At 37.6% G+C, this 141,223-nt stretch overlaps 6 protein-coding genes across 10 annotated transcripts; 4 read left to right on the top strand and 2 right to left on the bottom strand.

Moving 5' to 3' along the window:
* The first annotated feature begins 25,447 nt into the window (after positions 1–25,447).
* On the top strand, positions 25,448–47,155 carry LOC115918154. 3 transcript variants are annotated; one of them, XM_030987065.1, is made up of 6 exons: positions 25,448–25,522; positions 36,100–36,198; positions 45,111–45,149; positions 45,800–45,978; positions 46,569–46,771; positions 47,044–47,155. In XM_030987065.1, exons 1-5 carry the CDS (start codon positions 25,449–25,451, stop codon positions 46,688–46,690), a joined length of 513 nt encoding a protein of 170 aa, XP_030842925.1. In that variant the 5' UTR covers position 25,448; the 3' UTR covers positions 46,691–46,771; positions 47,044–47,155. The 3 variants fall into 3 exon arrangements, with proteins under 3 accessions (XP_030842925.1, XP_030842923.1, XP_030842924.1); XM_030987063.1 differs by lacking the exon at positions 25,448–25,522 and having other exon boundaries at positions 34,428–36,198; XM_030987064.1 differs by lacking the exons at positions 25,448–25,522; positions 47,044–47,155 and having other exon boundaries at positions 34,428–36,198; positions 46,569–47,033.
* LOC115924713 (hyalin-like) lies at positions 47,031–48,471 on the top strand. The gene is made up of 3 exons (XM_030987477.1): positions 47,031–47,292; positions 47,709–47,957; positions 48,371–48,471. Exons 1-3 carry the CDS (start codon positions 47,031–47,033, stop codon positions 48,421–48,423), a joined length of 564 nt encoding a protein of 187 aa, XP_030843337.1. The 3' UTR covers positions 48,424–48,471.
* An 893-nt stretch (positions 48,472–49,364) lies between these two features.
* LOC100889884 (hyalin) lies at positions 49,365–61,311 on the top strand. Its single transcript, XM_030987476.1, has 15 exons — positions 49,365–49,626; positions 50,043–50,291; positions 50,708–50,956; positions 51,370–51,646; positions 52,120–52,280; positions 53,039–53,287; positions 53,704–53,980; positions 54,454–54,614; positions 55,373–55,621; positions 56,038–56,286; positions 56,700–56,948; positions 57,707–57,955; positions 58,372–58,620; positions 59,034–59,286; positions 61,245–61,311. The coding sequence occupies exons 1-15, from the start codon at positions 49,365–49,367 to the stop codon at positions 61,309–61,311; spliced, it is 3,450 nt and encodes a 1,149-aa protein (XP_030843336.1).
* Positions 61,312–74,218: 12,907 nt separating this feature from the next.
* Positions 74,219–79,000, bottom strand: LOC115924712 (arachidonate 5-lipoxygenase-like). The gene is made up of 2 exons (XM_030987475.1): positions 78,515–79,000; positions 74,219–74,272 (listed from the first exon to the last, which is right to left on the bottom strand). Exons 1-2 carry the CDS (start codon positions 78,998–79,000, stop codon positions 74,219–74,221), a joined length of 540 nt encoding a protein of 179 aa, XP_030843335.1.
* A 2,757-nt stretch (positions 79,001–81,757) lies between these two features.
* Positions 81,758–123,977, top strand: LOC583823 (arachidonate 5-lipoxygenase). 2 transcript variants are annotated; one of them, XM_783716.5, is made up of 12 exons: positions 81,758–82,553; positions 107,206–107,250; positions 108,559–108,687; positions 109,508–109,605; positions 113,237–113,369; positions 113,891–113,986; positions 114,824–115,038; positions 115,915–116,174; positions 117,611–117,711; positions 118,299–118,472; positions 121,624–121,787; positions 122,848–123,977. In XM_783716.5, exons 1-12 carry the CDS (start codon positions 82,068–82,070, stop codon positions 122,960–122,962), a joined length of 2,016 nt encoding a protein of 671 aa, XP_788809.3. In that variant the 5' UTR covers positions 81,758–82,067; the 3' UTR covers positions 122,963–123,977. The 2 variants fall into 2 exon arrangements, with proteins under 2 accessions (XP_788809.3, XP_030842920.1); XM_030987060.1 differs by lacking the exon at positions 108,559–108,687.
* Positions 123,978–128,397: 4,420 nt separating this feature from the next.
* LOC115924580 (urease accessory protein UreG-like) lies at positions 128,398–137,054 on the bottom strand. Of its 2 annotated transcripts, XM_030987062.1 has the most exons (7): positions 136,888–137,054; positions 133,971–134,110; positions 133,438–133,562; positions 131,236–131,332; positions 129,942–130,020; positions 129,702–129,770; positions 128,398–128,684 (listed from the first exon to the last, which is right to left on the bottom strand). In XM_030987062.1, exons 1-7 carry the CDS (start codon positions 136,931–136,933, stop codon positions 128,455–128,457), a joined length of 786 nt encoding a protein of 261 aa, XP_030842922.1. In that variant the 5' UTR covers positions 136,934–137,054; the 3' UTR covers positions 128,398–128,454. The 2 variants fall into 2 exon arrangements, with proteins under 2 accessions (XP_030842922.1, XP_030842921.1); XM_030987061.1 differs by lacking the exon at positions 129,702–129,770 and having other exon boundaries at positions 128,399–128,684; positions 129,873–130,020.
* Positions 137,055–141,223: the final 4,169 nt, after the last annotated feature.

Here is a 141,223-nt window from a genome sequence, read left to right as displayed (position 1 = left end):
CGAAAATATCCTGACAGGTGGGGGGGGGGGGTGTCGCACCCCCACACACCCCCCCCCCCCTTTGGCGACGCCCCTGCCTATTGTTCGTTTCCAAGATGATACAATGGGATTCTTGTAAAACTGACCTTGAAAGTGAATATACTGTATCTGCCCTACACAAATCTGGGTCAATGTACTGATGCCTTATGTTCAAATTGAAAGCTTTGTGAAGTGAATGTATGTAACAGTATATATGTTTGATCTATTCGTTCTAGATACCATACGGGGATCTCACACATCTCAGCAGCGTTCGGAGAGCTCTTCAGGTGCTATGCCGGGGCTGTATTTAAGCGTTTTGTAATTTATAATAATTATTAGCTTATTAATTTTGATAACCTTGTCGAATCAAAGCTTCAACTTTGCAATAATGAAAATAAAGTTACTTTTTAAAATCAATGAATATCTATTTTAACAAAACGAAATATCGATCGGCCAATTTTTCAAAGTTCGGGAGAAAAACAAATATGCTCTTACCCCCCCCCCCCCCCCCCCCCCCGCTTATTCAGCGGCTGGCTGAGTCGTTGCGAAATTTGAGATCATGGACCAAAAAATATAAAAAAAATATGTGCTTTTGATTTAAGCAGAAAATGAAAGAGAAAAGGTTAGTGAAAGTTTGAGCTAAAACCGATTAAAAATAAGAAAGTTATGATTTTGTTTGAGGTGCAATCAATCAAACACAAATTGGCAAATCTGTGACGTATCTTACAAGCTCCCCTATACCATCACCATAAATGTATAACAAAAACGAATCAGCCATGGGTTCGTTTTCTCACGCGTTGCATTTTTAGAAATAACATTCTGGGTCAAAGTATGCATATAAAAGATACTCATTGGCTTCTCTTTCTGCTCTAATGGAATTCAATTGATTAAATTCCTTCATCTACCCGAAAAATAGACAGGATCTTCAATTCAATTCAATTCAAGTTTATTTCCACAATCTGGTAAAAATACAACACAATCAAAAGATATAAACTTCATTTGACAAGAATAAATCATAGTGTCACAATTTATTTCATGAAAAGAAGTTGAATACAAACTAGACTTTAATTCGTCACTTAGACGAATTAGGTGATACGTATGATAATGGTTTACATAACGAATAATGCATTACACGATATATTATTTTGTAAAATGCTTCTCCCATTTATATGCTTCTCCCATTATGATCTATTCATATGTAAAGATTAAATTGTGTCTCCTTGATCATCATGGATCTAGGGAAGATAGATTGAAACAATATATGACCGTTGACCCTGTGCAGTAACTAGTTACACATTTGACTCTAATTTACATCATGAAGAACACCTTTTGACGATTTTATCTTATTCAAAGAAATGAAAATGTAATTGATAAATGATTATCATCATTATGATAATGATGATCATGATGATAAAGATCATGATCATGAGCGCGATCATGACATCTTATTGAAAAAATGAGGGTTGATTTAGATAGCATATAGTCTCAGCTACAACACACTCAAAAATCAACAAAATCCAAGCCGAAATAACGGCGATATTGCTCGCAAAAGACAGGAATGTAGACTCCAGATTTTAAGAAAAAGTCATCTCCTATAGGGATTACACGCAAAAAGTAATGGATTAAGTGAAAATAGGGTAATAATAAAGTAAAAAGGGTTATTTATGACGATATTTGCGAATCTACGTGTTTAAATAATCAAAGGAGATGATACAGTGAAGGTCAGAAGGAAAAAAAAAGTGAAAAAAAGTGTTGGAGACACCCGGACTCGAACCAGGGATCTCGAGGTTGGAAGTGTACTGCGTTACCGATATACCAAAACATCTCCCATAGCGATTACACGTAAACGGGAAATGGAATTCAGAAATCCTACTTTGCAAGTAAAATATGAGCATGATCCCGGCATCTAATCGAAAAATAAAGGGCACAATTTTGATAGCTCATTGTCTCAGCTACAACATATTCGAAGCTCAGCGAAAACGAAGATAAAACAACGGAGATTTTGCTCGCGAAAGACAGGAGTGTAGAATCCAGTTTTTAGAAAAAGTCATGTCCCATAGAGAATACACGCAAAATGCGAAAAATTGACATACCTCCTTTAATCGCAAAAATACACCATGATATTTTTGTCAAAAATAAAAATTGTGAATACTACATTTGTAGAAAATTGTCTCAGCTAGAACATATCAAAATTAAAAAGAAAATTGATCCATATTTACAGAGATACAATCAATTTTCCAAAAATATGCTGACGTCATAATATGCAAATTAAAATTTTGAGTTTGGAGGCCATTATGATGACGTCATGAGTTAATTGAGGATAAAATGAGACATGAAATCATATCTCCGACTCATAATCTATCCAAATATGAAAAAATATTAGGAGTTTCTATCTATTCTAAAGAGTTACAATGAATTTTATATAGGCATGTTTTTGCCCATGTATTGTGGATAAAGATAACGCAAATCCGCGCGTGCTGTCAACTTTGACGGACGCTCATTGCGTTATTAAAAGGTGAACAAATTATCAAAATGCTTGGAAAAATGTACCAAATATGATGTCAGAAAAAAATCGGCGATTCTGTGTTGCAAAATGCCAGTACGCACGAAAACGCGCGCGCATGCGCGTGTGCGTAATTTTTTTATCAAATGCTCCATATGGCCTGAAACGTATGCAAAAAAATTTGGGATGATTTAGCGCATTTTAATTTTTTGCGCGCGCGTAAACGCGCGGACGAGCGCGCACGCGCGCATTTACGGACTTTTATTGACTTGAAATTGACCGGACGGATATTGATCTTAATCATGATAAATATGAATGAAAAATTACTATTCGTTATGAAGATATGATCATTAGTTGATTTTCACAAAATGGCGCCTGGATGACGTCACGATAATTTTGAGTCTTTGAAAATTCACGCAGTTCTAAGTTAGACTAAGATCTATCATCATTGAAAGTTTCATGATAATGGCTTTATTCAGTCTTGAGATATCCTGCGAACAAATTCGAGGAAGAATAATAAAAATAAACTAGACTTTAATTCGTCACTTAGACGAATTAGGTGATACGTATGATAATGGTTTACATAACGAATAATGCATTACACGATATATTATTTTGCTTCTCCCATTCATATGCTTCTCCCATTATGATCTATTTATATGTCAAGATTAAATTGTGTCTCCTTGATCATCATGGATCTAGGGAAGATAGATTGAAACAATATATGACCTTTGACCCTGTGCAGTAACCAGTTACACATTTGACTCTAATTTACATCATGAAGAACACCTTTTGACGATTTTATCTTATTCAAAGAAATGAAAATGTAATTGATAAATGATTATCATCATGATTATGATAATGATGATCGTGATGATCATGATCATGATCATGAGCGCGATCATGACATCTTATTGAAAAAATGAGGGTTGATTTAGATAGCATATAGTCTCAGCTACAACATACTCAAAAATCAACAAAATCCAAGCCGAAATAACGGCGATATTGCTCGCAAAAGACAGGAATGTAGACTCCAGATTTGAGAAAAAGTCATTTTCCATAGGGATTACACGCAAAAAGTAATGGATTAAGTGAAAATAGGGTAATAATAAAGCAAAAAGGGTTATTTATGACATTATTTGCGAATCTACGTGTTTAAGTAATCAAAGGAGATGGTACAGTGAAGGTCAAAAGGAAAAAAAAAAGTGAAAAAAAAAGTGTTGGAGACACCCGGACTCGAACCTGGGATCTCGAGGTTGGAAGTCAAGTGCGTTACCGATATACCAAAACATCTCCCATAGCGATTACACGTGAACGGGAAATGGAATTCAGAAATCCTACTTTGCAAGTGAAATATGAGCATGATCCCGGCATCTAATCGAAAAATAAAGGGCACACTATTGATAGCTCATTGTCTCAGCTACAACATATCCGAAGCTCAGCGAAAACGAAGCTTAAACAAAGGAGATTTTGCTCGCGAAAGACAGGAGTGTAGAATCCAGTTTTGAGAAAAAGTCATGTCCCATAGAGAATACACGCAAAATGCGAAAAATTGACATGCCTCCTTTAATCGCAAAAATACACCATGATACTTTTGTCAAAAATAAAAATTGTGAATATTACATTTGTAGAAAATTGTCTCAGCTAGAACATATCAAAATTAAAAAGAATATTTACAGAGATACAATCAATTTTCCAAAAATATGCTGACGTCATAATATGCAAATTAAAATTTTGAGTTTGGAGGCCATTATGATGACGTCATGAGTTAATTGAGGATCAAATGAGACATGAAATCATATCTCCGACTCATAATCTATCCAAATATGAAAAAATATTAGGAGTTTCTATCTATTCTAAAGAGTTACAATGAATTTTATATAGGCATGTTTTTGCCCATGTATTGTGGATAAAGATAACGCAAATCCGCGCGTGCTGTCAACTTTGACGGACGCTCATTGCGTTATTAAAAGGTGAACAAATTATCAAAATGCTTGGAAAAATGTACCAAATATGATGACAGAAAAAAATCGGCGATTCTATGTTGCAAAATGCCAGTACGCGCGAAAACGCGCGCGCATGCGCGTGTGCGTAATTTGTTTATCAAATGCTTCATATGGCCTGAAACGTATGCAAAAAAAATTTAAGACGATTTAGAGCATTTTTAATTTTTGCGCGCGCGTAAACGCGCGGACGAGCGCGCACGCGCGCATTTACGCACGTTTATTGACCTAAAATTGACCGGACGGATATTGATCTTAATCATGATAAATATGAATGAAAAATTACTATTCGTTATGAAGATATGATCATTAGTTGATTTTCACAAAATGGCGCCTGGATGACGTCACGATGACTTTGAGTCTTTGAAAATTCACGCAGTTCTGAGTTAGACTAAGATCTATCATCATTGAAAGATTCATAACAATGGCTTCATTCAGTCTTGAGATATCCTGCGAACAAATTTGAGGAAGAATAATAATAAATAAATAAATAAATAACTAGACTTTAATTCGTCACTTAGACGAATTAGGTGATACGTATGATAATGGTTTACATAACGAATAATGCATTACACGATATATTATTTTGCTTCTCCCATTCATATGCTTCTCCCATTATGATCTATTCATATGTCAAGATTAAATTGTGTCTCCTTGATCATCATGGATCTAGGGAAGATAGATTGAAACAATATATGACCTTTGACCCTGTGCAGTAACCAGTTACACATTTGACTCTAATTTACATCATGAAGAACACCTTTTGACGATTTTATCTTATTCAAAGAAATGAAAATGTAATTGATAAATGATTAGCATCATTATGATAATGATGATCGTGATGATCATGATCATGATCATGAGCACGATCATGACATCTTATTGAAAAAATGAGGGTTGATTTAGATAGCATATAGTCTCAGCTACAACATACTCAAAAATCAACAAAATCCAAGCCGAAATAACGGCGATATTGCTCGCCAAAGACAGGAATGTAGACTCCAGATTTGAGAAAAAGTCATTTCCCATAGGGATTACACGCAAAAAGTAATGGATTAAGTGAAAATAGGGTAATAATAAAGTAAAAAGGGTTATTTATGACATTATATGCGAATCTACGTGTTTAAATAATCAAAGGAGATGGTACAGTGAAGGTCAAAAGGAAAAAAAAGTGAAAAAAAAGTGTTGGAGACACCCGGACTCGAACCAGGGATCTCGAGGTTGGAAGTCAAGTGCGTTACCGATATACCAAAACATCTCCCATAGCGATTACACGTAAACGGGAAATGGAATTCAGAAATCCCACTTTGCAAGTGAAATATGAGCATGATCCCGGCATCTAATCGAAAAATAAAGGGCACACTTTTGATAGCTCATTGTCTCAGCTACAACATATCCGAAGCTCAGCGAAGACGAAGCTAAAACAACGGAGATTTTGATCGCGAAAGACAGGAGTGTAGAATCCAGTTTTGAGAAAAAGTCATGTCCCATAGAGAATACACGCAAAATGCGAACAATTGACATGCCTCCTTTAATTGCAAAAATACACCATGATACTTTTGTCAAAAATAAAAATTGTGAATATTACATTTGTAGAAAATTGTCTCAGCTAGAACTTATCAAAATTAAAAAAAGAAAATTAATCCATATTTACAGAGATACAATCAATTTTCCAAAAATATGCTGACGTCATAATATGCAAATTAAAAATTTGAGTTTGGAGGCCATTATGATGACGTCATGAGTTAATTGAGGATCAAATGAGACATGAAATCATATCTCCGACTCATAATCTATCCAAATATGAAAAAATATTAGGAGTTTCTATCTATTCTAAAGAGTTACAATGACTTTTATATAGGCATGTTTTTGCCCATGTATTGTAGATAAAGATAACGCAAATCCACGCGTGCTGTCAACTTTGACGGACGCTCATTGCGTTAATAAAAGGTGAACAAGTTATCAAAATGCTTGGAAAAATGTACCAAATATAATGACAGAAAAAATTCGGCGATTCTATATTGCAAAATGCCAGTACGCGCGAAAACGCGCGCGCATGCGCGTGTGCGTAATTTTTTTATCAAATGCTCCATATGGCCTGAAACGGATGTAAAAAAAAATTGGGATGATTTGGAGCATTTTAATTTTTTTCGCGCGCGTAAACGCGCGGACATAAGCGTACGCGCATTTTTGCGCGCATTTATTGACTTGAAATTGACCGGACGGATATTGAGTTTAATCATGATAAATATGAATGAAAAATGGCTTTCCTTTATGAAGATATGATCATAAGTTGATTTTCACAAAATGGCGCCTGGATGACGTCACGATGACCTTGACTGTCTGAAAAGTCACACAGTTCTAAGTTAGACTAAGATCTATCATCATTGAAAGTTTCATGATAATGGCTTTATTCAGTCTTGAGATATCCTGCGAACAAATTCGAGGAAGAATAATAAAAATAAATAATAATAATAATAATAACTAGACTTTAATTCGTCACTTAGACGAATTAGGTGATACGTATGATAATGGTTTACATAAAGAATAATGCATTACACGATATATTAATTTATAAAATGCTTCTCCCATTTATATGCTTCTCCCATTATGATCTATCCATATGTCAAGATTAAATTGTGTCTCCTTGATCATCATGGATCTAGGGAAGATAGATTGAAACAATATATGACCTTTGACCCTGTGCAGTAACCAGTTACACATTTGACTCTAATTTACATCATGAAGAACACCTTTGGACGATTTTATCTTATTCAAAGAAATGAAAATGTAATTGCTAAATGATTAGCATCATTATGATAATGATGATCGTGATGATCATGATCATGATCATGTGCGCGATCATGACATCTTATTGAAAAAATGAGGGTTGATTTAGATAGCATATAGTCTCAGCTACAACATACTCAAAAATCAACAAAATCCAAGCCAAAATAACGGCGATATTGCTCGCAAAAGACAGGAATGTAGACTCCAGATTTGAGAAAAAGTCATTTCCCATAGGGATTACACGCAAAAAGTAATGGATTAAGTGAAAATAGGGTAATAATAAAGTAAAAAGGGTTATTTATGACATTATTTGCGAATCTACGTGTTTAAATAATCAAAGGAGATGGTACAGTGAAGGTCAAAAGGAAAAAAAAGTGAAAAAAAAGTGTTGGAGACACCCGGACTCGAACCAGGGATCTCGAGGTTGGAAGTCAAGTGCGTTACCGATATACCAAAACATCTCCCATAGCGATTACACGTAAACAGGAAATGGAATTCAGAAATCCTACTTTGCAAGTGAAATATGAGCATGATCCCGGCATCTAATCGAAAAAAGGGCACATTTGTGATAGCTCATTGTCTCAGCTACAACATATCCAAAGCTCAGCGAAAACGAAGCTAAAACAACGGAGATTTTGCTCGCGAAAGACAGGAGTGTAGAATCCAGTTTTGAGAAAAAGTCATGTCCCATTGAGAATACACGCAAAATGCGAAAAATTGACATGCCTCCTTTAATCGCAAAAATACACCATGATACTTTTGTCAAAAATAAAAATTGTGAATATTACATTTGTAGAAAATTGTCTCAGCTAGAACATATCAAAATTAAAAAGAAAATTGATCCATATTTACAGAGATACAATCAATTTTCCAAAAATATGCTGACGTCATAATATGCAAATTAAAATTTTGAGTTTGGAGGCCATTATGATGACGTCATGAGTTAATTGAGGATCAAATGAGACATGAAATCATATCTCCGACTCATAATCTATCCAAATATGACAAAATATTAGGAGTTTCAATCTATTCTAAAGAGTTACAATGAATTTTGTATAGGCATGTTTTTGCCCATGTATTGTGGATAAAGATAACGCAAATCCGCGCGTGCTGTCAACTTTGACGGACGCTCATTGCGTTAATAAAAGGTGAACAAAATATCAAAATGCTTGGAAAAATGTACCGAATATGATGACAGAAAAAATCGGCGATTCTATGTTGCAAAATGCCAGTACGCGCGAAAACGCGCGCGCATGCGCGTGTGCGTAATTTTTTTATCAAATGCTCCATTTGGCCTGAAACGTATGCAAAAAAAATTTGGGATGATTTAGAGCATTTTTAATTTTTGCGCGCGCGTAAACGCGCGGACGAGCGCGCACGTGCGCATTTACGCACGTTTATTGACCTCAACTTGACCGGACGGATATTGATCTTAATCATGATAAATATGAATGAAAAATTACTATTCGTTATAAAGATATGATCATTAGTTGATTTTCACAAAATGGCGCCTGGATGACGTCACGATGACTTTGAATATTTGAAAATTCACGCAGTTCTAAGTTAGACTAAGATCTATCATCATTGAAAGATTCATAAAATTGGCTTCATTCAGTCTTGAGATATCCTGCGAACAAAATTGAGGAAGAATAATAATAATTTCTTCTATACAGACACAAAATAAATACTAGACTTTAATTCGTCACTTAGACGAATTAGGTGATACGTATGATAATGGTTTACATAACCAATAATGCATTGCACGATATATTATTTTGTAAAATGCTTCTCCCATTATGATCTATTCATATGTCAAGATTAAATTGTGTCTCCTTGATCATCATGGATCTAGGGAAGATAGATTGAAACAATATATGACCTTTGACCCTGTGCAGTAACCAGTTACACATTTGACTCTAATTTACATCATGAAGAACACCTTTTGACGATTTTTATCTTATTCAAAGAAATGAAAATGTAATTGATAAATGATTATCATCATTATGATAATGATGATCATGATGATCATGATCATAAGCGCGATCATGACATCTTATTGAAAAAAAGAGGGTTGATTTAGATAGCATATAGTCTCAGCTACAACATACTCAAAAATCAACAAAATCCAAGCCGAAATAACGGCGATATTGCTCGCAAAAGACAGGAATGTAGAATCCAGATTTGAAAAAAAAAGTCATCTCCCATAGGGATTACACGCAAAAAGTAATGGATTAAGTGAAAATAGGGTAATAATAAAGTAAAAAGGGTTATTTATGACATTATTTGCGAATCTACGTGTTTAAATAATCAAAGGAGATGGTACAGTGAAGGTCAAAAGGAAAAAAAAAAGTGAAAAAAAAAGTGTTGGAGATACCCGGAATCTCGAGGTTGGAAGTCAAGTGCGTTACCGATATACCAAAACATCTGCCATAGCGATTAATTACACGTAAACGGGAAATGGAATTCAGAAATCCTACTTTGCAAGTGAAATATGAGCATAATCCCGGCATCTGATCGAAATATAAAAGGCACACGTGTGATAGCTTATTGTCTCAGCTACAACATATTCGAAGTTCAGCGAAAACAAAGCTAAAATATGGGAGATTTCGCTCGCAAAAGACAGGAGTGTAGAATCCAGTTTTGAGAAAAAGTCATGTCCCATAGAGAATACACGCAAAATGTGAAAAATTGACATGCCTCCTTTAATCGCAAAAGTACGCCTTGATGCCTTAGTCAAAATGAAAAATTGTGGCAACTATACTTGTAGCAAATTGTCTCAGCTAGAACATATCAAAATTTAAAAGAAAATTGATCAATATTTACAGAGATACAATTAATTTTCCAAAAATATGCTGACGTCATAATATGCAAATTGAAATTTTGAGTTTGGAGGCCATTATGATGACATCATGAGTTAATTGAGGGTCAAATGAGACATGAAATCATATCTCCAACTCATAATCTATCTAAATATGAAAACATATTGGGAGTTCCCATCCATTCTGAACAGTTACAATGAATTTTGTATAGGCATGTTTTTGTCAATGTATGGTGGATAAAGATAACGCAGATCTGCGCGTGCTGTCAACTTTGACGGACGCTCATTGCGTTATTAAAAGGTGAACAAGTTATCAAAATGCTTGGAAAAATGTATCAAATATAATGACAGAAAAAATTCGGCGATTCTATATTGCAAAATGCCAGTACGCGCGAAAATGCGCGCGCATGCGCGTGTGCGTAATTTTTTTATCAAATGCTCCATATGGCCTGAAACGGATGTAAAAAAAAATTGGGATGATTTGGAGCATTTTAATTTTTTTCGCGCGCGTAAACGCGCGGACATAAGCGTACGCGCATTTTTGCGCGCATTTATTGACTTGAAATTGACCGGACGGATATTGAGTTTAATCATGATAAATATGAATGAAAAATGGCTTTCCTTTATGAAGATATGATCATAAGTTGATTTTCACAAAATGGCGCCTGGATGACGTCACGATGACCTTGACTGTCTGAAAAGTCACACAGTTCTAAGTTAGACTAAGATCTATCATCATTGAAAGTTTCATGATAATGGCTTTATTCAGTCTTGAGATATCCTGCGAACAAATTCGAGGAAGAATAATAAAAATAAATAATAATAATAATAATAATAACTAGACTTTAATTCGTCACTTAGACGAATTAGGTGATACGTATGATAATGGTTTACATAACGAATAATGCATTACACGAAATATTATTTTGTAAAATGCTTCTCCCATTTATATGCTTCTCCCATTATGATTTATTCATATGTCAAGATTAAATTGTGTCTCCTTGATCATCATGGATCTAGGGAAGATAGATTGAAACAATATTTGACCTTTGACCCTGTGCAGTAACCAGTTACACATTTGACTCTAATTTACATCATGAAGAACATCTTTTGACGATTTTATCTTATTCAAAGAAATGAAAACGTAATTGATAAATGATTATCATCATTATGATAATGATGATCATGATGATCATGATCATGATCATGAGCGCGATCATGACATCTTATTGAAAAAAACGAGGGTTGATTTAGATAGCATATAGTCTCAGCTACAACATACCCAAAAATATACAAAATCCAAGCAGAATTAACGGCGATATTGCTCGCAAAAGACAGGAATGTAGAATCCAGATTTGAGAAAAAGCCATTTCCCATAGGGATTACACGCAAAAAGTAATGGATTTATTGAAAATAGGGTAATAATAAAGTAAAAAGGGTTGTTTATGACATTATTTGCGATTCTACGTGTTTAAAGAATCAAAGGAGATGGTACAGTGAAGGTCAAAAGGAAAAAAAAGTGAAGAAAAAAAATTGTTGGAGACACCCGGACTCGAACCAGGGATCTCGAGGTTGGAAGTCAAGTGCGTTACCGATATACTAAAACATCTCCCATAGCGATTACACGTAAACGGGAAATGGAATTCAGAAATCCTACTTTGAAAGTGAAATATGAGCATGATCCCGGCATCTAATCGAAAAATAAAAGGCACACTTTTGATAGCTCATTGTCTCAGCTACAACATATCCAAAGCTCAGCGAAAACAAAGCTAAAACAACGGAGATTTTGCTCGCGAAAGACAGGAGTGTAGAATCCAGTTTTGAGAAAAAGTCATGTCCCATAGAGAATACACGCAAAATGCGAAAAATTGACATGCCTCCTTTAATCGCAAAAATACACCATGATACTTTTGTCAAAAATAAAAATTGTGAATACTACATTTGTAGAAAATTGTCTCAGCTAGAACATTTCAAAATTAAAAAGAAAATTGATCCATATTTACAGAGATACAATAAATTTTCCAAAAATATGCTGACGTCATAATATGCAAATTGAAATTTTGAGTTTGGAGGCCATTATGATGACGTCATGTGTTAATTGAGGATCAAATGAGACATGAAATCATATCTCCGACTCATTATCTATCAAAATATGAAAAAATATTAGGAGTTTCTATCTATTCTAAAGAGTTACAATGAATTTTATATAGGCATGTTTTTGCCCATGTATTGTGGATAAAGATAACGCAAATCCGCGCGTGCTGTCAACTTTGACGGACGCTCATTGCGTTAATAAAAGATGAACAAATTATCAAAATGCTTGGAAAAATGTACCGAATATGATGACAGAAAAAAATCGGCGATTCTATGTTGCAAAATGCCAGTACGCGCGAAAACGCGCGCGCATGCGCGTGTGCGTAATTTTTTTATCAAATGCTCCATATGGCCTGAAACGTATGCAAAAAAAATTTGGTATGATTTAGAGCATTTTTAATTTTTGCGCGCGCGTAAACGCGCGGACGAGCGCGCACGCGCGCATTTACGCACGTTTATTGACCTCAACTTGACCGGACGGATATTGATCTTAATCATGATAAATATGAATGAAAAATTATTATTCGTTATAAAGATATGATCATTAGTTGATTTTCACAAAATGGCGCCTGGATGACGTCACGATGACTTTGAGTCTTTGAAAAGTCACGCAGTTCTAAGTTAGACTAAGATCTATCATCATTGAAAGATTCATAACAATGGCTTCGTTCAGTCTTGAGATATCCTGCGAACAATTTCGAGGAAGAATAATAATAAATAAATAATAATAAAAATCTTGACGAAATCAAAAGGTGATACGTCTACGTACGTATCACCTAATAAAGAAAAATCTTGACGAAATCAAAAGGTGATACGTAGACTTCGTTACGTATCACCTAACTAGACTTTAATTCGTCACTTAGACGAATTAGGTGATACGTATGATAGTGGTTTACATAGCGAATAATGCATTACACGATATATTATTTTGTAAAATGCTTCTCCCATTTATATGCTTCTCCCATTATGATCTATTCATATGTCAAGATTAAATTGTGTCTCCTTGATCATCATGGATCTAGGGAAGATAGATTGAAACAATATATGACCTTTGACCCTGTGCAGTAACCAGTTACACATTTGACTCTAATTTACATCATGAAGAACACCTTTTGACGATTTTTATCTTATTCAAAGAAATGAAAATGTAATTGATAAATGATTATCATCATTATGATAATGATGATCATGATGATCATGATCATGATCATAAGCGCGATCATGACATCTTATTGAAAAAAAGAGGGTTGATTTAGATAGCATATAGTCTCAGCTACAACATACTCAAAAATCAACAAAATCCAAGCCGAAATAACGGCGATATTGCTCGCAAAAGACAGGAATGTAGAATCCAGATTTGAAAAAAAAAGTCATCTCCCATAGGGATTAGACGCAAAAAGTAATGGATTAAGTGAAAATAGGGTAATAATAAAGTAAAAAGGGTTATTTATGACATTATTTGCGAATCTACGTGTTTAAATAATCAAAGGAGATGGTACAGTGAAGGTCAAAAGGAAAAAACAAGTGAAAAAAAAAGTGTTGGAGACACCCGGAATCGAACCAGGGATCTCGAGGTTGGAAGTCAAGTGCGTTACCGATATACCAAAACATCTCCCATAGCGATTACACGTAAAGGGGAAATGGAATTCAGAAATCCTACTTTGCAAGTGAAATATGAGCATAATCCCGGCATCTGATCGAAATATAAAAGGCACACGTGTGATAGCTTATTGTCTCAGCTACAACATATTCGAAGCTCAGCGAAAACAAAGCTAAAATATGGGAGATTTCGCTCGCAAAAGACAGGAGTGTAGAATCCAGTTTTGAGAAAAAGTCATGTCCCATAGAGAATACACGCAAAATGTGAAAAATTGACATGCCTCCTTTAATCGCAAAAGTACGCCTTGATGCCTTAGTCAAAATGAAAAATTGTGGCAACTATACTTGTAGCAAATTGTCTCAGCTAGAACATATCAAAATTTAAAAGAAAATTGATCAATATTTACAGAGATACAATTAATTTTCCAAAAATATGCTGACGTCATAATATGCAAATTGAAATTTTGAGTTTGGAGGCCATTATGATGACATCATGAGTTAATTGAGGGTCAAATGAGACATGAAATCATATCTCCAACTCATAATCTATCTAAATATGAAAACATATTGGGAGTTCCCATCCATTCTGAACAGTTACAATGAATTTTGTATAGGCATGTTTTTGCCAATGTATGGTGGATAAAGATAACGCAGATCTGCGCGTGCTGTCAACTTTGACGGACGCTCATTGCGTTATTAAAAGGTGAACAAGTTATCAAAATGCTTGGAAAAATGTACCAAATATAATGACAGAAAAAATTCGGCGATTCTATATTGCAAAATGCCAGTACGCGCGAAAATGTGCGCGCATGCGCGTGTGCGTAATTTTTTTATCAAATGCTCCATATGGCCTGAAACGGATGTAAAAAAAAATTGGGATGATTTGGAGCATTTTAATTTTTTTCGCGCGCGTAAACGCGCGGACATAAGCGTACGCGCATTTTTGCGCGCATTTATTGACTTGAAATTGACCGGACGGATATTGAGTTTAATCATGATAAATATGAATGAAAAATGGCTTTCCTTTATGAAGATATGATCATAAGTTGATTTTCACAAAATGGCGCCTGGATGACGTCACGATGACCTTGACTGTCTGAAAAGTCACACAGTTCTAAGTTAGACTAAGATCTATCATCATTGAAAGTTTCATGATAATGGCTTTATTCAGTCTTGAGATATCCTGCGAACAAATTCGAGGAAGAATAATAAAAATAAATAATAATAATAATAATAATAATAAAGAAAAATCTTGACGAAATCAAAAGGTGATACGTTGACTTCGTTACGTATCACCTAACTAGACTTTAATTCGTCACTTAGACGAATTAGGTGATACGTATGATAATGGTTTACATAACGAATAATGCATTACACGATATATTATTTTGTAAAATGCTTCTCCGATTCATATGCTTCTCCCATTATGATCTATTCATATGTCAAGATTAAATTGTGTCTCCTTGATCATCATGGATCTAGGGAAGATAGATTGAAACAATATATGACCTTTGACCCTGTGCAGTAACCAGTTACACATTTGACTCTAATTTACATCATGAAGAACACCTTTTGACGATTTTATCTTATTCAAAGAAATGAAAATGTAATTGATAAATGATTAGCATCATTATGATAATGATGACTGTGATGATCATGATCATGATCATGAGCGCGATTATGACATCTTATTGAAAAAATGAGGGTTGATTTAGATAGCATATAATCTCAGCTACAACATACTCAAAAATCAACAAAATCCAAGCAGAAATAACGGCGATATTGCTCGCAAAAGACAGGAATGTAGACTCCAGATTTGAGAAAAAGTCATTTCCCATAGGGATTACACGCAAAAAGTAATGGATTAAGTGAAAATAGGGTAATAATAAAGTAAAAAGGGTTATTGATGACATTATTTGCGAATCTACGTGTTTAAATAATCAAAGGAGATGGTACAGTGAAGGTCAAAAGGAAAAAAAAGTGAAGAAAAAAGTGTTGGAGACACCCGGACTCGAACCAGGGATCTCGAGGTTGGAAGTCAAGTGCGTTACCGATATACCAAAACATCTCCCATAGCGATTACACGTAAACAGGAAATGGAATTCAGAAATCCTACTTTGCAAGTGAAATATGAGCATAATCCCGGCATCTAATCGAAAAATAAAGGAGACATTTGTGATAGCTCATTGTCTCAGCTACAACATATCCGAAGCTCAGCGAAAACGAAGCTAAAACAACGGAGATTTTGCTCGCGAAAGACAGGAGTGTAGAATCCAGTTTTGAGAAAAAGTCATGTCCCATAGAGAATACACGCAAAATGCGAAAAATTGACATGCCTCCTTTAATCGCAAAAATACACCATGATACTTTTGTCAAAAATAAAAATTGTGATTATTACATTTGTAGAAAATTGTCTCAGCTAGAACATATCAAAATTTAAAAGAAAATTGATCCATATTTACAGAGATACAATCAATTTTCCAAAAATATGCTGACGTCATCATATGCAAATTAAAATTTTAAGTTTGGAGGCTATTATGATGACGTCATGAGTTAATTGAGGATCAAATGAGACATGAAATCATATCTCCGACTCATAATCTATCCAAATATGACAAAATATTAGGAGTTTCTATCTATTCTAAAGAGTTACAATGAATTTTATATAGGCATGTTTTTGCCCATGTATTGTGGATAAAGATAACGCAAATCCGCGCGTGCTGTCAACTTTGACGGACGCTCATTGCGTTAATAAAAGGTGAACAAATTATCAAAATGCTTGGAAAAATGTACCAAATATGATGACAGAAAAAAAATCGGCGATTCTATGTTGCAAAATGCCAGTACGCGCGAAAACGCGCGCGCATGCGCGTGTGCGTAATTTTTTTATTAAATGCTCCATATGGCCTGAAACGTATGCAAAAAAAATTTGGGATGATTTGGAGCATTTTTAATTTTTGCGCGCGCGTAAACGCGCGGACGAGCGCGCACGCGCGCATTTACGCACGTTTATTGACCTCAACTTGACCGGACGGATATTGATCTTAATCATAATAAATATGAATGAAAAATTATTATTCGTTATAAAGATATGATCATTAGTTGATTTTCACAAAATGGCGCCTGGATGACGTCACGATGATTTTGAGTCTTTGAAAAGTCACGCAGTTCTAAGTTAGACTAAGATCTATCATCATTGAAAGATTCATAACAATGGCTTCGTTCAGTCTTGAGATATCCTGCGAACAAAATCGAGGAAGAATAATAGGAATAATAATAATAAAAATCTTGACGAAATCAATAGGTGATACGTAGACTTCGTTACGTATCACCTAATAATAATAATAAATAAATAACAATCTTGACGAAATCAAAAGGTGATACGTTGACTTCGTTACGTATCACCTAATGATCCCTTCAAAATTTGCAATTTCAACTTTCGATCGAAAATTTTAACATGATCCCAACATCTGATTAAAAAACAAAGTCACCCTTTTTTATAGCCCATGGTCTCAGCTATAACATACCCCAATTTGGGAGAAAACAGAGCACACATAAGATAGATAGTGCTCATAGATGAATGCCATGTAGATTCATGATGTGAACGAAATTCACCTTCCATAGACATAACACGCAAATGACGAAAATTCTGACATGTGGCCTTTAACTGAATTTTGTACTATGATGACCTCATTAAAATGAAACTTAGTGAAAAGCGATCTTGTAGAGAATTGCCTTATCTACAACATATCGACATTTCAAAGAGAATCGATGATTATTGAGAGAAATACACTACATTTTCCATAAATACAATGACGTCATAATATGCAATTTTGTATTTTTGACTTCCGAGGCCATTATGATGACGTTAAGATGTACTTAATGGCCAAATGAGATATGAAATCATACCTCCGACTCATACTCTATCTAAATATGAAAAAAAAAATTGGCAATCCCTATTCATCCCAATGGACTTTTCATAGGCATGTTTTTGCCCATATATGCAATGTATTACAAAAATCGCGCGTACGGACGGTTATCTTGAACGGGCGCTCATTCCGTTTTTAATAGTGATAAAGAGCTAAACATGGTATCAAATTTTCCGGAAAAAATATGAGGAATATTCGGTCAAAAGCTTTTGCGGAGAAATTATTTTTCGTTCGGCCGTGACGAACGAAAACGTGCAAAAATGCGTGTTTTGCGTGATTTTTTATGAAATGCTTATAATGGCCTGAAACGTATGCAAAAAAAATTTAAGACGATTTTGAGCAATTTAAAATTTTACGCGCGCATTAACGCGCGCGCCTACGCGTACGCGCATTTTTGCGCGCATTTATTGACCTCAAATTGACCCGACGGATATTGATCTTAATCTTGATAAATATGAATGTAAAATTACTTTCCGTTATGAAGATATGATCATAAGTTGATTTTTACAAAATGGCGCCTGGATGACGTCACGATGACTTTGAGTCTTTGAAAAGTCACGCAGTTCTAAGTTAGACTAAGATCTATTATCATTGAAAGATTCATAACAATGGCTTCATTCAGTCTTGAGATATCCTGCGAACAAATTCGAGGAAGAATAATAATAAATAATAATAATAATAAATAAATAACAATCTTGACGAAATCAAAAGGTGATACGTTGACTTCGTTACGTATCACCTAATGATCCCTTCAAAATTTGCAATTTCAACTTTCGATCGAAAATTTTAACATGATCCCAACATCTGATTAAAAAACAAAGTCACCCTTTTTTATAGCCCATGGTCTCAGCTATAACATACCCCAATTTGGGAGAAAACAGAGCACACATAAGATAGATAGTGCTCATAGATGAATGCCATGTAGATTCATGATGTGAACGAAATTCACCTTCCATAGACATAACACGCAAATGACGAAAATTCTGACATGTGGCCTTTAACTGAATTTTGTACTATGATGACCTCATTAAAATGAAACTTAGTGAAAAGCGATCTTGTAGAGAATTGCTTTATCTACAACATATCGACATTTCAAAGAGAATCGATGATTATTGAGAGAAATACACTACATTTTCCATAAATACAATGACGTCATAATATGCAATTTTGTATTTTTGACTTCCGAGGCCATTATGATGACGTTAAGATGTACTTAATGGCCAAATGAGATATGAAATCATACCTCCGACTCATACTCTATCTAAATATGAAAAAAAAATTGGCAATCCCTATTCATCCCAATGGACTTTTCATAGGCATGTTTTTGCCCATATATGCAATGTATTACAAAAATCGCGCGTACGGACGGTTATCTTGAACGGGCGCTCATTCCGTTTTTAATAGTGATAAAGAGCTAAACATGGTATCAAATTTTCCGGAAAAAATATGAGGAATATTCGGTCAAAAGCTTTTGCGGAGAAATTATTTTTCGTTCGGCCGTGACGAACGAAAACGTGCAAAAATGCGTGTTTTGCGTGATTTTTTATGAAATGCTTATAATGGCCTGAAACGTATGCAAAAAAAATTTAAGACGATTTTGAGCAATTTAAAATTTTACGCGCGCATTAACGCGCGCGCCTACGCGTACGCGCATTTTTGCGCGCATTTATTGACCTCAAATTGACCCGACGGATATTGATCTTAATCTTGATAAATATGAATGTAAAATTACTTTCCGTTATGAAGATATGATCATAAGTTGATTTTTACAAAATGGCGCCTGGATGACGTCACGATGACTTTGAGTCTTTGAAAAGTCACGCAGTTCTAAGTTAGACTAAGATCTATTATCATTGAAAGATTCATAACAATGGCTTCATTCAGTCTTGAGATATCCTGCGAACAAATTCGAGGAAGAATAATAATAAATAACTAGACTTTAATTCGTCACTTAGACGAATTAGGTGATACGTATGATAATGGTTTACATAACGAATAATGCATTACACGATATATTATTTTGCTTCTCCCATTCATATGCTTCTCCCATTATGATCTATTCATATGTCAAGATTAAATTGTGTCTCCTTGATCATCATGGATCTAGGGAAGATAGATTGAAACAATATATGACCTTTGACCCTGTGCAGTAACCAGTTACACATTTGACTCTAATTTACATCATGAAGAACACCTTTTGACGATTTTATCTTATTCAAAGAAATGAAAATTGAATTGATAAATGATTAGCATCATTATGATAATGATGATCGTGATGATCATGATCATGATCATGAGCGCGATCATGACATCTTATTGAAAAAATGAGGGTTGATTTAGATAGCATATAATCTCAGCTACAACATACTCAAAAATCAACAAAATCCAAGCCGAAATAACGGCGATATTGCTCGCAAAAGACAGGAATGTAGACTCCATATTTGAGAAAAAGTCATTTCCCATAGGGATTACACGCAAAAAGTAATGGATTAAGTGAAAATAGGGTAATAATAAAGTAAAAAGGGTTATTTATGACATTATTTGTGAATCTACGTGTTTAAATAATCAAAGGAGATGGTACAGTGAAGGTCAAAAGGAAAAAAAAGTGGAAAAAAAAGTGTTGGAGACACCCGGACTCGAACCAGGGATCTCGAGGTTGGAAGTCAAGTGCGTTACCGATATACCAAAACATCTCCCATAGCGATTACACGTAAACAGGAAATGGAATTCAGAAATCCTACTTTGCAAGTGAAATATGAGCATGATCCCGGCATCTGATCGAGAAATAAAGGGCACACTTGTGATAGCTCATTGTCTCAGCTACAACATATCCGAAGCTCAGCGAAAATGAAGCTAAAACAACGGAGATTTTGCTCGCGAAAGACAGGAGTGTAGAATCCAGTTTTGAGAAAAAGTCATGTCCCATAGAGAATACACGCAAAATGCGAAAAATTGACATGCCTCCTTTAATCGCAAAAATACACCATGATACTTTTGTCAAAAATAAAAATTGTGAACATTACATTTGTAGAAAATTGTCTCAGCTAGAACATATCAAAATTAAAAAGAAAATTGATCCATATTTACAGAGATACAATCAATTTTCCAAAAATATGCTGACGTCATAATATGCAAATTAAAATTTTGAGTTTGGAGGCCATTATGATGACGTCATGAGTTAATTGAGGATCAAATGAGACATGAAATCATATCTCCGACTCATAATCTATCCAAATATGACAAAATATTAGGAGTTTCTATCTATTCTAAAGAGTTACAATGAATTTTATATAGGCATGTTTTTGCCCATGTATTGTGGATAAAGATAACGCAAATCCGCGCGTGCTGTCAACTTTGACGGACGCTCATTGCGTTAAAAAAAGGTGAACAAATTGTCAAAATGCTTGGAAAAATGTACCGAATATGATGACAGAAAAAAATCGGCGATTCTATGTTGCAAAATGCCAGTACGCGCGAAAACGCGCGCGCATGCGCGTGTGCGTAATTTTTTTATCAAATGCTCCATATGGCCTGAAACGTATGCAAAAAAAAATTGGGATGATTTAGAGCATTTTTAATTTTTGCGCGCGCGTAAACGCGCGGACGAGCGCGCACGCGCGCATTTACGCACGTTTATTGACCTCAACTTGACCGGACGGATATTGATCTTAATCATGATAAATATGAATGAAAAATTATTATTCGTTATAAAGATATGATCATTAGTTGATTTTCACAAAATGGCGCCTGGATGACGTCACGATGACTTTGAGTCTTTGAAAAGTCACGCAGTTCTAAGTTAGACTAAGATCTATCATCATTGAAAGATTCATAACAATGGCTTCGTTCAGTCTTGAGATATCCTGCGAACAAATTCGAGGAAGAATAATAATAAATAAATAATAATAAAAATCTTGACGAAATCAAAAGGTGATACGTCTACGTACGTATCACCTAATAACTAGACTTTAATTCGTCACTTAGACGAATTAGGTGATACGTATGATAATGGTCTACATAACGAATAAGGCATTACACGATATATTATTTTGTAAAATGCTTCTCCCATTCATATGCTTCTCCCATTATGATCTATTCATATGTCAAGATTAAATTGTGTTTCCTTGATCATCATGGATCTAGGGGAGATAGATTGAAACAATATATGACCTTTGACCCTGTGCAGTAACCAGTTACACATTTGACTCTAATTTACATCATGAAGAACACCTTTTGACGATTTTTATCTTATTCAAAGAAATGAAAATGTAATTGATAAATGATTATCATCATTATGATAATGATGATCATGATGATCATGATCATGAGCGCGATCATGACATCTTATTGAAAAAATGAGGGTTGATTTAGATAGCATATAGTCTCAGCTACAACATACTCAAAAATCAACAAAATCCAAGCCGAAATAACGGCGATATTGCTCGCAAAAGACAGGAATGTAGACTCCAGATTTTAGAAAAAGTCATCTCCCATAGGGATTACACGCAAAAAGTAATGGATTAAGTGAAAATAGGGTAATAATAAAGTAAAAAGGGTTATTTATGACATTATTTGCGAATCTACGTGTTTAAATAATCAAAGGAGATGGTACAGTGAAGGTCAAAAGGAAAAAAAAAGTGTAAAAAAAGGGTGTTGGAGACACCCGGACTCGAACCAGGGATCTCGAGGTTGGAAGTCAAGTGCGTTACCTATATACCAAAACATCTCCCATAGCGATTACACGTAAACGGGAAATGGAATTCAGAAATCCTACTTTGCAAGTGAAATATGAGCATGATTCCGACATCTAATCGAAAAATAAGGGACACACTTTTGATAGCTCATTGTCTCAGCTACAACATATCCAAAGCTCAGCGAAAACAAAGCTAAAACAACGGAGATTTTGCTCGCGAAAGACAGGAGTGTAGAATCCAGTTTTGAGAAAAAGTCATGTCCCGTAGAGAATACACGCAAAATGCGAAAAATTGACATGCCTCCTTTAATCGCAAAAATACACCATGATACTTTTGTCAAAAATAAAAATTGTGAATACTACATTTGTACAAAATTGTCTCAGCTAGAACATATCAAAATTAAAAAGAAAATTGATCCATATTTACAGAGATACAATCAATTTTCCAAAAATATGCTGACGTCATAATATGCAAATTGAAATTTTGAGTTTGGAGGCCATTATGATGACGTCATGAGTTAATTGAGGATAAAATGAGACATGAAATCATATTTCCGACTCATCATCTATCCAAATATGAAAAAATATTAGGAGTTTCTATCTATTCTAAAGAGTTACAATGAATTTTATATAGGCATGTTTTTGCCCATGTATTGTAGATAAAGATAACGCAAATCCGCGCGTGCTGTCAACTTTGACGGACGCTCATTGCGTTAATAAAAGGTGAACAAATTATCAAAATGCTTGGAAAAATGTGCCAAATATGATGTCAGAAAAAAATCGGCGATTCTATGTTGCAAAATGCCAGTACGCGCGAAAACGCGCGCGCATGCGCGTGTGCGTAATTTTTTTATCAAATGCTTCATATGGCCTGAAACGTATGCAAAAAAAATTTGGGATGATTTAGAGCATTTTAATTTTTTGCGCGCGCGTAAACGCGCGGACGAGCGCGCACGCGCGCTTTTACGGACGTTTATTGACTTGAAATTGACTGGACGGATATTGATCTTAATCATGATAAATATGAATGAAAAATTCCTATTCGTTATGAAGATATGATCATTAGTTGATTTTCACAAAATGGCGCCTGGATGACGTCACGATAATTTTGAGTCTTTGAAAAGTCATGCAGTTCTAAGTTAGACTAAGATCTATCATCATTGAAAGATTCATAACAATGGCTTCATTCAGTCTTGAGATATCCTGCGAACAAATTCGAGGAAGAATAATAATAAATAATAATAATAATAATAATAAATAAACTAGACTTTAATTCGTCACTTAGACGAATTAGGTGATACGTATGCTCATGTGTACCATAATGAAGAACGCATTTTCACGATTTCATCTTCCGTTATGAAAGACTCCTCCCCTCATGGTCTATCCATGAGTCAAGTTTTAACTGTGTATAGGGCGGGGATGCAGAGCAAGAGAATAAGAGGGAGGCAATTAGGCAAGTGAGAGAGAGAGGATCGAGAGGGTGAAAGAGTAGAGAGAGAGCGAGATGCAGAGACAGCCCATGCAATTAAGAGAATAACAATTTAATAGAGAAGAGAAGGGAAACAGCTAGATCAAGCGAGAGGAGGGAGAGAAATGCAATTGAGAACAATGCCTTTAATATTTCTAGCATAAATAAGCTCTTGAATCCTGATCAGGAAAATTTTGCCGATAATTCAAAAAACGATAATGTTTATGAATACGATGATGACGATATTTATGATAATGATGACCACGTTTAAAAGTGGCATAGCGCCCACTTCATGTATTCGATAGAGGATAAACTGTTTACTTACTAAACAAGCTTAAAACAATATTTTTAAATGAATAATAAAACATGTACATGGTGATTTATTTAGTCCTGATTAAATATAAAATAGGAGTAAGATATTAATATTTTACCCGTCCATATTCCAACATCTGTAAGATGTTAAATCTAGAAAAGGTTGTTAATATGGCAGTGCATGGCCAAACGATAAAAAATGCCTGGAATTTCCTTGGATTAAATTGTTATATTATGTAATAAACTAAGTAAATGAGTCAAGTCGAGATGATGCCGAGAAAAAGGAGAGAGAGTAGAGAAAGAGAGAGGCAGAGGCAGAAGGATCGAGACAGAGCAATTAAGAGAGGAAGAGGGAGAGGTAATTGAGTGAGAGGAAGAGGGTAAAAGTGTCGATAGAGAGAGGGAGAGAACAAGAGAGATGCCGAGAGACGGAGCAAGAGAGAGGAGGGATAGAGAGGGGAAGAGATGCAATTGAGAAAGATGCCTTCACTATGTCTAGCATAAGTAGGCTCTTGAATTACGATCTGTGCCGATGATGATATAATGATAATGTTCATGAATACGATAATGACGATATTTATTTATTTTCATTTAAAAAAAGCCTTTTGCCTTTATTCAGATTTTCATAATTATACAAAATGATGAATAGGAACAAAATTGTTCTTACAGTATAAACATACATGTAGTACATTGTCTCATACATTATACATGTAAATACAGACATATTTCAAAAATATTTTCCATAAGTATCCAAACTAAATATAGTACACATTCAATCAAGTGTACAAATTGTGCTACAATTCCTTTAAAAAAGGAAAAGGTGACGGTAATACTTCATATTAATGTTTTTGGATACAACATTATAAAAAGGATATTTTTTTTATTTTGTTATGATTTAACTTTTTTTTTTAATAGCTTGGATAGTATATATATTTTTTTTTAAAGCTTTTTTGCCTTTATTCAGATCTTCATAATTATACAAAATGATGAATAGGAACACAATTGTTCTTACAGTATAAATATACATGTAGTACATTGTCTCATACATTATAAACACAGACATGTTTTAAAAATATTTTTCATAAGTATCCAAACTAATATAGTACACATTCAAACAAGTGTACAGAATGTGCTCCAATTTCTTTAAAAAAGGAAAAGGTGATGATTAAAAAGTGGTATAGCGCCCCCTTCAGGTATTTTTTAAATATTGATTTGTCGTACATGTGTTCAAAACAACAACAAGAACAACGCATGTGTACGTTATCTTACTACACACGTCCAGCTTTGAAAGTTCGGTAAGCATTGCTCTTGTATTTAATTTAACAAAATATATATATATATATTATTACATTATCGTGCATCTTTTCATATTTCTTAGTAGGAAATGTCGCATTATCGTGGTTTAAGTCACCACTCATTCACTATGCACAGTATCGGTGTATTGCGTCAGTACAAACGTGATACGGTACTAGTGATGACTTCTTTCCGCACATGTATTATGTGTGCGCTTTCGGCATGAAGGTTTCTGCCGCTGCGCTGCCATGGGGCTAACTCCGGGAAGCTCCAACACCGGCGCGCCGGTGTTGGAGCTTCCCGGAGGCGCAATTTTTTTTTACACGCTAGCCTGGCCATTTCTATGATAAACACCATGGAAACGACTAATATTAGTCTAGCAGCCTACATGCGAGGTGCACGATGATACACATGTACATCATGCATGACAATCATCAAATAAAGACATAGCTGGCCCTTGTAAATGAGACGACCACCGCAGCCATCGGGCGATGGAATTCAAAAACTTAATTTATTTTAATTTGATTTATGAACATTACATTAATCTTGATCTAAGGAGACACGAACGAACGAACGTTCAGCTAGAGAGCAACCAAGTTAAACTGCGGTAGTGCATGCCTACATGTAGGCTTAACCACCAGCGCACTTTTACGAGTATTACGGCGAAACTGGCCAGGCTAGCGTGTAAAAAAATATTCGCTTCCCGGAGTTACCATGGGGCTAGCTGTTGGCATGGTTGGAGACCATTTGGATAGCCTACGCGATCGAATGTGATCTTTTGATGTGCTGATTAGATTTTTGTTTCATTATTGGATGAGAAGAATGACATTGTTATCTTTCATTTCATACTAAACTTCTATGATTTATGTTTTCGGCAGTTTGTTTTGCTGCACTGTTTACAACAAGAGTCAAGAGCCGTGTTTAGTCTTTAGTGTCATTCTCTACCCTGATCCCGCATTCAGGATGAAAAAAAAAGGCGCTAGTGACAGTGTAGTTTCGTATCCATTTTTTTAGCAGTTTCATATCCATTCTTAGCAAAGGTATTTTAGCCAAATTTTTTACTAATTTTAATAATAATCATATACAGATATTGCATTTTCCACCTGAATTTGGATCACATCCGACATCAGGAAGCCTCCGTTTAGTAGGGTGTCTGATCGCGCACCCGATGTTGTGTGCTAAAATCTTTCCCATAGAGATTGCACGCATCCCTATGTGGTCTACGTGCATTGCGCGACCAAGCAAAATTGGTCAATGATTTTATGAAAAATTTGAAATTCAAACCTTTATAACAAATGAAACTTAATAAATATGGTGTCATAATATGAAAGAGCAGGTTTTTCTTCGTATTCCCCTTTAAGGCCATAGGGGGCAACCCCCGGAATTCTAAAAATATCTTGCTCAAAACAGCTATTTAAACATCGTTTCCATGGTAACTCGGAGATTTACCAATTTCACGAACTGCTCCCCCGAGGGATAAGTTGGGCCAGCTGTAAAGAATATTATTATATTAATTATTATTACCCTATTATGTTGCCAGGTACCCAGTTAAAGGAACTATGTCCCATTTGCAGGCCAAAAAAAAAGAAAAAGTTAAATTCCAACTGCATTTGAAAGATAATACTAATTTAGAACTTCCCTAAAAAAGGTGGGGCTTGAAAATGTCTTCAAGTGGGAAAATAACGACTATTAGTTGTCAAATCGACTTTAGGGCTATAGAGCCCAAAATTAATAGTCTTGATTTTCAGACAATTGTACCGAATGGTCATACGTTTTATGCTGCGCAAAGATTCAATCAGTTTAATCTTGGCCATCACAAGAAGTGGGTTATTGATGTAGACAAATGCTCATGTACCCTTACAACTCTTTTCATGTATGTTATTACCAAAGAAGAAAAAAAGCCAGTCAGTCACTCAATAGTGTCTGACAGTGAAGTCTAGCAAGTAAACGGGTTTCCTTGCATAATTTGAATATGAGGACACTGCTAACGTTTAAATTTCACTGATAGGACATACATGACATATAATTCTTGCAAAGTTCTACAGAATTTGAGGTTGGCTGCAAAAGGGACATAGTACCTTTAACGAAAGAAAGAGATGGAAAATTCGGTCTAGAGTGATAATAACTTACTTAGGCCTCGTGCAAATGATGCGCAGGTACTTATGTCGGTAAGAATTGCGTAGCCGAGGCTGAGTGTGTTTTAGACCTGCCCAAAGTTACCGCGTGCAACACAATTCCACCATGGTGGAGCTATCTGAGCTCCATGATTTCACCCACCCACAAAATTTGAATGTGTATCATCTGCAAAATACCCCTACCATTGACTTGACCATAGTGTTAGTCTTTATAAATTAGCCGTAGACTATAGGTCTAGAATCTAATTTTACTTGAACATATTAAGGGTTATCAAGTATCACCAAATATTAGATTAGTGTTTTAGGTGACAAATTCAAGGTCAAATGTCATTTCAGGTCTGCAAACTTAGACTTTGTTGTGGCATCAACATCAACATTTTGAATTTTTAGCATAAGTGTTTGTTTAAATTCCATTTTTTGAAAAAGTATGAAAAATAATGAAACAATGAAAAGCAGTACTACACAAGTTGCCAATTTGGTTATCATTTTGTGACGTCATGTCCTCACTATCTACATGTATCAATTGCTTTATACATGTAATTTCCCTTTTTATCCCCCAAAACTTGATTTCCCCATGCCTTTGTCCAGATTAAAATGATTTATATGATATTGCATGCATGACCTTTTACAAAATCTTTTATGAAAAAAATACTCTATATGTGTGCACCAATACAAAAACATAGTACCTGTAGTTATTATTATCAATATAACTGGGATGCTGGTGTAAGAAAATACAATACTTAGGGCAAGTTAGGGGGGAAATAGGAAGTTTGTATTATCAATATAAAGAAAACAATTAGTGGATAGTCAGGCAATGACGTCACAGACTCATGAGTGAGTTGCCAATTTGTCTTGTGATTTTCAAAGTTATTCATGTCGTTAAAGGTAATACAAAGTTTTGAGAAATTTTAAAAATTGGCTGGATAGTGACTCCTTACAATTTTGATTTGGATGCCCATGTGGAGGTGTTATAAGCACTAGAAAATTTAGCACCTACAGTGTAACTTAAATGAAGAAAAATTGAATATCACAATTTACCGGTGCTCCCGGTAAATTTTGATAAATTTCAAACGGCGTTCAAACAGTGCCCATGAAAAAAGTACAATTTTTTAAATTTTTTAAACTGTTCCATTGAGTTAGAACCATATATCATTAGGACACAGAGCTACTAATTCTTTCTACAGCTGTACTCCCTTGATTGCAATTAATATTACAAAATAAATGTCATCAGGGCATGTCAAATTACAAGTTTTTATCCCCAGTTCAGTTGTCATGAACTATTATGTATTTTGCTTACCGGACGCATCCTTTCATGCCACTAAATGTGTGCTAAGCTACCAGCTAAATGAAACTTGATTAGTCTGACATTAATCAATATAATTTACAATTTTGTGTTTTTCTTATCAATCTTATCAAATGATCTCTTTGATTTTTGTCATTAATGTACTCTAATATATCATTACTTTTTGCTAAATGTTTTTTTTTTCTTTTTCTTTTTCCTCCTTTTGCATCAATGAATACAACGTGTGTGGTGTTAACCTTATCCTGCTGAATGCTGCTATTATACAGGTAAGAGACTGCTGTTTTATTTTTTTATTTTAATATTGTGAAACAGGTACGGTAAAATTGGTTTATTTAAAAATATTGTATGTGTGCAACCAGAAGGATGTAACATGGAGTTAATGCCCTTCTGGCTCTGAACAGATGTGGTGTGGGAGAGTTTTTTTTACAACATATTTGGAATAAGAACATGTGTTTTTCAAGAAAATGAAGACTAGGTGGAATTGATTGATATGTATATGGGACTATGTGACATGTGCGTGACATGTGTGCGATATCTATCTGGTCCAGATAGATATAATAATTTACTATCTATATCAAATACGGTAGTACCGTATCTGCCGGCGATAAGGCCGCAGTGCCGCATAGGCCGCACCCCAATTTTGACATTTTAAAGAAGGAAAAAAAAAACGGACAAAACAAAATAATTGTAATTTTCTCGTAAAACACTATTTTTTTTGACAAACGGATACCAAATTTATCAATATTCTTATAATTTACCGGAAGTTTAGCTAAAAAAGTGATCGCAGGCAGATTTGGTGTCCAATATATGCAAAATGTACCCCTACCACAATGTACGGTGTAATGCGAAATTGCATAAAATGGAAAATGAAATGGCGACTTCGGATGGATGCTTCGCGGTAGCTCCGTTAAATGGTCCCTTCCTTTACTTTTGCAAATGCATTGTCACAAACTTAGAAATCTATTGGCAAATGTTGTTTTAGGAAGTTGTTGTTTTAACAATGCAAGATAAAATTGTCGGTAAGATGTGTGGAAATGTCCTGTACCATAGTGGTATAGTTATTTTACCGTTCGCAATCCCATATGTGCAAATTCGTGCTGGTTTGGACTTTCGCACCCCAACTTTTTGATATTTTCTCTTCCAAAAATACTGCGGCCTTTACGTCGGCAAATACGGTAGGTGGTTTCCCGGCAAAATTTGTATCATCACGTATTAGTCAAAACATATTCTTTCACATGATTGGTAATAAAGAGATTCCATTTCATTTTTTGAGAGGGGGGCATTTTCATAACTGGTCTTTACCATTTGCAGGCCCAAAAAATGAAAAGGTTAAATTCCAACGGCATTTGAAAGATAATACTAATTTAGAACTTCCTTCAAAAAGGTGGGGCTTCAAAATGTCTTCAAGTGGGAAAATAATGACCATTAGTTGTTAAATCGACTTAGGAGCTATAGAGCCAATAAGTAATAGTCTTGTTTTTCAGACCATTGTACCGAATGGTCATACGTTTTATGCTGCGCAAAGATTCAATCAGTTTAATTTTGGCCATCGCAAGAAGTGGGTTACTGATGTAGACAAATGCTCATGTACCCTCACAGCTCATTTTATGTATATTATTACCAAACAAGAAAAAAGCCAGTCAGTCACTCAATAGTGTCTGACAGTGAAGTCTAGCAAGTAAACGGGTTTACTTGCATAATTTGAATATTAGGACACTACTAACGTTTAAATTTCATAAATAGGACATATAACGTACATATTCATAATTCCTGTAAAGTTCTACAGAATTTGAGGTTGGCTGCAAAAGGGACATAGCACCTTTTAGCATGGGAAAGTGTTCTACTTTGCACAACTTTTATTAAAATGTATACAAACTAAAATCATGAAGAGACATTTTCACCATTTCTGGACAAATGCTGCATAGCACTAAGCAAACTGTGTGTTATATTTAGTCATAAGATTTCGAAAGTTATGAAATGTTAATGTGACATCAAAGTTTGCAAATTAGCTCTCACCAAATTTAAATTTGTGATCGAATCTATTAAACTTGGTTTATAATTTGTATCCCCTCGCCGACGAAGTCGGAGGGGGATATAGTAACGCTGCCGTCCGTCCACCCGTAACAAATTTGGTATCCGATCGATAATTGCAGTAATGCTTGACGGATTTTAATAAAATCTGATATAAAGGTACATTACATGGTATCAAAATACAGGCTAAATTTGATTTCAGAGTATGTAGGTGAAAGGTCATAGCTCATTAATCCTTGAGAAGGAGCCCGCGCACTTCTACTTTCATTGCTCATTGTGTCTCATTTAGTCATTTTCGTGAGTTTTAGTAAATGTAAAAATATAAGTTTTGTTTATCAATACGAAAAATAAGATCTGTTATTTTTGAGGAAAATCTTATTTTGCTGAAGCTTCACGTCTTTCCTTTTCAATACACTCACAATACAAATTGCGTAAGCACCGCCACACGCGCAGATCGGTTGATACCTCTATTTATTTCCCCATTGTCAATGATTGTCGTCTGCTAAAGCTCGGCCGATTATCAACCGAGCCATAATCAATAGGCCTAAGCCTTCGCTTTACATGGGTTTTTCGACACATTTTGTAACTATATTCTGACCAACATTATACCATGATCTACAGTAAATGCCCTTTTTTTTAAATGTGCAAATTGTTATGTATATAAAACAACATAATGGACATGCCAGCTGCAATGCATACCAATGTAATGCACATGCTAATGTAATGTACATGCCAATGTAATATACATACCAGCCAGTGACAATAGGACAATAACTCTCAGGTAAAGCACATATGTTATAGTGTATCAGAGATACAACACAAATCAAATATAGGACTATTTGGGAAATGAATTTTGAGATGAACATTGTTTTATTCTCGAAAACAAAAATAATATTTACTTTGAATGCTTTCGACTTCATAGTTTTTCATAATTTGAAATATTTATTTTGTTTTAGTTTGGCTCCCGCTTAATTTTGTTTATTTTTTCTTTATCTATACATCTCTTAAAACCCTATTTTGATATGAGGTTGCTGATTTATTGAATTTTTGTACGCATATTTGATTTGTTTGTTTGTAATGAAAAGAGCTAAATGAATGACAGAGATTAAAACAAAATCGTAATTTATCACAATCAACTCTCTCTTTTTATCTATTTATCTATCTATCTCTGTCTCTGTCTCTCTGTCTCTCTCTTTCTCTCTCTCTTTCTCCCTCGTTCCCCTCCCTCTCTGAATATGTCAGCAATTTCGTAAAATTGGAATTGTGCTTTAGTGTAATTTATTTCCGCATCGCGCTGTTTTTTTGTTTTTGTTAAAAGGGTGTGGCTAAAAAGGAGTTGATCATCGTAGTCTTGGTAGTCCTTTATTTATTTAAAAAAATAAATGATATTTAAAATATAGTAATTCAATACATGTTACGAAACAATAAGGAAAAAAGTGCAAACAAAAACACAACAGTTGAGGTGGACAATGATGAGAAACATAGGCACACTAAAACAATACCAATATGTATAAAACAAATGACTGTGATTCGGGGGCAATACACAAATGATAGCAATCAACAATAAAAAGCTAGTCATACCACCACCCCCCTTTTTGGCTGTGACAGGAAATCGATAATGGTAATATATCATGTTAATAGAACACATATAAAAACAAATAAGGCAAAACATTTGTAAATCTATATCTGCCTTTTACTTTTTTCAATGTGGGAGGGGATCATGATTATTCAAATAGAACTGCCATCTGAAGAAAAAAAAGCTGTTGTGTGCCTTATCATATTATCATCTTACCACTATTACCTAAATATATTTTATAAAATAAAATGACACACAAATCCCATTTATCAGGATAACCATTGAACATCTAGACTGGTTTTGGTCAAATCCCTTGTGAGAATTCAATTTATTTGTTTTCGTCTCCATTTGTGTTTTTGCTCAACTTATCGTGTCAATAAAACTTTGTTAATCCTTGTTTCATGATCAGTTTTGTAGATGGTATGTACATGTACAATGTATATATGAAATGATGATGATGATGATGATGCTTACAATATTGTAATAAAGTAGTAATGGTAATACAAATTATTTTCTTCATCTTGCACTCGCTTTTTTTTATTGCCAGAAAACTTGCATTTTTTTTTTTCAACAATGGTAGCTACTGAACAATGGTAGTTACTTCTTTACATTTATTTGTTCCTCTTAGGGTGGGGTCCGGTCCAGGCAGCTGAGATAGGCGTTTTATAAAAGAGGAGATCCATACATGAATGATTCGCTAAATTGGTCAAGTTGATAAAATGAAAAGGGTATAGTCAGAGTTCCGGCACTGGTAATTACAGGGGAGAAGAATTACCAAGTCCTTTTATAAATGCGTACTTATATACTACACAGTTGAGAGTAAGCTTGGTAATTTGTGGGCAAGTGAAACGCGGCGTATAGCAAATTTTATTTAAAAGGAATAGTCCTAGGTCTTTATGAATAGGCCTACTATAGGCCTAATAATATTATTATATGAATAACTACAATAAATCTATGGAAATGTAAGGAAAACAACGCCCTCTCATATTGCTCAGCGAAAATAATCCAATCACTGATCCGTCTCCAGCTGTACCGGTATTTCAAGGGCTTTTTTTTTCGATCCGAACACTAACTTAGGGTAAAGTTGAAATGATATCACTTTTTTTCCACGTAACGTAATTTTTTTTTAATAGATGAAATGAATGAATATATCTAAATAATACTTTAAACAACTTTAGCACATAATAGCTTATGATAAGCTGGAAAAATATTGGGGATACATTTCGGCTTCTGTAGATACCCGTCGTCACAGACTTAAAAACTTGCTCGTCTTCTGTAGAATCCCGTCGTCTCCAAAGTGTTAAATATGCGATTTTTGTTTTGCTTTGGATAACTTTAATGTTTGACAAGATTTTAATCAAATTCGAAATAAAGGTACATAGTATCAAAACACAGCCTAAGTTCAATTTTTGAGTATGTAGGTCAAGTGTCATAGCTCATTAAATATACGAATCTGGTTTTTGTTTGATAACTTTAGTAACGTTAGCGGATTTTAATAAAATTTGATATGAAGGTCATGGTATCAAAATACAGCCTAAGTTTGATCTCGGAGTATGTAGGTCAAAGGAGAAAAGTCATAGCTCATTAAATAAGCAAAAACACCTAATTATATCTGTAAAAATGTGGTCAACTTCCTTGCCTACTAATATAATAGTATAGCCCCAATGGAGGTAACTTGTTTTGATGTATATATAGGCCATTTGTACCCTGCGAGGGGATGCTACGCTTTGCGTTGACTTGTTTAAATAAATATTTTGGTCATGTTTTACTTTGTACTTTGTTATTTTTCTTTTGAAGACTGATGGCATCAATTGAGTGATTTGGACTTTAGGAGAAGCAAAGTTTCTGGAGAGTAGGTTTATTTTAATGCTACATTCCATGATTCTTTTAATAAATTACCCAACCTGTGTTACTGACAGATTTTCATCGCTATTAGATGATATATTTATATGATTTTTGCCATATTTATTTTTGAATATTATTAACTGACATTTCTGACCACTTCCCAGTATATTGTATTTGTGATATGGCTATTCACAAATGTACCTGTGAAACTGACTTTTTTAAACATGATTTAAAGAAAAATAATATTAGAATTTGTTTGCATTTGCTGTATTCAAGGTAAATGGTATTTATCTAGTGATGTAAATAATATTTATGATAGCTTTGTTTTTTAATTCACAAAACTATAACTCATGTTTCCCTGTGAAATTAATGTGTATGAAATACATGTATAAGCGTAAAAATAAACCTTGGATTACAAATAAAATTATAAAGTTGAGTAAGAAAATATGTGACTATATAAGTTGTATATTAAAAATCCTAATGATTATAGAAAAGAAATATATAGGAAAATTTGTAATAAATCAAATAATAAGATTAAGATTGAGATAAAGAAATATTTAAAGAAAAGTCTTGAAGAAAACATGGAATATTATTAATAAAGCAATGGGAAAAAATGTAAGATAACTAACATTCAATAGATTAAAAAAGTGATAATTGATAAGAATGACTTAGAAAATTATGAAATGTTTATGTGACATGATTGTAGATGGGAATGTATGATACAGTATTTAAAATTATGTACATTTTGTCTGTAATTCAAATGAAACTTTGTACAACTGATCATTCCAAGATTTACATGTCATATTCTAATTTTATGTTTCTTTTCTTTTCCTAGGCGGAGACTTTTACATTCCTTTCATTCTCATTGAGCTTGTTGGTGGACTGAACAATTCCATTTCATCTTCACCCATATTCCCTTCCCAACTGTCTTCAGACGTATATTCATCATTCACTTTTCTTTATCTCAGAAAGATCCTGCTCTCCGAAGAGAGTGTACCACAGCTGTCTCTTGTAGACCGTATTGGCTGTGTCTTTTATCCATTTCATCCCATTTCATCTTCACACTTGCAAAAACCAATGAAAAATTTACAAGAGCAATTATGAAAACATTATTATATATTCGTGCAGAAGCATTCTATACCTAATCACAGAAGTCTTAAATGTTTGCTACAGAAGAAGTCCTACTTTTTACTTGTGATACTTTATATTACTGAATTTTCTAAATTTCACAAATCTTCTCTTATTCTACAAGCTTTCTAAATCTACAGTATTCTTAATCACAGAAGTTATTCCTACAAGATCTCTGAATCTATTTTATACTAAGCTGTCTGAACTTTTCTAACCTATTTCATATTACTGAATTTTATATTTCTTAATTATGGAACTTGAAATTGATCAATTCAAGGAAGTGATGAAAGAGATTGTAGATATGCTATATACATCTAGATGTGCATCAGTTCTCGATCCGCATAATGAAGAATGTTGTGTCTGTAAAAACACAATTGAAGAAAGTGAAAACAAAGCTACTTGTGAGAGCTGCAATGAACATTACCATGTAACATGTATGGGTTTTTTGTGTCAAGATCTAGTAAATGAGCAAAGATTAATCTGGATATGTTCATATTGTGGAAATAACAACATTGCACATCGACTATTTGATAAAGTATGTATCCCCTCTCATATCAATAGATACCAGCCTCTCGAGACAGTGGATGAAGTATTCAATGATGATGTGCTCCTCTTAACCAAGCGAAATGACACACAAAAGAAATGCAGATCAAAGAAAAGGTATTTTAAGAAATGCAAGAAAATCATTATAGAGCCAGGAAATCAAAGTGTAAAAGTAATGAAATCAAGTGAGTTTGACACGCATGAACATGATCATCTAGTCACTCAAAGAGATTCCCCCAAACAACGTGATCAAGTGCATAGTGAAGAAGTAGGCAGTAATGAATGGATGAAAGTGAAATCAAAAAAGGCAAAGATGTTGGAAAAGATGCAAGAAAGAATATCACATTCAACAGCAAAAAGTGACAGTGGAACAGGTCAGAAAAAGAGAATCATAAATGGTGTTATTTTAGAACCTGGAGTAACGTACATTGGCAAAGCAATGAAATCTTTCTACGAAAGACGAAAAAGTAAAAAATCAAAACGCAAAGTAGACATCGAACTAAACAGAGATGTAGAATGTCAGAATGTATTGGATAATTGTGTTCAAATGTACGCAGAAACATTGCTAAATGAATACTCAAAGTGTGTACAATCACCAAAATCTATGATGTCCCATGAAACGAAACTCTACAAAGAAAATAACAAGAAGCAAAAACAATCTTGGGCTGATGTAGTAGGCCATGTACAAAATGAAATAATACAGGAACATTCTATTGTTGGCAGTGCGACATGCAGTCATGTTTTTTTTAAACAATATAATGGCAAAGAACAGAGCACATTTCGAGTATGTGGTGGTGCAAAACACTCACAAAAAACTGAAAAAGGAAACGAGAAAGTCGGTGTTTTGAAGGGCAACAAAACATCTTGTGGAAGGTCAGTTCATTCTAAAGTATTGAAAATGGAAGTATCAAATGATAAAGGAAAAGTATGTGACGGAAAGACTGAAAACGCGGGTGAAGTAAAGGTGGCTAAAGATTGTAAGCAACATGTGGACAAGTCTATTCCTATGAAAATGTTTGAAATGAAACATGATAGTAAATTTCATAAACAGTCAGTCAACACCTCTAATGTAAATTTAGAAGAGAAGCAAATACCAAATGAGAACATGTCAAATATGGAACAAAATACACTTGTGCAATGTGTTGCCCTGGGCAATTTTCATCAAGGAAATGCTAGATTTGGATTTTATTCTGGAAAGCAATGTGTTTCTAACAGTTTTGCTGCTATTTTATACAGTAAAATTACGGATGTTTCCCAATGGCAAAAACAAGATCTTGACAAGGTATTGAATTATGGTAATGAGTTGTATAGATTTATTCAGCTTAGTTCTGCAATAAATGAAAATTTCTTATTGATATCTGAGTTACCTGATCAATTAGAAGCTTTTGATGTCCATTTTAAGATGCAATGTTCTCAGAGTGTTGTGGGTATAATTTGTGGAGATGAATCTTTTTTAAGTCATTTTAATGCAGTAACATTAAAAGATGCTCTCCATCAGGAATTAGATGGACATGATGCATGCTTTTGTACATTTGGTGGCCAAACATTTGCAATCATATCCACACAAGAACAATATTTTATTTTTGATTCACATTCAAGAGATAGGCATGGACTTATGACAGATGGTGGGACCAGTGTCATTCTATGTTTATCAAACTGGGAAGGTGTGTACGATCATATTTTGAAATTAGCTGAATCTATGGGTATCAATAGAAACCAGACTGAATTTGAACTTACAGGTATAATTGTGAATCTTATCAATTCAAGCGAGATTACTGTGACAGAACATGGTGATAATGGTCATGTGGCAAAAGATGAACAGGACTGTATAAATGTAGTTGAAGGTAATGATGGATTTTTCTTGCCAACAGATAGAACTGACAAAAGTAATAGATGTGTTCCCACAAATGTGCCTGATTCTATTGAAATCAATGAAGATGACTGCAATATTATTGATACTGAAAATGATCGGAATGATTGCAGATATTTCGCAAGCAGTTTTTCGACAGATATGTCTGATTGTATTGAAATAGATGATGATGAGGATGACTGCATAATAATTGATGCAGAGCATGATACAAATTATTGCAAAGATTTGTTTAGTGGTGCTCCCTCAGATAGGCCTGATTCTATCAATATAGATGATGTTGATGATGATGACTGCATGGTAATTGATACAGAATACATTACAAATAACTACAAATATTTTCCAGTCCATTCAAGTGAAAAGAAAAAAATGTGTGCTAGATTTAATATTACAGATACATGTATCAGTTCGAAATCAGATATCGACACGTGCATTAATATTGGGACTCCTGCTATTATTTCAAATATTACTGGCGATGGAAATTGTTTTTACCGGGCAATCTCTCTTTTTCTGACAGGGAAGGAAGGCAATCACAAATTTCTGAGGCAAAAGTGTATCCAACATTTGCTGGAAAACTCACACTTATTTGCTGGTTGTTTAAGATATGAATTTTTATCAGTTAAAGACTATGTTAGTAAAAATAAGCCAGACATCAATGGTGAATGGGCCACAGAGGTAGAAATTGCCGTGATGGCCCATCTGCTTGAAACAGACATATTAATATTTAGTGATATTTATCTAAAGTGGAGACTATATTCATGGGATAACCCTGGACGCATTGTACATGAATCAAATATGGGCATTTATCTATTACATGTTAAAGGGGTCCATTTTGATTATGTTGAATCTGTTAATTGTATTGATTTGGTTACTGACGAAGGAAAAAAAACAAAGGAAGTTACATGTAATAAAAAGAGATCTATTAATAGTGAAATGCTTAAAGACAAAAGTAAACTATCCAAACAATATGCATCTTGTGCAACGAAGGATGAAATTGAAGAAACGTTTATGCCAAGTCTAAGCGGAAAAAGTGAAGACATTTTTATGTCCAAAAGAAAGAGAAAAGGTGACACAATTCATGAAAGTGTAAAGTGTGCTAACTCGAAAAAGATGTCTTTTCCAAAAATGCATAGATATTGTAAAACAAAAGAACCAAAACTGGAAAACGATGAGAGAGATAAAAAATCAGCTTCTAAAATTACAAGTTATCCATCAGACAATTGTAATACTATGAATAGAGGTGTTGCTGATGTTTTAAATAAAGGAAACGTGTTCATTGGAAATGACCCTTTAAAGATACGGAATGAAAAAATTGTATTGAAAAAAGTGTCAATTAGACTTGTACGTTTATCTGAATCTGAAATAAAGAAACTGTCATTTGATCTATTGAAAGGTATGAAGAAAACACAATCTAGTGCTAACTTTCAAGGTACAAATATTCCAGTAAAAGGGTCTACAATTGAATTTCCTATAAAACAAATTAAAAAAGAAAAGAAGAAAAGCAAATGTAAGCAGTCCTTAAAAAAACGACAACAATTAGCTAAAGAAAGGATGAAAGCAAAACGAAAACAAATTAATGATCATGATGCATACGAAAATGTACAAAACGATGAGAATTATGCAAGTGACATGGATGGTTGCAAATTCAAAGGAGATTTCAGTGATGTAAAGAAGACAAAAATGAAACATAAGTATCACTGTAACAAAAGTTTCAGAGATGAAAAGAAGAAAAAGATTAAACAGAAGTATCAGTCTGACGAATCTTTCAGAGATGAACACAAGCAAAAAATAAAGCATAAGTATCAGTCTAATACATTGTTTAGAGATGAACAAAAGAAGAAATTTAATTTGAAATATCAGTCTAATACAGTGTTTAAAGATGAACACAAAAAAAAAATGAAAAAAAAAATAAAGCATGACTATAAGTCTAATAAATCCTTTAGAGATGAACACAAGATGAAAATACAATCAAAATATGTGTCTAATACATTGTTTAGAGATGAACACAAAAAGAAAATAAGATTGAAATATGAGTCTAATACATTGTTTAGAGATGAACACAAGATGAAAATACAATCAAAATATGAGTCTAATACATTGTTTAGAGATAAACACAAAAAGAAACTAAAATTAAAATATGAGTCTAATACATTGTTTAGAGATGAACACAAAAAGAAAATAAGATTGAAATATGAGTCTAATACATTGTTTAGAGATGAACACAAAAAGAAACTAAAATTAAAATATGAGTCTAATACATTGTTTAGAGATGAACAAAAAAAACAAAAAAAACATAAGTATCAGTCTAACCAGCATTATAGGCAGAGACTTGCAGACAAAAATAAAGAACGTGCTGGACTTAAGAAAATGAGTTTCAAAAAATTAGAAAATGTACTCAGAAATTTCAGAAATGTTATTTCTCATGGACCAGAATATGTCTGTTGTGTATGTCTAAAATTGCTTTTTCAAAGTCAAGTCTTAAAATGCATTAAACAAAATTACCAAAACAAAACGTGTATGAATGAGTCCTATCTACACATTTGCAATTCACACTGTAATGAAAACTGTCAATTGGCACACTCATCTCGTGGACATTTATGGATATGCTTTACATGCCACAGAAAATTGTTGGTGAATAAATTACCAGCTGAGGCTAGTGTTAACAGTTTGCAATTGCATGAGATTCCAGAAGAATTGAAGGACTTGAATAATTTAGAGCAACATTTAATTGCACGTAACATAAGTTTTTTCAAATTAATCCGTTTACCTAAGGGAGGTCAAAATGCAGTTCATGGACCAGTTGTTTGTGTGCCTTCGAATACAATGAAAACTGTAAATATGCTACCTCCACCAGAAAGAGAAGATCAATTAATCCGTGTGAAATTAAAAAGGAAAATATCTTATAAGGGCCATCACGAGTATAAATTCGTTAATAAAATTAAGGTGCTAAATGGGTTGCACTATTTGAAGAAAAACAATAAGTGGTATTCTGATATAAGTATTAATGAAAACTGGAATAATTCGTTGTCAGGAGAAATGTGTAGTGCAGAAACAAACGACAATGACGATTCAATTCAAAACTTTGAAGAACAGGAAAATGATGACCAAGAAGCAAGGTTAAATGGAATTCAACTTGATACCTGCTTGCAACCAGTTGATATTGGACAAGAAATCCTTGATCAACATTTTGATGATATTTTCTGTTGTGCTCCATGTGAAGGCAACAATCCCATAGCACTTCTTAGAGATGAAAGCAATGAACCTAAATCTTTTCCTGTATTATTTCCAAAAGGTCAACCAACTTATCATGATTTCAGAAGTGTACGGGTGACCCTTGGAAGATATCTTCAAAATAGGCTAATGCACGTAGATAATCGCTTTGCTAAAAGTACAGATTTTATTTTTTATGCTCAGTGCATTTATGAAATTCAACAAGTTTTGTCCGGTGTTTCAATTGCATTGAGAAAAACATCAAGTAAAAGTGATACTGATGCACCAATCACTATCAAAGATTTAAAACAAATTGACAAAGTTCAAGACATTTTAAAATCAGATAGAGGGTTTCGCTTTCTGAAACAGATAAGAGGTTCTCCTCCATATTGGTCTGCCACACAGAAAGATTTATTAGCCATGGTGAGACAGCTTGGTATACCTACATGGTTTGCAAGTTTCTCGGCAGCAGACATGAGATGGCCTGAAGTATTAAATACTTTATTAATGGAAAGAGGTGATAAACGAAAAATCAATGACCTAGATTGGACAGATAAATGTGAACTTTTAAAGTCGAATCCAGTGACTGTTGCAAGAATGTTTGACAAAAGATTTCACACTTTTTTGAAAAATGTTATTTTGTCTGAAGCACATCCCATTGGTCATGTAATAGATTATTTTTATCGTGTTGAATTCCAACAGCGAGGATCTCCACACACACATTGTTTATTCTGGGTAAAGGATGCACCAGAGCATGGATATAGTTCAGATGATGAAGTAGTTTCCTTTATTGATAAATACATTTCTTGCAAGATACCATCCGAACAAGAAGATCCAGAACTCCATGAAATAATCACTCATGTACAGCAGCATAGCAAAAAGCATTCAAAATCATGTAAAAAGAAGGGAAAAACATGTCGGTTCAATTTTCCAAGACCACCATCTGATAGAACATGTGTACTTTATCCCAAAGAGGGTAATCCCGATGAAATTGATAGTGCAAAAAAATTATTAGAATCTATCAAAAACGCTGTAAATCAGGAAAATAATTACACTAATGTCTCAGACCTTTTTAAAGATTGTAACACAACACAGACTGAATTTGAAACTGCAACTAGGTTATTAGCTAAACAAGAAATTTTGATCAAGAAAAGAGACCCCAAAGATGTATGGATAAATCAGTACAATCCTTTTCTACTGAGAGCATGGAATGCAAATATGGACTTACAATTTGTTATGGATGTTTATGCATGTGTTAGATACATTGTATCATACATTTCAAAATCAGAGAGAGAAATGGGAATGCTCTTAAGCCATGCTCAATCTGAAATAAATGAGGGAAATCATGATGCAAGAAAAAGTATCAGACAGCTCGGAAATGTCTACATGCAAAATCGAGAAGTATCTGCACAGGAGAGTGTGTATCGTGTATGTTCCCTTCGATTAAAAGAGTGTTCACGAAACGTAGAATTTATTCCAGTTGGTCCAAATCCTGTTAGAATGAGTTTACCTTTACATGTTATTCAAAGTAGACCTGACGATGATGATGATGATAGGAGTCCATGGATGGCAAATAAACTTGATCGATATAAAGCTAGACCTAATGGAAGTGAATTTGACACTATGTGTCTTGCAAAATTCTGCGCATGTTACAGAATACTAACTGCATCGCAAGTGAAAGGCACTAAAACATCACCATATTTATTTGAATTGAAAAATAATTCGGGATACATTCAGAAACGAACAAGGTCTAGTGCTGCTGTCGTAAGATATCCACGATTTTCTAAAATACTTTCTCCAGAAAAATATTACCTCAGTATATTGCAACTTTTCCTGCCATTTAGTAATGATGAGCAGTTAAAACCACCACAGTTTGAGACATATCAGGAATTTTATAAAACAGGTAATGTCAAACTACAGGGAGGCAATTTGGAAAGTGTAAAATCAATAGTAGACAAACATTGTAAAGAGTACGAAAGAAATTCAAGAGCCATTGAACAAGCTGAACTTTTCATGGACAAATTTGGTCCTCCAGAAGATGCGTGGGCTCTTTTATGTCCTGAAAGTGAAAAAGAAAGACTAGAAAATCCTAAGAACAAAGTTGAAATGGATGAACCAGAATGTGAATTGGACATTCCAGATTTCAAACATGAAAAAAAGAATGAAACTTCTAGTGTGGAATTTCGAAGCCATGGAATTTCAAAACATGAATCGAATAGTTTGATTCGATGTTTAAACAATGAGCAAAAAGAAATCTTTTACAAAATTAGACAATGGTGCTTAGAGAAAGTGAATGGTACAGAAAGTCAACCTTTTCATGTACTTATTAGTGGTGGTGCAGGAACAGGAAAATCTTATTTAATAAAATGTATATACCACGAAGTTGTACGCATACTTGGTAAAATGATGGTTAATCCTGATGACATTTCAATCTTGAAAGTTGCACCAACTGGCATAGCTGCATTCAATATAGAAGGATCTACAATTCACAGTGCGCTATCAGTTCCAATCTCAGCCAAATTTCCTTATCGACCACTTGGTGAAGAAAAAATTAACACCCTTCGTAATAAGCTTGGACAGTTGCAAATTTTGATCATAGATGAAATTTCCATGGTAGATTCCAAATTGCTGTACTACATACACGGTCGATTAAGACAAATTAAGCAATCACGCACTGATTGTCCATTCGGTAACGTTTCGGTACTGGCAGTTGGAGATTTCTACCAATTACCACCTGTGAACGGAAAACCCTTGTATAAGGAATCGGTAGAACAATCGCTGTGGTCTGAAAATTTCAAAAAGGTAGAACTGGTTGAAATAATGAGACAAAAGGAAGATTTGGCATTTGCTCTACTCTTGAATAGATTGAGAGTTAAGGAAAAGAAAGACACTTTATCAGATGCAGATTTATCAATCCTTACCTCTTGTGAAACTGGTGAACAATGTGAAGAAGATATGCACATCTATTCAACTAATAAACAAGTAAATGAATGGAATAGCAGAATGTTGCACAGTAAATGTGAAGATATTATATGTGTTAAAGCTCAAGACAGAAATAACAGCAAGGATAATGACGAAATATGTACCGAACCATGTAAATCTAGTCAAAGTTCTTTGCCTAGCAATCTGTCAATTGCTTTGAATGCCAGGGTGATGCTTTTAAAAAATATTGATACCAATATAGGTTTGACAAATGGATGTATAGGTACAGTTGCAGAAATATTAAAACAAAACAACGAATCCAAGCCATACTGCATCAGTGTAAAATTTGATAGCCAGAAAATTGGCATTCAATCAATCAAAATGTATGAAGAATCAATGGGTAAAAATTACACAAGAAAGCAATTTCCCCTCAAACTGGCTTATGCTTGCACGGTTCACAAAGTACAAGGCATGACTTTAAATAAAGTAGTAGTATCACTGAAAAAAATATTTGCATCTGGACATAGCTATGTAGGCCTGAGTCGTGTAACTTCTTTATCTGGACTTACCATTGAAGATTTTCATCCAAAAGTTATATACTGTGATCCAAAGATTAAAAAACACCTTAATGATATGACCAATTTCTTGGAAACTTCTATAGCAGAGGAAACATATGATGATGGTTTATGCATAATGTTGCACAATATTCAAGGATTAAAACAACATTATGTAGACTTACAATGCAATCCAACATTCCTGAATTCTGATATTATTTGTTTGACTGAAACATGGCTATCGGATAAGGATGATCTTTTTGAATTATTCTTAGCTCATTTCAAATTGTATCATCAATCAAGATATAACTCTTATTCTATCACAAGTGATTCAAGGCAACAATTCAAGGACCAGTCACATGGAGGTGTTGCAGTTTATAGCAAGAATAAATTTTCAAGCAGACTTGATATAAAGATTGATAATCTAGAGTTTATTGCTTTTCTTATAACCTCTCCTGTTTCTGTTGTCATTGCAGTTGTTTATCGTCCTCCGACATACAGAATGAAAGACTTCTGTGAGTGTTTGAATAACTTATTAGAAGAGCTACATAAAGTGGGTACAAAATGTATTGTTATGGGCGACTTCAATGATAACTTATTGAAACAGTCATCTAGAATACAAGACTTGATGTGTAATCATGGCTATACACAACATGTAAAGCAATCAACCACTGAAGGTGATACTTTGATTGACCATGTATACAGCAAAGGTCTACCGTTGGTTGAAACACAAGTGATTCCTATTTATTATAGTTACCATGAAGCAATTAAAATAAAGCTCTTTCACATTTGACTTTTTTGATTTTTCAATCGTATCACAAGGTGATCCTTAGCTGTTAATCTAAACTACTCAAGACTTTATTTTGTTGAAGATTAAGATTAGGGTTGGTATTGGGTTCAAGGTTAGTTCTTTTAACTAAGTGAGCATTAGGTATAGTGTTTGGTCCTGAGCTGAATTCGGGATTTGGTTGATGTAGAAAATTTGACCACGGACTTCCGGTAATCATCTTTGGAGCATTTTCACTTTCTCTGATTGAAGCTTTCTCAGACCTAATCCTCATTACATTAATAAATAAAATTTAAACTGAATTCGACCTCCACCACAAACGGGAGCGACACTACCACCCCAGAGATCACGTTTTGTCCCTGTAACGTCTTCGTCCAGGCTACGTCCTGTGCCAGCAGTGCCACGGCCTCCTGGGACATCCCTACAGCTACGGACGCCTCAGAACCCATCACAGCAGTCGGTAACTTCTCGCCTGGTGATTCCTTTGATGTTGGCACTTATCTGGTCATCTATTACCTTATCGATAAGGTTTGAAGTCACTGTCACTTCAAGTGGAGGTCAGTGATTTTCCTTTAATAATTTTAAAGATTTGTTTTGGGAGTGTAAGACATTATTGTGAAATCTTGCTTTGAAAAAAAAAAACTTGTTTTAACTGACCCATTTATGTATAGAGTACCAAGGTGTGACGTCATACTGGCCACATTGTCAAGGTTGCTGGTTTCAAACAATTTGTGCTAAACCATGATGTGGTGATCACACCGGTGCCAAACACTGACTTTGCCCTGCTCCAGCTTGTTGTATAAATGATTGTGCCTTGAACCTCATTGACGGGCTCTGTTTAAAACCAGTAACCCGGATGACAAGTAAACATGAAGTTAATACTTTACTCTATTACAGCAACTGTTTGGTTCAAATTCTTCCTGCATAAAAACATGTTGCTATGTTTGGCATTTGTCTGTGTTTCGTGAGCAGATTAGAATTGTAAAAATGTAGGTAGTGAAATGATTAAAATTTGTACCAAATCTGAGGAGATGAATGTTCACTGTATCTCTGGATAGAGGAAGCAACTTATATTTTTTGAAAATGGAGGCTGCATGTACATATTCCCTATCTCTGATATCATTTTCATCCAATTTCTTTGTCACAGTGGTCATTTACAGAGAGAACCCCGTCCTGACAGGCTATCCAACCGACATCGTCGCCAATGCCAGCCCTGGTACCTCGACCCCGGTGGTTTCATGGCTGGCTCCTGTGGCATCAGACAACTGACGCCACTACCCTGACGGTCAACCAACAACTACCAGGCAGTTCCTTCGCTGTTGGATCTACTGAGGTCACCTACACAGCTAGGTATGGATTGTTAGAAAGACAGAGCCAAGCTGTGTTATTGCTAGAAGTTGCAAGGGAACAAATAACGAGGGTACTGACTAGAACTATTTTATTTTTTGGGTACCATAGGATTTTTGTTATCAGTCTTCTCTTTGAATGTCCGAATTTAGACCTATGCGCAGTACAAATCGGGGGAAAAGTGGATAAAGGCGATATGCCATTTAAAGAGATATTCTTGCTTCATTCGATATGCCATTTAAAGAGATATTCTTGCTTCATTATGATTCATCAAGGAACGATTTATCCAGGAACGGATGGCACCCGACCATCCTTCTTCAACTGGCCAAGCAACATCGACGTGACCGTCCCCTTCGGTAGCAGCCCAACTACCGTCAGCTGGACCGAGCCCATTGGTGTAGCCAGCGTTGCGGCCTCACAGAGCTCTGGATCTTTCTTTGTCGTGGGATACACTAACGTGGCGTACACCGCCACAGACCCAAGCAGCAACTTCGAAAGCTGCTCTTTCTCTGTCACCCTCACAGGTAGGTGGGAACTTGTGTTTAGAAGAGATTGTGGTTGAAAGGGAGTAAAGATACAAGCAAAAATGTTGATGTTTTAGAAAACTCAGATACATACACGTGTTAAAGTGTACCAATCGCCTGAAGAATAAAAATATTGGGTATCACTGGAATATGTAAGATCAGCCGAACAAAAATTTCTAGGTATTTTACAAAATAAAGGAGTATGACTATAAAGACCATAAAGGGTAACAAACAAACCAATAGAACAGAGTGAGCAAAGAACTGAAGTCCGACTTGGGTTCCATGTGTGCCCTATTCAAATGTAATCTTGCTACCGAAATACAGGTACTTGTTAATGCTCAGTACAGATCAGGGGAAAAGTGTAAAGGTTATATGCCATTTAAAGATATATTCTTTCTTCATTATGATTCATCAAGCAACGATTTATCCAGGAACGGATGGCACCCGACCATCCTTCCTCAACTGGCCAAGAAACATCGATGAGACCGTCCCCTTCGGTAGCAGCCCAACTACCGTCAGCTGGACCGAGCCCATTGGTGTAGCCAGCGTTGCAGCCTCACAGAGCTCTGGATCTTTCTTTGTCGTGGGATACACTAACGTGGCGTACAACGCCACAGACCCAAGCAGCAACTTCGAAAGCTGCTCTTTCTCTGTCACCCTCACAGGTAGGTGGGAACTTGTGTTCGGAGGAGAGTAAGGTTAAAAGGGAGGAAAGATAGAAGCAAAATTTTTTAATGTTTTAGAAGACTCAGATACATACACGTGTTAAGTGTACCAATCGCCGGAAAAATAATCTTGTGTATCACTGGAATATATAAGATCAGCCGAACAAAAATTTCTAGATATTTTACACAATGAAGGAGTATGACTATGACGACAAAAAAGGGTAACAAACAAACCAATAGAACAGAGTGAGCAAAGAACTAAAGTCCGAATTGGGTTCCATGTGTGCCCTATTCAAGTGTAATCTTGCTACCGAAATACAAGTACTTGTTTATGCTCAGTACAGATTAGGGGAAAAGTGTAAAGGTTATATGCCATTTAAAGATATATTCTTTCTTCATTATGATTCATCAAGCAACGATTTATCCAGGAACGGATGGCACCCGACCATCCTTCCTCAACTGGTAAAAAAACATCGATGAGACCGTCCCCTTCGGTAGCAGCCCAACTACCGTCAGCTGGACCGAGCCCATTGGTATAGCCAGCGTTGCGGCCTCACAGAGCTCTGGATCTTTCTTTGTCGTGGGATACACTAACGTGGCGTACAACGCCACAGACCCAAGCAGCAACTTCGAAAGCTGCTCTTTCTCTGTCACCCTCACAGGTAGGTGGGAACTTGTGTTTAGAAGAGATTGTGGTTGAAAGAGAGTAAAGATACAAGCAAAAATGTTGATGTTTTAGAAAACTCAGATACATACACGTGTTAAAGTGTACCAATCGCCTGAAGAATAAAAATATTGGGTATCACTGGAATATATAAGATCAGCCGAACAATTTTTTTTAGGTATTTTACAAAATAAAGGAGTATGACTATAAAGACAATAAAGGGTAACAAACAAACCAATAGAACAGAGTGAGCAAAGAACTGAAGTCATTTTGCATTCCAGTTGCGTCTTTTCTACCCCTACAATTCGCTAAGCTACCTTATCATAATTCTAAACTTCAACTCTGGACCAAAGGAACCTAACCGAAATCAAAATCATCTTAAATTTTCATTTTTAACCTATCGTTTTGTGCAAAATAGCATATGTGACAAACAAGCAAAGGTCATAACAAAAGTGTTGAAAATAAGCTCTTAATATGATTGTAATAAACTTGCTGATTTTCCTTAGACAACACAGCCCCAGTCACCTCCAACTGCCCTGCATCCCAAACTATCACCTGGACCGAAACCCATCTTTACCAAAATCTCGGGTGCGGCCGCCGTCACTAGCAACTTCAACTCCAGCTCCTCTTATTTTTCTTATCAGTCTTCCCTTTGAATGTCCTGATTTAGACCTATGCTCAGTACAGATCAGGGAAAAAGTGTAAAGGTTATATGCCATTTAAAGATATATTCTTTCTTCATTATGATTCATCAAGCAACGATTTATCCAGGAACGGATGGCACCCGACCATCCTTCCTCAACTGGCCAAGAAACATCGATGAGACCGTCCCCTTCGGTAGCAGCCCAACTACCGTCAGCTGGACCGAGCCCATTGGTGTAGCCAGCGTTGCGGCCTCACAGAGCTCTGGATCTTTCTTTGTCGTGGGATACACTAACGTGGCGTACACCGCCACAGACCCAAGCAGCAACTTCGAAAGCTGCTCTTTCTCTGTCACCCTCACAGGTAGGTGGGAACTTGTGTTTAGAAGAGATTGTGGTTGAAAGGGAGTAAAGATACAAGCAAAAATGTTGATGTTTTAGAAAACTCAGATACATACACGTGTTAAAGTGTACCAATCGCCTGAAGAATAAAAATATTGGGTATCACTGGAATATGTAAGATCAGCCGAACAAAAATTTCTAGGTATTTTACAAAATAAAGGAGTATGACTATAAAGACCATAAAGGGTAACAAACAAACCAATAGAACAGAGTGAGCAAAGAACTGAAGTCCGACTTGGGTTCCATGTGTGCCCTATTCAAATGTAATCTTGCTACCGAAATACAGGTACTTGTTAATGCTCAGTACAGATCAGGGGAAAAGTGTAAAGGTTATATGCCATTTAAAGATATATTCTTTCTTCATTATGATTCATCAAGCAACGATTTATCCAGGAACGGATGGCACCCGACCATCCTTCCTCAACTGGCCAAGAAACATCGATGAGACCGTCCCCTTCGGTAGCAGCCCAACTACCGTCAGCTGGACCGAGCCCATTGGTGTAGCCAGCGTTGCGGCCTCACAGAGCTCTGGATCTTTCTTTGTCGTGGGATACACTAACGTGGCGTACACCGCCACAGACCCAAGCAGCAACTTCGAAAGCTGCTCTTTCTCTGTCACCCTCACAGGTAGGTGGGAACTTGTGTTTAGAAGAGATTGTGGTTGAAAGGGAGTAAAGATACAAGCAAAAATGTTGATGTTTTAGAAAACTCAGATACATACACGTGTTAAAGTGTACCAATCGCCTGAAGAATAAAAATATTGGGTATCACTAGAATATATAAGATCAGCCGAACAAAAATTTCTAGGTATTTAACAAAATAAAGGAGTATGACTATGAAGACAATAAAGGGTAACAAACAAACCAATAGAACAGAGTGAGCAAAGAACTGAAGTCCGACTTGGGTTCCATGTGTGCCCTATTCAAATGTAATCTTGCTACCGAAATACAAGTACTTGTTAATGCTCAGTACAGATCAGGGGAAAAGTGTAAAGGTTATATGCCATTTAAAGATATATTCTTTCTTCATTATGATTCATCAAGCAACGATTTATCCAGGAACGGATGGCACCCGACCATCCTTCCTCAACTGGCCAAGAAACATCGATGAGACCGTCCCCTTCGGTAGCAGCCCAACTACCGTCAGCTGGACCGAGCCCATTGGTGTAGCCAGCGTTGCAGCCTCACAGAGCTCTGGATCTTTCTTTGTCGTGGGATACACTAACGTGGCGTACAACGCCACAGACCCAAGCAGCAACTTCGAAAGCTGCTCTTTCTCTGTCACCCTCACAGGTAGGTGGGAACTTGTGTTCGGAGGAGAGTAAGGTTAAAAGGGAGGAAAGATAGAAGCAAAATTTTTTAATGTTTTAGAAGACTCAGATACATACACGTGTTAAGTGTACCAATCGCCGGAAAAATAATCTTGTGTATCACTGGAATATATAAGATCAGCCGAACAAAAATTTCTAGATATTTTACACAATGAAGGAGTATGACTATGACGACAAAAAAGGGTAACAAACAAACCAATAGAACAGAGTGAGCAAAGAACTAAAGTCCGAATTGGGTTCCATGTGTGCCCTATTCAAGTGTAATCTTGCTACCGAAATACAAGTAGTTGTTTATGCTCAGTACAGATTAGGGGAAAAGTGTAAAGGTGATATGCCATTTAAATCGATATTCTTGCTTCATTATGATTCATCAAGGAACGATTTATCCAGGAACGGATGGCACCCGACCATCCTTCCTCATCTGGCCAAGCAAGATCGACGTGACCGTCCCCTTCGGTAGCAGCCCAACTACCGTCAGCTGGACCGATCCCATTGGTGTAGCCAGCGTTGCGGCCCCACAGAGCTCTGGATCTTTCTTTGTCGTGGGATACACTAACGTGGCGTACACCGCCACAGACCCAAGCAGCAACTTCGAAAGCTGCTCTTTCTCTGTCACCCTCACAGGTAGGTGGGAACTTGTGTTCGGAGGAGAGTAAGGTTAAAAGGGAGGAAAGATAGAAGCAAAATTTTTTAATGTTTTAGAAGACTCAGATACATACACGTGTTAAGTGTACCAATCGCCGGAAAAATAATCTTGTGTATCACTGGAATATATAAGATCAGCCGAACAAAAATTTCTAGATATTTTACACAATGAAGGAGTATGACTATGACGACAAAAAAGGGTAACAAACAAACCAATAGAACAGAGTGAGCAAAGAACTAAAGTCCGAATTGGGTTCCATGTGTGCCCTATTCAAGTGTAATCTTGCTACCGAAATACAAGTACTTGTTTATGCTCAGTACAGATTAGGGGAAAAGTGTAAAGGTTATATGCCATTTAAAGATATATTCTTTCTTCATTATGATTCATCAAGCAACGATTTATCCAGGAACGGATGGCACCCGACCATCCTTCCTCAACTGGTAAAAAAACATCGATGAGACCGTCCCCTTCGGTAGCAGCCCAACTACCGTCAGCTGGACCGAGCCCATTGGTATAGCCAGCGTTGCGGCCTCACAGAGCTCTGGATCTTTCTTTGTCGTGGGATACACTAACGTGGCGTACAACGCCACAGACCCAAGCAGCAACTTCGAAAGCTGCTCTTTCTCTGTCACCCTCACAGGTAGGTGGGAACTTGTGTTTAGAAGAGATTGTGGTTGAAAGAGAGTAAAGATACAAGCAAAAATGTTGATGTTTTAGAAAACTCAGATACATACACGTGTTAAAGTGTACCAATCGCCTGAAGAATAAAAATATTGGGTATCACTGGAATATATAAGATCAGCCGAACAATTTTTTTTAGGTATTTTACAAAATAAAGGAGTATGACTATAAAGACAATAAAGGGTAACAAACAAACCAATAGAACAGAGTGAGCAAAGAACTGAAGTCATTTTGCATTCCAGTTGCGTCTTTTCTACCCCTACAATTCGCTAAGCTACCTTATCATAATTCTAAACTTCAACTCTGGACCAAAGGAACCTAACCGAAATCAAAATCATCTTAAATTTTCATTTTTAACCTATCGTTTTGTGCAAAATAGCATATGTGACAAACAAGCAAAGGTCATAACAAAAGTGTTGAAAATAAGCTCTTAATATGATTGTAATAAACTTGCTGATTTTCCTTAGACAACACAGCCCCAGTCACCTCCAACTGCCCTGCATCCCAAACTATCACCTGGACCGAAACCCATCTTTACCAAAATCTCGGGTGCGGCCGCCGTCACTAGCAACTTCAACTCCAGCTCCTCTTATTTTTCTTATCAGTCTTCCCTTTGAATGTCCTGATTTAGACCTATGCTCAGTACAGATCAGGGAAAAAGTGTAAAGGTTATATGCCATTTAAAGATATATTCTTTCTTCATTATGATTCATCAAGCAACGATTTATCCAGGAACGGATGGCACCCGACCATCCTTCCTCAACTGGCCAAGAAACATCGATGAGACCGTCCCCTTCGGTAGCAGCCCAACTACCGTCAGCTGGACCGAGCCCATTGGTGTAGCCAGCGTTGCGGCCTCACAGAGCTCTGGATCTTTCTTTGTCGTGGGATACACTAACGTGGCGTACACCGCCACAGACCCAAGCAGCAACTTCGAAAGCTGCTCTTTCTCTGTCACCCTCACAGGTAGGTGGGAACTTGTGTTTAGAAGAGATTGTGGTTGAAAGGGAGTAAAGATACAAGCAAAAATGTTGATGTTTTAGAAAACTCAGATACATACACGTGTTAAAGTGTACCAATCGCCTGAAGAATAAAAATATTGGGTATCACTGGAATATGTAAGATCAGCCGAACAAAAATTTCTAGGTATTTTACAAAATAAAGGAGTATGACTATAAAGACCATAAAGGGTAACAAACAAACCAATAGAACAGAGTGAGCAAAGAACTGAAGTCCGACTTGGGTTCCATGTGTGCCCTATTCAAATGTAATCTTGCTACCGAAATACAGGTACTTGTTAATGCTCAGTACAGATCAGGGGAAAAGTGTAAAGGTTATATGCCATTTAAAGATATATTCTTTCTTCATTATGATTCATCAAGCAACGATTTATCCAGGAACGGATGGCACCCGACCATCCTTCCTCAACTGGCCAAGAAACATCGATGAGACCGTCCCCTTCGGTAGCAGCCCAACTACCGTCAGCTGGACCGAGCCCATTGGTGTAGCCAGCGTTGCAGCCTCACAGAGCTCTGGATCTTTCTTTGTCGTGGGATACACTAACGTGGCGTACAACGCCACAGACCCAAGCAGCAACTTCGAAAGCTGCTCTTTCTCTGTCACCCTCACAGGTAGGTGGGAACTTGTGTTCGGAGGAGAGTAAGGTTAAAAGGGAGGAAAGATAGAAGCAAAATTTTTTAATGTTTTAGAAGACTCAGATACATACACGTGTTAAGTGTACCAATCGCCGGAAAAATAATCTTGTGTATCACTGGAATATATAAGATCAGCCGAACAAAAATTTCTAGATATTTTACACAATGAAGGAGTATGACTATGACGACAAAAAAGGGTAACAAACAAACCAATAGAACAGAGTGAGCAAAGAACTAAAGTCCGAATTGGGTTCCATGTGTGCCCTATTCAAGTGTAATCTTGCTACCGAAATACAAGTACTTGTTTATGCTCAGTACAGATCAGGGGAAAAGTGTAAAGGTTATATGCCATTTAAAGATATATTCTTTCTTCATTATGATTCATCAAGCAACGATTTATCCAGGAACGGATGGCACCCGACCATCCTTCCTCAACTGGTAAAAAAACATCGATGAGACCGTCCCCTTCGGTAGCAGCCCAACTACCGTCAGCTGGACCGAGCCCATTGGTATAGCCAGCGTTGCGGCCTCACAGAGCTCTGGATCTTTCTTTGTCGTGGGATACACTAACGTGGCGTACAACGCCACAGACCCAAGCAGCAACTTCGAAAGCTGCTCTTTCTCTGTCACCCTCACAGGTAGGTGGGAACTTGTGTTTAGAAGAGATTGTGGTTGAAAGAGAGTAAAGATACAAGCAAAAATGTTGATGTTTTAGAAAACTCACATACATACACGTGTTAAAGTGTACCAATCGCCTGAAGAATAAAAATATTGGGTATCACTGGAATATATAAGATCAGCCGAACAATTTTTTTTAGGTATTTTACAAAATAAAGGAGTATGACTATAAAGACAATAAAGGGTAACAAACAAACCAATAGAACAGAGTGAGCAAAGAACTGAAGTCATTTTGCATTCCAGTTGCGTCTTTTCTACCCCTACAATTCGCTAAGCTACCTTATCATAATTCTAAACTTCAACTCTGGACCAAAGGAACCTAACCGAAATCAAAATCATCTTAAATTTTCATTTTTAACCTATCGTTTTGTGCAAAATAGCATATGTGACAAACAAGCAAAGGTCATAACAAAAGTGTTGAAAATAAGCTCTTAATATGATTGTAATAAACTTGCTGATTTTCCTTAGACAACACAGCCCCAGTCACCTCCAACTGCCCTGCATCCCAAACTATCACCTGGACCGAAACCCATCTTTACCAAAATCTCGGGTGCGGCCGCCGTCACTAGCAACTTCAACTCCAGCTCCTCTTATTTTTCTTATCAGTCTTCCCTTTGAATGTCCTGATTTAGACCTATGCTCAGTACAGATCAGGGAAAAAGTGTAAAGGTTATATGCCATTTAAAGATATATTCTTTCTTCATTATGATTCATCAAGCAACGATTTATCCAGGAACGGATGGCACCCGACCATCCTTCCTCAACTGGCCAAGAAACATCGATGAGACCGTCCCCTTCGGTAGCAGCCCAACTACCGTCAGCTGGACCGAGCCCATTGGTGTAGCCAGCGTTGCGGCCTCACAGAGCTCTGGATCTTTCTTTGTCGTGGGATACACTAACGTGGCGTACACCGCCACAGACCCAAGCAGCAACTTCGAAAGCTGCTCTTTCTCTGTCACCCTCACAGGTAGGTGGGAACTTGTGTTTAGAAGAGATTGTGGTTGAAAGGGAGTAAAGATACAAGCAAAAATGTTGATGTTTTAGAAAACTCAGATACATACACGTGTTAAAGTGTACCAATCGCCTGAAGAATAAAAATATTGGGTATCACTAGAATATATAAGATCAGCCGAACAAAAATTTCTAGGTATTTAACAAAATAAAGGAGTATGACTATGAAGACAATAAAGGGTAACAAACAAACCAATAGAACAGAGTGAGCAAAGAACTGAAGTCCGACTTGGGTTCCATGTGTGCCCTATTCAAATGTAATCTTGCTACCGAAATACAAGTACTTGTTAATGCTCAGTACAGATCAGGGGAAAAGTGTAAAGGTTATATGCCATTTAAAGATATATTCTTTCTTCATTATGATTCATCAAGCAACGATTTATCCAGGAACGGATGGCACCCGACCATCCTTCCTCAACTGGCCAAGAAACATCGATGAGACCGTCCCCTTCGGTAGCAGCCCAACTACCGTCAGCTGGACCGAGCCCATTGGTGTAGCCAGCGTTGCAGCCTCACAGAGCTCTGGATCTTTCTTTGTCGTGGGATACACTAACGTGGCGTACAACGCCACAGACCCAAGCAGCAACTTCGAAAGCTGCTCTTTCTCTGTCACCCTCACAGGTAGGTGGGAACTTGTGTTCGGAGGAGAGTAAGGTTAAAAGGGAGGAAAGATAGAAGCAAAATTTTTTAATGTTTTAGAAGACTCAGATACATACACGTGTTAAGTGTACCAATCGCCGGAAAAATAATCTTGTGTATCACTGGAATATATAAGATCAGCCGAACAAAAATTTCTAGATATTTTACACAATGAAGGAGTATGACTATGACGACAAAAAAGGGTAACAAACAAACCAATAGAACAGAGTGAGCAAAGAACTAAAGTCCGAATTGGGTTCCATGTGTGCCCTATTCAAGTGTAATCTTGCTACCGAAATACAAGTAGTTGTTTATGCTCAGTACAGATTAGGGGAAAAGTGTAAAGGTGATATGCCATTTAAATCGATATTCTTGCTTCATTATGATTCATCAAGGAACGATTTATCCAGGAACGGATGGCACCCGACCATCCTTCCTCATCTGGCCAAGCAAGATCGACGTGACCGTCCCCTTCGGTAGCAGCCCAACTACCGTCAGCTGGACCGATCCCATTGGTGTAGCCAGCGTTGCGGCCCCACAGAGCTCTGGATCTTTCTTTGTCGTGGGATACACTAACGTGGCGTACACCGCCACAGACCCAAGCAGCAACTTCGAAAGCTGCTCTTTCTCTGTCACCCTCACAGGTAGGTGGGAACTTGTGTTTAGAAGAGATTGTGGTTGAAAGGGAGTAAAGATACAAGCAAAAATGTTGATGTTTTAGATAACTCAGATACATACACGTGTTAAAGTGTACCAATCGCCTGAAGAATAAAAATATTGGGTATCACTGGAATATATAAGATCAGCCGAACAATTTTTTTTAGGTATTTTACAAAATAAAGGAGTATGACTATAAAGACAATAAAGGGTAACAAACAAACCAATAGAACAGAGTGAGCAAAGAACTGAAGTCATTTTGCATTCCAGTTGCGTCTTTTCTACCCCTACAATTCGCTAAGCTACCTTATCATAATTCTAAACTTCAACTCTGGACCAAAGGAACCTAACCGAAATCAAAATCATCTTAAATTTTCATTTTTAACCTATCGTTTTGTGCAAAATAGCATATGTGACAAACAAGCAAAGGTCATAACAAAAGTGTTGAAAATAAGCTCTTAATATGATTGTAATAAACTTGCTGATTTTCCTTAGACAACACAGCCCCAGTCACCTCCAACTGCCCTGCATCCCAAACTATCACCTGGACCGAAACCCATCTTTACCAAAATCTCGGGTGCGGCCACCGTCACTAGCAACTTCAACTCCAGCTCCTCTTATTTTTCTTATCAGTCTTCCCTTTGAATGTCCTGATTTAGACCTATGCTCAGTACAGATCAGGGAAAAAGTGTAAAGGTTATATGCCATTTAAAGATATATTCTTTCTTCATTATGATTCATCAAGCAACGATTTATCCAGGAACGGATGGCACCCGACCATCCTTCCTCAACTGGCCAAGAAACATCGATGAGACCGTCCCCTTCGGTAGCAGCCCAACTACCGTCAGCTGGACCGAGCCCATTGGTGTAGCCAGCGTTGCGGCCTCACAGAGCTCTGGATCTTTCTTTGTCGTGGGATACACTAACGTGGCGTACACCGCCACAGACCCAAGCAGCAACTTCGAAAGCTGCTCTTTCTCTGTCACCCTCACAGGTAGGTGGGAACTTGTGTTTAGAAGAGATTGTTGTTGAAAGGGAGTAAAGATACAAGCAAAAATGTTGATGTTTTAGAAAACTCAGATACATACACGTGTTAAAGTGTACCAATCGCCTGAAGAATAAAAATATTGGGTATCACTAGAATATATAAGATCAGCCGAACAAAAATTTCTAGGTATTTAACAAAATAAAGGAGTATGACTATGAAGACAATAAAGGGTAACAAACAAACCAATAGAACAGAGTGAGCAAAGAACTGAAGTCCGACTTGGGTTCCATGTGTGCCCTATTCAAATGTAATCTTGCTACCGAAATACAAGTACTTGTTAATGCTCAGTACAGATCAGGGGAAAAGTGTAAAGGTTATATGCCATTTAAAGATATATTCTTTCTTCATTATGATTCATCAAGCAACGATTTATCCAGGAACGGATGGCACCCGACCATCCTTCCTCAACTGGCCAAGAAACATCGATGAGACCGTCCCCTTCGGTAGCAGCCCAACTACCGTCAGCTGGACCGAGCCCATTGGTGTAGCCAGCGTTGCGGCCTCACAGAGCTCTGGATCTTTCTTTGTCGTGGGATACACTAACGTGGCGTACAACGCCACAGACGCAAGCAGCAACTTCAAAAGCTGCTCTTTCTCTGTCACCCTCACAGGTAGGTGGGAACTTGTGTTCGGAGGAGAGTAAGGTTAAAAGGAAGGAAAGATAGAAGCAAAATTTTTTAATGTTTTAGAAGACTCAGATACATACACGTGTTAAGTGTACCAATCGCCGGAAAAATAATCTTGTGTATCACTGGAATATATAAGATCAGCCGAACAAAAATTTCTAGATATTTTACACAATGAAGGAGTATGACTATGACGACAAAAAAGGGTAACAAACAAACCAATAGAACAGAGTGAGCAAAGAACTAAAGTCCGAATTGGGTTCCATGTGTGCCCTATTCAAGTGTAATCTTGCTACCGAAATACAAGTAGTTGTTTATGCTCAGTACAGATTAGGGGAAAAGTGTAAAGGTGATATGCCATTTAAATCGATATTCTTGCTTCATTATGATTCATCAAGGAACGATTTATCCAGGAACGGATGGCACCCGACCATCCTTCCTCATCTGGCCAAGCAAGATCGACGTGACCGTCCCCTTCGGTAGCAGCCCAACTACCGTCAGCTGGACCGATCCCATTGGTGTAGCCAGCGTTGCGGCCCCACAGAGCTCTGGATCTTTGTTTGTCGTGGGATACACTAACGTGGCATACACCGCCACAGACCCAAGCAGCAACTTCAAAAGCTGCTCTTTGTCTGTCACCGTCACAGATAGGTAGGAACTTGTGTTTAGAAGAGATTGTGGTTAAAAGGGAGTAAAGATAAAAGCAAAAATGTTGATGTTTTAGAAATTTCAGATACATACACGTGTTAAAGTGTACCAATCGCCTGAAAATATAATCTTGTGTATCACTGGATTATATAAGATCAGCCAAACCATTTTTTTGATATATTTTACAAAATAAAGGAGTTTGACCATGAAGACTATAAAGGGTAACAAACAAACCAATAGAACAGAGTGAGCAAAGAACTGAAGTCGACTTGGGTTCCATGCTATCCTGTAATGTGTTATATGCTATAAAAGCACCGAGTTTTATTATTATTATTATTTAAGTGTAATCTTGCTACCAAAATACAAGTACTTGTCTATACAAAAGGCCATTGTTGCATTTGCATATCTCTACCTTCAATTTATCCGGACATGGCAACTTGATTTGATTGTAATAGTTTGGTTTGGCACCATCCATCTCGTAAGTTAGCAAGATCTGCAAGGCTTACAATCCTCTGTAAACAATATTTATTTCACCGCACCAGATGCCAACAGCATCAATGTCAACTTCGCTCCACCCACTGCGACAGACAACTCTGGATCCGTCAAGTGAACCTCCAATGAACCAGGAGATTAGTTTGCTATCAGAGTGCACACTGCACCTTCAGCGATGCTCAAGGACTTACAGCAAGCTGTAGCTTCTCTTTTGAAGTCCAAGGTAAACCCATGTCTGTAAACAAAGTATAGTCAAATCTGGCTTAGCAGCCACCTCTCTATAAGGGCCACCTTTTCTGTATGGGTCTTTAAAGGCAGGGCTCAACACCAATAGGCACCGCGACACATGGAGCCCAAAAATTCTGACCCCCTTCTAGAAAAATTGTTGTGAAGCCCTGTTATAGATTTACCAAGTATTAGGCACCTGTGAACATAAATTGACATCCAAACTACTGGTATTGTTTCCGTTGATGTCTGGTTTGCCCCAAGCTGTGAGGGGCATATTAACTTGTCTTATAAAAAGTTTTGATCAATAAATCACAACTCCAATCAAGTGCATGCTTACGAACTCGTTGTAGTACAGAGTTGAAATTGGTATCGAGTTGCTATCAATTTGCATGAACCACATCTGTTTATGTCAATAACATTTTATTTACCTTCCTCCCCATACTGGTGTTTAATGAATACCTGGTTAGATAAGCATGTGTAGGCATCTATACAAAAAGTGACTAGCTGGAATGCCCCCCAGGGAGCGGAGAATGTACACTGTAATGTGAAAAATAATAATTGAATCGAGGCAAACCTGTTTAGCGACCACCTCTATAAAAAGGACACATATTTTGTTTCCCTTGATTTATTGTTTCTCATTGAAACCTGTAAATAAAGACCACCCATCTTTAAAGACATTTAATGTCTCCTTTGAGCGGTCTTTATATACAGGTTTCACTGTATTACCATCATCATTATTGTTATAATCATTGTCATGTGTTAGTGTGTATTTTCAGTTTGTGCCAACCCTTGTTCCAGCAACTCATGCGCTCCCAGTAAACAGTGCTTCTACATCCCAGCCCAATACCTGTGTATCAAGAACAGCAGGAGGAATCTGTCCTCTTTCTATCTTTGGCGTCCATCCATCAGACTTGGGCCTTGTTTTATAAAACCTCTTATCAATATTTAATGCTAAAATTATATGACAAATTTACTCTCAGCCAATCAAATGAGTTGATTTTAGTATCTTATAACAGTTATAATGTTACTTGCCATTGAGAACAACTTCGTAAATTTAGTTGCTTTTTCATAGAAAGCCTTGACAACCTGGTGGGGCATAGGCAAAAATTATCGTTCAATAAGTTTGCATGCCATTGAATAAATTATATCAGCTTTGAATTTTTTTTTTTACTTGACTTGGCTCTCATACACCTATTTTTCATAATGTTTTATACTGATGTTGCCTTATTTTCTTTATACAGACATCTGCCCATGCCAAAATGGCGTATGTGTCTCCTAGACGATGCCACATCCTCAGCCATCTGTTAATGCCCCGTTAGATACGCTGGTGTGCTCTGTGAGATGGGTAAGACACCTACTCCTTCCATACTAGTTGTTCTATGAAGATAATCATCAAAATTATAGGGAAACCGTTCTATGAACGGGTTACCAACTATTCTGCAAATTAGGGAATATGAAGAAAAAAAATTGCTAAAATCTGGGATTAATCAGCAAATTTCATCGGCCTTAAAAAAAAAACGGTCTCTTATTTTTTCGTCTCGTGTCCAAAGATTGTATCCACTGGATCTTGGAATTTTAAAAACATTTATCTTTTTTTTTTAATGGGAATTTGTGTTTTCATGAAGTCCTGGGAACCCTGATAAAAGACTACCAGAGGAATACACAGTAATGAGACCTTTGAGAGGGTGTTGTAGTACAGTGCTTAAGCCTTTGACTTCAGATGTAAAGATTGTGCATTTGAGCTGTGGTTCAGTAGTAATGTAATTTGATGAAACATCGATCAGAGTCGGTCATTCACATATGCCTCTGTTAAAGGGATCCGGTAACTTTGTCTCAGATTCTGAAACAAAATTGTGGATTTAGCTCATGATGCAATGATAATTATAAACCTTTAGGTCAGTCAGGAACCCCATGAGTTTTACAAGCCGATCGCCTGTCTGATTATCAAGATATTTATGATTGGAATTACAAATTTAGAAAACCGTTCGCCTGACGGTTTTCATAACACTACAGTCTATTGGGGAAAACGAGTATGGTAAAACCGGTCACTCAAAGATTTTTACTTTTTTGAGGCACTTCTTGATCATTTTGAAGCGCAATTTTTTTAGGGCTTCAATATTACACCACATCACAGACACTGATAACACGTAGGGCCGTGTATCTCGGATTTAACATTGTTAAACGATCCCTTTAAGCCTAGCCTCTGTAATACCTCGATCACACCTCTGCACCAACTCTTCACCAACTCCAAACCAACCAATTCTTGGCCATTGGAGTCAATGTAATTTTTTGTTTAGTCTCTTGTTGGTCTCTTATTGGTTGATAGAACCGAAGTATTAAAAGGTGAAAGCGACTGTAATATCTGTGATATGTGATCTCATACATATTGATCAAATACAACCATGCTGCACTGTCAAAACGAAGTTCATGTATTTTAGTAATACAGCCAACAACACCACATTACATGGTGGCAGCGGTGGGGATTCTAACCCACGCCATTGAAATGACTGGTGGCAAGTCTTGTGATGCTAAGTTGTCAACCAAATTTTTATTCAAAGTTAAAATAACTTATAAATTCCTTTCTGTCTATTTCAGATATAATGCCTGCTGCATGGCGATTATGCTCGTCGTCATCATCATCTCTCTATCTGGGTTGCTTTGTTACATCATACCGCGCCTCGGCATGGTTCGTTGACATCGAAGCAAGATAGATGAAATTCCAATCCTTCATAAACACAACACTGCTCACAAGCTCATTTAAATCTAATCTAAGCTTATCGCATTCATGCCTTTGCTAGAAAGATCCATTGTGTAATCCCAATGGTAAGTTATGAGAATTGAAATATTGGGATGTACATGCGAGGAAAATATATCTATTTCTTTCTATGCAAAACATGAATTCAAATGGCTGGTTATTAGATTTTTCAAAAGGGAAAAATCTTGTGGCCATTAGCCTTTAGGCAATGTTTGTTGAAGAAAATCTATCTAACCATTATGTATTAATTGTGCTACAAATGTCTGTAAATACTGTGTACGCTTAACGGTAGATTCTTAGTTGTATAATTTCATGTTGATGTAAGACGTAGTCAAAGGCAGACACATGGAGGAGGTGTTGTTTTCAATGTGCTGCTTGGATGTTGATGTGATTTTTTTGTTAACGTCTCGTGAAACTATTTGTTAATATGTTATGTTATGTTACTTCTCTGGGATTACCCTTAGAATATTCTCTCCCTGTGAACCCTTACTAGCCTTTCTCTCTGAAATTCATCTAGAAATGCTGTGTTTTTAACGTTTTTGTCACGACAGAACTGATCATTTGTCTATTTTTTTTCTTCAAACTAATCGTTGACGGCTCAAACTTTAATGCCAATTGAAAAAATGGCTATGTTTAGGTTGTTTTGTTGGGAGGGAGTAATGTTTGGAAGTATTTTTCGACTTTATTTTGCTTCAGGTTTGCTTATAAGCGATGTTCATATATATATATGGACTATCATATATCGAACCTACTTTATTTCCCTCTCAAAGTATTTCAAACACCAAAGCACTTCAGAAATGACAAATATATCATGTTTTATATTACATTCACTTATATATATTGCAGAAATTTTATATTGAATTACATCAATTCTGTTTTTTTATTTTCAATTTTATCTTTGTCATAAAGTCATGGCTATCTAGGATATGAATTGCAGACATTTTATATTGAATTACATCAATTCTGTTTTTTTATTTTCAATTTTATCTTTGTCATAAAGTCATGGCTATCTAGGATATGAATTCATTTAGTGAATTGTGTTTGTGTTTAGACAGATATGAGTTTTGAAAATATCTCAATTTATATAATGAAATAAAAAATGGCCTGATTGCACAAATAATTTTTGTCCTGATTTTCCTTGTATTATTATGATGGTAATGGCGATGGTGATGAATTATTAGATAGATATGAGTTTTGAAAATATCTCAATTTATATAATGAAGTAAAAAATGGCCTGATTGCACAAATAATTTGTATACTGATTTTCCTTGTATTATTATGATGGTAATGGCGATGGTGATAAATTATGGCGGTTGTGATGATTATGATAATGGTGGCGATGGTGCATGAAATTGATGATAATAGACTTGGGTAAAAATGATGATGCTAATGATGATGATGATGGTGATAGTTATGATAATTGTGATGATGACGGTGATGGTGATGATGGTTAAGTTCAATTCGACATTTATTCCATTCATTTATTTTTTTAAAGAGTACATTGACACAACTTGTAGACGAGATCATGAAATAACAATGCATGGTTGAAGAGACGGCTTAATTACAAAAGGCAAGAGCCTTATTGGTGCTGCCATAAAAAAAAAGGGTGTGATGATGGTGATAGTGATGTTTCTCGTACCGTTTTTTGTTCTAAGGGTCTATGGTGTTAACGGAAAGAGAGAGAGAGAAAAAAAAAAGATGGCAGTAGATAAACAAAGAAAACGAAGGAGACGGGGTATACTCCTGTAAAAAATAAAGGAGCTTGACAGAAAGATACAAGAGGAAACGGAATGCATGCACTTAAAAGGAGGCATCCGAAGGCATAATAGAGGCAGAATGAAAGCCAAAAGTGGGAAAGTAGAGAAAGAGAGATACAGAGACGGGGCAAGCGAAGGAGAGCGAGCAGAACAAGAAAGCCAGAGGCGGAAAAGAGAGATACAGAGCGGGGAAAACAAGAGAGGCGGGAAAGGGAGACAATAGAAAAAGAGAGATGCAGAGACAGAGCAAGAGAATAAGAGGGAGGCAAGGCAAGAGGGGGGGGGGGGGAACAGGGTGAAATAGTAGAGAGAGAGAGAGAGATAGGTAGATGCAGAGACAGACCAAAACAAGGAGAGGGGCAGAACATGACAGGAGAAGGGAAACAGAGCAAGAGAGAAGAGAGAGAAATGCAATTGAGAACAATGCCTTCCATATTTCTAGCACAAATAAGCTCTTTTGAATACTGATCATGAAAGTGTTGCCGATAATTAAAAAAACGATTATGTTCATGAATACGATGATGACGCTATTAGAATGATGACCATGATTAAAAGTGGCAGGCACAGCGCCCCCTTCAGGTTTTCGATAGAGGATTAAGAGAAGGTTGAGTTCTGGGAAGAGGTGATAAATGATTTGTGAACGTTATCATTCTTGTTATGCAAGTGTGGAACAACATCAGATAAGACATGTTCCCTGAAAAGCATGGCTCTTCAAATGCCTTCATATTCTAAATATGTCATGTAACATCGTAAAACTCGGGGGTATGATTTTTACGCCACGTGTTCGTGTAGTCCCATATACATCTTTCTGTACGTGTACAGTGTTTGTAACTTTACCAGGACTTGGCCATTTTCTTATCATTTTGATGATTCCAGAACCTTGCAATACACACACATTCTTATATGCTAGATGATCAACCTTTTCTGGTCGATTCCACACCGTTTCTTTCACAATGCAATGGCATGACCAGAACTCAACTTCATCTTTAAACTGTTTACTTATACGGCTAAACAAGTTAAAAAAAACATTTTTATAAATATTACAAAATGTATATAGTGATTTATTTAGTCCTGATTTAATATAACATATGAGTAAGATATTAATTTTTTACCCATCCATAACCCAACATCTATGATGTTAAATATAGAAACGATTGTTAGTATCCATGGCAGTGTATGGCCAAACGATAGAAATTGCATGCCTCGAATTTCCTTGGATTAAATTGTTATACATTAATGAGACAAGCTGAGATGATGCAGAGTGAAAGGTGAGAGAGTAAAAAAAGAGAGAGAGAGACAGAGACAGATGGAGACAAATGAAGAGAAAAAGAGGGAAAGGGAAACAGTGAGAAGGAGAGGGTGAAAGTGTAAGAGAGAGGGAGAAAACAAGATAGATGCAGATGAGAGAGACCGAGAGAAGGAGAGGGGCAGAACGAGACTACGTGAAGGGAGACAGAGCAAGAGAAAAAAGAGAGAGAGGGGAGAGATGTAATTGAGAAAAATGCCTTCAATATTTCTAGCATAAATAGCTAGGCTCTTGAATTACCTTCATGACAGTGTGCCGAAACTGCCGATGATGATATAATGATGTTCATAAATACGATGATTTTTTTTTTTAACATGTGTTAGATGATGACCATGCAAGATTAAAAGTGGTATAGCGCCCCGTTCAGGTATTCAATTGAGGATTGTTATATATGATAACTGACATATGTCGCCTATGATTCAATTTTTGACTATGATAACGTCATGATAATGTAGTCTACATAAATTTTGTGGAAACTTGTCTCAGCTACAACATACTAAAAAATCAACAAATCCAAGCAGAAATAACGGCGATATCGCTCACAAAAGACAGCAATATAGAATCCAGATTTGAGAAAGTCATCTCCCATAGGGATTACGCGCAAAAAGTAATGGATTAAGTGTAAATAGGGTTGTTTATTACATTATTTGCGATTCTACGTCTTTTAATAATCAAAGGAATGGTACTGTGAAAGGTAAAAAAGAAGAAGAAAAAAGTGAAGAAAAAAGTATTTGGAGACGCCCGGACTCGAACCAGGGACCTCAAGGTCGGAAGTCAAGTGCGTTACCGATATACCAAAACATTTCCCATAGCGATTACACGTAAACAAAAAATAACATTTTTAAACCCCACTTTGCAAGTGAAATATGAGCGTGATCCCGGTATCTGATCGAAAAATAAAAGACACACTGGAGATAGCTTCTTGTCTCAGCTACAACATACTCAAAGCTCAGCGAAAACAAAGCTAAGATAATGGAGATATTGCTCGCGAAATACGGAAATGTAGAATCCAGTTTTGAGAAAAAGTCATGTCCCATAGAGAATACACGCAAAATGTGAAAAATTGACATGCCTCCTTTAATCGCAAAAATGTGCCATGATGCCTTTGTCAAAATGAGAAATTGTGGACACTACATTTGTAGAAAATTGTTTCAGCTAGAACATATCAAAATTTGAAAGAAAATCAATCAATATTTATAGAGAAACGATCAATTTTCCAAAAATATGCTGACGTCATAATATGCAAATTAAAATTTTGAGTTTGGAGGCCATTATGATGACGTCATAAGTTAATTGAGGGTCAAATGAGACATGAAATTATATTTCCGACTCATAATCTATCTAAATATGAAAAAATATTGGGAGTTCTTATCTATTCTGAAGAGTTACAAAGAACTTTGTATAGGCATGTTTTTGCTCATGTATTGTGGATAAAGATAACGCAGGTCCGCGCGCGCTGTCAACTTTGACGGACGCTCATTGCGTTATTAAAAGATGAACAAGTTATCAAAATGCTTGGAAATATGTGCCAAATATGATGATAGAGAAAATTCGGCGATTCTATGTTGTAAAATGCTAGTACGCGCAAAAAACGCGCGCGCATGCGCGTGAGCGCGATTTTTTGTCAAATGCTTTATATGGCCTGAAACGTATGCAAAAAAATTTGGGATGATTTAGAGCTTTTTAATTTTTTGCGCGCGCGTAAACGCGCGGACGAACGCGCACGCGCGCATTTGCGCACGTTTATTGACCTGAAATTGACCGGACGGATATTGATCTTAATCATGATGAATATGAATGAGAAATACTTTTCCGTTATGAAGATATGATCATAAGTTGATTTTTACAAAATGGCGCCTGGATGACGTCACGATGACCTTGACTCTCTGGAAAGTCACACAGTTCTAAGTTAGACTAAGATCTATCATCATTGAAAGTTTCATGATAATGGCTTCATTCAGTCTTGAGATATCCTGCGAACAAATTCGAGGAAGAATAAAAAGAAATAATAATAATAATAATAAAGAAAATCTTGACGAAATCAATAGGTGATACGTAGACTTCGTTACGTATCACCTAATAATAATAAATAAATAACAATCTTGACGAAATCAAAAGGTGATACGTTGACTTCGTTACGTATCACCTAATGATCCCTTCAAAATTTGCAATTTCAACTTTCGATCGAAAATTTTAACATGATCCCAACATCTGATTAAAAAACAAAGTCACCCTTTTTTATAGCCCATGGTCTCAGCTATAACATACCCCAATTTGGGAGAAAACAGAGCACACATAAGATAGATAGTGCTCATAGATGAATGCCATGTAGATTCATGATGTGAACGAAATTCACCTTCCATAGACATAACACGCAAATGACGAAAATTCTGACATGTGGCCTTTAACTGAATTTTGTACTATGATGACCTCATTAAAATGAAACTTAGTGAAAAGCGATCTTGTAGAGAATTGCCTTATCTACAACATATCGACATTTCAAAGAGAATCGATGATTATTGAGAGAAATACACTACATTTTCCATAAATACAATGACGTCATAATATGCAATTTTGTATTTTTGACTTCCGAGGCCATTATGATGACGTTAAGATGTACTTAATGGCCAAATGAGATATGAAATCATACCTCCGACTCATACTCTATCTAAATATGAAAAAAAAAATTGGCAATCCCTATTCATCCCAATGGACTTTTCATAGGCATGTTTTTGCCCATATATGCAATGTATTACAAAAATCGCGCGTACGGACGGTTATCTTGAACGGGCGCTCATTCCGTTTTTAATAGTGATAAAGAGCTAAACATGGTATCAAATTTTCCGGAAAAAATATGAGGAATATTCGGTCAAAAGCTTTTGCGGAGAAATTATTTTTCGTTCGGCCGTGACGAACGAAAACGTGCAAAAATGCGTGTTTTGCGTGATTTTTTATGAAATGCTTATAATGGCCTGAAACGTATGCAAAAAAAATTTAAGACGATTTTGAGCAATTTAAAATTTTACGCGCGCATTAACGCGCGCGCCTACGCGTACGCGCATTTTTGCGCGCATTTATTGACCTCAAATTGACCCGACGGATATTGATCTTAATCTTGATAAATATGAATGTAAAATTACTTTCCGTTATGAAGATATGATCATAAGTTGATTTTTACAAAATGGCGCCTGGATGACGTCACGATGACTTTGAGTCTTTGAAAAGTCACGCAGTTCTAAGTTAGACTAAGATCTATTATCATTGAAAGATTCATAACAATGGCTTCATTCAGTCTTGAGATATCCTGCGAACAAATTCGAGGAAGAATAATAATAAATAATAATAATAATAAATAAATAACAATCTTGACGAAATCAAAAGGTGATACGTTGACTTCGTTACGTATCACCTAATGATCCCTTCAAAATTTGCAATTTCAACTTTCGATCGAAAATTTTAACATGATCCCAACATCTGATTAAAAAACAAAGTCACCCTTTTTTATAGCCCATGGTCTCAGCTATAACATACCCCAATTTGGGAGAAAACAGAGCACACATAAGATAGATAGTGCTCATAGATGAATGCCATGTAGATTCATGATGTGAACGAAATTCACCTTCCATAGACATAACACGCAAATGACGAAAATTCTGACATGTGGCCTTTAACTGAATTTTGTACTATGATGACCTCATTAAAATGAAACTTAGTGAAAAGCGATCTTGTAGAGAATTGCCTTATCTACAACATATCGACATTTCAAAGAGAATCGATGATTATTGAGAGAAATACACTACATTTTCCATAAATACAATGACGTCATAATATGCAATTTTGTATTTTTGACTTCCGAGGCCATTATGATGACGTTAAGATGTACTTAATGGCCAAATGAGATATGAAATCATACCTCCGACTCATACTCTATCTAAATATGAAAAAAAAAATTGGCAATCCCTATTCATCCCAATGGACTTTTCATAGGCATGTTTTTGCCCATATATGCAATGTATTACAAAAATCGCGCGTACGGACGGTTATCTTGAACGGGCGCTCATTCCGTTTTTAATAGTGATAAAGAGCTAAACATGGTATCAAATTTTCCGGAAAAAATATGAGGAATATTCGGTCAAAAGCTTTTGCGGAGAAATTATTTTTCGTTCGGCCGTGACGAACGAAAACGTGCAAAAATGCGTGTTTTGCGTGATTTTTTATGAAATGCTTATAATGGCCTGAAACGTATGCAAAAAAAATTTAAGACGATTTTGAGCAATTTAAAATTTTACGCGCGCATTAACGCGCGCGCCTACGCGTACGCGCATTTTTGCGCGCATTTATTGACCTCAAATTGACCCGACGGATATTGATCTTAATCTTGATAAATATGAATGTAAAATTACTTTCCGTTATGAAGATATGATCATAAGTTGATTTTTACAAAATGGCGCCTGGATGACGTCACGATGACTTTGAGTCTTTGAAAAGTCACGCAGTTCTAAGTTAGACTAAGATCTATTATCATTGAAAGATTCATAACAATGGCTTCATTCAGTCTTGAGATATCCTGCGAACAAATTCGAGGAAGAATAATAATAAATAATAATAATAATAAATAAATAACAATCTTGACGAAATCAAAAGGTGATACGTTGACTTCGTTACGTATCACCTAATAAAGAAAAATCTTGACGAAATCAAAAGGTGATACGTTGACTTCGTTACGTATCACCTAATAATAAAAATCTTGACGAAATCAAAAGGTGATACGTCTACGTACGTATCACCTAACTAGACTTTAATTCGTCACTTAGACGAATTAGGTGATACGTATGATAATGGTTTACATAACGAATAATGCATTACACGATATATTATTTTGTAAAATGCTTCTCCCATTTATATGCTTCTCCCATTATGATCTATTCATATGTCAAGATTAAATTGTGTCTCCTTGATCATCACGGATCTAGGGAAGATAGATTGAAACAATATATGACCTTTGACCCTGTGCAGTAACCAGTTACACATTTGACTCTAATTTACATCATGAAGAACACCTTTTGACGATTTTATCTTATTCAAAGAAATGAAAATGTAATTGATAAATGATTATCATCATTATGATAATGATGATCATGATGATAATGATCATGATCATGAGCGCGATCATGACATCTTATTGAAAAAATGAGGGTTGATTTAGATAGCATATAGTCTCAGCTACAACTTACTCATAAGTCAACAAAATCCAAGCAGAAATAACGGCGATATTGCTCGCAAAAGACAGGAATGTAGACTCCAGATTTGAGAAAAAGTCATCTCCCATAGAGATTACACGCAAAAAGTAATGGATTAAGTGAAAATAGGGTAATAATAAAGTAAAAAGGGTTGTTTGTGACATTATTTGCGATTCTACGTGTTTTAATAATCAAAGGAGATGGTACAGTGAAGGTCAAAAGGAAAAAAAAGTGAAGAAAAAAATTGTTGGAGACACCCGGACTCGAACCAGGGATCTCGAGATTGGAAGTCAAGTGCGTTACCGATATACCAAAACATTTCCCATAGCGATTACACGTAAACGGGAAATGGAATTCTGAAATCCTACTTTGCAAGTGAAATATGAGCATGATCCCGGCATCTAATCTAAAAATAAAGGGCGCACTTGTGATAGCTCATTGTCTCAGCTACAACATATCCGAAGTTCAGCGAAAACGAAGCTAAAACAACAGAGATTTTGCTCGCGAAAGACAGGAGTGTAGAATCCAGTTTTGAGAAAAAGTCATGTCCCATAGAGAATACACGTAAAATGTGAAAAATTGACATGCCTTCTTTAATTGCAAAAATACGCCATGATGCCTTTGTCAAAATGGAAAATTGTGGATTATTTATTTGTAGAAAATTGTCTCAGGTAAAACATATCAAAATTTAAAAGAAAATCAATCAATATTTACAGAGATACAATCAATTTTCCAAAATTATGCTGACGTCATAATATGCAAATTGAAATTTTCAGTTTGGAGGCCATTATGATGACGTTATGAGTTAATTGAGGGTCAAATGAGACATGAAATCATATCTCCAACTTATAACCTATCTAAATATGAAAAAATATTGGGAGTTTCTATCTATTCTGAAGAGTTACAAAGAATTTTGTATAGACATGTTTTTGCTCATGTATTGTGGATAAAGATAACGCAGGTCCGCGCGCGCTGTCAACTTTGACGGACGCTCATTGCGTTATTAAAAGGTGAACAAGTTATCAAAATGCTTGGAAAGATGTACCAAATATGATGATAGAGAACATTCGGCGATTCTATGTTGCAAAATGCTAGTACGCGCAAAAAACGCGCGCGCATGCGCGTTTGCGTGATTTTTTGTCAAATGCTCCATATGGCCTGAAACGTATGCAAAAAAAATTTGGGATGATTTGGAGCATTTTAATTTTTTTCGCGCGCGTAAACGCGCGTACGAACGCGCACGCGCGCATTTGCGCACGTTTATTGATCTGAAATTGACCGGATGGATATTGATCTTCTTCCTGATAAATATGAATGAAAAATTCCTTTCCGTTATGAAGATATGATCATAAGTTTATTTTCACAAAATGGCGCCTGGATGACGTCACGATAATTTTGAGTCTTTGAAAAGTCACGCAGTTCTAAGTTAGACTAAGATCTATCATCATGGCAAGTTTCATGATAATGGCTTTATTCAGTCTTGAGATATCCTGCGAACAAATTCGAGGAAGAATAATAATAAATAAATAAATAAATAAATAAATAATAAAAATCTTGACGAAATCAAAAGGTGATACGTCTACGTACGTATCACCTAATAATAAAGAAAAATCTTGACGAAATCAAAAGGTGATACGTTGACTTCGTTACGTATCACCTAATTATTTCAACTTAATGGGTAACAGTGCAGTTGGAAGCACAGCCAAGTGGAAGGGCTGCCAAAATGCTAATCTCTTGACATATAAAGTGAGTCCGATTGACAGGGACATGCATGAGTTGACTGCCTGTACTGTAGAGCTTACAATGTACATGATAACCCCAAATTGTTTCTGTATTGTCGGTAGAGAGTTTTGTAGAGTCTAGACAGGGGGCCGCTCATTTTTTGGGGGGTTTATAAAGGCAGGTCAGGTTTGTTCTCATATTATAAAATCGAGAAAGGAATGTGTTTACAAAGTCACACCATCAAATCTGAGGATTTTCATGGGAGCCATTGTGTGTTTTCATGACCCAATGATTGCCTCAAGGCCTCCTAGCTTCGGTCTGTGGGAGAAAAATGTATTTGTCCTGAATGAAAGCATTTGGGTTAGGAATGCATTTATAATGATATTACAAAATAAAAAAGGTGATTATTAAATGTTCCCTTGAGGCATCTTGGTAATTATAGCAGACACGGTCTGATGGAATATACGCAAAATAAAACTTTAGTTCATTTTCGTTTTCCACGCGTTTGTACTACACTACAGAATTGTTTGAAAACCCATTACTCGATTTTATTCTTTAAATTTGTATCAAGCATTGATGACATGTTGTCTACTGTCATGATTGTATTCTTTACTTATTTCTTCTTAATATTTTACATTATTTAAAAATATATACTATAAAACATATAATATTTTTCTTGCTCTCTCTTCATAATATTTGAGCAACGAATTGAGAGTTAGTGGTGGATCCAGGGTGGGACCCTTCTAGTATAGTTGTCCGGAGATAGATGTTCTGGGGGTAGTTGTCCTGGGGATAGTTGTTTGGGGGTAGTGGTCCGGGGGTAGTTGTCCTGGCAGTTGGTTGTCCTAGGGAGTATTTGTCTGGGGGTTTGTCGTCCAGGGGTAGTTGTCCTAGGGGGTAGTCGTCCTAGAGGGTGGTTGCCCTAGGGGGTAGTTTCTCTAGGGGTAGTTGCCCTAGAGGGTGGTTATTCTAGGGTGGTTATCAGGGCGTGGTTGTCCAAGGGGTAGGTGACTAGCACCATAGGATTGTCCTGGGGGGGGGGGTAATTGTCCTAGGGGTAAATTGTTCTGAAAAAATCTTTAGCATCTAGGATAGTGGAGATAGGTAGTCCGAAAAAAATGACCTAAAAACGGCGTGAAACAGACAAAATGGGGCTTGGACGGCCACGCATGAGTGATTTTAGAAAACGAAGAGTTTATTCACGTTGATTGGATGCTAGAAACTATGCCTACAAATTTTGAAAGGAATCAGGAGTAAAGAAAAAGGGGCCTAGATTAGGCTCACAAGTCACAAGCATTGCTTGCAAAACGAATGGGATTGTGAAAAATAAGATTAAGAAGAAGAAGAATTCAGAACGCAAACGGAAACAATGCATTGACGAAAAGTCGTCAATGCAATAAGAGCTCACAGGCCATACCTAGTTTGCAGGCAGGCGTTACTTGGCGCTCAAAAACTCATGATCGCATCCTACCGGGTACTCATTTAAGACCTGGGTGGAGAGTAGCAAGTGCAGGTTAATATCTTGCAAAAGGATATTAGTGCCGTGTCGGGATTCAAACCCTCGACCTTCGCATCCCCAGTCAAGCGCCTTAAACCATGTGTAACTGATTATTAATGATAGAATGATAGAATCAATTGAAAGTCAATTCGGTATGAATGAGCCAGTGTGCATTTGGTGACTTTAGTAACGCGTGTGTGTCCTCGAAGCCGAAAGCTTCGAGGACACTCGAAGCTGGCCTGTAGTCTGTAGCACAAACTTAAATTTAAAGTGGAAATTCAAAGAAAATCACAAATATGTCAACTAATGTATCACTATAAACTGGTAAGCTAACAGATGGTCATCGTACAAGTTTTAGGTCAACTACATGTCGGGTGAATTATAAAAATACAAATACAACCACCTCCATAGCAGCTGGGATATACGAGATATTCAGAAAAGCCAGAAAAATAAAGTTTTTTTGTTTGTTAATGACGTCACAATATGGACCACTAATACTGCCCAAGCAGACGACATCCCTTTGTCAAATATAATGAGTTTAGTGTATATAAATGTGCTAGCATTTCAAACCATTCAAAAGGGGATATGAAACCGATTCTGATAACTAAAATGTTTTGTTTGTAAATACACAGGATGGGGGTTAATTAACGATTAAGGAAACCAGATTTTCAAATTGAAAAAAACCCGGAATGATATTAAGGACGGCATTTGTTCCCTCTTGTAACTCCGAACATTCCGCGGTGTGTGCAGCTGAATATACAATGGCGTCTTATTTTGTTTACAAGCGACAGATTCCTTATTTTTGAATCGCTGCATTTGTCATCAAAATAAAAACATGCGCGGGGTTTAGAGTGAGGCAATAGATTATACATTTAGCCTGACGGTAGTGAAGTAACAGAAAGAACTCAAGAGAAGATGAAAAACAGGCACTGAAAATGTGTAAGATGTCATGGGACATCGTCTGCTTGTGCAAAGCATGTCCATATTGTGATGTCACACATCTCAGCAGCGTTCGGAGAGCTCTTCGGGTGCTATGCCGGGGCTGTATTTAAGCGTTTTGTAATTTATAATAATCATTACTTCGCATGTTTCCAAGCATTGAATTTTGATAACCTTGTCGAAACATTCAACTTTGCAATAATGAAACAAAAGTTAGTTTTTAAAATCAATGAATATCTACTTTAACTCTTAACCACACTTCCTAAAGTTTGATGCAAGGATCTGTAGGTTTCTGGCTGTATACAGCGGCTTATCGTAGTTTTATATTGCAGGTACTTGTACGCCTATATGCAGTTATGATATATAATTTTTATGCCATTCCAGTGGGTCTCCCTCTATCAAAAGACTGTTCCTTTCGTCATAAAGTTGGTGGTGATGAGACCACCATGGCCTTTACCATGGTTAATAATCAGTTACACATGGTTTAAGGCGCTTGACTGGGCCGGGATGCGAAGGTCGGGGGTTTGAATGTATAACATGATCAACTGATACATGCAGTAGATTGTGAAAGTATGATATACCCGAATAAAATCTAAACATTCATTGGATAGTTATATAGCCACCTTGTAATATCTAGAATGATAGAATCAATCGAAAGTCAATTCGGTATAAATGAGCCAGTGTGTCATGTGGTGATTTTAGTAACGCGTGTGTGTCCTCGAAGCCGAAGGGCTAGCCTATAGTCCAGGCCAGTTTAGCTGTATGATAGCTGCCATCGGGATTATCTCTACAAGTAACGTTTGACGCAAGGATCTGTATTATGGCTGTATACAGCAGCCTATTGTAGTTTTATATTGCAGGCACTTTCACCCCTATATATGCATGATATATAACGATACGATTTGAATTTTTGCATTGAAGTAGACCGAAATCTCATTTACATTAGGTAACCTAGTATTTTGCAGTAGGCCTATACATGTAAGACAGTTTGTGTCAGCCAAAATCCTTATTTCTTCTTCTTTCTTGTTTTCCTTCTTAATTTTTCTTTCTTTTCTTTCTACGTTCCTTTTAAACGTCGCATTGTCAATTTCACAATGGCGCCGTTATTTAATAACAGTGGGGGCAGCATGACCGCCACAGAACTAAAACTACGATTCCTGAAGGGGAGGTTCACCCTGATATCAAGTTGTTTTTGATGTAAGCAGAAAAATGAAAGAGAAAAGATTAGTGAAAGTTTGAGCTAAAACCGATTAAAAATAAGAAAGTTATGATTTTGTTGAAGGTGCGATCAATCAAACACAAATTGGCAAATCTGTGACATATCTTGCAAGCTCCCCTACCATCACAACAAATGTATAACAAAAAACGAATCAGTCATGGGTTCGTTTTCTCACGCGTTGCATTTTTAGAAATAACATTCTGGGTCAAAGTATGCATATAAAAGATACACCTTGGCTTTGTTTCTGCTTCAACGGAAATGAATTGATTAAATTTCTTCATCTACCCGAACAAATTGGCAGGATATGTATTGCAGTGGACCAGTGGTAAGTTTAGAAAAGGAAAATCAGATGTAACTTCTAAAAGAGTCAACAAAAATGGAGGTCAACCAACAAAAATGAAGAGAATGTAAAGACAAGAAACAAAGAGCATTCGGCCAGTAGACAGGTTATGTAATATTTGCAGAAGCTGAATTCAATGCCATTTTACATGATTTTTTTTCTCTCTGTATTTCTCTCTCTCTCTCTCTCTCTTCCCCTTTCTCTGGTTCGAATGAGTTTCCTAATAAGCTTAACCCCGGACTATAGGTAGGGCTAACCCCCCCCCCTTTAACCCCACCTATAGTACGGGGCTAAGCAACATTTTGCCAGTGTGAAAAGAAAGTGGAATAAGCTTAACCCCGGACTATAGGTAGGGCTAAGTCTCCCTTTAACCCCACCTATAGTACGGGGTTAAGCAAAATTTTGCCAGTGTGAAAACATTATTGATTTTGAACGTTCATAAAGCAACGTTTACTAGGGGGATCGCAATTCAGAGCATTTTTATCGATTGGACTGCGAGTCAGAGAAAGATTTGCGGAAAATTTAGAGCATCAACCAATGCGGTCATTAGCCTAGTTTACTTGTGTTTAGTTTGTCAGAAAAGTAAACATATTTGACTGTTACAATTTAAAGACAACGAAGGTAATTTGACGACAAAATGCTACAGGTTGATACACCCCCCCCCCCTCCTATCACAAACAAGGGACGCCCCTGGTCTCACTGTTCATTGGGCAAAAAAAAAATCATTTTCTTGTCCTCGACCGCCCGCTTGTCAATTTAGGCCCGCTTACATTCCATTGTATGCATTTTACAAGGATCGAAAAGCTTCCCGTTGCCAGTTTGGTCTTTTCAGTACGCAATTCTGTATTTACTTGCCATTTTTATTTTTCTATGTCAAAATGCCATTCATTCAAATCAGGTTCTGGTAGTTCGTAAACTCATTTTTAAAAGGTGCTGTACTTTAAAGCCAAAATATTTTCTGTGTTGGTTTTGATATTCCTTGTACATATGTTATAAAAGATGATATTAAACTAGTCTTTGACCATACTAAAGTGGTTTATCGACTTCGTTTTTTTTAAATGCTTGACATCTCAATGATTTTTTTATTTTTGTTAATAAAAAAAAAAAGATCCGACCGCCCGTCCCTACTTCAGAAAAGCAATCGAGGACACCCAAATTGTTTTGGCCTTACTTATGTGATAAGGAGGTCCAGGCGCGGATCCAGGATTTCTTAGGGCAGGGGGCCAACTTTTCTTCTTTTTTTTTGCTCCCAAAAATTTGAAAATCGCGCCGGCCGAAAAGTCACTCAGTGGGGGGGGGGGCGTCCTCGAAAATGTTATTATTTTCACCCCCCCCCCCCCCTTGAGCGCCAGGGGGCCCCAACCCCCCAAAAAGGTAAAAATCACGTGATTATAAATTATTTTTTTCTCAAGGGGGGGGGGGGGCGGGCGGGCCCCCGGGCCCCCCACCCCCAAGATCCGCCACTAAGGAGGGCGGCACAACTCACCCGCGACACTTTTTAAAAAAATTTCGGGGGCTAAAATGTGTAAAAGGAACATACTTTAGTGTAGGTTTGTGTTTACCACTTGGGTTTCAAAAGAAGACGAGGGGGTGCAAGGATTTGTTGTGGCCGTGGTTGTGATATCCCCGGGGGATATCACCCTCCCCCTTATTTGTCTACCGGAGATTTTTCGACTTCCCCCCTCCCTACTCCCCATACAAGAATATAACTTGAAAAAAAAGAGAAAACGCTTACCATGATCATTCCCGTTGCCTCTTTGAAAGCGGGAACATAAATGTCTCGCTTCCTTTGGAGCTCCTCCTGCCGTTGGATCACGTTTTCGTCGTCCTGAGGGAGCACCGCGTCGTCCTCCTTCACCTTAATCGGACATCCAGCACGAACCCATCTATGAATTGGGAACATGTGGACCTGATTGGTCTTCTCACTCAGCACCCTGACGAATTCACAGTACCACTCGTCATCGTGGAAACCAAACTTGTCCCGATGGAGCTCCAGATAGACAGGGTCCCCAAAATTCCCATCCTCAATCGCAATCTGGAAGCTATCTAGCCGGCCGGACTCGAAGTCGTTGCTCAGGAGGTTGTCGAGCTGGCACTTGCCGGACCTGAGCCCGCTCTCATCTTGAAGGACGACCGAGATTGTATCGTCGGTGCCCATGCCCAGACGGTCACCCGTTTTCACGTAGACGGTGAAATTCTTCTTCGAAAATAGGTTCCACATGTTGGTAACAATTTCCTCAATATGTTAACTAGAATTTGTTATTTAAACGCGATGGTGTCATGAATACGAACGAAAGCCGACGAAGGAAAGACACCTGAAAGTGATATTCAAAATATACAATCGAACACCCGGACCTCTCATAAAATAAGAAATTCTTAACCTGTTGAAAAAAACTTTCCGATCTACGAAATGCACGGAGGTTGGTTTTGCTAGCTGAACTTGATAGCAATTATGTCATGTATAACCTAGTGCTCTGCTCTTTATATCACACTTCACCAAGTTTTGAAAATTTCAAATGAAAAGCACGCCCCTATCCCCCTTGGGGCCTCTTGTTTTTTCAATGGTGCCTCGTGAAGATTGAGCATCCCTTGATCCGGGGCATTGGGGTGTATAAAAATTGCGGTCGGCAGTTTTATGATCCTTTTCATAGCGTGTTGATAAAATGACAAAATTGTATATGAAGTATCTTTTCGTTCAACTGCATCACAAAGGATTCAAGGACAATTATTCCCAGGGTGATCAATCATGTAAATATAAGTCGCTGCCAAGCACATCCTTTGTTACAAAAAAGATGCTCTCAAGCCTTTCGGGAGAATAAACGGACTCGTTAAAAAAGAATTAAAACGCATATTAAAAGGACAGTATGCATGGGCCATCCAGACCGGCAGCAGACGGAACAAAAATTTACATCATCAGGGGGTTTGTTTCACAAAGACTAAGATTGACTTTAAGTTGGACTTAACTATGGCAGGCCATTCATGCCAGTGGTTGCTCTCACCATTGGTCTTCCAGTTATGATCTTTAGATAATATTTTTTCCTTCAATAATGAACCATCAAAAAAGGTAACTTTTGTATATTTGTGACCACAATTAAAACGTCCCTTCAGAGACCAATGCGTCGTTTTCAAGTTTTCATTAGACTGTATCTTATACCCTTTTCATAATAGGGCCTAAACAAAAAAGATGTCATATTGCCCTTTAGGTGCCAGAACCTGGGTCGGACGATCGATTTTTATTTTTTTGTCCCCCCCCCCCCCTATTTGGGCTGATATTTTGCAGTTTTGAATGCCGGTCACCGAGCGTAGTTTGGGCGGCGAGTAAAAGTGAGCAGGCGCCGCCCGAATTTTAACTCCCTGATAAAACTTCAGCAGCGACCGAGTAATAGCTTGGCGGCTTCCGCTCGGTGGCCGGGAAAAATTGGCTAAAAAGTCGCCGCTCGGCCACCGAGCAGGCTACTTTTGGGTAATGTGACCATAGCATTACTCATGGAGAAGTCCCACTTTGTGTATTTTAGAATAATCTATGCCAAAGTCATGTATGTGCTTCATGAATAGCTTTTGTTGGCCCTCTTGTATCATAGAATGTACTTTAGTGCACCAATGAATAATGATTACATTACATGAGCACGTAATATTCATCTCGGTGGGTTTTACAATTGTATCACAAATGACCTTTATCGGCTCATGCGCAGATTGTATCTACGAACTAGAATGCTTAACAAATTCGTTTAGCCAGCAATGAAATATTACTTTTACATTTCAACAAAATTCGTTTGCAAAGAGACTGAATTATGTAAAGGGCCGATACTAAATATTCCATAACGTGGGCCCGGGTATAAAATATATTGAAAGCTCCCTTGTTATTGACAAGGGGAAAAAGAGCTTACTCTTTATTTTGCTTTGATGTCTGTGGCATATAGTAATTCATTTTGATGCAGTTAAATAAAGGATACTTCAACAATTTTGGCTATTTCTCCGACATGCTATATAAAGGATCATATAGAACTGCTGACCCCAATTTCAATGGGGGTGATGTTAATTACACCTCAAAGCCTCGGCTCTAGTGATGCTCAATCTTGACGAGGCACCATTGAAAAGAACACCACAAGGGGGAGGGCCGCATGCTTTCTATTCGAAGTGTGATCTGTAAAGCAGAGCACTGGGTCATATCAGGGAGTAGTCCAGAATCTGGCCTATTTAATTTTGATCTCCACCACACAAACGCTACCTAATCCCTACTTACTTGCTACCAGCCGATGATGGCGTGATCATTAAATTAGAAAGCCCGGCGAAAGGTTGGGCTGGTGAGCATAATTATGAGTTTGTTGATAACGCCATCTTCGACGGCTTGAATCAAGTGTGTAGGAAAATTATAAAGGACCGTGCAGATTCTGGAATAATCAGGGAGGTGAGGTGAGTCTTTATCACAAGCTTCAGTTAGCAAAGTCAACCTACGTGTACTTTCAACAGGTTGAGATTTCCTTATTTCAAAAGAGGTTTGAAAGGTCCTATATATATGTTTTCTTCAGGCGCGTACGCAGGGGGGGGGGGGGGGGGGGTTTGGGTTGAACCCCCCTTAAACTTTTGTATGTGTGTGTTTTGGAGGAAACCCCCCCTTCAATTTTTCTTGTATAAAAACAACAACAAACAAACAAAATTGTGGTAATGGGTGACCAAAAAAGGCGGACCTTACCCCCCCCCCCCCCTCCCCCAACGAAACAAAATATCGATCGGCCAAATGTTAGGACACACACAAAAAAGTGCTCTCATTTCAGATAAACATAACATGTTATTTATTTGTATCTCGATCAGTTAGTGCTTGTTTCGCGAGAATTAGGCCAGCTATTTCGTTTTCCTTTATTCCGCAAGGGGAGGGGATTCATTCTAGATCTACTTGAATGCCTCTGTATGAGTGCGCTGAGTGAATCTGTGAATGTGACTACCCCTGCGTGCAGGTTTAGTTGTTCTATCCATACTAGGGCGATTGTTATTGCTAATAATTCTGCTCGGTAGCTTGAGGTATGGTTTGTAATACACTTAGGTTGCCTTCTTGAGAAATGTGGAACAAAAACGGATACGCAGTAGGGCATTAGGTTATATGACGTAAGCACTATCACGCTTTAGTTAGCAAAGCCAACCTACTTGTATTTCGTACATCGGACAGTTCAGTTCTTTCAACGGGTTAACGTATCCTTATTTCAAGATAGGTCCGGGTGTTCGATTGTATATTTTGAATATCATCTTCATGTGGCTTTCCTTCGTCGGCCTACCTTCGTATTCTAGCTAACATGGGGAACAAACCTTCGAAGAGGAATTTCACCGTCTACGTGAAAACGGGTGACCGTCTGGGCATGGGCACCGACGATACAATCTCGGTCGTCCTCAAAGATGACAGCGGACTCAGGTCCCCCAAGTGCAAGCTCAACAACCTCCTGAAGAACGACTTCGAGACCGACCAGCTGGATAAATTCAAGATTGCGATTAAGGATGGGAATTTTGGGGACCCTGTCTACATGGAGCTCCGGCGGGACAAGTGTGGTTTAATCGATGACAAGTGGTACTGTGAATTCGTCAGGGTGATAAACGAGAAGACCAACCAGGTCCACATGTTCCCAATTCATAGATGGGTTCGTGCTGGATGCCCGATTAAGGTGAAGGAGGACGACGCGGTGCTTCCTCAGGACGACGAAAACGTGATTCAACGACAGGAAGAGCTCCAAAGGAAGCGAGACATGTATGTTCCCGCTTTCAAAGAGGCAACGGGAATGATCATGGTAAGCGTTTTCTCGTTTCCCTTCAAGTTATATTCTTTGTACGGTAATATAATTTATGTTCATCCCTGTATTGTATTTCAGAAGAGACATACAGTAGTATGTTAACTTGTGTCATTCCTGGTCATTGTTATCTTTACCATTACACTAAATTATTTACGTTATACTATTAGTTTGAAACTTGTCATCCGATGTTCAAACAAAAATTGAGAATGATCCTATTTGTTTGGAGTGAAATCAATGAATTTCGAATATGAATTTATATGGGGGCAGACAACTGTGAATGATATCACAACCACAACCACGGCCACGACCGATCCGTGCACCCCCTCGCCTTCTTTTGAAACCCAACACTAAAGTAGTGCCTATGCTCCCTTTACAAATGTTAGCACTTGAAAAATTTAATAATCTTTACCATACTTTCTGATTAGTGCACCTTATAAGAAAATCCGGATCCGCTCTTATAACGGAGGGCCAAAGTGGGAAAAGAGGGGTATGCCTGCCACTTCCACACAAACTAAGCACACCTTGTTCTTTCGAAAGATTGTATCATAATACACAATATGTAAGAGGTGTTTTTTTTTCTTTGTAGCGTACATCCCTAAATTGGAGGGGACGTCCAAAAAAGAGACTTTGACGAAAAATAGTATTTTGTGAATAATATTTTAAAGAAACCTTAAACCACCATGAATCTGGTGTCATATGTAAGAAAATTAAGTTATGTACATTTCGATACCATTATCAACAGAATTGAGATAATTAAACATCGATAATCTAAGTAAAAAACAAAAGTTGTTTTTGACATTTTTCGAAATATTGAATTTAATCAGAAACCGTTATTTTCCATATAGCGAAATTAGAGAATAACCCTTTTACCTTACTTAACAGGAATTGACCAATGTACGAGGACAATATCCTGTGCAACGTAGAGGCTTATATCTCTTTTTAGTGAAAAGTTATAGCAACCCAAAGTTATTGATTATTTCCACAAAAACGAAATTTTTGCCCATTTTTTGTTATTAAGTGGCATATTGTGTATTGGTATATTGAGGACGTGTTTGGTGTGTTAACATCGAGTTTTAAAGATATCTTTTAAGTGAAACCGTAATCACCGTCACCATGGATTGAGTCTCTAAAGATCGATAATCAAAATACCTTCAAGTTAATATCAATTTCATTGAGTTATGTAGTGTGTAAAATATAAAGTTGAGCCGAAAAAGGGCTTTTTTGAGATATCTTCGTCCTCTAATTTTGGCCAGTATCTCGGTATATCAACTTGACAAAAGTGATCGGACATTTAGAAGTGCAGACATTTCAAAGGATTTGGAGTGCTGATTGCAATTGATAAGTTCTTCTTCTGTACTCCGTGATGTTTCAGGAAATGTGGGCATTGGCAGTTCTTTCTACCCTCTCCCAGACTCCTGGCAAAGGCTCTCCCCCTGCACCCCATCCATAAAGACAGAAGTGGTTCCCAATACAACCTTTAGTTGTGTAAAATTAAAGAGAGTTTGAGTTGAATAAAGTTGAAGCTTCTAATCTTAAACACTCCTGTATAGTAGACCTTTTATTATTTGCACAACCTTTTGCTGTCTGCTGCCTCGAGATCAGTAGAGCGAAGAAAGCCATTACGTATAGCTAGAGTCCCTATTCAGTAAAGTATTAATCCTTTTGATGCAGACGGGGTTTTGCTAGACTCCATTACAGCTGTCTACACGCTCTTACTCGGACCAAATTGCCACGTACGATAAACACAACATTCCACCGACCATAGTTCAGACAGTCAATACTCCGACCTTTACACCTACCTCACCATTTTTTTCCCCGAATAGCTCTTAACACGACCTTTACCCTGGGATAACTTGCCTCCGTCTGAGCAAGACTTATGATAGGGACTTTTAGATTTGCGTGGACTGATACGTGTGACGTTCACTCAAGGCAGTGCATTAAAAGGACGTCGATCGTAGCAATCCCCATTGTCTTCGTGCGAATCTAAAAGTCCCTAACGCAGGCGCGGATCCAGGATTTTCCAATAGGGGGGGGGGGGGCGGAAATTTGATAATTGTGCAGACCGTTTTTTCAAGGTCATTTTAAGAAGAACCATACCGGTACAATTTTTGACATTTTTATCTCTGGGGGGGGGGGGGCGGGGGGGGGAGTATAGCCTCTTGCCCGAAAAAGTAATTTTCTGGTTTCACAATTCGGCTAGTGAGCGAAGCGAGCGAGCAAAAATTTGAGCGTAATATGTATTTTGTGAAAGTGTTATTTATCACCAAAATAAACGAGAAAAGATATCAAAAACTCATATTCGGGCAGCTCGCTGTCCCGCCCCCGCCCCCCCCCCCCCCCCCCCCCCCCCCCCCCCCCATTACGCACGAAGCGCGGAAGCTTTGACCTTTCATTATTAGAGAAAAAAGACGATTTGTTGTACAATTCTGGACTCGTATTCCTTGTCTGATTTCACTTTACCCCCTCCCGCGCGAAGCGCGGAAGCTTTGACATTTCATTAAATTAATAAAGAAAGAAGACGATTCGTTGTAACATTCTCGACTCTTAATCCTTGTTTGAAGCCAGTTCCCCCCCCCCTCTCGCGCGAAGCGTGGAAGCTTTGACATTTCATTAAATTATTAGAGAAAGAAGACGATTCGTGACTCTTAATCCATGTTTGAATGCAGTTTCCCCCACCCCCCTCTCGCGCGAAGCGTGGAAGCTTTGACGTTTCATTAAATATCAGAGAAAGAAGACGATTCGTTGTATACCATTCTCGACTCTTAATCCTTGTCTGAATTCAGTTTCCCCTCGCCCGAGCGAAGCGCGGAAGCTTTGCCCTTTCATTAATTATTAAAGAAAGAAGATTTGTTGTACCATTCTCGACTCTTATTACTTGACTGAATTCAGCCCCCCTCCTGCGCTTTGCACGTAAGCTTAACGTTTCATTTAATTATTAGAGAAAGAATATGATTCGTTGTTCCGTTCTCGACTCTTAATCCTTGTCTGAATTGAGTTCCCGCCCCCCCCCCTACTCCCGCGCAAAGCGCGGAAGCTTTGACGTTTCATTAAATTATAAGAGAAAGGAGACGATTCTTTGTACCATTCTCGACTCTTAATCCTTGTCTGAATTCAGTTTCCCCCTGCCCGCGCGTAGCGCTTAAGCTTTGAGGTTTCATTAAATTATTAGAGAAAGAAGACGATTCGTGACTCTTAATCCTTGTCTGAATTCAGTTTCCCCCTGCCCGCGCGTAGCGCGTAAGCTTTGAGGTTTCATTAAATTATTAGAGAAAGAAGACGATTCGTGACTCTTAATCCTTGTTTGAATGCAGTTTCCCCCGTGGAAGCGTGGAAGCTTTGACGTTTCATTAAATTATTAGAGAAAGAAGATGATTCGTTTCACCATTCTTGACTCCCAATCCTTGTCTGAATTTAGTTGCCCCCCTCCCGAGCGATGCGCGGAACTTTTGACATTTCATTAAATTATTAGAGAAAGAAGACGATTCGTGGTACTGTTCTCGACTTGTCAGAATTTTCAAAAATGTTTCTTTGTCTGCTCCTTTTTCGTCCTATGTCCTCTTACTGCCCCTACCGCCCCAAGCTACGCGCCTGCTTTAAAGGGAAAATGAAACAATCATGATTGTGATAGCACACAATTAGGTAAGTAGAAATGAAAGGGAAAAAATATCTTTTACACCAACCATGGATAAATCACGGCCGGGACCGTCATATTTTTATTTATTTATTTATATTTCACCAGGGTAGCCCATTCAACAAAAAGTTGGTCTTCCATGAGGCCCTGTAAAACATGTATTTACAATTAAAAAGATAAAACAAAAAATTAGGTATGAATACATAAATAGAAAAGTATTACATATTGAAAATAAATATACAATATCAAACATATTAATCAGTGTCAATTATGATGAATGCTATTATAAATAGATCACTTGCTAAGAGAGTAAAGGATTAAGTAAAAGAAGCGAGAGAGAGAGAGCTTAAAGAAAAATAGAGGCAGACTAGCAGTAAAAAATAATTTAAAAAAGGTGTTCCTCAAAACCTATCCTGATTCAACGGCAAGGTGGAAAAATATTTCTTAAGTGCCAATTTGAAGGTCTTTACATTACTTATCTGCTTAATATTAGAAGTTAATTTATTCCATAGAGAAGCACCATCATAACTTATTGCATTCTTAAGGTATTCAGTATGACATTTATCAATAATCAGGTCATGACGAGTACATTGCCGTGTGTAAAAATTATCTTGAGTTGATACTTCTTGAAAAACATCTTTGTGAAAGTCTGAAGATAAATCGTTAAGACATTTAAAAACAAATACACATCTAAAATATTTAACCCTCTCTTGAAATGGTATCCATTTCATGCGAGTAAATAATTCCTTTGATGGGGTATACATATTACAGTTTAAAATCATTCTTGCAGCCCTCTTTTGTAGTTTAGTTATCTTATCTATATGACTTAAAAACCTGTTTCCCCAAATTTCGCAACAATAATCATTTTGTGATTGTATGAGACATGTGTATAATAATTTCAATGAAATGTCATCTACGTATGGTTTAACTCTTCTAAGCATGGCAAGTCCGGCAAACACTTTTCTACATAAATAATCTACATGATCAGACCATAATAAGTTTTCATCGATCATAATACCTAGACATTTAAAGATCTTACATTGTTCAACACATATATCTTCATACTTTAATGTAATACTGTCATTTTTAAAATGGTTTAATCTTTGTTTACTTCCGATGATCATAAATTTGGTTTTATCAACATTCAAATAGAGTTTATTACATTTTATCCATCTACATATAACATTAAAATCACTTTGCAATTTAATTTGTACATCCGAAAAGGTGGGTCCACTTACATAAAGTGTCGTGTCGTCGGCATACATTACAATTTTTCCATGTTTCAAAAGTTCTGACATATCATCTATATAAATCAAAAATAGGAGCGGGCCCAAAATAGATCCCTGTGGAACTCCAACAGAAATACAGCGATCAGTTGATTTAGAATCTTTTATAGCAACATATTGTTTTCTATTATTTAAATACGAGTCAAACCAAGCTAATGATAGCTTACTCAAACCTATTGTCTTTAACTTATTTAACAAAATATCTGGATTAACCGTATCAAAAGCTCGTCTTAAATCAATAAAAAGAGCCCCTACAATGAGGCCTTTATCTATGCAGTGTAACCAACTGTCTGTTAAAGCCCCAAGAGCCGAGGCTGTAGAATGACCTGGCCGGAACCCGAACTGCGTCTTACTGAGGATATTATGTTCTATTAAATAATCATACAATTGCTGATGAACAGTCCTTTCAATGAGTTTACTTATTGCAGGTAAGATGGAAATTGGACGAAAATTACCAATATTGTTAATGTCGCCTTTTTTGAATAACGGAAAAACCTTTGCATACTTCCAATCATTGGGAAAGACTCCTGTTGAAAAAGACAAATTAATCAATTGAGTAATGGTTGGTACAATAAAAGCTTTAGACTTTTTTAGGAAGATAATATTAATATCATCAGACCCTGTTGCTTTGTTAGAATCCAAGTTTGAAATCAATTTTTCAACATAGCTTTCATTGGTGGAAACAAAGTTAAAAACATAATTGGAAGGATAGCAATTAAAAACATCCCCAATATCATGTTCTTCGGCTTGTATGACATTCATCTCTTGCGCGAGCTTAGCATTTATTCGAATAAAATAATCATTAAATGCATTGGCAATAGCGTCATCGTTATTAAACACCATATCATTGTCGTAAAGAATGGAAGGAAATGATGAGGATTTTGTTGGTAATAATAACTTTAAACATTTCCACATCTTTGAAACATCGTTTACATTTTCTTGATTTCTTTCTTTAAATATTCAGTTTTACTTTTAAACATAGATATATTGACCTCATTCCTTAGATTGGTGTACTTTGACCATAATTCTTCACACATTGTATTTAAATGGGAATCTTTTTGCAATAAAATCTTTTTCTTTACTTTCAAAAATTTTCTATGAATATTATCTCTTTTCTTCATCAGTGTTCTAATATGTGACGTTATCCACGAAAGCGATTGATCTTTAACACGAAATGATTTTATTGGTGCAACTTTATTTACAATAGAGGTAAAAATTAATTTCCAGGTTCTCCAGAAAACATTGACGTCGTCAATGTCCCATAAATTTGACAAAGATGCAGATTCTAAAAGATCATAAAATTCCTGATCGTCAAAATCTTTTAAAGAGCGAAAGGAGACAGTTTTAGGTAGAGACTTTTTCTGTCTTGAATTCAAATTTCGAATAACATACACCATGTAATGATCACTAAGAGAAGTCATTATACATCCATGTTCGACAATTTTTGAAGTACGAGTTGTAAAAGCGAGATCAATAATGGAGGCGGAGTTTTTCGTAACGCGCGTAAAAATATCGATTCATTGAATAAAGTTGTACGAACTCGTCAAATAATCTAGTTTGTGAAATAAACGTGTATCTTTTAATTTACTATAATCACAGTTAAAATCTCCAAAAACGAGTATTTCATCTATTGAAGAACCTGAAGAACATATTGATTCCAACCTTGCTTCAAGTTTTTCAAAAAATGAAACATCACATGACGGAGATCTGTATATACTAATAACATACATGCTTTTCTGAAAAGGTAAAGTAATTTGAATACATATCATTTCTAAATCCAGACTTTCCAAATCGTATCTTCTGGTATAAAAAATCTTATCTGATATATAAATAGCTATTCCTCCACCGTGGCGTGTTCTATCTTTACGTTCAACTCTTAAATTGTCGATCGACATTTCATTATCGGATATAGAAGAATCACAAAAAGTTTCGTTAAAACAAAGAACATCAATATTATTATTGGACAAAAGGTATCGTATTAAATCAATCTTATTTACCAAACCTCTGATATTTAAATGAAAAATAGACTTCCTTTCGATAGTTTAGGGATTTTACCATCTATAAGATTGAGTTGTTGTGAAAAATGGTTCGTAGACTTTTTCTTGAAGGAAGAAATATCTGGTATAATATTGACATTAGTATCCTGGTTTGACATATGACATTTATTATAGGCGCTCTCTTCTTGGCCACCATATTAGTAGTAGGGGCAATATCTTAGTTTATGACCAGTCTGCAGACACTGGCGGCACTGGAGTAGAGCCCCATGTCGGCAGAAATGAGCGCGGTGGTTCGGTTCTCCACAGAATTCACATCCTTGAAATGCACGACTGATTACGTGATGTTGGTGCACTGACTACTGAAGCATAAGTCGAGCGATGATTCATTGGCATGTTGTATTGTTGTCTTGGTGGGAGTGACTGGGGATGTGTGCGTTCACGTGACTGGGTGTATTGAAATGGTGGCGTCTGTTGATATGGAAACGGGTTCTAGGACAATTACCCCCTGGGCAATCACCCCCCGGAAAATTACCCCCGGAAAACTACCCCCCAAGGACAATTACCCCCCGGAAAATTACCCCCCGGAGAATTACCCCCCCGAGGACAATAACCCCCTAAGGACAATTACCCCCCTGAAAATTACCCCCCGGAGAATTACCCCCCGAGGACAATTACCCCCAAGGACAATTACCCCCCGGAAAACTACCCCCGGAAAATTACCCCCTGAGGACAACTACCCCGAGGACAATAACCCCCCAAGGACAATTCCCCCCCGGAAAACTACCCCCCGAGGACAATTACCCCCTGAGGACAACTACCCCCGAGGACAATTACCCCCCAAAGACAATTACCCCCCGGAAAACTACCCCCCGAGGACAACTACCCCCCGAGGACAATTACCCCCCAAGGACAATTACCCCCCGGAAAACTACCCCCCGAGGACAATCCCCCCCGAGGACAACTACCCCCCGAGGACAATTACCCCCCGAGGACAATTACCCCCCGGAAAAATATCCCCCCCCCCCCCGAGGACAATTACCCGCCCCGAGAATAACTAATGTACCCCCGAGGACAACTACCCCCACCCCCTTGAGGACAATCAGGATTCAATAGCAAAAGACGATCTGACACATTGAGAGATGTTGTGAAGGCTACGAGCCCATACAATCCCGTGCATGAACCCACATTCGTTCAAATACTTACGCGTGATCATCCTCATTACTACACATTTTCCTTTAACTATAATGTATGCAACACCTGGTAGTTGCTGTTTTCTACGAAGAATGTAAGTTTTAGGCAATTGTCCAGCGCGTCTCAAAATGCATAAAAATACATTTCTCTTGAGCAGCGTTATTTTAGACACAGTACCCTCTTAAATGAAAACTATTTATTTTGCATCACTCTGGCACTCGTCAAGTGCTATGTACACACGTATGGGCACATTTGATTCTTGATTTATCGAACGAGCAAGAAAAAAAAGGACAAGATTTTTTCAAAATGGTAAAACATAATGTTGTAATCAACACACTTGAAAAGATTTAAGATACTGTATGCGGGTGTGACCGCGCCGTTTGTCCTACCAGTTTCGTTTGTCCGTCAGACATTATATGCGGGTTTGCTATCCGCACATTCTGTCCCCCCATTGTTTTACGTGTATATTTGATAAAAGGAAGCAACTTGGCAAATCAATGTATTTAAACTCATTGTAAATCATGTGGTTGACATTTTTTTCTAGAAATTACATAATAATAACTCTACAATTTTTTTAAAGCAAATGGGCCAGTCCTTTTGAAAGTAGAAGTGAATATTTTCTTTAAAACCTTTATTCTATGAAGGCATACTCGTGATATCGGCCCCATAACTGTTGTAATCGATTATACTTTTGTACGTGGCTTCGTACATCAACCAACTCACTACTAGTATAATTATACTCGTGATACAGGCCCAAATCTAGGTCACTTACTAGGAAATGAGGAATATATAGGAAAGGTGGTAGCTTTTTTAAAAGGCAGTGGAAGGTACAATGAACTGTGATGCTCAGCTATAAACATTAATTACGTATTAATTAAGTATTAATCGAGTATTAGTTACGTTTTGCTATTATTAGTGACAGTGGTACTATCCTCGGTATAAATTGCTTCATTGTATAAATTGTATAAATTGCTTCATTATACGGAGAGAGGTTTTAAACTAACGTCATAACGTAATGAACTGATCGCAACTAATATTCGACCACTTCATCCTTTCTTTCCTAACGAATTCTTTAAAATAACAAGCCGAATAACAATACAGAAAATAACTACTAACAATTTACTGACATTGTTAATTGCACAACACAACGCCACTAGGCTATCGTCGATCCAACAGTAAAAGTAATAAGAGAGGACCAGTAACTACGCCCTCACACATTGCCTGGCGGAAATCATCGAATGACGATGGAAACGCCATTAATCGCAACAACAACAACAACAAGCCCCGCCCCAAGTATTTGGGGGCGTTTCGAGGGTTAATGTAGGAGTTAAATGGGAAATAAAAATGATTAAAAATGGGGTTGAATGTGAGTGGGGGAGGCTAGAGTATTTAAGATAAGGTAGAGCGTAGCACAAATTGGCGGATGCTCAGGGGGTAGGGGCATTTAATTACCGTCAGATGAGCATATTCTAATACTTTATTCATGAAACTGGCAGGTCACTAATTGGCGTATGGTCCAAGGGGCGGAGTCCCCGGAAGCGCAGGGGTTTTAGGCATTCAAATTAAGGTCAGATTACCATCCAGCGGCCAGCCTTAGGTCCTAAGGTGGGGTCCAGGGGGCAGAGCCCCCGGAAGCTCAGGGGTATGGGCATTTAATTACGGTCACATGAGCATACTTTCTTTTCTGTTTCTTTCTATTTAATTTTCTTCAATATAGTTTTTCAAAAGTGTGTGTGTGTGGGGGGGGGGGGGGCTTGAGCCCCCAAGCCCGCCGTTCCGCGGGACCTGACATGTAGGCCTCTAAATAGTAAATAAGCACATTTCTTGCCTGACTGTAAATTTTGATATTTGTCATTCTCCAACAAACGCATAAAAAGTATAATTTACTAAAAAGTGAGGAAAAATCCCGGAAAATTAGGCCATTTCAGCAACATCTGTAAATCACTGGTATCAAATTAGAAAAGAAAAAAAATCACTTTAAAAGTTTATTTTGGTGAGGGGGGGGGGGGGGGTAGCAACTGACTGAATACTTACACCTATGGTGTCGAGGAGCTCTTTCTTTATTTTTTTGTTCGTTAATAAATAAGGTTAGTTTATGTGGGTGTCACTCAAGCGCGGATATACGGGGGCGACAGACCCCCCCCCCCCCCCTCTTTGAAAAAAAAAAGAAAGGAAAGGAAAGAAAAAGAAAGGAAAGGAAAAAAGTAAAGAAAGAAGGGCTAAAAACACGAGTTAGAAGTGGACCCATCAGGGCGCTCACTTATCCGTATCAGGGGAAAAAATACACGGGGGCTCGGGGTGAATTACCCGAAATGCTAAAAAGAGCCCCCAAAAGTCATAAAAGTAGCCCCCGAAATTGTTTAAGTATTTTTTCGCCTGATCCGTATATAGAACAAGGCCCTGGGGCAGCTAGCCATACTCCGATATTTGGGTCGTTTTCCGATCAGAACTAGCCCTAACTATCATTCCAGGATTTTGTTTCAGAACCTGAGACAAAGTTACCCAATCCCTTTAAGTTTCAAAAAGTAGTCTTCATTGACCTGTACATAGGATAAGGTTGGCGGGAAAACTGCAACTGATATCCCCCCTTCTTTTCTTTCCTTCCCTTTATCTCCTCTTTTCCCTTTTTTCTTTCCCTTCTCTTCCTTCTCTCTTTCTTTTTGCTGGGGGGGGGGGGGGGGCAACAGCCTGGGAGGCAAAGCCCTTTCGCCCCCCCCCCCGATCTCCTTCTTTCCTCTTTTTTTCTTCTTCCTTTCCCTTTGTCTCATCTTTCCCTTTCCCTTAGTTTTCCTTCCTTCTTTCTCCGCTCTCGATCGATCTCTAATAGGCGGACGATCGGTGCGGGTTACATTCTACGCGGTCACACGGGCACCTCGCCGCCGAATGTACACGAATATAAAGTGATATATTCGGTCATGACCTTGATACACGAATATGAGGATATTCGGGCCTCTCGTTGCCTTGATTTATCATGTTTATAAATATAATGAGAGTGTGGTAACAATTTAATTTCGAAATAAAAGATATATATTCGCAAAATATTGTCAGCGAGCAAGGAAGATAGACATTTTATTATTTTTGTTACATTTTTTTTTCTCTTAAATAAATACTCTTACCGTTTCTGATATTTTTTTCCTCACAAAATCAACGTTTTCCAAAAAAATGTTGTTATGTAACTAACATTCTCTTGCGGCACCCTAGTTGAAAAACGCTGCTCTGGAATTACATAATCATTGAGATTAATGTACCAGAGAGCGGATACTTATTTTCTTTTAATATGGCACTGTGCATACCATATATTTAACTTGACTGCAATTTTTATTTCAAAATAAATTACAGTACAAGAAAACATATTTTAGTTCACCATGACAACAGAAATATATATATATATATATATATATTTATACATTACATTACATCTATAAACATGAAGAAAACCTTAATTTTGGAATAGATCATGGATGAGGGCCCATTATACATACAAAGACAAATATACGATCAGCTGATTAGAAAAGTTACAGAGGATGCATAAACATTGAAATCTTACATCCTAATTTCTTTGTTGTGCCATTTTGGGGGAGACTGGCTGTAACGCGTACTCATCTGCGCGCAATGTATTGTTAAATTTCTAAGAAATGTAAATTCCGTACTTTGATTTGATACATGCGTCTTCTGGCAATTGACTTTGATTCAATACATGTGGCATATTAAGTCAAACTTCACAAGGATGGAATGGAGGTAGTGGATGTTTCTAGCTTTCATATGGCCTAGAGTTTGAAGAAGTTTCACCAATTAAAAATTAGAAAATTATGATTTGTTGAAGGTGCAAACACAAATATGCAACTCCGTGACGTGTCTTGTGAGCTCCCCGCCTATTTGCACTGTAGTACTAGAAAACTCTTCCTTAACAATATTTTTATCATACATTCACATAAAATATAATTAAATATGATTATTGCAAATATGTTTATACACAACCCCTCTACGAAACAAATCTATTCCGTCATAAATAAATTAAAATCCTCGGGGGTAATTGTCCTCGGGGGGTAGTTGTCCTCGGGGGGTAGTTGTCCTCGGGGGGTAATTCTCCGGGGGGTAATTTTCCGGGGGGTAATTGTCCTCGGGGGGTAGTTGTCCTCGGGGGGTAATTGTCCTCGGGGGTAATTGTCCTCGGGGGGTAGTTGTCCTCGGGGGGTAATTGTCCTCGGGGGTAATTGTCCTCGGGGGGTAATTCTCCGGGGGGTAATTTTCCGGGGGGTAATTGTCCTTGGGGGGTAATTGTCCTCGGGGGTAATTCTCCGGGGGGTAATTTTCCGGGGGGTAATTGTCCTTGGGGGGTAATTCTCCGGGGGGTAAATTTCCGGGGGGTAATTGTCCGTGGGGGGTAGCTAAGGGGGGGGGTTTGACCAAAATAATGACGATGCAGAGCATCGTCCACGAGCCGCGAAGCGGCGAGCCGATTTTTTTTTGGGGTGTTTATTTGAACTCCGTAAGTGATGTTTTCCTGGCATCTATTAACACAATGGAGACCATAAAAAGCAGTGCATGATAACGTCTTTTTAAATCAAGTAAGAGTAAATACACAGTTATATCCAGAGTTATCATGTGTTTGGTTAAGTTACCAGATGAGTTGAATATCTTCTCACAATATTTGCACTTGAAAGGGTTTCTCTCCAGCGTGCGTTCTTTTTTCTTTCTTTTTTTTTTTTTTTTTTTTTTTCCTTTTTGTTTTGTTTTTTGTTTTGGGCCGCCCAAGGGGGGGGGGGGGGGGTTTAAACCCCCTAACCCCCCCCCCCCCCCCGTAGATCCGCGCCTGGGGGTGTGTGCGATTACGTGACTGGATATTAGACCGTGGGCCGAGCGCGATTTTAGGGCTTAGTTTTCTTTTTTTGGACTGACTTTGTGGTACATAGTTTTTGGTAGCCAGAAATTAGGATAAAAATACACAAAATCCAAATCAGCTTATTCCCGTGACTGAATCCTTGCCGTTCGTATAAAACATAAGTTTAATTGACAAGTTATTTAAGAGAAATTTGCGTGAACGAGACCGCCAACTCTCCGTTCGTACACGTGTATAAACTCACCGTGCGACGAGAGTGAAACAGCACATTCTCCGTCTCCATCGTACGATGAAATTATGTAATCCATTCGAATATTTCCCAAAGCTAATCACATTTGCCGATGTAAATAATATGATTTTGCAAATATGAACTCGAAAAAACTATTGAAAACCTCGTCATGGTGAAAATATTTCGAAAATGGGCGGTCATAGCTACCATGAAACAGACGAGAAATAGCGCGTTGCCAATTTGATATTATTGTAAGGATCGTATGCAATTCTCTTGAATGTACGTACTCTGTGTAGAGATCAGCTGGCTCCGTACCGACAAGACTCGAGTAATTTTTGTGTAATTAAAACTTTTGATGAAAACATTTCTTATATTAGCAATGCAATGGTAGTTTAAGAATAGGCCTACAGAATTAGAGTCCCTAAATATTCATTGTAACTATAACAAAAGATATATGTCTTTTTTTAGTACTTTTTACATGTTTTCAAATGTTTGATTTTTTGTTGTTGGTTTTTTGATTTTTTTTTTCGGGGGGGGGGGGGGGAGTACTCGCTTAATAATAGGGTATACGGGGATGTGGGTGATTTTTCTTCCTGGAGGAAGAAATGTGACAATGTTTATTCATATTCCATATTCCATTTCAGGAAAGTAAAAAGAAAAACAAAATGAGTAGAACTAAAACGTTTTTTTGGTGACATGTGACAATTTATTTCTTCAATCGTTTATTCATGTTCATCTTTAATAAATTCATTGGTTTCTTCCTTTATAAAATATTTTATTTTTGGTTAACAAATTATGCCATGTGGTGGGGGGGGGGTACTCACATTTGGTTCCGACTGGGGTGTGTCGCTAACAACTGACACCTTGTCACCATTTGTTTAGTCAAAAATGTATAAGTCCTGACAAAATGTATAAGGCCGACAACTGACCCGTACCTATATTTAATGGTCATTTAGGCAGAAAGGGGCCATTATTTAAAAGGTTTGTTTGTATACTCCAGCGAAAAAATTAGCTAAAATTAGCTTGAAGAAATAAATATATGCTGTCACATGTAATTCCTTTCGGAAGTTTATACTTAAATGAAGAAGTTCCAGGTATACCGTGGTAACGGTTCGTCCGTATCTTAATTGTCATAGCTGGGAATATGGGTAACACAACGGGCGAAGTAACAAGTACAGTTGTAACTTACGAATTTCTGCCAAGGGATGAAGTAAAATAACACGATATCACATCAGCAAATGATCACTACAAAAATATGAAGAAATATACAAATTTGTCCAGTTAGAAGACACAATTTTCTTTGAAGTTCCTCGAAGTTCCTCGCCTACATTAGATGGCAATACAAGTACAAGCGATTTGGTATGAGCTGAATCCAAATGAAGGGCAAAATTAAGAGTTGTGAAGCGGCCCTACCGTAAGACATCCAAAATATTGTGCCCTTTTTCAAATTTCTCACTAAAGAGTGATGACCGCAGGGGCTGTTCTTAACGTTTAACTTTGAATCCGCGGCTCGAGATTTTAAGCGGCCGGTGTCATGTAGGACTTCTAAAAACAAGATTATCATACAGATGGCCCCCACATTGAGCTCTGAACCCAACAATTTTGAAATTTGAGCGTGGGCCCTCAACATATACAAACCCTAAAGAATTATAATCATGACCGCCTATGAACAAAATAGTTTGGGAACCTGCATAAGTGCGGGGCTCCACACTAACTTTTTTGTCATAAGGAGTCTATACATTTTTGGGGGTTTGTCTACATACGGCACTTTTTTTTATTTTTTAGAGGGGGGGGGTCATCTTTAACCTATTCCTAATTTATACTACACATCTGTTTTGTAGTTAACCTTGAATAAATTGATACAACTTTTTCAACTAGATAATGCAAAACATATGTTATTTACCTCTTATTAGTCTAATATATTTATGTGGTCCCAAGAGGTTTCGACTTGTGCAAGGTTACCTGTACATTTAAACGTGTTAAATTGTAAGACTTACGGTCCGGAATAAGAGTCAGTGACGAAGCTCCGAGGGGAGGGGGGGGGGGTCAAAAGGGCACATGCATTTTCTGAATTGTATTGTAAGAAAGAGAGAGAGAGAGAGAAATAGAGTGAGAGAGAAAGAATAAGAGATCATGGTCAAGGATTTAAATTCAATTTTCTTTAAAATTGTAAACCTGGTGTTAATGAAACTATCTGATATGTCATTGGCTCGTAGTGCCACGTACAAAAATTAACCACGACTATGATGTTTATTGCTGTGAAAAAAACTATTGACTTTTCACCCAGTAAATTATTATCATGTTTTCGATATTGTTATTGAAAAAGAAAAAAGAATTTTCTTTTGTCCTCGAACCAGCGGGGTCTACTGGGTTCAAACAGAAATTTCTAAACATCAATTGAAACTTATTCCAGGAAGCCTAACAATTAAAGCCAGGGGCGTACGCAGGATTTTTTCAAAATTTGAAAATCGCGCCGGCCGAAAAGTCGATAAGTGGGGGGGGGGGGGGGGGGGGGTAAGCGGACACTTTTTTTTTTTTTTTGTCTCGGAAAAATGGAGGGGGGGGGGGGGTAAGGTCACTTTACGTTAGCCGAGGGCATAATTTTTTTTTTTTTTTTTTTTTTTCAATTTAAAAAAAAACAAAGGGGGGGGGGGGGTTTAGTTTTTTTTAGGGGGGTTTACACACATAAAAAAACCAAAGGGGGGGGGTTTGAACCCCCCAAACCACCCCCCCCCCCTGCGTACGCCCCTGATTAAAGCTTTTGTTTATTCAAATAGCCTTGTAGAGGCGATGAACAGATATGAGTTATAATACAGGGCCCCGGGAACGGGGGGGGGGGGGGGGGGTCTGTCATTTTGGGGTCCCCAATTGGGACAATTTTTTTTTTTTTTTATTTTTTTTTTATTTAAAAAAAAAAATCTCTTCGAGGGATACATTTTATAGGATTTTGTGAAAGAAACGTTATAATTCTTTCTAATCTTCATTTGTGGCTGACGGCTGTGTGAAAATTTTGTAAACGAAGCATATAATGATAAACATTAAATATATCATACGAAAAAAAATTGCAGGGTGTGCTGCAGCACCCCAGCACCCCGCTTCCCAGGGCCATGTAATAATAATACACAGCCGTTGGCACTGCGAACAGTGAAAACAACAATGTGAAATCAACAGTGAAAACAACAAAGTGAAATCAACTGTGAAATCAACTACATGTTTCAAAAGTCCCTAAAGAGTAAATTGCTATTCCATATCCTATAGCATTACATAATATTAATAATAATACTACTTGATATTTATATAGCGCACATATCCACCATACAAGTTGCTCACGGCGCTTCGGTGTTTCACCGGTGTCAGGGGCCAGAGTGACCGGGTGACGTTCTGTGTCCTAAGACACAGAACGCCGAAAATTGGTTGGCGATACACGTCCGTCTTCGGCGATATGTGTCTTGGGTCGGACGCATATCGCCGCGTATATCACGGCGAAATCAGTCCACTGGCGAAATGCGTTCTACAACTTAAAAATCGACTTAAAGTGTGCATATCTCCAGTCTCTCTCTCACACAAACCCTGGTCTTCCTCCAGTTTCATCTATCTTTTCATTCATCCCTCTCGGGCTCTCCCTTCTCTATTTTTATGTCAGTATACCATTACTTTTCTCTCTTTCTTTTTATCTTCTCTCTCTCTCTCTCTCTCTCTCTCTCTCTCGTTCTCACTGCCGACTCTATTTTTTTTCACCTTTTATCTTTCCTCTCGTATCAGTGCTCACATCTGTTTACCCCCACCACTTTTGTTTTCCTTGTTCCACTCTCTATCTACCGCCTCCCCCCTCCCCTCTCCCCTCTCTCTCTCTCTCTCTATCTTTCTCTCCCTTTACATGTATATTAATAATTATCTAGCTTGCATAATTTTTGCTTTTCTTAATGTTCCAGGATGCACGAATTCATTATTTATTATGTTCTATATAAAATATTCATATTTAAAGTATCATACAATTATTTTGTGTAATGTTGTTTTCCATAGTATTGATTATCACTAATACTTCATGTATACTTGTGAAGAGTCTTGTGGAGACTGACTTCCCCTATAATGAAAAGGGTGGTAAGTTTCGGGGAGGGGGTGGGGGGTAATTGTCATCGGGGGTGGTTGTCCTTCATGGTTCTCCTCACCTTTTAACTTTCCTCTCGTATACGGTACTCAACCCCCCCCCCCTCTCTCTCTCTCTCTCTCAATGAATATTTAAAAATAGAATACCAAATTTGCATGAATTATAATTCAGTAGAGTAGCAAATTTGTAGCGCTATTATTTAAATGCAAGTGATTATCCAGTAAAACTTTTGCGTTGAATGGACCTTCCGTGGCCTAAGTGTTACGCCCCCCCCCCCCCCCCCCGCCCCCGGCCCGGCCAGGTCAAACTTGCTCTCAGAAAGCCCAGTCATTATTATTATACTTCAAGTTAGATGATACTTGTTTTGAAGACAAGTAGCATGCACAAAAAGACAAGACCCATATAGTGAAGACAACATGAAGACAACGCAAGATGCGGTCCTGTTCCTCTTTAGTTAACATTACATCACGACCATCACTATTGCATTTATGTTTTCGAATATTATAATAGCTGCCTATTCGAAAATTGCCCGCCTTTCGTCTTAATGATCTTTTCTGGTTTAATTAGGAGAAAGTGTCAGGGTAAACCCCACTGATCAAGTACTGCCTGACAGCATCCATGATGATCTAACACATGGTTAACATTCACTAGCTAGCTGCTTTGGCCCTGGCCTGGACGCGTCTTATTTTTCGTACCAAGGCGAGCCCAGATTGAGCTCGCGAGGGAAACCGGCGAATGCGCATTCGCATAGGAAGCCAGCGCATGCGCACGTGGAATCCGGTAGGGTGGTTAATAGGGTGATACTAATCAGGTGGGCTGTATAACGTACAGAACACTTTATAATTTCGTTAGAATTGCCTTTATTTATTTATTTATTTATTTATTTTTCTTACATCTAACCACTTTTTTTGTAAGCACGATTACTTGAAAATGGCTCAATCAAATGCCTTCAAATTTGGCGCACATTATGTATAGGCATATGTACATATTTTTTCAACATTGACCTTTACTGATGACGTCATCTAGGCGCCATTTTGTAAAATTTTACGAAAAACAACTCATGATCATATCTTCATAACCAAAAGGCATTTCTCATTCATATTTATCATGATCAAGGTCAATATCCGTCCGGTCAATTCAGGTCAAATAACGCGGGCGTGCGCGTACGTCCGCGCGTCAATGCGCGCGCAAAATTTCGAAAAGCTCAAAATCGTCTCAAAATCATTTTGCATACGTTTTAGGCCATTCTAAGCATTTTATACAAAATCGCGCACACGCGCATGCGTGCGCGTTTTCGCGCGTAAAACTATTGCACAACATAGAATCGCCATTTTTTTTTTCTTCATAATATTCCACATATATTTACAAACAAATTGATAGTATGTTTGTCTCTTTATGACTATTAATAACGGAATGATCGACCGTTTAACAAAAATTTCCGTTCGCGCGAGCTTTAGTAATACATAGCATATATGGTCAAAAACATGCCTATACAAAAACCATTGTAGCTCTTTAGGATGCAAGGTGACCCCAATTTTGTTTCATATTTTAATAGAGTATGATTCGGAGATATTTTTTCATGTCTCATTTGACCCTCAATTAACTTCTGACGTCATCAAAATGGCCTCCGAACTCAAAATTCCAATTTGCATATTATGACGTCAGCATATTTATGGAAAATTGATTGTATCTCTGTAAATATTGATCGATTTTCTTCCAAATTTTTATATGTTCCAGCTGAGACAATTTTCTACAAATGCAGTAACTATTATCCTTCATTTTGACAAAGGCATCATGGCGTATTTTTGCGATTAAAGGAGGCATGTCAATTTTTCACATTTTGCGTGTATTCTCTATGGGACATGACTCTTTCTCAAAACTGGATTCTTCATTCACGTCTTTCGCGAGCAATATATCTGTCGTTTTAGCTTCGTTTTTGCTGAGCTTCGAGTATGTTGAAGCTGAGACAATAAGCTATCACAAATGTGCCCTTTAAATTTAATTGAAACAGCCCACCTATACTTGTTCAAAACAAGTATTACAAATCTAGTTATACAAATCAATCTGTCATCAACTCATCGTCATTTCAATCGGTAAAGACAGCGTGTTACTAATAGAACTTTGGAGTTGACGTAAAGGTTGGAATCTCAGTTTATTTAGATTTTTTCCTTTATAAATAGTGAAGCAAAGCAATAATAGTCCAATTGTTTGTGACCTCTTTGCAAGCTTTCGCAGCTTGTTATGTATGAAAATGAGTTCATACTGGAATCTGGGCTCGCCGTGGTACAAAAAAATAAGACGCGGCCTGGACGCGCATATTTTTTTTTACACAACTGTTTGGCTATTTTTGCGAAAAAAAATCCTAGAAGTGCTCTGGTGAAAGAGTCATCAACGCACACCGCTTACAATCACCAGCAGCAATATTGTACATGTGTTTAAAGCACTTACACCCAGGGAATTGAAGATAATAGAAAAGGGAAAACAAAGAAATACATAAGGAGAGTGGAGAGGACCCCCCCCCCCCCCCAACTCAGTGTTATTTAGGGTACGCATATGCGTGTTCCCTCCTTTTGAAAACACCCCCTAAGTCCGGTGTGTAAAGTCAATTTTGTGTATGTACGAGCCGGACTTTGGTGCGTGAAAAGTACCCCTTTACCGGACATTTTGGTAACACGCATGCGGTCATTCCGACCCGGAGTGGGGAGGGGGGGGGGGGGGGGCGGGGGAGAGGATATGAAGCAGGAAAAACAGGGAAATCCATAAAGAAAGAGAAGAGGATAGATCAAAGGTAAAACAAAGAAATACACGACGACAGAAAAGAGGGTATATTTAAGCTAGCTTGCTGGCTCTCCAATCAATTAGGGCTTCTACAATCGTAATCAGGGGCGGCGATTTCTTTTCATGACCAGGGGGGGGGGGCGGACGAAATGCGAGGGACGAGGGAACATAGTGAGCAAGAGGGGCCAGTGGCATAATGAGCAGAAACGTTTGGGTGTGTGTGTGTTTGTGTGTGTGTGTGTGTGGGGGGGGGGGGCTCAAGTATTTACGATCAGGTAGAGCAAAGCGAGCGAAGCAAAAAGCTTAAATTGGCGTGGGGTCCAGGGGCAAAGCCCAGGCGGGAGTCATGGGCGGAGCCCCATGAAGCTCAGGAGTTCTTTAGGCATTTAATTACGGTCAGATGAGCATTTTGATAAGGTTTATTTGTGATACTGGCAGGTCACTAATTTGGAGTGAGGCCTAGGGGGTGGCGCCCCCAGAATCTCAGGGTTTTACGCAGCGCTCAAAATACACGGGGGCGGTGGGCGATTCGCCCCGTGAGCTACAAAATCGCCCCCGTCAGGTTGCTCACGGGGGTGATTGCAAAATTAAAAATCGCCCCGGTGGAATTATAAAATAAAGATAATCTTTTCTGTTATAACTTTAACACAATATTGAGTTTCAATTTTCAAACCTTAAACCAATGAAATGGAACTAAGATTAGCGTGCAAGATTTCTCGTTTTATGGGTAGGCCTATTATTACCGATTCAGCTCGCAGTGCAGTGCCGCCGTCAGCAGTGGTTATAGGCCTACTGCGCCGTTAGTAGCGGTGCGTGTGCACGCTCCCGCGCCATGGTCATGGCCTGGAGAAGTTTTTCGATGTCAGCATATAAATGAACCTCGACCAGTAAATCAATATTAGGGACTTTTAGATTTGTACGATGAGAACGTGGACTGCAACGTGTGACCTCCTTTTAAGGCACTGCCAGTGCCTTAAAAGGACGTAACACGTCCACGTCCACGCAAATCTAAAAGTCCCTTTTGAGGAGAAGAGGAAGACCAAAATGTCGTGGATCAGGGGCGGCGATTTCTGTTAATGACCGGGGGGACGAAATGCGAATTTGTTTTACGAGGATGTTATGCGAGGGAGCGTAGCGACCTAAAAAGATTGAGGGGGGACGTGTCCCCCGTCCCCCCCCCCCCCGGGATCGTCGCCCCTGCGTGGAATGATATGATAACATGGGCAGATCTACGGCGGGGGGGGGGGGGTAGGGGGTTTAACCTCCTCCCACCCCCCCCCCGGCCCCCTTGGGCTGCCAAGTGAAAGTGTAATATTAAAGCGGGGGGAGGGGGGAGGGGGATTCTGGAGAGGAGGACTACTAATCTATTTTATTTTTTTCAGGGGGCGGGGGGAAGTGAAGCGCCGTTTTAACATGACTTTCTTTTTAACTCCTACTTTCACCTATCTCAGATAACCCTAAGTTTTTGGTTGCTGCTTTATATGTAGTTGATAATGCATGATTAAAATAAAGAGAGAGAGAGAGAGAGAGAACCACCATCATTTTGCAATGTAATGTACATTTGAAAACATTTCTTAGCGTCTCAACCCTAAAAAAAAAGGCAAAACTATTTTTGGGGAAAAGCATCATACTGAATTAAATAAAGAATAATAGCTTTATATTGGATCATACTAATACTGATACGGGCTAAAGACAATGTGGTATTTGTATAGAGGTATTCCAAAATGACATTCTGATAATCAACATTTGTTCTGGTATCATATGTATATACGCAAAATACAACTGATCTTTATGATTTCTTAACGTGACATAGCTTCTTCTCCCTCTGCAAACAAAACAGAAAACAAGGTTATTTAATAAAAGGACCATGCGACAAATAATCATTGTGATTCAAATTGATGCAAGGATTTTTTTGAATATGCAATGCTTTTCACCAGAATCTTCTTTGTAAAAACGACTTTTACAAATCTCAGCCATGCAATTCTGCCACTGTGCTGTAAGATCACTTTGAGATTAAGGGAAGTGTATTATGTAATGGGTATTTCAAATTGAATGGAACGTCTCAACTCAGTAAGCATGGCTGAGATTTGTAAAAGTTGTTTTTACAAAAATGATTCGGGTGAATAATAGTGCTTATTCAAACAAATATTCGCATCAATTTGAATCACAATCATTATTTGTCGCTTAATCCCTTTTAATGACCATGTTTTCTTTTTCGTTTGCAAGGGGAGAAGAAGATATGTCACGTTAAAGACATCATAAAGATCAGTGTTGTATGCGTATATATTATATACACAGGCCAGTAACAGCTATGTAGCTTGTAAATTTGTAAGAGGGAAAATGCTGATTGAAATGATAATGATGAAATAGCAAATAATTGAGGAGTATCATAGGTACCAATTCAATGGATATTTGTATTTAGAGCCCCCGTCAGTAATAAAAGAGCCCCGTGAGAAGGCTCACGGGGGCTCTTTTTTCGGGGGAAGAGCCCCCGTGGACAAAAAATTAATTTGAGCCCTGCCCCCCACCCCACCCACTCAGTGTTATCTAAGGTACGCACATGTATGTTCCCTCTCTTTGAAAGCACCCCTCTATCTCCGGTGTGTAAAGTCAGTACGGGCCGGATTTTTGTGTATTACGGGCCGGACTTTGTTGCGTGAAAAGTACCTCTTTATCTGAAATTTTGGAAACACAAATTCGGTCCCTCCGGGAGGGAGGGGGGGGGGGGCTTTGTTCTTTATCTTTTCTCTTCTCTTTTCCTTTCTCTTCTTTTTTCCTTTCTCTTCTCCTTTCTTTTCTCTTCTCCTTTCTTTTCCTCCTTTCTTTTCCTCCTCTTCTCCTTTCTCTTTTTCTCTTTTTTTCTTCCTCTTTTTTTTCTTCCGTTTGCGCCGCCAATAGGGGGGGGGGGCGCGGCCGTTTCGGCCCCCCCCCCCTGGATCCGCCACTGCCTAACGTTAATAGCATCATCCCATTGAATGTTGTGTTCAGTATTTAGGGCGTTCTATTACTGAATGAGATGGAATGCCTAATCTGAGGGCTTTGTTGTGCTCTTTAAAAAGAGCACACAATAGGGGCAGTGCCATTTAAACTTAAAGGGAAGGATAAGAGTTTTTATTGCTCACGACGGCTATGTAGAATGTTCTGAATTGCTTAAACTGTATAGCTTCCGAGGGCTTCGACTCCTGGATCACTGGCTGGGGCACTGCAACCTTGCGACCCACCAGGGGCACTAATAGTGATCCCATTAGTAAAGACAGAAGTGGTTCCAAAGACAACCCGCTGTTGTATAAAATTGGCCTTAGGAAAGAGTGTGAGTTTCCATAGCTCAAGACGGTCATCTTAAAGGTTCTGAATTGCTAAAACTTGAGAGCGTCATGGGGCTCCGTCCCGTAATTCCCAGCAGGCCCCCAATTTCTGCCATGTTGTACGGATCCATTGGAAAGCAAAATAAGCCCCAATAAATAATTGATATATAAATATATATATGTGTGCTCTGTATCTGTGCTCTGCCTCTTGACCCCATTCAGAAGGGCTAGCGTTTACGTGCGATTGCAATGTGCTTTGTGCCCTCGTTGCTTTCGCCCCCGCCCCGCCCCCTTAAAAACCCTGGAACCACCGCTGAGAAATGTATAGTTCTACCCCTTTCCTATTGGTGGAGTATAAATTGTTGTTTGCAAACTTTAAAGTTTAAAATTCATAATCTGGTACTGTGCGATAAGTCGTATGACTTTGGTCTCCCCATAGCAATTCATTCAAATAACAAATTCAGGCATTTTTTAAATTTAAGGAAAATTCCATTAAATTCCAGAAAATTGGGTGTTCTTTTTCAGGAAACTCTATGTAAACGATTAAATACTAATACATAAAAAATCTTCCTTTAGTCGATGAAATTTTTCGCTACCGTTTCTCCTTATAACTACAGCATTATATGCAATAACTAACTAAAATGATTGCTAACCCTATTATCTAGGAAATTACATATACTTACGTTACGTTGTATATTTTGATATCTGTCTAATATAATTGTTTGGTCAAGGCCTATGCGGCTGCTTATACATTTCTTGTTTTATTTTTATTTTATAATTGATTATACTACACTTCTCAATAACTTTTGGAGATCTACTTATCCATCGATGTATTTTTCCTCAAGATATATATATATATGTATATATATGCAAATTCCCCCCACCATCTTTCCGTTTTTCCCTAATGTGTTCTTTTCTATTTATGTTGTTTCTATTTTTACCATTTGTAAACAACCGTATTTTTCTGGTGAATACTCTTGTCAGTTCTTAAATTTGTATTTTCCTTCTTTATGCAGGACCATTATGTAAAGCAGCCTGCGAGCTGATCAATGTTATCCTGTTAAAAGTTGTTTGTTTTAATAAGTAATTGAATAAATGTAAGGTATAAGTTTCAGCGTTTTTCACCTGGTTATTCCCATCTAATCAACACATTTCATTCCAGATGAAGAGCTCGAGATTAATTGATTTAAATCTCATGATCAGGATTGATTTATTGATGAGTTTTTATAAATAAGAACAAACTGAATTCGCTTAATATTTCGTCTTTTTCTTTTTGTATTTTAGGTTGCCCATCTTCCTAAAGACGACATGTTCTCCTTCAGTGCCCAGGTAATAAAGGACAAGATTAGTTGTAATACTAATAATGATAGTGAAAATAATAATAATAATAATAATAATACTGATGATGATGATAATAATAATAATGATACATAATAATAATGATAATAATAATGATAATAATAACGATGATGATAATAAATTTAATAAATCATAAATAATGATAATGATAACGATGGAAAGTGCTCAGCATTATATAGAATATATGTATGCACTTTACATTTTTTTCTTCAAAAGAATAATACATTAACATATATTGTTTCAGAACATAAAATACATAGATATCTCAGGGCAACCAAAAATAAGAACGTAATGAAATCAATATTTATGTACGTGTGGAATTAGGCATGCATGCGTGTCTTTAATAGTAGTATGTCTCATTTGCACGGCAAAAAAGTGAAAAGGATGAATTTCAACGGCATTTGAAAGATAAAACTAATTGAGAACTTCCCTCAAAACGAAAAGGTTTGAAAATGTCTTTAAATGGGAAAATAATGACCATTAGTTTTTGTTTTGTTTTGTAGCATTCTTTATTGTATTCCTTCAGTACAAAATACAAAATCCATACATCTTAATTGATTAATACATAACATATCAAAATGTAAAGGAAATTGTACATCCCTCAGAAATACATAATATAGTTTAATACACAGTACATAATGTCTTCAAATTAATTATACTGAATGAATATTATAGATCAAAGTCTTACGAAAAGACAGACATACATACCAGACACGCTCACATGGTCAGACATACATACAATCTTACATATCCCCTCCCCCTCCATTCCCAAACTCTACAAATCCCCCTACCTTCCCGAGCACAGTCACATATACACAGTTATTATATAAAAATTATATACAAATGTTTGAGTCGACTTTAGTGATTGCAATTCATTTAGTAACCCTTGTACCGCATGGTCGTACATTTCGTGCTGCACAATGATTCAATCAGTTTAATTTTGGCCATTACAAGAATTGGGTTATCGATGTAGACAAATGCTCATGTACCTTTTACAGCTCATTTTATGTATGTTATTACCAAAGAAAAAAAAAGGTCAGTCACTCACTCACTCAATAGAGCCTGACAGTAAGTCTATAAAGTAAACGGGTTTTCTTGCATAATTTAAATATTACGACACTGTTCACGAATAGGACATACGTGACATATTCATAATTCCTGCGAAGTTCTACATAATGCTGCAAATGGGACATGGTATACCTTTAACGCTATCTTTTTCTTTCGTTCCTTTTCACTTTCTTTTTGACGCTCCGCATAATTTTCTCACCGCAATCGCAGTGGGATCTCAAGTCATTGGAGTTGAAACTGAAGCTTGAGCACAGACTGACTGTATACAAAACCGAGAGATGGACGTCGTTAGAAGATCTGAAGAACATTTACAAACCCCCGCACTTCCCGATCCCAAGTGTATGTGTTATAAATATTGAGGATTTGCTTGTTGGAGGTGTGCTAATAGTGTATTTAAAAAAAACATAGCCAGCATACTTCATAGCCATTTTACATTTCAGTGTGCGTTCTCGACCTTTTTCAGGGGTACCTTGGGCAACAGCACCCCTTCCGAAACGAAATTATGGGGCACGGGCCCTTAGCCTGTAGGCTACGCCCTGAAGATTGGTCAGGTTAAAATGGTCTGCAACTGGACTTTTGGCTGATTTTAGTTACTGTCATTGGCAGTTTGGGGAGATTGTACATGTGTAAACAATTAATGTGGGTGGGCGTGGATGTGGTATGGGTTTGTGGATGTGTGTGAGCCACTGTGAGGGTTTATCTATCACTTATTCGGTTTTTGATCCTGGAAAGCTCCGTGGGTGGATGAAATTGAGAGTGGGGGTAACCATGAAAACCATAGACATGAAGTGAATAGACGACTAAGCCATTACATCTGACAACATGGGCCACTATATTGCACGTACTGGTAGAATACCCCCTCTCAATCATGATCATAATGGTATATATTTCAGCTCTAGTGCAGTGTAATGGTACTTTCTTTATCAGAAACCAGTTCTGTTTATACGTCTTCAGAATTAGCTCACGTTGTGAGTACGTTCCCCCTCCAGAATTAGAAATATGCCTACGCTAGAGAAACCCTGGACCTAGTGTTAGTGGCTTCACTTCGTACATCAATCAAATTGACAATGTCCCCTTATTTGCCTTCTCACGCTTTTGTTGACAGAATTGCATGATAAAAACACTTTTGAATCTAATTTATTGTTTTTTTCTTCAAAAGGTGATGGCCAACTGGAGGTCAGATAAAGAGTTTGGTACTCAGAGACTTTCAGGATGCAACCCAGCTATGATCCGACTTTGCACCAAGATACCGCCCAAGTAAGACTGCATTTATTCTTCAAAAATCAATGTATTTTACATTATTTACCTTATGACACCTTGTTGATAGATATGCATGATTACATCCTTCATATTCGTTCGTGTCTCCTGAGATCAAGATTAATGTATCTTTCCCGGGGTGCGAGATAGGACTATAATTGTAGCGTGCCCTCAATTAACACAATTATACAATAACAATTAACATTACATTTAATTAAAAGAATGAAGCAATTAATATTACTCTCATTTTATATTATATATATTATGAATCAATTAATTTGGTCGATCCAGGTTGATGGCACAAACACGACACTACTGGACAGAAATCCTAATAATTACAGAGCCTGGTCTTGTTGCTCTGTTCGGCAGCAGTTTAAGGATATGGAATCTTGCGGCACATTACTCACGAGAGTTCTAACAAGCCAAGCTTATACAGAGCCTAGTCTTTGAATTAGGCTGACCCACACACAATGCTGGGCTGGGATTCGAACCCTCCACCCTTGAATTGAGAGTCAAGTGAATGAACAACTTTGCCATGACACCTACTTATGGACTTCAAAAGAGATGTAGAATTTATCATCTTGGATTTAACTCTGGCTACCTATATCAGTAAAAATTGAATTTCAAGAATACATCTGATAGGTATCCATTTCATTCCTTGGGAGACTGTAAATACATCTGGGAATGCAGTATATAGGGACAAACACATTAGGCAGAAATTTGAACGCTCAATCTATCAAATGAGAATCAACCGAAGGTACCACTTATAATACAGAGATCCAGCAAGAGATCCAGCAAGAGATCCAGCAAATCTGTCTCTGTCCCTTCTATGTCTTTCGCTTTCTCTTTCCTCATCAATATCTCTGCTGTCTCGTTGCCTTTCACATTCTCTATCTCTCTTATTTCTTTCCTTTTCTCTATCTCTATTCCTCCTATATTTTCCCCCATCCCTATCTCTGCTGTCTCGTTGCCTTTCACATTCTCTATCTCTCTTATCTCTTTCCTTCTCTCCATCTCTTTTGTCTTCTCTCTCTCCACTTCTATCATTCCTCCGCTCCTCTCTATCTCCCTTTCTGTCACTTTCCCTCTCTCCATCCAAATCCCTCCTTCCTCTTTTATCCATCCTTGGTTTGTCTTCTCGTTCCCTATCCCAACGATTATTCCGATCCATCTGTTCATCTTCTCTTCTCTTAACTTTGGTTTCGTCATAATCGTATTTGATAGAATGGTATAAACTCCAAGCTTCGTCATCGTCGTATCTCCTCCTGCTCCTCCTATCATATTCCTGCTTTGTCTGTTCTTTCTATCTGCTATAGTCCTCATCTGATTTCTTTTTTAATTTTCACAACGGGAGTCGACTCGCTGTCGTCGCTATCATGTGCCCTCTTCTTTTTTTTTCTCTGATTGCTTCTTATTTTTGCTGGAATTTTATTTCCTTTTATTGGTGGAACTAATTCCTCTTCATCTTCCTTGTTTGATGTTGGAGGTGTCTTGAGGGCGCATAATTTGACTCGTGATGTACTCTTCAGCTGTAAGGTTGACGCCTTTGCATTTAGTGTAGAATAGAATATTTCTCTCCCTTTAGTGTAGAATAGAACTCCTCCTTGAAATCATTCCACTTCGTGTCAGTTCAGTCAGGTTTGGCATGGAACACAAAGCTTCTACTAGGTGATGTGAAGTGGTTGATTTTGGGCACTCGATATCTTCAAGCTTGACAGTTTAGATCTGTATTAGGTTGACGCCTTTGCATACAGTGTAGAATAGAACTCCTCCTTGAAATCATTTCCACTTAGTATCAGTTCAGTCAGGTTTGGCATAGAACGCAAAGCTTCTACTAGGTGATGTGAAAAGGCTGATTTTGGACACCCAACATCTTCAAGCTTGACAGTTTGCTTGTAAGTTTGATGACTTTTAAGTCATTATATAATAGAACTCCTCCTGGAATTACTCTCTACTTAGTGTTAGGTCTGTCAGGTTTGGCATGGAACACAAAGCGTGAAAAAAAATCTCTTTTAACTGCTTTCTTCTCGTTTTCCTATTTTTAATGAAACCACACGAGAAAACACGTGTATGCGAGTGTCGGGGGGGGGGGGGGGGGGGTTGCGTACTTTTCCATTCAGTGACAAAATCACGGAAGTCTTTGAATAATATAAAGATGATGTTTTGTTTGTACTAAGCGAAAAGGAATGAACATATGCTTTCCGTTATCGTTTCATATAATTACCAAAAGAGAGTTTTACTCTGGAAATGCTCTCATATTTTGAATAATTATGACTAGACAAACATGTAGTCATGATTTGACAATATAGTTTCATATTCCGGAATCTGGGTCTCGTGCATTTCATATTTTGAAATGTTCAAAATTAGTTAGTTTAAATAGATAATCTGCGCATTTAAATTCGTAACGTCTTCATTCGAATTAATGATTTATCGGGATATTCGTCAATTGTTAATTCAATGAAGCATAACATGATCATGTGATAATGTATTCCTAACAAACTCTCTCTTTCTTAAGCTACAGTCCCATATACGTCCCGGACCGTCCCGGACCATCCCGGACCCCATCCGGGGTGATCCGGGATTCGGTCCGTGTTGACACCGTGTTGGCACCGGGGTGGTCCTGGATGGTCCTGGATGGTCCTGGATGGTCCTGGATGGTCCTGGGCGGTCCGGGAGTCGACCCCGGATGTTTTTGACGGTCAAAAACTGCCGGGGTGGTCCGGGACGGTCCGGGACAATAGTTTGATCCGGGGTGATCCGTGTAGCCACCGTGCTGGGTCCGGGGTCATCCGTAGTGGCGCCGGGGCGGTCCGTGTTGATCCGTGGCAGTCCGGGAGTGAGTTATTGACCGCCCAGGACCATCCAGGACCATCCAGGACCACCCCGGTGCCAACACGGTGTCAACACGGACCGAATCCCGGATCACCCCGGATGGAGTCCGGGATGGTCCGGGACGGTCCGGGACGTATATGGGACTGTAGCTTAAAAGCATCACACTTTTTTGAACAAAACATCCCGGACCATCCCGGATCACCCCAGACCATGGTCCGGGATGGTCCGGAGTGGTCCGTGCTCGTCCGTGCTGGTCCGGCTTTATATGGGACTGGGGCTTTAACGAATTTGAAGATTCCACCATATTACAGGTATCACACATCACGCGAGTATAACCTTTATGCCATAAGTGAGTTTTACATTTCTAGGAGAAAAACTTGTCTAGAAAGTGGAAGAAAACTTATGCGGGAGAGGCGTTACCGCGTCTTTAAAACACTGGAAACCCAGGAGCTTAGGGGGGGGGGGTTGCCCCTGGACCCCCACCATTAGCCACTGAGTTTAGCCCGATTGCTTATATTTACTTTGACCCAAAACACTATGTTTCACCCCCCCCCCCCCCCCCTCCCTCATCCCAAAATCCTGCACACGCCCATGTTAACAAGAAACCAAACCAACCATTCATGCGAAAGCTATTTTTGGTAAACACACACACACACACACACACAACAAAAACATGTTCAAAACCCTTCACAGTTGAACTCGATGGACTTCTACAGGATAATACCATACTGACCGTATGCCATTAAAATAGGAAAAGAGAACAAATTAGAGTTTATCAGTTTTTTTTCCCTCCTCTCAGTTTCGCCGTGGACGAGAAGGATGTTGAACCTCTTCTGGAAGGCCTAACTGTGTCGGAAGCCATCGAGAAGAAGCGTCTTTTCATCATCGACCACAAGGTTCTCAAAGACTTGCCTTGTACAGATGGGCGAAAGGTAATGAATAATCTCTTCTTGTCGTTACTAGACAGATCCTTTCAAAATTGTCGCCAATGTAATATTTGTTTATTTATTTATTTATCTATTATTTGTATACAGAAAATATCATTCATAGATAGAATTTGTTGACAAACAAATTTCTGCAATCAAATTAATAAAAAAATAAACATTAGCAGCAAATGACTAAATATGCGTATTTTTGAATTTACAAAACCCTTTGAGAATATATAAAATACATTCATTAAAATCTGCAATACAGTTTCGAATTCATTAAAAAATAAATCCAGGAAAAAACACGTCAAAAAAGCCTACGCCGTAGAATTGAAAGCAACTTAGGCGAGAAACACATATACTACCACGTATGGTACGAGTACTAAATGTTTTATAAATTTAATTCAACAATTCTTATCTCATATCAAATGGGATTTGGTTATTCGAAGCAATACTTATTTCTTGAGACTAAGAGGGAGAGAAATTAAGTCTTCTATGATGTTTCAAACCTTACTTGCTTCCCTCAGATCGTTGCACCGATTGCGCTTTTCTTCGTCAACAATGACAAATATTTGATGCCGGTCGCTATTCAGTTGAATCAAGACCCAGCTCCAAACAATCCGGTAAATATTGAAGATGATGATGATGATGACGATAGCAGTGGTGATGATGGTGAAGATAATAATGACGATGATGATGACAGTGATGATGTTGATGTGATGGAAGATAGTGAGGATGATGATGGTACTGAATGACGGAGGACTGTGTCATCGATTTATACTGTGGTCTCTGACGCACCTTGGTGAAAATGCACGAAAGAGGAAGTCCACCCTGATATTTGTTAAAGAAGGGAAAGGGGGCGCATTATAAGGGAGTCCACAATGATGGTTGTAATAAAAGCAGAAAATGAGAGAAACAGTTCATTGAATGTTTGCGTAAAACCGGTCAAAATAAGAAAATTATGAATTTTTGAATATGCGATCAATCAAACAGGAACTCGGTGACGTATGTTGCGAGCTCCCAATCCAATTTGCCTTGAACTAATTACATTTTTTTCCCTTAAGACAATTTTCAGTCATATATTCATCCTGAATATGATTATTGCACATGTTTTTTTTTATAACCCCTGTATGACACAAGTCTATTCCGTCATCAACAAAGAAAATGAAAGTTCATGAAACTTTCTGTACAGAGCACATTGGAGAGGGGCTCACAAGATACGTCAAATCGTTGTCAATTTTTCTTCCACTGATGACAACTTCATAAATTCAGAACTCTCCTATTTTTCAAAATCGGATATTACTCGAACAGTCTAATTTGATTATCTCATTTTCCCGCTCTTATTAAAATCAAGAAACATCATTGTGGATTTCTCTTTAATGCGTCCCCCACCCCCCTTATTTAGAAAGTGAGGACAGATCGAGGCCTTTGTACATTCATTGAATTCTGCTTTATTGCAGGTGTTCTACCCGACTGATCCCGAGTACACGTGGCTCTTGGTCAAGTGTTACTTCAACTTGGCCGATGCTGCCGTCCATGAGTCGGCTTCCCATCTTGGATTCACGCATCTCATTGGTGAAATCATCGTCATAGCAGCGAATCGTTCCCTGTCTCCATCTCATCCCATCTTCCGTCTTCTTGCTCCTCACTTCTTGTACCTCATCGCCATCAACAAGTAAGGTTCTCTTATATGTTGAACATTGCAGTGTATTGTAAAGGATGTTAATGATGATGATAATAATAACACCGATATTAACCACAATATAAGCATGCTACTATTAATGATCATGATGATATTACTACTACTAATAATAATAATAATGATTAAAGCGATTCGTATGTATATGTGTATTTCAAAAGACTACGCATACTTTCAGGAAATCAACTTCTTGAGTTCAGTTCCAATACCCTATCATCTGTAAAAATCATGAAGTCTTTGCGATCGTCAGTAAAGCGCATAATATCATAATGGTATAACGCCCCTTTGCGCTTCCTACGGACTTTGGATATAATTACCCTCGGTAACTGTATATATTACAGCGCATTGTGCAGGCCATGAATAAATCTTACCACATTGGGATCGTAAGCAGGGAATCCAATCCCGTTCCTTGGGACGTATCCACTAGACCGCTACATCTTCACATTTGGCAATTCAGGCTCTTGACTCTCATACGAGAGGAACCGGATTAGATCCTTGCTTGGTGCTTAAATCCTTTGACAATGTGTTTTACTTGTCCAGCTCGACATAGGTGCAAGAAAAGGGCAACTGCCAATGTTCGGGTTATCATGATTATAAGTAAAATGATTCTTAGTTTGATCTATATCACTTGTAAATGATTTGCAAATTTATTGCTGAATCGGCTCCTGATTTATAAAGCATAGTTTGGTCGATAATTTTTTTCTCGATTTCTTGTTATTCGATTTATCTTATTGATGAGGTATGAATTAGGACCGTTCTATTTAATATATTTATTTTTTTTAAAGTTTACATTATGAATTCCCCAAGGCATGCTTTTACCATATACCATATTCAAAAACATTCATTTTATAGCAAAGGTATGACTCCTTTGCTTTCACCGGGCGAATTTACCGACATAAATATGACCATTGGCTCCGTCGGTATGGCATATATCATCAAACGCTCCTTCTCCACATGGCGATTGGACATAGAGGGCTCCCTTCCGACTGACCTTCTTGTAAGGGGCGTCTCTGACCCTGAGGTGCTACCGAACTACCCTTACCGTGATGACGCCTTGATCCTGCGAGAAGCAATATACGACTACGTCAAGGAAGTTGTGGACCTTCATTACGGTACAGTAACCACAATCGCAAAGACTTCTGAGAAATCAAGTCAATGGCGATTTCAATCTTCTACGTCCAATAGAAATCGGGAACGGATTATGCCATTGTAATGTTCACAGATTTTTTAAAAAAAAGTCATTGAAATAAATTGCCTTTGGTTGATTTTTTCAAAAGAAATTGCGATCGTACTCTCTTAATTCAGATAAGAGGAACTTCACTTGCCACCAGGAACGATCTAACGCACCCTTTGAATGACTGTTTCACTTTCTACAGATCTTGGCCCCATCTTATAAAGAGTCGATATCAATCGCAAATTTGCAGCTTGGTCAGGCCTCATTGATAACAATCACTCCAACTCTGACGTTAAATCGTTCCCTAATGCATATTCCATCTCTTTTATAAATAAAAGGCATTGGAAATCGTTATTCTCAGTCAGACTTCAATAATTTATAATAAATCAGCGGCCAGTGAGCCTCCCTCAACGGTTTCATCGGCTCGTTTGAATCGTTCAGCCACCCTTTCCCTTATAGGACAGTCCTCAAAGATCAAAAGATTTCAACCTCAACTATAACAGTAATTTATCTGAAAGTCGATGATTTCACTCCTTCTCAAAAGGACATTTATGGCAAAAACAGTCAAATTGGCTTACGACAATCACCACAGATACCCGGGGCTGGGTGGGGAGAGACAATGTAATATATTGCCAAAAAAGCGTTAGTGCCGCGGTTGAGATCCGAACCGTTTATCATGTGATTCACAGTCCAGTGACATATCTACTAGACAACGAAACCTCTGAAATATTTAGTCGCCTCAGGATAGTAAACTCGCTCCATCCCACGAATTCTCTTGAGTGTTGAACTTTATTTAGCACTCATTCGAAAGGTCCTTCATTTGATCTCTGTTTTGTGCTTTCTTTACAGACATTAGTACCTATCGACAAAGTTTTTGTTATAAATCTGACATTACTTGAGAAATAATATAATAATTGATTATAATAAATACTTATAAAGCGCACTTTTCAAATAACTTACTCAAGGCGCTATACAAAACAAAATACACAAATCTTTCTCCAGAATTTAACAACATAATATAGCATTAGTAAGTCTAACTCTGAAACAAGCTTTTTATCATGTTCCTGAAAGATTTCTAGGCATTTGAATGTTTCGAATAACAAGAGAAGGGCGCCCAGGAAGACGTATATTGATACCGATTCAACCATGGTGTATTTATTAATCAACCAAAGATAGTGTATACACATCATTTTGTTATGAATCGCAGCAGGAGATAAAATGTTCAAGTACCATATACAATTTTACATCGGCATAATAATGAAAAATAATGTATGTATTATTAAGATTATGTGTACTAACAATAAATATATAGCAGATAAAATAAGACCGTAATGCTGCATCATTAATTTCTCATGCGTGTTATTTTACTTCCAGATCACCCCAGAAAGATAGCTGCCGACCATGAATTGCAGGAATGGATCCGGTTCATGGGCACCAAGCCCAAATTTGAGGGAGAGGTCATAGGTCGCATGAAGGTACTCCATACTCCTTAAGTGGCAGGGTTGAAAAGCCACTCTTTTGAGGATAAATATTGCCGCGTGGTATTTCTCTGTGTAGCCGCCCCGCTTGGAGCAGCGGCTCATACAATAAAGATGGGGAAAGAAAATTGGCTTTCACTTTATAAGCAGCCAAAACGAAGGAGACAAATTAAGGTTCGGTGTAATACTGAGACCTTGGAATCATTGATTTTTAAAGCGGAAGTCGGTAGCAACGTTAACATTTCCATAGTCATTTCGATAGGTGACATACAATATAAGGCTATTGAAATTGACTTGGGTAGATTTTCCGAAAGTAGGCTAGTTGCTATCGTGTTGATACAATATGTTAGGGTCTAGTACTGCTAGTCATGCAGCTTTGAAACATGCGAATGCCGTTTGGAGTTTCTTCAAAATATTTTTTAGACCTGTATTTGACAGATACAAAGACAAAAACAAAAAATAGTCACATGAATTATGCCTAGTGTTTTATGTACCAGTACAAACGTTTATATTTATCTTAATTGTCCATTGATTGATCAATAAATTCGCTGATACCCACTTCTCTCTCTCTCTCTCTCTCCTAGGGACTTCCTAATGATGGCCATTTTAAAACCGCTGAAGAGATCACCACCGTTGTTACGGATTTCATCTTTATCTGCAGCGCTGGGCATGCTGCATCGAACTTCGGCCAGTATAATAGCTATGGTTTTCCCCCAGCCTACCCCATCTGGATGAATGGAGCACCACCGCAAGATAAGGTAAGAGATGGGAGACGATCGAGTGCGCAGATCAAGTCCATTGGGAAATTTATCTCCCAAGATAGAAATGTTTTTCAAGATTTCACCTACGGAAACACATTTCATTAAAATAATAAATGCAGCTAATTTATGGCTATTAAACGCGACTTTATTTTGTTATTATAGAACAAAAGCCCTGATTGACAGATGAAAATCTCTTCAAATTTATACCACATCAATTCGCAACTCTAAAACTTAATTATGTAAATCGGAGTGAAAGTTAATGCAAGAAGACAAAGATGGGAGGATATGGAGAAAGGGGGAGTTGAGGCACTGGCGTACTGGTGAGGGGGGGGGGGGAGGCGCCAGCCCCCCCCCCCAAATAAAATTGAACCATGACTTATTTTTAATTCCATATACAAGTGATGTATAAATGTTCGTGATATCACATAATTTTCAACAAAATGCGTGTTTCTCCATTTCTGTTGCAAACTGACACATTCCCAAATGGCCAGGAAGAGCATATGTATTTTATAGTCACTAAGGGGCCGTGGCCACTAACAGTAACACTAGTAAAAAAAATCCCATCTAGAAGCAACTGTGACAAGCACTGCCGGGCGTTCCATACTAACATCATGTAACACTGCACATGCACCGTTAAGGGGCCCAGGGGGGAAAATGAATTCAGACAAGATTAAGATTAGTGAACGGTACAACGAATCGTATTCTTTCTCTAATAATTTAACAAAACGGCAAAGCTTCCGCGCTTCGGGGGGGGGGGGGGACTGAATTCAGACTAGAATTAAGAGTCGAGAACGGTACAACGAATCGTCTTCTTTCTTTAATAATTTAATGAATTGTCAGACTTCCGCGCTTCGCGCGGGATGGGCGAATATGAATTCAGACAAGGATTAAGAGTAATAGTTTAATGAAACGTCAGAGTTTCCGCGCTTTGCGCAAGATGGACGAAAATGAATCCAGCAAGGATTAAGAGTCGGAACCGGTACAATGAATCGTCTTCTTTCTTTAATAATCTAATGAAGTGTCAAAGCTTCCGCGCTTTGTGCGGGAGAGCGGAAGCTGAATTCAGACAAGAACACGATACAACGAATCGTCTTCTTTCTCTAATAATTTAATAAAACGTGAAAGCTTCGCGCGGGAGGGGGAAACTGAATTCAGTCATGAACACGATACAACGAATCGTCTTCTTTCTCTAATAATTTAATGAAACGTGAAAGCTTCCGCGCTTCGCGCGGGATGCCAATTCAGACAAGGATTAAGAGTAATAATTTATTGAAACGTCAAAGCTTCCGTGGTTGAAAATGAATTCAGATAAGGATTAAGAGTAATAGTTTAATGAAACGTGAAAGCTTCCGCGCTTTGCGCGGGATGCCAATTCAGACAAGGATTAAGAGTAATAATTTATTGTAACATCAAAGCTGCCGCGCTTCGCGCGGGAGGGGGAAGACTGAAAAATAACTTAGTTCCTGGCCTCGGGTTTATAGGGTTAAATTTGTAGACATTTGAGCATTGGCATTAATATATTTGTCGGTAATTGGTTGCTCGTTTTGTCGGTAATCGGTGGCCTCTATACCTTCCCCACTCCCCCACTGACAAAGATCTAGCGACGCCCCTGATAACGACACAGTTTATACACTCGAGAATTTTTTTGCAAGTACTACTGATGAAGTACCGGACCACCGTCTTTGTGCATTGTGCGGCATCAAAGCATATACAACGTCTCAAGCCGTGACAGATCACTTTTCTCTAACTTCTAACCAATCAGAAGGCCTCCTTTTTTTCCAGGAAGTGCCGGTGGACATTGATGCGCCAAATGTGGTTCTCAAATTGCAAAAGATCCCTACTCTTGGAAGGGGTAGGAGAAAGCAATTGTACGTCATATTACTCCAGGAAGTGCCTGAACATGCGTCTAATTTGGTTCTAAAATTGCAAATGCTTTTTACCTTGGGAGGGGGCCAGAACCCCCTCCCAGACCCACCCCCTCGTTATGTCGCTTCATCGTTTTACATATTTAACCCCATGCCATTTTGTGCCCCATCCAGGTAAGAAATTCCTGGATCCGCCATTGATGCCTATTGATGTTAGAGTGGGGTGCTGCGGATTTTTCTTTTTGTCAGCCCCCCCCCCCCCAAACGTTTTTGCTCATTACGCCACTGAGTTGAGGGTCTGCAGTATGTCCTCTAAGAATTTCCCCATTTATTTGGGCACTCGCGGCCGTCACCTAGCTCATAATTATCCAAACAGCAAGCTGGTCTAGTTGCAATTTTTGGATTTCATCCTTGGATTCTATCCTTGGATTTCTCCATTGTATTTCATTTATTATATGAATTGATCAGGAAATTACCTTTTTACTGTTACGTAGAGGTCCCCCCCCCCCTTTTTTTTCTTCTTCTTCTTCTTCTTTTTGCTCGCATGAAAATACAACAGGGAAGTTTTAAAAATATAATTCGGGCAAGAAACAACGGCTCTCTCTGCAAATGCTGAGCGCCGGTACATGAAAGAGGCTCCCTGCATGTGGGGTCAAATTCACTGGTACCAGCGGATTTCTCCATTGTATTTCATTTATTATATGAATTGATCAGGAAATTACCTTTTTACTTTTACGTAGTGGTCCTCCCCCTCCCCTTTTTTTTCTTCTTCTTCTTCTTTTTGCTCGCTTGAAAATACAACGGAAAAGTTTTTAAAATATAATTCGGGCAAGAAACAACGGCTCTCTCTGCAAATGCTGAGCGCCGGTACATGAAAGAGGCTCCCTGCATGCATGTGGGGTCAAATTCACTGGTACCAGCGGATGGACAATCATGCCTATCAAATCAGAATGATACCATGCAGCATTGACCACTTCGGTCTCCATTATCATTAATTTTATTATGATTATTATTATTATTATTATTCTTACTGTTATTCTTATTCTTCTTATCAATAATACTTTCATAATTTATATTTGTTTTAGTTTTATTAATTATTATTATCATTATTATTTTAATAATTATTGTTATTTTATTATTATCATTATCAAACAATATCAAATTATGATTGTAATTGTTTCTACTGTTATCATCAATACTATTATCATTGTTATAGTAGCTGTTGTAATTGCTCTTATTGTTACACCACCACTTTTAAACACTGATATTCTTTATTTCTCAAGACTCCTCTCACGGAAGCAGACATCGTCAAGAAGCTACCCAACAAGGATCAGACCTTAGGCATCATGGTATTCACGAAGATCCTCAGCACCCGAGGCAGCAAGCCTCTGGGAGACTTTGAGGTGCAGTACATGCATGGTTCTGCCTATCATAGGGCCTTGAAGAAGTAAGTTTCAGTTTTCTGTATTAATGACAATGATCGTGATCATGAGGATGATGGTGATGATACCAACGATGATGATGATAATAATGATCATTGATGATAATGATGATTATGATGGTGATGATAATAATAATAATAATAATGATAATGAATGATGATAATCATAATAATCATAATTTTAATAATAACGATTATAATAGTAATACAGATAGATAAGGTGCAGTAAATCGATGGTCCTGCCTTTCAAAAGGCCTTAAAGAAATGTTTCGGAGCTTTCTGCGATTTAGTTACTGCCTTTTCGTCTACTGTAAGATGTAGTGCTTTGCATTTGTTAAACAGTTTATAGAGACCAATGTACAGAACCTGTTGCTACAAGCTTAGGCCTACTGCTCTAATGCTACCTCGATTTATACTTGAACATAGAAATGTTATACTTTCCAAACTCCACACAAAATAAAACTTTTGGTTGATATCATACTTAAAGAAAACGTTGAATTCTGGGAAGAGGTGAAAAGTAATTTTTGAGCGTTATCATATTGTATTATGCAAGTGTGGAAAAACATTAGAAAAAAAAGCATGGCTCTTCAAATGCCTTAATATTTTAAATACGGCATGAAACATCATAACAATCGGGACAGATTTTTATGCCACGTCATGTTCGTGTAGTCCCATATAATCTATCTGTGTACAGTGCTTGACATTCTCCACCCAGGTGAAGTAAAAGGGTACACTGAAGGAAGGAATTCCTAATATAATTTAGCACCTTAATTATGACTGCTCATCGAAAGCCGGCATAGCGGTATTATCAAGGGGAATTAAGTCCACCATGATAGTACTTTGGTTATGATAAATAATTAAGAAAGAAGGAATCATTTCATCAATTTTCAGTACAGAGCAGAGTTGCCAATTTGTGTGTCATTGATTACAACTTTCATTTTTCTGCTCTTAAATATCATCGGGGTGGACTTCCCCAATAAAATCAGTAGAGTAAAACTATATATCCTTTTATCATTATATTCTTATCCACCCCTCTCTCTCTCTCTCTCTCTCTGTCTTCCCCTAGATTCCGAGCTGAACTCAAACGCGTTGGAGACATAATCGACAAACGGAATGAGACAAGAGAAGAGAAGTATCTTTGGCTACATCCACGCGAAGTGCCTAACTCTATCACAATCTAACTCCTAAACGTCAAGAGAGAAAATGCATTAAATGGCAATTGACTTTGACTAATATAGGATAAAGTTCATTATGACCATGGTAGTCATTCGACGAGAGGATTGTAGCTCCTGACACTCTTGTAAACAGTAAAGTCACCCACCTCCAACATCGTGACCTATCACTTCTCCTATCTCTTATGTACAAAGGTGCGATTGATCACTCACAAATAGTTGCAATTAATCGCAACCGTTGATGATACAGGGCCCAGATTGCCCCTACAGACTTGAGCAAAGCTAGGACCCCCTCCTGGGCGCATCCTCCTCCAGACACTGACAAAATATCACACGACTCCTTTCTTCACCTGTGACCTTGACCGCAGCACGTCCCTTGACCCTGTTTGACCGAATGAGCATGGGGATATGTATCGAGAACACCATTTCTTCTGGCCATCTTGTTCTAGTAGCTCTTGAACTCTCTGGGTTAATCGTAACGAGTACGTTGTTTATAGTGCTCTTACTCTCATCTTTTTCACTCCTTTCTCTCGCCTAATGACTATGTATTTCTTCGCCCTTCTCCTCAATTTGTGTTCGTTTTTTTTCTTTTGGTCAAATGAATTTATTGATAAATAAATGCGTTTGAACAAATCAAACAATTATATATGTTTACAATCAATTTAAATAACATTGTAGCATCCATACATAATTCAAGTACAACATGTTTCATTTTCTTGGGTGTTTTAAAAAATGACTAACTTTTTTGTTTTACAATACTTTTCAAAGTTTAAACGGTAATGGATTAATCTTTTGAAGATACAAAGAAAAGAGACTTTGTGAAACCTAAGTTTGCAATTTTCTGCTTGCATAATTGTTAGATAAACTGCGAATTTTGCATATATGATAAGAAAATTTGAACTTTTGAACAGTTTGTTTTTCAAGTCAAAACTTTGAATTAAAGGTACTATGTCCCTTTTGCAGCCAACCTCAAATTCTGTAGAACTTTGCAGGAATTATGAATATGTCATGTATATCTGTGAAATTTAAACTTTAGCAGTGTCCTAATATTCAAATTATGCAAGGAACCCTGTTTACTTGCTAGACTTCACTGTTAGACACTATTGAGTGACTGACTGGCTTTTTTTCCCTCCTTTGGTAATAACATACATAAAATGAGCTGTAAAGGATACATGAGCATTTGTCTACATCAATAAACCAACTTCTTGTGATGGCCAAAATCAAACTGATTGAATCTTGGCACAGCATAAAACGTATGATCATTCGGTACTGGTCTTAAAATCAGGACTATTACTTATTGGCTCTATAGCTTCTAAGTCGAATTGATAACTAATAGTCGTTATTTTCCCACTTGAAGACATTTCCAAGCCCCACCTTTTCTTGGGAAGTTCTAAATTAGTATTATCTTTCAAATGCCGTTGGAATTTAACCTTTTCATTTTTGGGGCCTGCAAATGGGACATAGTCATTTAACAAACTTTGTGATCCTTGATTCTACATGTACTTGCATGTGGGTACTCGTTCTATATTCTGTGTCATGGTCAAGTTTTTATACCTAGTATGCTAAGAATTTTTGTTTCCACAGGGAATTTATGTTAATCATGTAATACTTATTGTATCTGGAATGGTTTTGTATGCATATTATATCCTTCTTGTTGAGTTTGGATCATTTCAGATATTTTCTCCCTCCGATTCGACATGTAAAATGTTCATTGTATGTTTTAACTTTCTGTTAGGGATGTGCAGGATTGATAGTAACAGTAGTCTAGGATTCTTAGTATTATATTTTAGATGGGTGTCTGTCTGATCTCATTGGATTATTTGAATACAGGTTATAGCTCAGTTTAGTATCCTTTTGCTACAAATTAATATAGCTGTACAATGTATACCGGTATGGTTTTTAATTTGTGTACTTTCATTCACAAAACTGGTGTAATATGTTGATCATGCATAGTATTATTTTATGCACTTCTCATGCACATAGTTCCATATCATGCATATTATGCATACATGTTTATATTGTTGTTGTATAAAATGTCCCAATAATTGGTCAAGAAAACAAATAACAAAAGTTATTTGTTTCAGTGACTTCTTTAATGATGCTGAATTTAAATGTGAACCGATTGTTAGTTTCTTTTACTGTTTTGAATATGGAGGATTTGCAGTTCACAGCCCCATCTAGCGACACAAGTATTTAATTGATTTCAAATAATGCATAATGGGACAAATTGAAAAGTTTTGCGCTGTTTTAAAAAAAATATAGTTGACCCTTTTCACAATGTTTTGGTAATTTTGACCACTTTTTGGCCCAAGTTGACTAGCATAGTCACTTTTGGCTAGGGGAAACTTTTCCAACCATATTATCAGCAAAGGAGATTTGACTGGCCTATTGAATGTTAAATAAGCTGTGATTCTAAAAAAAAATGGTCCAATTTACCCCCATCAACAACAAATCACTTTTTCGCCAAAACTTGATCATTATTATTGATTTTTGTCTAAAATCAAATTGTAGGGTGCCAGGAGTGTCAAGTCTGACAGACATTAGCGCTATACGAGAACCCACTACATTGTAATATTATTGCTATTAGGCGTAAAAAAAAAAAGATTTTGTATTGCCCTTTGCGACCGACCCAAAAATCTTGAAATCTACGGTCGGCTTTTTTTCTTCTTTTTTTTTCTTAACATTTAAAAAAAAAAAATGTTTAATGATTAAAAAAATATGTACCAAAGCATTCAAAACTGAGAAATATCAGCCCAAATAGGGAGAAAAAAATATAAAATTCAGACCGACCAACCCATGTTTTGGCACCTAAAAGGCAATACAACATCATTTTTTTGTTAGGCCTTATTGCTGTATAAACCCTTTAACCTACCAGAACTGGAGCACATATTGAGATGTTCTAAGATAACTGTCTTTTACTTTATATAGAAGCATGATTTTTTTATTGGTTACAAAAGTATTCCTTTATAATACATGTACAAATTTTTATAATCACATGTATATATTGATATAGTCATAATAAAGGAGCACATGGGTGCAACATACAATTGGAAAAACTTGATTAATGCTGCTGGATTTGAGTCGCCCTGCTGAGAGCAATATTTGGCTTCCGCCATTTAAAAAGACTATATATCCTTACTGCAAAATGTCACTTCACAATAAAAATATATTTCTTCACATGGAATACAGTACCATTCAATGGAAAATCTCTAAAATATACGCAACCATAAAAATCTTCCAGTGGGCAACACATATTTCAATTTACTTTTGAAGTACAGAGTAACAATCTAAATTACAAAAAGTAATGATTTAAATCTGTCCTGTTTTTTGAGATATTATTTATACTTTTTCTCTGAAAGCAGATAACAAGCCTACAATAACAACTACTTATGTAAAAGCATCGTTTAACGATGTTAAATTCGAGATGCATGGCCCTTCATGTTATCAGTGGGTGTAATAATGAAGCCCTAAACAAATTGCGCTTCAAAATGATCAAGAAGTGCCTCAAAAACTTAAAAATCTTTGAGTGACTGGTTTTACCCTACTCATTTTCCCTAATAGACTGTAGTGTTATAAAAAACATTGCTGAATGTGCTGATGCTTTACCATCCGTTACCATATATTTGTACCAGTCAAATACTATTAAAGTTATTATTATTTGTCATTATGACATATGACCTCAAATTATCTTTGACCTGATATGTGACCCTCAACACATAACGTGTAGGTCCCCCAAGTGCATCTCTCACCAACATTTGGTCAGACTAAGATTAATGGTTGACACATTATAAACTTTAACATTTTTAACAGACAGACATATGCCATTTGGATCCCTTCGTCTCACCTCCATCTCCGGTGGGCAAGCCAAAAGAACGACACAAAAACAAACAACGTTAGGGAGGTATTTTGTTCTTAAACCTAGAATTAGACAACAGTGATATTTCAAATGCATATAAAGCCCATCTCTATTTTTCTTTGGTGACTTTAGACGATATTACCTAACACATTATGGCAAACAAATAGGAGGACACAATGCAAGCGCTTTTCCTGAAAGTTCAAGCAATATTATATAAATGATGTACACTGTATATAGTTCACTTTATTAAAAAATTGATATAATTATTAGAAAGCAAGCTGCCTAATGTTTTCAAATTTTATCACATAGTGCGCCATGAATACAGATATTTATTTTGTCAGTTCTAATGAGAATGCGTCCACAAGCTATTTTTGCATACATAATGAGCCCCATGACCTAAGACCTCATGACCTTGAAATCTACTCAGTTCATTGGCTCTGCAAGATATATACATAACTGAAGTTTGGCAAGATCCATCGATCAGTTCCTGAGATAACGCGAACACAAGAACGGGACGTACGGACGTACAGACATAAAACCCAAAAACATAATGCCTCAGGCTACTTCGTAAAGGAGGCATCAAAATACAAGGTGAGTCAGTAGAAGCTTTTTTTCTCTAACAAAAAATAAAAATGGGACTTCAGAAGTTTCTTTATTTTTCTTGTGCTTTGGAGAGGGCAACTATTCCCCTAGGCTACAGGCCTGCTGTAGAAATGTGAAAGTAACAGTACCTTGAGTTCTTAAGATGTCAGCAGGTCATTCAGAACGCAGCCAGTATGGGATGCTCGTCATGTATGCCATCATACTGACTTTGCAATGTGTATAATAATCATATTTCAAAATGATATATGTTAGAAAAATAAACGATCAGAATTATTAGGGTTGGTATTTCATAGAAGTCTGGCAGATCCAACTATCACTTTGGATTTTCTTCTTTTTCTTTCCTGGAAAAATAAGGTGGAGGACAAGACAGAGTCCAGTATGAGAAGAAAATAAGTCTAGACCCCCCCCCCCTATTTGCTTGCCATTTTAGCTATGAGTCCTTTCACATCACTGGTCGCTACTCTGAACCCTGGTGTAGTTTACGGGTGCCTGGTAGGAATGTATTCCTTGATTTTTCTGAGCACCTCATCATGGTTACCTTGCTAAAGCCAGAGTAATGATACGATTACAGCCCTCGGGGAGAAAAGTATTAATTGCTGATGAGGCTACCCCTGTGTAAACAAGACATATCATCATTATTATTAAGGGAGTGTTTCACAAAGATCCTAAGTTGAACTTATCTCTAAGTTGGACTTAACAATTATGGAAAGCCGTTAGCACCTATGATTTTTTTTGTAAATGTTAAAAGGCATAAAATGTGTATTCAAATCATTCACATTTTCTAAAATTCTAAAATACTTGAAATTTTGCTTTTGAATATATTTTATTTAAGGCTACAAATGGCTCTCCATAATTTTTAAGTCCAACTTAGGATCTTTGTGAAACACCCTCCAGCTGTACTACTTTGGCCAGGAGGGATTAGACCAAACAGCGTGGTCAGTGGTCTCATCAACTCAGCTTTCGATTAACATAAGAAAAAGAGGATCATGGGGGACCAATGGTCACTGATTAGCTACAAGTAGTGCAGTGGGGCTTTAAATGGTCAGCAGGTAGTCTGGTATGAAGCCAGGATACGATTGGCGATGTCCTCCACCCCTACCATGTGTTTAGCCTGGGAGAAGATGGTCGGCCCTTTCTGCCTCATCAAGTCTGCATCTCTCCTCATCACCCCAAGATCTGCACCAACCGCTTCAGCCAGATCCGTCTTGTTGATGACGAGAAGGTCACTTTGGGTGATCCCAGGACCGCCCTTCCGCGGTACTTTATCTCCACCTGGTTGGCATGGAAACAAGCAAGTAAAAGTGATTAGTGAAGAGGGTTTTGGGGTGATGGGGAACTATTCTCACCAAAAAAAGATGTGTATCATGAATTTCTATTTTTCTCACAATTACCTATTCTTCGGGGACTTACTGTAGTCGAGGCTACTATGAAACCCATGTTCTCATAGTGTTATGAAAGGGCAATTTTGTTTTTGAATATTCATGTATTTCTTATTATAAATGTCTTTTATACCAGTTTACAATCAAGACTTTCAAAACAAGCCTGCAACATCAATCCCATACATGACGCAGGTAGCTCTTGACTGAATTTTTTTGTGTTGTTTCCCCCCCCCCCCCCCCCCCCCCCTTTTTTTCTCTCAACTTTTGGTTTTCCATTTAACACACACCTATGTATTTATTCACTTCCTTTACCATGTTTTTGTAACTTTTATATACCGGTCAATCTATATGATTTTAGACATTCTTGTAAGTGCGCTACTACATGCTCTCACATTCTGTTCTTTTCTCAGTTTTATACTTCATGGTTTCAGTTTACCTACTAGACATTTTATGAAATAGTTTTTAAGGCAAACTTAATTCCTCATGTTAATGTTCAGTATCGTGTCATGACCTTGTGTCATCATACATATTAATTTGATTTCCTCCTTGTGCTTTGTTTTTGTTAGCTGGTTTGTTTATGAAATGTTATACATTTTAAATACCTTCATGCTATATTTTGCAGGTCTTCTGGGTGCATCAGTTGGTCGGGAAGAGGGACCATTACGGTTACAGTGATTTAGTTTGCTTTCCTCTTCCCCGACAGCCAACTGATGCACTCAGAGGACCTGTAGGAAGATTGTGCATTTATAATTGACATTCTCTTAATGTTTGTTTACCTATATTTACATTGTTATATTTTTTTGTGAATTGCCGAATAAAAATAAATAAAAAAATAAAACACCTTCAAATGCCTACACACCCTCTCACATAAACATACCCACTCCACACAACTTATAATACAGCAATATACCTGCAACGTCAATCACATATATGATGTAATCGGCTAGCTCTCTGCTGAAGTTTGCAGCCAATTTGTCCCCTCCTGACTGTACATGTCTCTATTTAAGCCAGTTACATGCATACACACACAAACACCCACATACCCTTGCACGCCCACACAACTTATAATACAGCAATATACCTGCAACGTCAATCACGTATATGATGTAATCAGCTAGTTCTCTGCTAAAGTTTGCAGCCAAGTTGTCACCTCCCGACTCTACGATCACGATCTGGGGCTGAAACTTGACGGTTAACTCTTTGATGGTTTCCATATTGATGGAGTAGTCCTTTATAAAGTGAAGTAAAAGAACAGATCTATTATAACACAACAACAACAACAGATAATACAAAACAGCTTGTTAAACCTTAGGAGACATCAAACCACCCACCCCCCTGCAAAGTACTGGATAAAACATCAAAACAATTAAATGTTAAAGGGGGTAGCATGGCAAATACAGGTTAACGCCATCTACGACTTCTTTTGGACAATTGCACATTTACGAATGGACTTGAATTAACGGTCAACGTGAGCTAGCTTTCTCGAAACAGACCCAAGTTCTCCTCATGCGGTTTCGCGTTTGTTGCATGCACGTGAATACTGCGGTTGCGTCGTCCGTAGTCGTATTATACCCGACTGGCCCCGAGTCAGGCCACCGGAAAGACACGTAGTCTCGTCATGCTACATCCCCTTTAAAACACCCAGAAAAAAAAAAACAATTCATAGAGTAAGCCCCATCTCATGATGTTTGAGCAAAGAATAAGTTGTTATGATTCACTGGTTTAGGATTTCTTTCTTCTTTACACTAAAGCATTTTGCATTTGTATGGTTGTTCTAAAACTTTTGCAAATAACTGTATAGTGGACGTTTATTTATAAAATTGTGGACGTTTATTTATAAAATTGTGGGCATGAATTAACATAGAAATATCAATTTACTTGATAGTTTGTCTAATTCGAGCACTAGGAGGGCTTAAAGCTTATTTGTATGACACTCCCTTCTTGCTTGATACAGTTATCAAATATACAGTAATAAAATCTTAGATGTGCTTGGGAGCGTATGGGACAAAAATAGCTCAGTTTTGCACAAAAGTCAATGTAACCGTCTTTAAAGGGATTCTGTAACTTTGTCTCAGATTCTGAAACAAAGTCCTAGATTTAGCTCATGCTGCAATGATAATTATAAACCTTTAGGTCAGTCAGGAACCCCATGACTTTGACAAGCCAATCACCTGTCTGATTATCAAGATATTTATGATTGAAAATCGAAACCAAATTTGCGTTTTCCTAAGGGTTTTTCATAACACTACAGTCTATTGGGGAAACGAGTATGGTAAAACCAGTCACTCAAAGATTTTTACTTTTTTGAGGCACTTTTTGATTATTTTGAAGCGCAATTTTTTTAGGGCTTCAATGTTACACCATATCACAGACACTGATAACACGGAGGGCAGTGCATCTCAGATTTAACATTGTTAAACGATGCCTTTAAATCTAAAACTTACCTCTCGTATAGCAGCATGGGGGCAGCCTCCTGTCTCTACTGCCCTCATTCTTTCCTCAGGTAAAGCCTCATTCCGCACCAGGAACTCCCAGTCTTCTCTACAAACCAAATAAAAAACAACATATTGTTAGTATTACTCAAAATAATATATCACCATAATACATTAACAAATCAAAGAAAACACAACATTACATCTGCTGAGTATTTCTCAAATATAATATATACAGCAGCATAATACATCTAAAAACCAATTAAAAAAACAACTTACTGAGTATTCCTTAGACATTTATCTACATTTGTCACTCTCCACCCAGTAAATAGGTACCCAATTGGAAGAAATTGCTTGATTGCTTTAGCGTCTTCGATGGTAGCTCAGTTCCAGCCAGGGTTTTAATGTGATACTTTGTATCAAGTGCAGTTGAGTATATTCATATAGTAGCTGGCACTTTATAAATGGACATATTATAATAATATACAGATATATACTGCCATGAGAGGGTGTCTAGATTAGCATGTCTTGCTAAAGGACACAAGTGCAGTAGCAGAGATTGGAACCCTATCCCTTTTACACCACACACCTCTAGAAAAAGTCCTTAAAATTTTCTGAATTCTGTAGAGAGCAGTCAGAAAAACAATAGACGGAAGCAAAGAGCGATGTAGCTCTCGAGAGCTCCAAAAGAACTTTGATAAATTTGAAAAGAGCTCTTTTAAAAAATAATAAAATACTTCAAAATCAATTTGAGAAAGTCGTGCTCCTAGTCAGGTGGCTAAGTGAAATTATCGTTACTTGCCGGATAAAAGCACCATTTTTGGTACAGGTAGTCTGGTATGAAGCCAGGATACGATTGGCGATGTCCTCCACCCCTACCATGTATTAGGCTATTAGGCTAGGAGCCCCCGGCAAAAATTTCAATTTAATGGTGTGGGGGCGGGGCGTCTTTTGGAGCCCCCAAATAATTATATAACATCGATTTGTTATTGTACAAATGCCATTTTTGGTAAAGGGCATCCTTAGGACATACTGAACGATATGAGGGTAGGAGCCCCCGACAAAAATATCATATAACGGCGTGGGGCAGGGGTGTAGCCTCGTAGCCCCCAAATAATTTAGAAGGTAATATAACATTTATATGTTGTTGTACATATGCCATTTTTGGTACAGGGTTTACTTAGGACCTACTGAATGATTTTAGGGTAGGAGCCCCCAGCAAGAATATCATATTAGGGTGTAGGGCGGGGCGTCGCTTCGTAGCCCCCAAATAATTTAGAAGGTAATATAACATTTATTTGTTGTTGTACAAATGTCATTTTTTGGTACAGGGCTTCCTTAGGACCTACTGAACGATATCATGGTAGGAGCCCCTGGCAAGAATATCATATAAGGGTGTGGGACAGGTGCGTCGCCTCGTAGTCCACACATAATTTGTAATGTAATAAAACATTGATTTGTTGTTGTACAAACGCCATTTTTTGGTACAGGGCTTCATTCGGACCTGCTGAATGATGGTAAGGTAGGAGCCCCCGGCATACATATCCATATACGGGTGATTGGGGGCCCATGGCATTTGTACAACAACAAATCAATGTTATATTACCTGACACATTATTTGTGGACAATGAGGCGACGCCCCTGTCCCACACTCTTATATAATATTCTCTCCGGGGGCCCCTACCCTGAAATCGTTCAGTAGGTCCTAAGGAAGCCCTGTACCAAAAGTGGCCATTGTAAGAACAACAAATAAATGTTATATTACCTTCTAAATTATTTGGGGGCTACGAGGCCACGCCCCCGCCCCACACCCTTATATGATTTTTGTGCTGGGGGCTCCCACCCTAATATCGATCAGTAGGTCCTAGGGAAACCCTGTACCAAAAATGGCATTTGTACAACAACAAATCAATGATATAAAATTTGGGGCCCCAAAAAGACGCCCCCGCCCATCACACCCTTAAATTAATTTGTTGCCGGGGGCTCCTAGCCTAATATCGTTAAGTAATTCCAAAGGAAGCCCTGTACCAAAAATGGTGCTTTTAACCGGCAAGTAACGATAATCGATAAATTTGACGCTAAGCCACCTGACTATCAAACACCAAATCCTAAAAGAGCTCCTGCAAACAGAAATGTATTTTTTACACCTGTGAAAAGGCATTATATTACACTATTTTGACCAAAATGATTATCTCTTACTTTAAAAGCACTTACTTAGTGAAGATGTCATTGGTAACGACGCAGACACCGTACTTGTCCCTCAGATGCCTACACAGGGCCAAAACGAGGGCCGTCTTTCCAGAACCAACAGGGCCACCAATGCCTACGGTGAATGCTCTCTATGAAAATCAAGATAAAAAATAAAAATCAGTTTTAAAGATACCATACTCATCTCGCTTCTTCCTAGCTATATAGGGCCAGAATGAGAGGTGAATAACAAATGATTGAATGAAAGAATGCAAGATTAAATGAATAAATGAATTAGAACTATAAAAAAAAAAAAAAATTGATAAATAATGTGTACCCTATTTCCTTGCTTTGCCTTTCCCTCCCCCTCCCCTCTTATAGATACCCTCCTGGGGGGGGGGGGGGGGGGTGTTTGACAAAACTTGTCATCAGTGACAAATGACAGTTTTTGTTATAAGCTACTGAAATCCTTGCTTCTGATTGGTTATCAGCAGATTTGTCACTGATTTTTGTCATTTGTCATTGAAAAAGCTTTGTGAAACGGGTCCCGCTGGTCTAACCTGTTTCCAATCTGATCTTCTGAGTGGTAACTCTCTGTTTATGAAGAAGCCTGCATTGTCCATATGCTCGTGGGTATGACCATGTTCATTGCCATGATCATGAGTGTGTGATCCTGCAGTCTGCCCTGATACATTGCCTCCTGTACCAGTTTAATGAAAAAATACAGTCATCAGCTAAAATACATGTACTGCTGATTCATGGCATCTGTTTTCTAGGCACAAATAATGGCATTATTTCAACATTTTAACCCAATTTCATGTAATTATATCAGTATTTATCGATTACAAAGATTGACCATGGACAGTGATACGTTTGAATTTGGAAAATGTAGTGCTCATTTCAAGAAATTACCTGTTGAAGAATAGTATGCGCCCACCCATACAAATTTGTGTAACAAAATTTATACAATGTCACCGATGAGGACCATTTCACGACCGTTTAAGACCATTTCCTGCCTGTTTTACCCGATTTCCAGCGAAACAAGATTTTCATGTGAATTTTGGAAGCAGAATTACACTAATATTCTGTTGAGGAACATCAAATAAGACAACTGATTTGGTAATTTCAGACATTGCTGAACCCATATAAACAACCCATATCAACATCAAAATGTTTTTTTTTTCTTTTTTCAAATGGGTCAGGTTCATGGAAACAAAATTTATTACAAAAAAATAAGAAACAATTTAAAAAATTAAACTTCATTGCGTGTTGCTGTATATATTAACATTTCATGGCTGCTCAATAAGTGCGCATGCACAAGAAAATGGAGTCTACGTCATCCCTTGCAATATTCTCTCACGATATTGTTACTTCTCGTTTGTGGATATTATTCCTCAAGCTGTTTTGAGATGAACGATAGCACACGCATGATATGCTCACTAGCAAGCATAGGCGTGCAGCGGTCTGACTGTAACTAATGTATCATATTTTACATAATCACAGCTATGGCCTAGCCTTTATTGCCTTAAAAGGTATACATGTAGATCAGTTCTGGTCATGCGATTGCATTGTGAAAGAAACGTTGTGGAATCGATCAGAAAAGGTTGATCATCTATACGTAAGTATTGGTGTGTCGATCCTGCAAGGTTCTGGAATTATCATCAACATGATAAGAAATTAGGCCCAGTCTTGGTAAAGTTACAAGCACTGTACACAAAAAGATTTGCAGTGTATATAGGACTACCGGTATGCGATATCTATCCCTGGAGGCCGGATTGATATAACAATTTACCAAATATATCAATTAGTAGGCGGTTTCCCGGCAAAATTTGTATAATCACATATTAGTTAAAACATATATTCTTTCACACGGTTGGTAATAAGATCGGCGCTAGTGTACTTTCTTATCCATTTTTGACCCGTAACTCCGGCGTGTTCAAATGTGTTCAAATAATGGTCATGATTTAAAAGTTGTTATGTTTCTTACCTGTTTCATATCAATTTCTTTATCGTTTTTGGAGTATTTTTCCTAAAAATAAAGACTTATAATAGGGTAGCGCGCCCAGTATTCGGTCAATTCCCAGTATTCGGTCAGACAGCCGTTTCAACAGCTGTAACAATTTAAAAAAATATTTATGAGCCACGAAACTTGCACAAATCAGGCAGCTGAACAACTTTTCTTAACTCTCAAAATTAAATCAGATTTAGGGCCCCGGAAAGATCTCCAACTTAGCTCGAAATTGGTCAGTGTCGCACAACTTTCCGCACTTCCGCGTTCTCTTAGCACATGCGCTAACATGCATAGCCATATGTAGGAGTCTATTGCGAAACAACTACGTGTGCTGTCACAATGAATTTAGTATGTGTGTGAAGAGAATCACTTCCGTGTTCGCTCCATCGCAGCGAATTTGCAAATGACGCACTTGCCGATGTGCAAGAGGTATTTATACGATACCCTTGCCATGCGGTATCGCTCAGCCAGTATTCGGTCAACGCATTGACATTCAGTGCTTTATCGCGCAATTGTGTGAAATAGTGCGCAAATACGCTACGCTCCTTTGCAACGGAGATACCACGCACAAATCGCGTGACCGAATTCTAGTCGGCGCGACCGAATTCTGGGCAGAAAAATGCTCCGTCTTCTTTCGGAAGTCTTTTGCTTATCGTTATTCTATATTTTCAGTGACTATAAAATCCTGTTAGAGGAATAAATTTCTTTTCTTTTGATGGGTAGATTGCCCAATAAAAGAGGTAAGAATTCAAAATATTAGTGATTTCCCCTTAAGTGACCGAATACTGGGTACTCTACCCTATACACTTTCTCACAGGATTCACAGCAAAGAGCAAACTGCTGCACAATAAAATTGCACACCATACTGATGGTGCGGTGCGGGCGGGCGTGTGTGTTAAGTTAGCGACCGTAATGATGAATTGCTTAGATTACAGTCGCTAACTTACACACGTGACGCGTGAGCGCCCGCATCAAAGATTTAGTTGATTTTCAGTAGACCGTATGTTTTATTAGGTTATCTCCAAGCTGGAGTTAAGGGTCAAAGTCTGGATACACAAGTTTCTGAACTAGCGCCCAGCGGTTTTCCTGTGCAGTGAAACATGTGAGAAAGTATTAGAGTCTATAGGGGTCTAATGTCTTTGTTTTTACTTTTAGAAAAAGAACTCCAAAAAAGATGAAAAAATTGACACAAACAGAAACTGGTCTAGATCTATACCTTAGTTTAAGCCTACTAATCATTGCTGGTAACTTTGCTATCATTATTAATATTAACTACCATGGTTGCATCACTCATCACACACATTGTATGCAACGGGCCTGGACGTGGACTGGAACCCCAAGACAATACCCTTCGACTAGCAGACGGAGGCCGCTGGAGACGCGGCGTCACACTCACAGTCTTGCCGGTAGGCAGGTAGGCCTACACTACAGTTACATCGACAGACGACAGCTTTGATTTTGCTCACCTTTTACGAATGGCACGTTACTGCTGCTAGTCCCTCCTTCTGACATACTGCTTTCCAATACCCCCAAGACTTATATTTCTCTTCAATCTCAAACCGCTACCATTTAATTAGTCTATTAAGAGAAGAGTAGATCTAGACCCTAGTAGATCAGCAGTAGGCAGGTAGGTAAGTAGGTAGGTAGCTGGGCCAGACTTCTCTCAAGGCGCAATGATTTTTTAATAAAAGTGTCAAATTAGGGCCTGTGGCAGACTCGGCATTCGCTACGTGTACCATAATCGTGTCAGACGTCTGAGTAATTTCGTGTACCCTGTCAATAAAATACCAGCTATTGTTACATCATCCATACTTTCTATTATCAAGGAGATTTTCATGTTCTTGAAGTTGAATTTATGAAAAGTCTAAAATACTTGAATGTTTGCTTTTGAATATATTTTATTTTAAGGCTACAAATGGCTCTCCATAATTTTAACGTCCAACTTTAAGATCATAGCATAAGCTCAACTTAGGATCTTTGTGAAACATCTTAGTGTGGTACGGTATGTCACTGAAACAGCTCCCGTAGGATGTTTGTGCCAAAGTTGATTTTTATGCCTCCGTTACGAAGTAGCCGGAGGCATTATGTTTTCGGGTTGTCCGTCCGTCCGTCCGTACGTCCGTCCGTCCGTACGTCCCGTTCTCGTGATCGCGTTATCTGAAGAACCGATTGATGGATTCCTGCCAAACTTTGGTCATGTATGTATCTTGCAGAGCCGATGAACTGATTAGATTTTGGGGTCACGAGTTCAAAGGTCAAAGGTCACAGGGCTCATTATGTATGCAAAAACAGCTCGTGATCGCGTTATCTGAAGAACCGATTGATGGATTCCTGCCAAACTTTGGTCATGTATGTATCTTGCAGAGCTGATGAACTGATTAGATTTTGGGGTCACGAGTTTAAAGGTCAAAGGTCACAGGGCTCATTATGTATGCAAAAACAGCTCGTGATCGCGTTATCTGAAGAACCGATTGATGGATTCCTGCCAAAATTAGGTCATGTAGTTACTTGCAGAGCCGATGAACTGATTAGATTTTGGGGTCATAAGGTCAAGGTCAAAGGTCATGCGGCTCATTATGTATGCAAAATGATTGATTTTCTTGCTGTTTTGGCTTCAAAGGGTCCCAATTGGCCAAAAATGATGAGGTTCAAATTTTCAGACCCCTCCTTCATTTCCTGGGGGTCCTAGACCGGGAGCCAGGGGTCAACCTAGCTGGGAAGGAAACCAATTTTCATGTGCACAGATGTAAAGATCGCATAGCTCCACATAACAAATTGACCGTCTGGCATGTTCAAAGTGGTGGGTGTGGCCAGGGGGACGCCCCCACCAAAAAAGTGGCCCTTTTGACGACAAAATAGTATTATGTAAATAATATTTGAAGTAAACCTTGAACCACCATGAGTTTGGTGTCATATGAAAGAGATTTAAATTATCTACATTTTGATATCAATGTCAAAGAATTTGGGATTAATTAACATCGCAAATTTAAGTACAAAAAATGATTTTTGTGATTTTTTTTTCGAAAAATTGGATTTTATCAAAAAACATTATTTTCCATATATCAAAATCGGAGAATTGCATTTTTTTCATAACCTTCGAGAAATTTGCTTTCCCTGTGCGAGGGAGAGGTTGATATATCGTTTCAATAAACAGTTAAAGCAATCCAAATTTATTGATTTGATTTCCACAAAAACAACATTTTTGCCCACATGTGTATTAACTGTATGCATATACGTGCATTGGTGTATTAAGGACCTGTTTGGTGTGTTTACATCGAGTTTTAAAGATAACTTTGAAGTAAACCTCTAATCACCATGTATTTGGTGTAAAAAGAAAGGAGAGAGAGAGAGAAGGAAAGAAGGGAAAGGGAAAGAGGAGAGAAAAGGGGAAAAAAGGAAGAGAAGAAGAAAAGAAAAGAGGGAAGAAGTAGATCGGGGGGGGGGGGCAAAAGGACTTGCCTCCCAGGCTGTTGCCCCCCCCCCCCCCCCAATCAAAAATAAAAGAGAAGGAAGGAAAGGGAAAGAAACAGGGAAAAGAGGAGATACAGGGAAGGAAAAAAGAGGAAGAAGAAAAGAAAAAAAAGGGGGTATCAGTTGCAATTTTCCCGCCAACAACTTGTGGATCGGGGGGGGGGGGGGGGGCAAAGGAAGGAAGAGATTGTTGGAAAAAAACTGAATTTAGACAAAGATTAAGAGTCGATAACGGTACAACAAATCGTCCTCTTTCTCTAATAATATATTGAAATGTCAAAGCTTCCGTGTTTCGCGGAGGAGGGAGGGGGAAACTCGCCCCTCCCTGCACCCACCCACCCCCAATTACGTCACTGCTGGTCACCAGTACGAACCAATATTTGGCTCGCATAATTTCAAATTTTGCCCCCCCCCCCCTAAGAAATCCTGGATCCGCGCCTGATGTATAAACAACGGCAACAGTTTCAATCAAATGTAAGTTCTTCTTACTTAAATCATTGGTCTGGAAACAATTATTTGCCCATTGATGTGTATTGTATTACATTTTCACTGACAATGAATTCACATTGTAATGCAATTTTCAAGTTTCCCAGGCTTATTTAGGAGAACAGAAGATTGATATTGTTAAGTTGTACGATAACATCACTCAGTTTGATTTGATTGGAGATATATCTTATTAAAAACAGAGTAAAGGCTATACAGTATCAAACAATCCTACACCATTAAACTTCAAGCTCACTCACACATGATTTACGACACTTTCAAAGGCTACTTATTATTACAAGTGCATGCATATATACAAAGGGCAAAAGCTTCAATATTAAACGTAATTAAATCATTGGTCTGGAAAATATTAATGCCCATTGTTGTATATTATACAACATTTTCCATAACGATAAATATACATTGTATAATGCAATTTTCAGGAAAACCATACTTGTCATTACTGTTATATTTGTTATATGATACTAAAGCAAATCGTTTCGCTTATCGATAAGATAAATCAATGTGATGTACGTGTCAAATAATGAAATGATTACGTGCTATTTTTAACCGGACTAGACATTTGAAATGTATAAAAAATGTATACACTATTGACAGCAAGCAAGTTTTTTAAACAAATAATTCAGACATTGAACAACATTGCACATTTTAGTCTACACGGCATGCTCTACACCCTTAGTTGGACTGTAAACAGTTGCCATAATAAATATAAATTTAAAGGAGGTCAATAATCATTATGAAAACACCACTTTCGTAAGGTTGACACATCAATATATATTGTGCACACAGTCATGTAACAATGTGATAATATTTTTCTTTGGGGGGGGGGGGGGGGGGGGGGGGGGGGGGGGGGGGGGAGGGTAGGGAGGTGGTATCCAAAAGGGACTGATATGTGAACATTAATATTGATAGGTCGCTTCACAAAAGGGGCATACATAGTCCTTTTTTGTGGATAATTTTTTGAGCAAAACACAAAATAGGTGGAGCCAACGTCCACACAGGTCACATCGCACCCAAGCGAAATGTGTGAGTCAGGGGCGGCGATCCCGGGGGAAGGACGGGGTACACGTCTTCCCTCAATTTTCTTAGGGGATCGCCCCCATGGATAATTTGAAAAAGTGCACACCAACAAAATGTATAGCAAATACTGACTAAAGACTGCAACACGCTTTAAGGCTCTGGTGGGCCCAATAGTACAGCGTTTAGACTAATAGAAATGCTAAAATCTTCTCGCTCGGTTGCTACGCTCCTTCGCATAATATCCTAAAATATACAAGTAAATATTGTAGAAAATATGTATTCTGTTGGTATCACGTATATACAGTTTACACTGTATGTTAACAAGATTAAAAGTCATAGAAATAGATCAGTGTTCCAAAAATGAATATTTAGCTTGCTCTTTTGCGAAGTCCCTTCCTGCTCAGTAATTACTAAAATTTACCTAGTAAATATTTAAAACCCTTCGGACTGCACACTAGAAAAAGTATATTGCTTGTTTTTATTCTGTAGTTTTGCTAAAGAATGTAATTTTGTAACACAACAAAACTTCAAAACCTGCGAGGGGTTTTACATATAAGACTTATCATACAGATTAATGGGGGTAGTACCTTCCGTCACCTCCGCCTCTTTCACTGGCGTACTGATGGGGGGGGGGGGGCAATACTATTTAAACATGGGTTATTTTTAATTTGATACCAGTAATTTACAAGTATTGCTAAAATGGCAGTATTATTCCATGAGCTACCGGGGGCTCTACCCCCCTGGAACCCACCAAGGGCCCTAAGGCGGGCCCCTGTTTGCTCATCTGTCCGTAATTAAATGCCTAAA

Source organism: Strongylocentrotus purpuratus, unplaced genomic scaffold (genome assembly GCF_000002235.5).
Source record: "Strongylocentrotus purpuratus isolate Spur 01 unplaced genomic scaffold, Spur_5.0 spur5_scaffold_16, whole genome shotgun sequence".
In the NCBI taxonomy this organism is placed as follows: domain Eukaryota; kingdom Metazoa; phylum Echinodermata; class Echinoidea; order Camarodonta; family Strongylocentrotidae; genus Strongylocentrotus; species Strongylocentrotus purpuratus.
Note: the sequence above shows the minus strand (reverse complement) of the source record. Positions and strands in the feature narration are given on the sequence as shown.

Excerpts from the sequence above, each read along its gene's own strand:
- LOC115924712 (XM_030987475.1), bottom strand. The coding sequence starts at position 79,000 with ATGTGGAACCTATTTTCGAAGAAGAATTTCACCGTCTACGTGAAAACG. Across the intron at positions 74,273-78,514 it reads AGGCAACGGGAATGATCATG|GTCTTAAATGAGTACCCGGT; the intron begins GTAAGCGTTTTC and ends CTCTCCACCCAG.
- LOC583823 (XM_783716.5), top strand. The coding sequence starts at position 82,068 with ATGGGGAACAAACCTTCGAAGAGGAATTTCACCGTCTACGTGAAAACG. Across the intron at positions 108,688-109,507 it reads CGCACTTCCCGATCCCAAGT|GTGATGGCCAACTGGAGGTC; the intron begins GTATGTGTTATA and ends TTTCTTCAAAAG. Across the intron at positions 121,788-122,847 it reads TATCATAGGGCCTTGAAGAA|ATTCCGAGCTGAACTCAAAC; the intron begins GTAAGTTTCAGT and ends GTCTTCCCCTAG.
- LOC115924580 (XM_030987062.1), bottom strand. The coding sequence starts at position 136,933 with ATGTCAGAAGGAGGGACTAGCAGCAGTAACGTGCCATTCGTAAAAG. Across the intron at positions 130,021-131,235 it reads CCCATGCTGCTATACGAGAG|GACTACTCCATCAATATGGA; the intron begins GTAAGTTTTAGA and ends CACTTTATAAAG. Across the intron at positions 129,771-129,941 it reads CGTGATCGTAGAGTCGGGAG|GGGACAAATTGGCTGCAAAC; the intron begins GTGACAACTTGG and ends TACAGTCAGGAG.
- LOC100889884 (XM_030987476.1), top strand. The coding sequence starts at position 49,365 with ATGATTCATCAAGCAACGATTTATCCAGGAACGGATGGCACCCGACCA. Across the intron at positions 52,281-53,038 it reads TTTCTCTGTCACCCTCACAG|CAACGATTTATCCAGGAACG; the intron begins GTAGGTGGGAAC and ends TGATTCATCAAG. Across the intron at positions 55,622-56,037 it reads TTTCTCTGTCACCCTCACAG|CAACGATTTATCCAGGAACG; the intron begins GTAGGTGGGAAC and ends TGATTCATCAAG.
- LOC115918154 (XM_030987063.1), top strand. The coding sequence starts at position 35,789 with ATGGAACTTGAAATTGATCAATTCAAGGAAGTGATGAAAGAGATTGTA. Across the intron at positions 36,199-45,110 it reads AAATGCAGATCAAAGAAAAG|TTGTTTATCGTCCTCCGACA; the intron begins GTATTTTAAGAA and ends TTGTCATTGCAG. Across the intron at positions 45,979-46,568 it reads CACTGTCACTTCAAGTGGAG|TGGTCATTTACAGAGAGAAC; the intron begins GTCAGTGATTTT and ends TCTTTGTCACAG.
- LOC115924713 (XM_030987477.1), top strand. The coding sequence starts at position 47,031 with ATGATTCATCAAGGAACGATTTATCCAGGAACGGATGGCACCCGACCA. Across the intron at positions 47,293-47,708 it reads TTTCTCTGTCACCCTCACAG|CAACGATTTATCCAGGAACG; the intron begins GTAGGTGGGAAC and ends TGATTCATCAAG. Across the intron at positions 47,958-48,370 it reads TTTCTCTGTCACCCTCACAG|CAACGATTTATCCAGGAACG; the intron begins GTAGGTGGGAAC and ends TGATTCATCAAG.